Source organism: Manis javanica, chromosome 15 (assembly GCF_040802235.1).
Source record: "Manis javanica isolate MJ-LG chromosome 15, MJ_LKY, whole genome shotgun sequence".
Lineage (NCBI taxonomy): Eukaryota > Metazoa > Chordata > Mammalia > Pholidota > Manidae > Manis > Manis javanica.
In genome coordinates this window covers 34,145,741-34,250,909 of record NC_133170.1, presented here as the reverse complement: position 1 = coordinate 34,250,909, position 105,169 = coordinate 34,145,741, and the positions used below count along the sequence as shown (strand labels likewise).

At 39.8% G+C, this 105,169-nt stretch overlaps 1 protein-coding gene and 1 pseudogene across 5 annotated transcripts; one reads left to right on the top strand and one right to left on the bottom strand.

Moving 5' to 3' along the window:
• The first annotated feature begins 10,558 nt into the window (after window positions 1–10,558).
• Window positions 10,559–88,586, top strand: LOC118968997 (serine/threonine-protein kinase TAO1-like). Of its 5 annotated transcripts, none has more exons than XM_073222327.1 (5): window positions 10,559–10,712; window positions 83,450–83,634; window positions 86,952–86,986; window positions 87,579–87,640; window positions 88,028–88,586. In XM_073222327.1, the coding sequence occupies exons 1-5, from the start codon at window positions 10,659–10,661 to the stop codon at window positions 88,109–88,111; spliced, it is 420 nt and encodes a 139-aa protein (XP_073078428.1). In that variant the 5' UTR covers window positions 10,559–10,658; the 3' UTR covers window positions 88,112–88,586. The 5 variants fall into 5 exon arrangements, 4 of the variants coding, with proteins under 4 accessions (XP_073078428.1, XP_073078431.1, XP_036857702.2 ...); XM_073222328.1 differs by lacking the exon at window positions 10,559–10,712 and adding an exon at window positions 78,464–79,128; XM_073222330.1 differs by lacking the exon at window positions 87,579–87,640.
• A 12,007-nt stretch (window positions 88,587–100,593) lies between these two features.
• On the bottom strand, window positions 100,594–101,649 carry LOC140846381 (olfactory receptor 1D2-like; annotated as a pseudogene).
• Between the last annotated feature and the right edge of the window lie 3,520 nt (window positions 101,650–105,169).

Below are 105,169 nucleotides of genomic sequence, written 5' to 3'. Positions count from 1 at the left end.
CTAACCTTGCATTGGCAGATTCATGTGAGATTGCTGATGTCAATTCATTTTCAACATTCTTAAAAAATTGAAAACATGTATGATCAGACTCCAAGAGACTTCAGAGAGAAAAATATTTTTTTGCTTGAAATTAGTATACCTCACCTTACACTGGTGGGTCCATCAGAGATTTCTCATGTCAATTCATGTACAGTATTCCTCAAAAATTCAAAACACATATCATCAGACGCCAAGTGACTTCAGAGAGTTACACTTTTTTGCTTGAAATTAGTATACCTCTCCTTCCATTGGCAGCTCCACCCGAGATTATTTATCTGCAACATTCCTAAAAAGTTCAAATCATGTATAATCAGACTCCAAGTGACTTCAGGGAGGTATACTTTTTGCTTGAAATTAGTATAGCTAAACTTGCATTGGTGGATACATGTGAGATTACTGATGTCAATTCATTTGCAGCAATCATAAAAAATTGAAAACATGTATGATCAGTCTCCAAGAGACTTGAGAGAGTAAAATATTTTTTTGCTTGAAATTATTATATCTCACCTTGCACTGGTGGGTCCATCAGAGATCTCTCATGTCAATTCATCTGCAGTATAGCTAAAAAATTCTAAACACATATGGTCAGACTCCAAGTGACTACACAGATTTACACTTTTTGTTTGAATGCAGTATACCTCACCTTTCACTGGCCGCATCATCAGTAATTGCTGATGTCAACTTCATCTGCCGCATTCCTAAAAATGTCAAAACATCTATGATCAGCGTCCAAGTAACTTCAGAGAGTAACACATTTTTGCTTGAAACTCGTATGCCTCACTTTGCATTGGCCGCTCCATAAGGTATTACTCATGTCAATTCTTCTGCAGCATTCCTTAAAAATTCAAATCATGTATGATCAGACTGCACGTGAGTTCAGGGAGGTATACTTTTGGCTTGAAATTGGTATACATCACCTTGCATTGGCAGATTCATATGAGATTACTGAAGTCAATTCATTTGCAACACTCTTAAAAAATTTAAAACATGTATGATCAGACTCCAAGAGAATTCAGAGTATAACGCATTTTTTCTGGCCACACCCACAGCAACCGTGGAGCTCCATACTGGCCGGGCAAGAATTAGAAACTCTGCCTGCACACAGCTACCCAGCACAAGCCACTAGGATTCGCTGTTCTCCCCGGAGACAAAGGTCACAAACCAGCAAGAAGGTACTTTCTCTTAGGCAACACACTGCCAGTTCCCCTCAAATAGCTCTACCTCCATGAAAAGGCAGAAGAATTTGATACAGACTAAGATCACAGAGGCAAACTCTGAGAAGGAGATAGACCTCACCAATATCCCTGAAAAATAATTAAAAATAAAGCTCATAACCATGCTTATGGAGCTGCAGAGAAATATGCAAGAGCTAAGGGATGATGTCTGGAAGGAAATTACAGAAATGAAACAATCTCTGAAAGGATTTATAAGCAGAATTGATAATATGCAAGAGGTCATTGATGGAATAGAAACCAGAGAACAGAAATGCATAGAAGCTGATGCAGAGGGAGATAAAAGGATCTCCAGGAATGAAACAATATTAAGAGAACTGTGTGACCAATCCAAAAGGAACAATATCCACATTATATGGGTACCAGAAGTAGAAGAGAGATAAAAAGGGATAGAACATGTATTTGAAGGATTAATTGCTGAAAACTTCCCCAAACTGGGGAAGGAAATAATCGATCAGACCATGTAAATACACAGAACCCCCAGCAGAAGGGACCCAAGGAAGACAACACCAAGACACATAATAATTAAAATGACAAAGGTCAAGGACAAGGACAAAGTTTTAAAGGCAGCTACAGATAGAAAAGAAGGTCACCTACAAAGGAAAACCCATCAGGCTATCATCAGACTTCTCAACAGAAACATTACAGCCTGGAAGGGAATGGCATGATATATTAATTGCATTGAAACAGAAGTGCCTTGAACCAGGAATACTGTATCCACCACGATTATCATTTAAATATGAAGGACAGATTAAACAATTCCAAGACAAGCAAAAGTTGAGGGAATTTACCTCCCACAAACCACCTCTACAGGGTATTTTAGAGGGACTGCTCCAGATGGGAGCACTCCTAAGACTAAATAGATGTCACAAGAGAAAATAAAATCACAGCAAAGAAAGCAGATCAACTAAATACTAACTAAAGGCAAAAAATAAAATCAACTACCCACAAAAGCTGTTAAAGGAAACACAAAAGAGCACAGAATAAAACAACCAACATATAAAAAATGGAGGAGAAGGAATAAGAAGAGAGAAAAATAAATAATAACCAGACAGTGTTTAAAATAGCTCAATAAGCAAGTTAAGTTAGACAGTAAGATACTAAAGAAGATAACCTTGAACCTTTGGTAACTACGAATCTAAAGCCTGCAATGGCTATAAGTACATATCTTTCAATAATCACTCTAAATGTAAATGGACTGAATGCACCAATAAAAAGACACAGAGTAATAGAATGGATCAAAAAGCAAGACCCATCCCTATGCTGCTTACAAGACACTCACCTCAAACCCAAAGACATGTGCAGGTTAAAAACCAAGGGATGGAAAAAGATATTTCATGCCAACAAAAGCAGGTGTTGCAGTAGTATCAGACAAAATAGACTTCAAAAAAAGAAAGTAAAAAGATAAAGAAGGACATTACATAATGATAAAGGGCTCAGTCCAACAAGAGGATATGACCATTATAAATATCTATGCACCCAACACAGGTGCATCAACATATGTGAAACAAATACTAACAGAACTAAAGGAGGAAAGAGAACTCAATGCATTCATTTTAGGAGACTTCAACACGCCATTCACTCCAAGGGATAGATCTACCAGACAGAAAGTAAGTAAGGACACAGAGGCACTGAACAACACACTAGAACAGATGGACCTAATAGACATCTATAGACCTCTACATCCAAAAGCCACTATTTACAATAGCCAAGAAATGGAAGCAACCTAAGTGTCCATCAGTAGATGAATGGATAAAGAAGATGTGGTACATATACACAATGGAATATTATTCATCCATAAGAAGAAAACAAATCCTACCATTTGCAACAACATGGATGGAGCTAGAGGGTATAAATAAGCAGGCAGAGAAAGACAAACACCAAATTATTTTACTCATACGTCGAGTATAGGAACAAAGAAAGACTGAAGGAACAAAACAGCAGCAGAATCACAGAACCTAAGAATGATCTAACAGTTACCAAAGGAAAAAGAAACTGGGGAGAATGGGAGGGAAGGGAGGGATAAGGGTGAGGAAAAAGAAAGGGGGTATTACAATTAGCATGTATAATGTGTGTGGGGGGGCATGGGAAGAGCTGTGCAACACAGAGAAGACAAGTAGTGATTAAACAGCATATTACTACGCTGATGGACAGTGACTGTAGTGGGGTTTGTGAGGGGGACTTGGTGAAGGGGAGACCCTAGTAAACATAATGTTCTTCATGTACTTGTAGATTAATGACAACAAAATAAATAAATAAATAAATAAATTAAATAATAAACTTGTATGATCAGACTCCAAGTGACTTCAGAGAGTTACAATATTTTGCCTCAAATTAGTATACCTCACCTTGTGTTGGCAGCTCCATCAGAGATTACTGATGTCAGTTCATCTGCAGCACTCCTAAAAAACTGCAAACATGTATGATCAGTCTCGAAGTGACTTCAGAGAGTAACACATCACTTCATTGAAATTATTATAATCACCTTGCATTGGCGGCTCCATTAGAGATTAATATTGTCTATTCATCTCAACCATTCCTAAAAAATTCAAAGCATGTACGATCAGTCTCCATGTGACTTCTGACCGTTACACTTTTTTGTTTGCAATTAGCATACCTCACCTTGCATTGGCAGCTCCATCAGAGACTACTGATGTCAATTCATCTGCAGCATTCCTAAAAAATTCAAAACATGTATTATCAGACTTCATGTGACTTCAGAGAGTTATACTTTTTTGCTTCAAATTACTATATCTCCTATATCTCACCTTTCATTGGTGGCTCCATCAGATATTACTGATGTCAATACATCTGCAGCATTCCTAAAAACTTCAAAACACTTATGGTGAGACGTTAAGTAACTACAGAGAGTTACACTTTTTTTGCTTTAAATTAGTACACCTCACCTTGCATTGGCAGCTCCATGAGAGATTACTGATGTCAATTCAGCTGGAGCGTTCCTAAAAAATTCAACATGTGTATGATAAGATTCCACTTGACTTCAGGGAGGTATACTTTTTGCTTGAAATTAGTATACCTCACCTTGCATTGGTGGATTCATGCGAGATTACTGATGTCTTTTCATTTGCAACATTCCTAAAAAACTGAAACTTGTATGATCAGTCTCCAAGGGACCTAAGAGAGTAAAACATTTTTGCTTGAAATTAGTATACCTCACCTTGCACTGGCGGGTCCATCAGAGATTACTTATGTCAATTCATCTGCAATATTCCTAAAAATTCAAAACACATATGGTCAGACTCCAAGTTACTTCAGAGGGTTACAGTTTTTTGCTTGAGATTAGTATACCTCACGTTGCACTGGCGGCACCATCAGGACTGCTGATGTCAATTCATCTTCAGCGTTCCTAAGACATTCAAAAGATGTATTATCATACTCCAAGTGACTTCAGAGAGTTATACTTTTTTGTTGAAAATAGTATACCTCACCTTGAATTTGTGTACTCATGTGAGATTACTGATGTCAATTCATTTCCAACATTCCTTTAAAACTAAAAACATGTCTGATCAGTCTCCAAGTGACTTTAGAGAGTAAAACATTTTTGCTTTAAATTAGTACACCTCACCTTGCATTGGCGGGTCCATCAGCGATTGATGATGTCAATTCATCTGCAGCATTCCTAAAAAACTGAAAACGTATGATCAGTCTCAAAGTGACTTCAGGGAGTAACACATTATTTCATTGAAATTAGTATATGTCACCTTGCATTGGCGGCTCCATCCTATATTACTGACATCAATTCATCTGCAGCATTCCTGAAAAATTCAAAACACATATGACCAGTCTTCAAGTGACTTCATAGTTACAATTTTGTTTGAAATTAGTTACAAGTAGTCTGCAGTTTCAAACTGGTTGAACTCTAAAAAACAATCTATACATTATTTGGAATTTGTGAAGCAGTATTCCAGCTTCCCCTAAAAATCAGGCTTTATATAGTTGTAATGATGATCTTAGACCTGTCAAAAGAACTTAATGAAGCAAGAGAAGTACAATTCCTTATTCCTAAACCTCTTATGCACAACTGTATTGAGGCCAAGTTTAGTCCAAAATTCAACTTCTGTTTGTAGATACACATTCTTCCATCCTCTTCCAATTTCCTGATTTTCAAGTCCCTGCATCATATTCTTACTCTCCCTGTATCATGTATGTCTTTTCTGTTTCTTATTCAGGTTAGTGTAACTGCAGGCCTGAGATAGGGGCTCCTTCCAATATGAGGACACAGATACATTGGGGACACCAGCTTTAGGTGACAGCAGAATGTCAGAGGGCATGAGATAGAGCTGAGGTCCATGAGCTACTCTTTTCTGCTGAGAGCTCCACTGCTCCCAGCCCACCGCTGCCTTCTCCTGGCTCCAGATAGGATTCTCTCTTCTCCTGGCCCAATCTAGCAGAGTCTCATACACAGACATCATGAGAGTTTCCTAAGAGTTCTGGCTGGTAGTTACTAAAGGTTACAAACAGACAACGAGTAAGGTCTCCCTCTTATGAACTTTTCCTTTTTCTCCCTAGATCCCAAATGAAAGTTGCCTACAAAGCTTACACTTTCTTATAGTGACCTACTGCCAGCAATGCTCCCTCCCAATGCTTCCCATCAGATCAGGCAAGCCAACTCACCTCTTGTTCTCACTGTTGTCAGAGGACCTTAAAGGAGTGACCATAACTCTGCCAAGGAGTAATACACACAGAAAATAGAGTGAGACATCTGGGAAGACAATCAGATTCTTTCTTCTGGCAGGATTTCAGGACCTAAAAAATAAAATCATGAGGAAACATGACAGAAGCTAGACAGTATAGCATTCAGACCTCTGAGACAGCCTCCAGGCTGTGTATAAATCCCCTGGAAAGAGAAGGAAGGGAGGAGGCACAGAATTCACGATTAAACCTCATTTCTTCTTCCCCATTTTGTCAACCATTGGCATGCTCTGGGATAGATTTGGGAAACATGAAAGAGATCTAAGAATGTATCGACAGAAGATTGTGTGGATTCAGGTAATAGGTAATGAAGGGACACAGGAGAAAGGAAAGAAAATGCCAGCACAATGACTATTCCAATGTCAAGGGCTAGTCCTTGGTGACCACTTCCTAGAGAAGAAACAAGCAGATAGGTCAAGCTTGGCCTAAATGATGTTTAAGGATTTTTTCTAAACTGAAACCAGAGAATACGTTTGGAATAATTTCTTTTTCTCTGACTTCATTTCAAAAAAGATATCTGGTTATATTATCCAAAGTTAAGACATCCAACTTGCCACTACCACCACTGGCTTGGGTAATTTAATCTCACTGCAACTTAATTTACTCATCCATAAAATAAGACACATGCAAAAAGTATTTTCCATCCGTCAACTTCATGAAATCATGCTAAATACTCACTATTTTATAAATATTACTGGTTTTTAGGCAGCCTGCCCTCTTCACCTGAAGTTATGCCAAAAAACAATCAGTATGTGACAATGTATACTGATACATATTTTAAATTTCAAAACACTTGAAGATTCTTATCAAATACACTACCATAATTCCCTGGGAAATCTTGGGCTCCTATCCAAGATGACAAATAGTCTTGTTCCCAAAACTACAGAAGTCAAACCGAAGTATGAATTCCAAGTAGTAATGCCAACACAACCCTGGGAGACTACAGAGCAGGGTGAGCTATTCCTTAACTGGTGGACAGAAGGAGGAAAAAGGCTGCTGGGGGCAGTCCTGAGGGACTCAGTGGGAGGGAGAATTTTAAGTTCTGTTCTTGCCTTTCCTCTGAGTTGCTTGGAGACAATCACTGACTCCTCAGTAGGAACCAGTAACAATTACCCAGTGTAGTAAGGACAAAATCAGAGCAGCATTAGGTTGGCTGATGAAAACAGGACAAGGGCTGAAAAGCAAGCTTTGGGTGTTCACTCCTCTCCTCCTCATCTCCAAAGCCCCTAGGTGACAACCTCCTAAATGCTGGCTGTGCACAGTCTCTCACAGGCGACACACCCTGACCAGAGTTGTTGCTTGAGATTCTATCCCCAGGATCATTACCTTCCCTCATGTCAAATGTATCTGAGAAAGACATATCTCAGGTCCTTGCTTCCACTGAGGGTATCTATATAATACCTCCCCCAAGCCAGGACATTTTCAAAGTTAAAAGGATGTTCTATTAATAATTATGCTAAGACCACAGCCACAGGCTGAGGTTGTCATAAGCAAACCTCAAGTCCTTCCCTAATAAAAGTTACCAGAGGGCCAGTGACCACAGAACATGAGCCTACAGGTCAAAACAATCAGACACCTGGGGAGCACAACTGCTGAGAAGGAAATACAACAAACCGAACAACAGACCATCTGAGGCAAAACTACTGGAACCTACTAACCAAGATTTTAAATAAGTATGAGAAATACACTTTAAGTTATAAGAGACGATGTCAATAACATGAAATGAGAGTAGGAAATCATAAGAAAAATATCTAAGAGGAAATCTTAAGTATAAAAGTGTAGTTGAAATACTTAGTGGAATAATAGTAGTTTGGATCCATGTGAGAGCAAACTGGTTTAGAGTTGGAAGATGAGATCAAGAAACTCTGCAGAAAAGAAAAAAGAAGAAAAGGAAAGAAGAGAGAGAACATACAAAAGAAAAGCCAGTTGATATGGACAATAAAAACAGATCCGTAATATCTGGATTATAGTCATCTGAGAATAAACGGAAAAAGAAAATGTAGAAGTGGCACTATTTAAAAAATAATGACAAATTTTCCCAAAGTTAAAGAATATCACAGAAGTGATATTTCATCTAACAAATGTTTCAATGGTACTTACTAAGTGCCAGGCATTGTCCTGATGCTTCATGATATTACTTAAATTGATTCTCACTAAAATCCTTGAGTTAGTTACTATTACGCATTTTAACCTATTCACAGGCCTTGAAACATTCACATATTTCTAATATCAATCACACTGTTCTGTAAACCACTAATCTCACCAATCACTGTTTGTGATCTTCACTGCAGAAATGGACAATATTTCAGGTCGTTGCTCCGAGATGGGACAGCTGAAGCCCTTGTAGTAGCTGTCTCTGGGAAATGGCCCTACCCATGGGCAGTGCATCCCCCATCAGGGCAAACAGCTGCCCCTAGAGAAGAAGCTTCAAGTGGCCATCACTGGTACATGCACGTTATTACTGGCACACTGCTGAAGCTATTGTGTTTTTAAGGAAGTTGTAGGCTTACAACAAAGTCTTTAAACTGTGCCAAGTTTCATTTGCATATAGCTTATATTTATTATGAAAGAAGGCACCCATGTATTCCTCATTCTATTAACCAAGGCTGTGATTTATGCTTTAAATTCAGTAAATTTGAGTCTTATTACTTACATATTTCTTTTTGGACACATGAACCAGAGATATAAGGGTTCTTTTTTAATCTCTGCATAGTATTGTTTTGTGGCTCAATTTAATCTAGAATTAATCTAAGAAAAAGACAAGCACATATTATTTTATATTCAATGTTTTTAAAACATGTATGACATCCCCCAGTTAGAAAGAAAGTCACACATGGAACTTACTAGATATAGATCAGCATTCTAAACTCTGGAATCCACAAATACAAAATCTACAGTATTGTGGAATTTTATCAATCCTGTGAAACATACATTCTGTATTTGCCCTTAGTATTTTAGTTCAAGAAATAAGGGAAACATTTTTTGAATGTTCAGTAAAATTTAATGAAAACTTAAAATTTTAAATAAAACTTAATAAACTTTAAGTTTAGGTCAAGTATAGGACATTTTAAGAGATTGCTCACTTGCTACACAAAATGCAGACAGAATGAAAAAAAGCCCATTTCAAATCAATTTTATATCATCATAGTAATTTATGATATTTCCATCCTTCACAGAGAATATTTATATCACCCAAGAAAACGATGTCACTGGAGAATAAAAAGACTGTGTTGCCAAGCACATTGCCAAGTTAGCAAGTGTAACATGTCTACACTGAGGCAGCCAGGAACATGCCACAAGCCCCTATTTTAAGTAAGGAGAGAAAAACAAAAGTAAGAGAAAAATACTTGTGATGGAGGGCAGAGACAGGAGACAGGCATCATGAGTAATTTTCCAAACAAGCTGAGATATAAACAGTATAGTAAGAAAAGGAGAGATTCCATCTTAAGGCTAGATTCCATTTTAAGAGCCAGTAAGGAAGTAAGATCCCTAAAATTTTCTTTAGCAGACAATAACTCAGTCCGCCTTGGGGGCAAGGCAGATGGTCTTGACTGATATGTTCCCAGAGGGAAGTCACTATCCTGGGGAGGAACAGGACCAATAAACTTCTTGTGTTAAGTATATTCTTATTACTTTAAGAATTAGCTGGAGGACTGGTAACAGGAGGAGGCATAGTGTCTCTCACCTAAGCGTCTTGACACCACTTGACAACTACACCCCTGGCCCTTTGTCACATTCCTGAAAAATCCTTAAAAGCGGGAACCCCCAACCTTTCAGTGCCTCCTGAGGACATCCACACTTTTTCTCTCTTCAAGTGGGTGTTTAAATAAAGCTTTCTCACTGTTCAACTTAATTGTGTTTTGTCTCTCTGCGCTTTTACAGTGATAAGTGTCTTTGTTTCTTTTCTATTTCATTCTATTTCCAAGTCTCACCTCATCTCCACTTTATTTCTGGTAAGTAGGCAGAGGGGTGGGGGGCTGCTGAGAGCTCAGATTTGGGCCTGGGTGACCCTGATGGAACTGCAGCTGCAGGAGCCCCCTGAAAATCTCCCTTCTTTGGGATGTTTTAAGAATATAATCTCACTCCATCCTGGGCTCTGTGGCTCCCTGAATCCTGGGGTGGTGGGGGCTGGTGCCCATCCTGTGCAGATCTGGGCGGACAGGGGATGCCAGGTGACCCTGGCTTCAGGAGCTGGCCAGGGAGATGTCCCTACATGGAGAAATTCAGCAGGCTCCTACTCCCAACCCCCTGCACTGTCCTGCCCTCAGTTGCCGGCAAGGGCCCCGCCATTCTATCCCTCCTCTCTCCTCTGACTCTGATGAATTCCTTCCTCACCTGCGCTCTTCCGACATGCTGGAGAATTCTCTCTCATTCACGGTCAAGAACTCTCCCCAGTCCAGGTGGAAGTTTCACCTAGTGCACAGGGAGAGACCTCCCAGACACAGCTGCCCGGCAACACTTTTTTTCCAAAATAGACCAAAATGAATATAAATGTTCATTTTGAATTTTGGACTTGGGCACAGTCTTTACAAGTGAAGTCTTTACAAGTCTTTACAAGTGAAGTCTTTACAAGTCTTTACACGCTCAGTGGGAGTAGGAATTCAAGCTACCAGGCTCCTGCCTATTTTTGCTCCAGAGAGGGAGGCCCGAGAACCAGAACAGGCCAAGGAAGAGATGGATTTCTGGTGTCCCCTGAGCTCTGCACAGCCAGGATCCGCTCACCTGCAGGTAAGGCTTTATTTTCGCTTGGAAGGGGCTGGGGCAAAGGGATAGCTTGGCACAGAAGGATGTGGTAACTCAGACACTTTTTCTAAGTGAGAGTAAACCTGAGTAGGGATCCTGGTGGCAGTTTCTCTCCTGCTACCTTTCAGGATAACGTCTTTCCCTTTTTATTTTTAACCGTCCCCTCCCCATCCGGGCCCTAAACAACCATCAAGTCAAATCTAGGCCCAATTCCTGGGCAGCAACACTGTCGCTGCTATTTGGTCCTCCATCAGCCTAGTGCCCCTGACTCCAACCACCCAAGAGGGAGGGGATTCCGGGAGGTCCCCAGGAGGAGAAAGGCACTTAAAGAGTGCTCCTCACAGCTGAGCCTAAGGCAAACCTTTCTGTCTGTGGGCCCCAAAGAACCCCATCCTTCCTCTTCTCCCCACCCTTCCTCCTCTCCCTGCCCTCCAGCTGTCCCTCTAAACCTTATACTCTTCTCACTCTATGAGGATGAGGGCAACATTAGCAGGCATAGAGGGGATGGGACCCCCTTGTCCGCAGATACCTACCTCTAGGTCTTCACCTGATGCCCCTACTGAGTCAGTACTGGAGTAAGAACCCTGTGTCCATGGCAACCCCAAACAGTGGATTCCAGGTGGTCCTGAGATCATAGCAGAGTGGGGATACTGTTGGATTCCCCTGAGGAAGGCGCCACCCCAAATCACTCACCAAAGACGTTTCTTGATGCAACAAGCAAGAGGAATTTATTCAGAAGCCAACTAGCTGGGGTCCAAGTCAGCCCGCAGCGGGTCTCAACGAGGACCCCGAGCACACAAAGCCAGAAGGTTTTATAGCATTTTCAAAAGGGGTAAAATTTTCCATAATCACAATACAGGGTTTTTTTCTATAGGCTCATAAATCTTTTGCTGGCGCCACATCCTGGGGTCTGATTAGATGAGATCACCTTCGGAATGTCTAGGGTAGTTCTAGCAAAATAAGCTAGGCGTGTATGATTAACTGATTTACGGTTGGCTAACTAAAGGTCACTACAATTGACACAGGTTGAATAACTTGTTTTTCAAGATTCTAATGATTTTCCTTCTTCTGGGTTAGGGGGTGGTATTTAGGCCTTAAGATGGCTGTACTTATGCTAACTTTTGATTCTTCAGATCCTACAATACAATACACTTCTTCCAGATGGCAGACTTAAAATTAGACACTGTTCTCCTTAAGATGGGGGTGGGGGTGCCAAGATCAGAGATCCCAGGGTAATCTTAGAGCAGACTGTCCAGGCTGTTAGTTTTTCTCTGGTATCCAAAGGAGGGCATGCTTCTTAAATACTCTGGATCTGAAGGTTACATTGAAGTTTTGGTTTTCCCTGTAGGTTGGAGAGAATGCCCAGAGGGCTGAATGTTCTATGGCTAATAATAAATTTAACGGCCTTGCGTGTGCGCAGTAGTGGCCGCGGGCAGAAGCCCTCGGGCGGCGCCGAGGGAGGCTGGCGCCCACTCGCCTCTGGACGCGCGGGAGGCAGAAGTCAGCGCCCGCGGCGCGGCCTGTGCCGGCGGCCCCGGGACAGGCAGTGAGCCGCCGTCAGGCCGCTCTTCCAGGAGACGGAAGCGCCGCCGGGGGGCGCAGCCCGGCGCGGACGGGCGGGGACGGGGCGGTCCGGGGTGGGGACGGGAGAGGGGCGCGGGGTGTACGTCCCCGCGCAGCTGGTGGGACGCTCCCGGCTGGCGGCTTCGGGCCCCCTCGGTGAAGTGGGGGCCCCGGCGCACGAGGGCCCCGCGCGTGGACGGTGGGCGGTGCGTGCGGGACGCGGGCCTGAGCGGGGGGACGGACTTCTTGGCGCTGGAGCAGGTCACCAGCTGGGACCACGGGGTTATGGTGGTACGAGCACCGTCATGTGTGTGATTATATCAAATAAGGCCGAGCCGTGGCCCGGAGGGCGGGTCTGGAAGGGGCAGAGCTGGGCTTTGGCCGCGCGAGAACGGTGAGAAGGGCGCAGGGTGCAGGGGTTCGGGTTGTCCGTTTAGCGCTGAGCCTCAAAGTCCACCACAGGGGAGGACGTGAAGACGGGAGCTGCAGATGGTCCAGCAGTAGGTGGGAAGGCTGATGACCTGAAGATCCTGACAGGGTTGAAGAATTGGCGTGTTGGGGACACAGGCTTCAGGGACTCGAGGTTGAGGTCTAAGTGTAGGATGTCAGACTGTGACTTCAGTCTCTAGACCCTCCCAGAAGTCAAACTGAGGTCCCCAAGTGATTAGAAGCAGGTGCTCACACATCACATCATTGGCCTGAACTCCCTGGCACAACCCAAGGCCCGAGGTGTACACACACTCACCTGGCAGAATAGTCCAAGCGCTGAAAGGTGACCTCCCAGGAGACTGCTTTGCATGTACAAGATTTAAATAGCCTTCACCTGCTCAGTTAGCCCACTTCTACTCACATTTTGAGAGTTAGATTTAGAATCCTACTTTAAAATTTTATTCCCGAACCTATAAATATAAATCTAATTACTTTTTACCTTAAAAATATGATACCATATACAATATACACCTTGCTTTTTTCACTTAAACTTGTTTCATGTCTGTAAAAAAAATTTTTTTTCATTCTTTTTGATGGCTGAAATTTATTGACTAGTTTTCTGTTAATAGTTGTTTGGGGTCTCTTTTTCACTTTTTTGTTGTTATTTCAAAAAAGATTGAAATTTATAACTGTGTATGTATAATTTTCCTGATGTTCAAATATGCTTTTAAGATTTATCTATATAAGTAAAATTACTGGAGCAAATGGTATGTACATTTCTAATGCGAATAGATAGTGCCTGTCAACTACACTTTTCTGTAAGGTTTCACCAAGTTGTAGAGTTTCTTTCTAGCAATCTGAAGAGTGCCTGCTTCCCCATGCTCTTAACAACAGTGTATTTTTAAGACATTTTTATGTCTGTTGATACTATAGGAATAATATCTTTGTATCATTACTTTGATTTCACCCAGGGTGAGTAAAGTTGAGGATCTTTTTTCACTTGTTTGAGTTGCTTTTATTCCTTTGCAGTGAACTATTTGTATACATTTTTTGGTCTAGGTTTCTAGTGACTTATTGGTCTTTTTACTGATCAGAAGGAGCTCAAATTTAAAATTTGAGATCTAATTGATGTAGAACATTGCGTTAATTTTAGGTGTATACACATTTGATGTATGCATATATTGATTGCAAAATGATCACCACAATAAATTTAGTTAACATCCATCAACACAAATAGTTACAAACTTTTTCCTTGTGATGACAACTTTTAAGATCTACTCTCTCAGCAACATTCAAATGTACAATATTGTTAACTATAGTCACCATGCTGTAGATTACATCTTCTACTCACTCATCTTAAAAGTGGAAGTTTGTGCCTTATGAAAAATAAGTTTTATACTAGTGTGTGTGTGTGTGTGTGTGTGTGTACCAGCCATCTGTATGTATTATGCAATAGAAATATTTTCCCGTGATTTCTGTTATTTCTTTATTTATGTTGGCTCGTATCATATATTTTTTAAGTCCATATGGTTTAATTGACCGGTTTCTCCTTTTATGTTTCTTGGGATTATTTCTTATATTGTACTTAAAAAGACCTTTCTCCACTCTAAATTATGAAAAATATCCTCTCAGAGTTTCTTTTACTAGTTACCATTTTGTGTTAAAAATTTAAATCTTTTGACCTCGGAATTTTATCAGACACACAGAGAAGACATAATGCCCACTCTCCTTAAAGTTTTCCAAAAAATAGAAGAGGGAATACTCCCATTCTATGAAGTCAACATCACCCTAATACCAAAACCAGGCAAAGACCCCACGAAAAAAGAAAATTACAGACCAATATCCCTGATGAATGTAGATGCAAAAATGCTCAATTAATACCAAATTAAAAAGGATCATACACCACGACCAAGTAGGATTCATCCCAGGGATGCAAGGATGGTACAACATTCGAAAATCCATGAACATCACCCACCACATCAACAAAAAGAAAGACAAAAACCACATGATCATCTCCATAGATGCTGAAAAAGTATTTGACAAAATTCAACATCCATTCATGATAAAAACTCTCAGCAAAATGGGAATAGAGGGCAAGTACCTCAACATAATAAAGGCCATAAATGATAAACCCACAGCCAACGTCATACTGAACAATGAGAGGCTGAAAGCTTTTCCTCTGAGATCGGGAACAAGATAGGGATGCCCACTTTCCCTACTGTTATTCAACGTGTTACTGGAGGTCCTAGACACGGCAATCAGACAAAACAAAGAAATACAAGGAATCCAGATTCATAAAGAAGAAGTTAAACTGCCACTATTTGCAGATGACATGATATTGTACATAAAAACCCTAAAGACTTCACTCCAAAACTATTAGAACTGATATCAGAATACAGCAAAGTTGCAGGATATAAAATTAACACACAGAGATCTGTGGCTTTCCTATACACTAACAATGAACCAATAGAAAGGGAAATCAGGAAAACAACTCCATTCACAATTGCATCAAAAAGAATAAAATACCTAGGAATAAACCTAACCAAAGAAGTGAAAGACCTATACCCTGAAAACTACAAGTCACGCTTAAGAGAAATTAAAGGGGACACCAACAAATGGAAACTCATCCCATGCTCATGACTAGGAAGAATTAATATAGTCAAAATGGCCATCCTGCCCAAAGCAATATACAGATTTGATGCAATTCCTATCAAACAACCAGCAACATTCTTCAAAGAACTGGAACAAATAGTTCAAAAATTCATATGGAAACACCAAAGACCCCGAATAGCCAAAGCAATCCTGAGAAAGAAGAATAAAGTAAGGGGGATCTCACTCCCCAACTTCAAGCTCTACTTCAAAGCCATAGTAATCAAGACAATTTGGTACTGGCACAAGAACAGAGTCACAGACCAGTGGAACAGATTATAGACTCCAGACATTAACCCAAACATATATGGTTAATTAATATTTGATAAAGGAGCAATGGACATACAATGGGGAAATGAAAGTCTCTTCAACAAATGGTGCTGGCAAAACTGGACATCTACATGTAGGAAAATGAAACTGGACCATTGTCTAACCCCATACACAAAAGTAAATTCAAAATGGATCAAAGACCTGAATGTAAGTCATGAAACCATAAAACTCTTAGAGAAAAACATAGGCAAAAATCTCTTAGACATAAATATGAGTGCCCTCTTCTTGAACATATCTCCTGGGCAAGGAAAACAATAGCAAAAATGAAAAAGTGGGACTATATTAAGCTGAAAAGCTTCTATACAGCAAAAGACACCATCAAAAGAACAAAAAGTTACCCCACACTATAGGAGAATATATTTGTAAATGACAGATCTGATAAAGGCTTGACGTCAAAAATATTTAAAGAGCTCACCCACCTCAACAAGCAAAAAACAAATAATCCAATTAAAAAATGGGCAGAGGAACTGAACAGACAGTTCTCCAAAAAAGAAATATAGATGGCCAACAGGCACATGAAAAGATGTTCCAAATCACTAATTATCAGAGAAAAGCAAATTAAAACCACAATGAGATATCACCTCACACAAGTAAGGATCACCACCATTCAACAGACAAACAACAACAAATGTTGGTGAGGTTGAGGATAAAGGGGAACCCTCCTACACTGCTGGCGGGAATGTATATTAGTTCAACCATTGTGGAAAGCAGTATGGAGGTTCCTCAAAATGCTCAAAATAGACTTGCCATTTGACCCAGGAATTTCACTCCTAGGAATTTACCCTAAGAATTCAATACTCAAGTTAGAAAAAGGCAGATGCATCCTTATGTTTATTGTGGCACTATTTATAATAGCCAAGAATTAGTAGCAATCTAAGTGTGCATCAGTAGATGAATGGATAAAGAAGATGTGGTACATATACACAATGGAATATTATTCAGCCATAAGAAAAAAAAAATCCTACAACTTGCAACAACATGGATGGAGCTAGAGGGTATTATGCTCAGTGAAATAAGCCAAGCAGAGAAAGAGAAATACCAAATTACTTTGCTCATCTGTGGAGTATAAGAACAAAGGAAAAGTTGAAGGAACAAAACAGCAGCAGAATCACAGAATCCAAGAATGGATTAACAGGTACCAAAGGGAAAGGGACTGGGGAGGATGGGTGGGTAGGGAGGGATAATGGGGGGGAAGAAGAAAGGGGGTATTATATTAGCATGCATAATGGGGGGGTGGGAGAAAGGGGAGGGCTGTACAACACAGAGAAGATAAGTAGTGATTCTACAACATTTTGCTATGCTGATGGACAGTGACTGTAAAGGGGTTTGTTGGGGGGACCTGTTATAGGGGTGAGCCTAGTAAACATAATATTCTTCATGTAATTGTAGATTAATGATAACAAAAAAAAAGAAATAAAAGGGGGGGCTACTCCCTGGCAGGATTAAACTAAGTGCAAATCACTGACTAATGCATGCTTTAAATATCCTTAATTTTGATCATTTAAAGGGTGTCAGATGATCAGCTATGGAAGTACATTTTTCTGGTAATATTCCTTTCTCTTAAAAAAAAAGCAGTTCCTGTGTGGTGATCTCCAATAAGTTCTTCACAATGGTATAAAGGGCATATCAATGTGTGAGCAAAGGGTTTGTTTGTGTTTATACAGAGGATCAAAGCCTAATTTGGCTACCCAGAAAATGAATTAAGATAAGATATGAAGAAGAACTTCCAACATCAACATTCTCTGGAAGAGTCATTCCAGAAGATGAACATCAAAAAACTTCAACAAAGATCCTGGCACTGTTGCAGTTGTAGCTGCATTCATCCCACCGGTTCCTGGACTTGCCATTGGAATGAAGAAGGAGATATCTAAGCTGGCCTGTGCATACAGTAAAACAACAAATTTGACTGGATCTATACTGTCGGAACTCAACCAAGAATTAGGAGAAGTGCAAGTTGCAGTGCTCCAAAATCTTGCGACTATAGACTATCTACTTTTAAAAGAACATATGGGATGTGAACAGTTCCCAGGAATGTGTTGTTTTAATTTGTCTTATTTTTCTCAAACTATTCAAATTCAGTTAGACAATATCCATCATATCATTGATAAGTTTTCACAAATGCCTAGGGTACCTAACTGGTTTTCTTGGTTTCACTAGATATGGCTGGTAATTGTATGTCTGCTTTTGTTATGTAGCTGTATTCCTATTATGTTAATGTGTGCACGCAATTTAATTAGTAGTTTAAAACCTATACATGCTTATGTTACATTACAAGGAGATGTCAAAGAAATAATCAATCTTCCCATGTTTTCTTCTGCCTGCTACTCCTATAGCTTTTCTTCTTCCTTCCTAATTACAACCCTTAAGTAGAATTCGTGCCTCATATCGAATTTACCGAGTATCATAATTCCTCCAGGTGGTAAAGATACCTCAAGACAAATGCTGGGCATAGAAGCCACAGGGCATAAATCTGCAAAGAAGTAAAAAGCTAACCTTTTCAAACAATATTGCTTCTCTCTCACTTACCAACTTTACATTTCCCTGTATGGCCCCGGAAGATGACTGGTTAGCCAGAGATGGGTAAGATTCCTCAAGGGAGGAGCAACCTAAGACAGGCACAGTCACAGGGGGGCCATCAGGTGAGAAATTGGGGATCAACAGAGGTGAGGCTTAGGACCTCACCCCCCCTGTTTTGAGAGAAATCTGCATCCGTGAATGTTTTGTTGCCCTTGTCTAGCTTGGATTAATACTTAGTCTACAGGCACACATCTGATCATCTACATCTGCCCTCTTACAGCACTAAACTATGTTTTCTACCTTTATCTTGCATCTACTTACCACTTCAGCATTTTATTTTAAAAAAAAATAATAAGGGTGAAATGTGGGATTCACATATATATCAAGTATAAAAATCAAACAAATAATCATATTTGACCTGATTGTTTATAGTTCATGAGGCGTGATCAAAACCGAAAGTTTCTGTGATATGACTGCCCTTGCATTGTTCACCATGTAAGAACTTATTCACTATGTAAGAATTTGTTCACCGTGTAAGAACTTGTTTGTTATGCTTTAGAAGATTGGAGACTGTTGAGAATTAGGCTTGGGGTTGATTAATGACTGTGCATTGAGTCCCCTATACAGAATTTTATTGTTGTTAACAACCATCTGATCAATAAGTATGAGAGATGTCCTCTCAAAAATAAAAGATTTAAACCTTTGCTCATCTGGAATGTGTTCTGGTGTAAGATACAAAGTAGAGCTGAACTCATTTTTGTTCCAGTGGCTACCCAGTTATCCCAACACTGTCTATTAAATAATCCATATATTTTATATTAATTTGAAAAGCCACCTTGACATTGTGTAAACTGCTACATGTGTATTGGGGTCTATTTATAGACCTCCTTTCTGTTTCATTGGTCGGTCTATCTAATTTTGTGTCAGTACCACTTTTTTTTGGTCTGAGTGGGAAGATGAGAAAGGCTAGTGTTGTCTTCTGCAGGATTTAAATTTTGGTGGAGGTACAACATACAGAAAAGTGTACAAATCACAGGAATAAGGCTCAGTGAGAATTCGGGGTCAATTACAGTACAGTGTGTATTTAGTATGCATAACCAGTACTCAGATCAAGAAACCATTGTCCAGAAGCCCCTTCTCACCATTACACTCAACCAATATCTTGGCTTAACGCTGACCTCTAATAGCTTATTAGCTGTGCCAGTTTTAAAAATAGGATTTGAATATTCAGGGTCTATTCTCATGTTTGGCTCCTTTCACTCAACATTATGTGTGTAAGATTCAACTGTGTTGGTGCATATAGCTGTAGTTTGTTCAGTCTTTGCTGTATATTATATTGTATAAATATAGCACCTTTTATTCATTTTACTGTTAATGGATATTTGGGGATTTTCAATTCTTTGCTATTATGAATAGTGCTTATAGAACATTTTTTACATGTTATTTGGTGAACATATATTCACATTTCTGTTGGATATGTAACCAGGAATGTACTGGGTCTTAGGGGATGTGTATTCTCAGCCCATAGTAGCCAGATGGTTTTCCAAAGTGATTGTACCAGTGCCTGAGAGTTTCCATTGTTGCACATCTCTGCCAACATTTGGTATTTTTAGTAGAAACTATTGGTGCCCCACCCATTTCAGTGCACATCAGCATCTTAAACTGTTTCCCTGAGTTTTCCAGGCCACCAGAATCCCATAGGCCCCCCTCAAACTACGTGAGAAGGGTAGGGGACTAACAAGCCCTGAGCAGAGATCTCAACCAGTGACCAATGGGAGGCCAGCTTCCCTGATCTTTGGGCAGTTCAGCTCTGAAGCACATATTCTACCCTTGCTCCTGGAGTTCCCTGGAGGGCTTACGCTCCACCTGGCAGCAGTGACAACTTGCCTGATGACACACCCTATACCTGTCACCTTGCTTTGCCTTCCCTCTCTCACGTTTCCACTCGCCCTGTCTGGGTGGAGGTACAACATACAAATCCTCGCCTAGGGCCCACTTCTGGGGGAATTCAAATTAAGAATCTTTTTATTTTTTTCATTTTAGTGGCTGTGGTGGGTAGGGAGGTGTTAAAGGGAAAATATGTCTAAAAAGTCTCCTAAGGGGAGGAGATGATAATGAAAAAAGGTTGAGAAACACTGGTCTAGATCTATGCTCCAAATCCAATATATTGAGATAAGTTTCCAGTTTAATTTTTTTCTTTTGCATATGTTTTTCCAGTTTCAAGAGCACCATTTGTTGAAAACCTTTTTCACCATCAAATTGCCTTAGCAACGTTGTCCAAAACTAATCAATAACATAGATGTGGTCTCTTTCTGGACCCTATTCTGTTCCATTGGCTTCTTTGTCTATTTTGTTAGTACCACATTGTCCTGACTACACTAGCTCTATAGTATGTCTTAAATCAAGCTATATACTCTTCCAACCCTTTTCTTGCATTTTGAGATCATTTTCATTATTGGTGCTTTGCATTTCCATGCTAACTTAGGACCAGCTTGTTTTTTACAAATACCGCTGGAATTCTTATCAGTTTTCTGTTCAATCTGTATATCAATTTGGGGAGACCAGGAAACTTGGTCTTCCAATCCATCATGACATATGTAGATTTATGTAGATTTTTGTTTTTTATAAATAGGTTTATGTATTTGATGCTATTATAAATGATAATTTTTATTTCATTTCTCAGGTTTCTTGCTAGCATATAAAACTGCAATTGGTTTTCTTATGTAATTCAATTGGTCTAGTTGCAAATATTGGATTCATAACAATAATGTTGTTATTTATTTGTGTTATCTCTTAATATAAAACAAATCCAAAATACTGATGAATAGCAATATACACATTGGGTTGGTGCATTCATTCTTTTTTTTTTTTTTGCATTCATCCTTTAGATAAAATATTGTTGGGGTAACAACTACCAATTCATACTAAAGTGAGAGGCTAAAGAAAATATTACAGAATATTGTGTTCCGATAATATACAACAAGGATGATTTTAAGTTTACTAAATCCCCATATGAAAACATTGTGACTAATTTACCTCTTTTTATTCTACCAGACTTTCTCCAATCTCATACTCAATGTTATTTTATCAGCATAACATACCTTATTATATTTAGGCATATGTATACTGAACCATATTTTTAAGTTATATGTGTTAAAGTTTTTAAAAGTCATTAAATATTTTACTCGATAATTTAATAAATTTAAAATAATTAAATTTGCCCTTATGTAAAACCAGTATGTTGATCTCACTTAGGTAAGAGTGCAGAAGCAGAATATACATGGAGCTTACGTAGCTGTATTCCTTTTTAATGCATATCCTTATATACTGGTGCTTTGTTTCTGTAGTAGATAGTCTCAAAGGTAGGATTTCTGGATCAAAAAATATGTGCATCTAAGTTAGGAAGCATAACAATAAAATAAACATTCATGAACCCCTTAACTCAAGCAGAATGAAAATACTTCTGATCCTGTGGATGCTGCTGGAGGTTCCTCTCTGAGCCGCTCCCCTGGCCTCTCTGCAGTGGTGACCACTCATCTGAAGGCTGCTATGTTCATAACCCCTTGCTTTTCTTTATAGTCTAGACAGACGATAGATGATAGTAGGTAGGCAGATGCATACATACCTACATCAGGACTCAGGCCTGAACAGCATATTATTTTGTTACATTCATTTTTAAGCTTTATAAAAATGGCTATCATGATGAAATAGCATTTACCTTGAGGCATATTTTGATCACTAAAAAATATTAGTTAAATTGCTGCCATTGTTTGCATAGTTCACAAAAATATTATTCTGTAAAATACATGAATAACATTTTTTTGTTACTACATATCAGTGACTCTTCAACTTAAAAGTGGTGAAAGACAAACTGTAAATGCTTTTCACATCTATATCCACATTATTTTCTACTGGCATGACCCTGTCCAGATATTTAGAAATCAGTCATTTTGGCAAGAAAAGCATTGCTGAACTTTGTAAAGTACAAAATAGACACATGGGAGGTTTTTGAACCTGGAGAAAGCTAGTTTCCTATAAATTTTTCAATAGCTGTGTTTCTTATACAGATTTTTTTACTTAATTGCTGTAACACCAATTTGTTACACTAGATGGGAGGCACAGTAACTACTGTCCCGACCTGCAGGACTATCAACGGGGGTCGACGACCTGGAGGAGAAAATTGAAAAAAAAAAAGAATGGGGCAAGGGACACAAAGAACGACCAGCAAGACAGGGTGTCTGATCAAGCTGGCACAGTTTATTGTTTGCAGGCTCAATTTATACAGGTTAGCAAGTAAGGAGTGGGTCAGGAGATAATTGGACCTTAGGTGGCGCTGGCGGGGAGGTGTAGAGGGGTGATTGGGTCTTGGTTGGAGCCAGCGGGTACGGAGGACCCGCCATTTTGGGGGTGGGGCCCTTGGGAGGGAGGTTTTAAGGGAGGGGCATTCCCCTGGGGCAGAGGGTGTTTCTTGCTTAACAAAGTACAGAAAAGGCACATGCTGCGAGATAGCCTAACCACTAGCTCTAACTTAGAAATGCATATGTTGCTAGGTAACCTAACCACTAGCTCTAACCTAGGAGTTCACTAAATGCGCTTATTGGTAATAGAGGAAAACTTGTTTCTAACGCGTGGATGGGTTCATTGTTGCTGACTTTACAGGAAAGGTTTTCACTGAAAACGTTGCTGTTGTCTTAAGGCTTTTATGACCGAATCTGCCTAAAGGCCCACAGATTTGCTCCCAACAACTACAAATGCCTTCAAAAAGGAAAAATAACTTGGTATCTTGAGAACATAATTACTTGTAAAGGAGAAACTATTACTTGTAAGATGTCATCTTAAAGGATATGACCTTCCATATGATGAACTGTCTGCCCCAGGGAGAAACATCAGCCAGGGGTTGACACTGAGTAGTAACAGTTCATCAGTGAGCTGAAGGAGCTCCTTTGTTTGTTCACCCATGCAATGGATGAGGTCATCTTCTCGTCCACTGACCATGCATTCATCAAGCACCTACTGCACCAGGCGCTGGGGACCTTGACATAAGGAGGATGCAGTTGTAGTCCTTAAGAAGTTCTCAGCCTTGGCTGAGTAGGGGAGGTAAGTGTGTAAGCCATCAAGTAGAATATATTTGGGGGATCTATTGAAGGGGGTAACACTGGGTTCAGTGGTGACATCGAGAGAAATGGATGGCTCTTACTGAGTAGGAAGAGATGCCTGGGTGAGTTTTCAGGGATGAATAACTCAGAGACATCAAGGATGGGAAGACTAGAACAGTGGTCCAGACAAAATGCAGTGAAGGCCTGAATCAAGTGGGTACCTGTAGGGATAGAAAGGAAGAGATGAATGTACAAGATGTAGGGCGGCAGAATAGGTCGGGCTTAATAGCTAAATGATTGTGGGGATCAAGGGGAGGAAGAGATTTCCTAGATTGCTTAGGACGAGGACTGTGAAGGTCGGTATAAAAATTCAATGTGACTATGAGAAATAGAAAATAATTCTAATAAAGCACCTCTCCTTATATCTTAACTTGTAAACTGGTTCCCCACCCTTCCCCTCTTGAGATCTCACCCCATTCTCTGTGTACTCTGGCATGTGAACTTATTCCTCCTGCCAGATGAGTCTCAGATTTGTGCTGACATGTATTAAATTTCCTGTAAAAGTAAGAAACCAGTGTGTCATGGCTCTTGTTCTCTCCTTCCTCTTGTCCTCTTTCTCTCATGCACATGTGCACCACACACAGCGGCTCACATACAGGGACAGGAACATAGAAAAAGGTGCAGTGTCACTTGTAGAAACAAATAAAAAGATATGGAACAACTATTTGCACAGCAGAAAAAACAGTCTAACTCTCATAACAAACCCCAAGAAACCTCGATTATTAGGACAGGTGATAATTTAAGTGTTGTTGAATCCTGGAATAGAATATGGGCCTTACTTCAGATGTTTAAGTCATGATACATACTCATCTATTTGGAAAGTTAGCTAAGTTGTTTTATAACGTTATTTTTTTATGTAAAAGATTAGAAATCTAGAATTTTAAGGTTTGGGTCTTCAGTCTTCCTTTTAATCTCCACTTCAACCTCGGCTCTGTTCTGACGTAACGTCCATCTGTTGAATCTTACCCGTCTCTAACAGAGAGGATGATACATACCCAAGGATCATGCAAGATGCTGGGAGAAGCTAACCTGCCGTGGCCCCGCGAATGAGCCCAGACAGCTGCCAGAAGCAAGTTGAGAGGAAAGAGAAGCTAGAGTCACAGAGAGCAACTTCCTTCCAGAGTGGATCAAGTGCCAGGAAAAAACTTAAAAATTCTGACTTGCTTTAGAAATTTTTGCATTCTTTTGACTTGCATGGTGGTGAAGCAAAATGAATTTGATGTGTATATCGGAGTCCCATCTGGGCACTCTCCCAGCCTACCAATCCTATCCGCATCATGTCTGCCTGTATTGACACTTTTATCTACCCACAAAACCACTTCTAATCTCACCCTCCTGCCCCCTAATCTCGGTGGCACAAAAAGAGCAGACACAGCATAGGGGGTGAGCACAGGCAATGGGGATGATGCGGACGGACTCAACAAGTACAAATCCTACCTGCCTTTAGAGCATATTTCTGGGAAAATTTACAAAGGGCTCAAGACAAACTGTTTAAGAAGTACCATGAGCCGGTGGAAGGACTGTAAGAGGCTTATGTCAAAAGGTCTTGGGTCATAAGGTTCCTCAGAAAAGTGGTTGATTCTTGGGCTGGAGTAGGGGAAATCTAACTGAGCCTGGAAATCTTGTGCCAGAAAACAGGGAAGTACTCAAAACAACAACAGTCCCACAATGATAAGGCATGAGCCCCGCCTAAAGGGGTTCCCAGGAGCCACAGCTGGAACAATTAGAGCAAAAGATGAGTAACTATAATATTGGGTTATGATCCATTGAGTAAAATAAGTATCCGTGAGTCCATACACCCCAATATAAATACATTCCAAGTCACTACTGGTAAACATCACAATAATAATCCTGCAGGCAAGGGCCACTGGTAGGTACTAAGATCCAGCGTGAAATCCTGAGGAAAAACAGGATATCAGCATAGTCTCAATGTATCTCCTCCAAGATATTTACCAATTTCAAAGAAAAAAATAGTAAATTTACAACAGAAGTCTGACAGATACCATCTTTCCCAAGTGATCAAGGTTCACCTTGCCAGTAATAGGACATATGAACACCATGTACATCCCTGCATCCTGAGAGGATGCACAGAGAGGGACATGCACCTCGGGGGTATTCTTGCGAGAGTGCATAACCTCAACTATTGGTGGAAAAAAAACACACCTCAATTGAGGGACTTTCACAAAATACCTGATCATCATTCTTCAGAAGTGTCAAGGCCCTGAAAGTCAAATAGTGAGGCTCTCTCTCAGATCATAAGAAACTAAAGAGACATAATAACTAAATGCAACGTGAGATTCTGGACTCGATCCCAGAATGAGAGACAAAAGGACACTAGAGAAAAAACTGATGAAGTTCAAAAAAGGTCTATAGTTCAATTAGTAGTGTGGTAAAAATGATAATTTTCTGGTTTTGACAAACTGTGGTTGTATAATTGTTAACAGATGAAGCTGGATGAAGGATATACTTTAATTCTGTGTACTATTTTTAAAACTTTTTTATAAATCTAAAATTATTTAAAATTACAAGGTTTCTTTCTTAAGAGCTTGGTTCAAATCTTGGATCTAACATTTATTAATTCTGTCACCCTTCTGGGCCTCATTTTCCTTACTGAAGAGGAAATTTGGATGGTAAATACTAAGCCCACTGTAGAGAACAAGAGAGTTGTGTTCTTACCCACAGTATTTGCCTTCCTTCCCTTCTGCAGACCAAATGACCATGGATCAGCTGTTGTTGAGAGGGGGGTACATGAAGACTGTTTAAAAACAGTTGTGAAATGATAATTGCAGGTAATTGATCTCTACAGTTCAAGTTTCCAGTTTAAGGCAGATGATACAGGACTGGAGAATTCTTACCAGCTTGTTAGGGGTCAGAAGGTATTTTACTATTATGCCAAGAGGAAATTTACTTGCCCAAAAATATTGCTAAAGAAAGAATTTTAGTCTAGAAGAAAACAAAGTGTTAGTAACTAAAGACTATTGGAATTATGACAGATCATTTTGTTTCAAAATTTCCTTGAGATCATCATTGTCTTTTTAGAATTAGTAATACATCAGCCAAAAATGAAAGAATTGCTTGTTCTTGTAATGGATAAATATATCTTTGAAACTCTCCTCATCTCTAATCCTAGCATCTAGTGAGAATGTCCCAGGCATGCTTTGGCAGTTAAAAAACAAATCAGCTTGGCAGTGTCCATTTCCCTTGATAGCCTCCCACCCACCCACATATGCATTTTTCTCGACGACTACGGATGTTCCACACTCTCTCCTTCCAGCAGTTTCTGCCTCCCTGTTCTCATTCTCCTGAGATAACACTGCGTCTAATTCAACATGAATCTGAGTTCAAGGATACAATGCCTCAAACTAGGAGAGGTCCTCTTTTCATTATAGTTACAATGAGATTAATGGTATAATAAATGCTGCCATCCCAGCACAACTGAAAGGAGAGTAGTGAACTGCCAAGGCTGGTGAGGGAGTGTCAGCAAAGCCCCCGCAGACGCAGGGGGCACCACCACCGAGGACCATGCCGGACTGTGCATGACGTATGGCGCAGCCCAACTGTGACTCCAACCAACCACAGGGATGGTTATTTCCCTTGTACAAACTAATCCATCTAGGTCTCTGTGCAGATGGCCAAGGGTTCTGCTGTCCTTCCCCCTCTCCCGTCACTCTCCCCTGGAGTGAGGATGACTTCCCTCGCCCAGCGCACCGGCCTCTGGGGGCGTCTGTCCTCCATGCCCTGCTGCTTTTTCTTTCATGTAGTTCCACGTGGGCTTCTGCTCCCAAGGACATTTCTCAGTCCAAGATGACCTACCCATCACACCTGCATTCCTGACAGCAAGGAAGAAGGAAGGGTAAGATGTGGCAAAGGGAGCCTGCTGTTTCTTAAGGAAAGTTCCCAGAAACTCCCACACAGCACCTTCACTTACCTCCTACTGCCAGGGCCATAATCACGTGGCCACCTCTAGCTGTGTCTGTGTGGTGGTCAGCAGCCTGCAAAACCCAAGTGCTGTGAATGAAGTGGAGACACACAGGGGGAGCCCTCCTGGTCTCCACCATTCATGTGACTTCAGGGCTCCTGGGAAGTGTCTTTTGCCTTCCATTCCCTTTTTACATTCCTAGTCCACTTAGCTGAGGCCTAAAATTCTCAACAGCATGGAGACACCACAGAGACAAAGTGGACTTTCTTATGCTATGACCTTCTCCTGTAGGGTTCCTGATGCTAGTTATTTCCCTCTGGTAACCCCTCAGCCCAGCTGAGCTGCTAGCACAGTGATTCAGCTCCAAGATACTATTTCTTTCTCTGTCCATACTCATAGAGGGCAGTGGCTATTATAGCAGCTAGCACTTACTAAAGCTTGCTACATGCCAGCTCTTACTCTCAGTTATGTTGTTTTTTCTCTCATCCAGTCACCAGCAAAGCCTTGGAGATAAGTGCTCTTCAAAGACATGAGGACCTGAAGCCAGGATGTATTGTTCAGCCCCTGCCCTAACCATTATGCACACTGCCTCTCCTTTATCCTGTGGGATCTCCAGGTGGGCCAGACACGTGCCAATTCCTATGGAGGAGGCGCATTTCTCTGGGTTCTGGTTCTCAGAGTGTGTGTGTGTGTGTGAGGAGTGGTGGTGAGGTGGAAGGAGCTGAATTCCCAGATGGGTATCAGGCAGTTTAGTAAATTCCACAGAGATGACATGAGGTGCCCTTTGGCCACAGGTGTTCACAGGAGTAATGTTAAGGCACTGTAAAAGGCATTGTAAAATGAGCTAACTGCTGTTTACCAGCTGCCTCTGCACTCCTGCAGTGTGACTGGAGGCCTTCCCCAGTCTGCTTTCCAGTACAAATGAAGTCACTTTCCTGCAGGAGCTGTGTGTCAGTGGGACTCCTGCCTTTGAGGATCTTGTCTAGAATCCTCATTCCATGGCCTTGGGACCCAGGGTCCTTCCTGCCATGCCTTTTCTTAGCATTTGTTTCCTTAAGCATCTTTTTTGCTTCAGTGCCTAAAAAGGATCTTTTTTGCTTCAGTGCCTGGATGTTACTTTCTACACCACTGTTTTTCATCAAAGGTCCCTGTTACACATTCTGTTTGAGTTTAGTACCTGTGCCAATGAATAGAAGGATTCCTAAGTCGGTCCTACCTCAAGGAATGAGGCCTTCTCCTGGCCCCACTCTCCTTGCCTTTTTTCTCCTTCCTCTGGAGTGACTTCATTCCCTAACACATGATTCCTTGGCATTTTTGAATTCATAGCTAACCACTGACTGAAGCGTTTTCCTCACCCAGAACTGATTCCCCATGCTACCAGAGGCTCTGGAGATTTAGTTTCCTTCTCTTGTTACTTTTGGTTTTGGTGGCTAGACTAATGCAGCAGAAATCACTATCTTCATGTAGGAAAGCGATGGCATGATGATACTGAAAGGTGGTGACAAAAATCCTTGTTCCCTCATGTGGGCCTGGAAGGCAGGGTCTTGGCATCATGGTGAGTTCATTGTCCTAGAAGCAGTGGGCCTTGCTATCATCTTCAGATGTGGCAGTTGCTACCAATTTTGGAGATGGTTGCAATGAAAATGTGCACATGAATTTGGCCATTGGAGGCAGTATGATGCCTTTTGCTTTCCATATGGGGTCTCCCTCCATTCCTGAGCACATGGGGAGACTCACGCTGCCCTGAAAGTAGTTAGTAACTAGTACTACTGGGTAACTAGTACTGCCCAATGGGCTATGAGTGAAGAGACATGTCATTTTTGATCTGAGGCCATTGTTTTCCATGCTTTCTCTTCCCTGTGAGCATGCATAAGATATAATCTTCAGTTAGGCGATGGGCTCTGAGTAGAAACATCACTAGACAGGACAGCCCCAGCTATTTTGGCCTTTGTTACCATAGCATAGCATAATATGTCCCACAAATACAGATAATATGGAATTAATGTAAAATTTTCTTAGTTCTACCATTGAGATACTCCAGGATATCTAATAGATTCCAAAGGTTAGATGGTCAGGGGATGTTTTGGAATTAGAAAAAAGGAAGGATGTTCTGTATCCTTTACTTATTTCTTTTTTTTTTTAAGTGGCCATCATTTCAAAGAGATGAGGTGATAAGGTAAGGGGTACTGAATAGAAATACCAATAGACAGAATTGGAGAGCAGCATTTGGCAGGATGGTTCCTGAAACCTCTCAGGCCTCTGCTCACCTGATGGATACGCTGTTCTGGAACACTTCTGCCTGACATGGCTGTTCCTGCAGGTCAGTGAGGATGACAGCGCAGTGCTGAGTCCGTATGCCACCACTCCATCCTCCATAGCAGCTGTAGATCCAGGCTCAGCTTCCATTAGTAATCACCAAACATAGTAAGTAATACATATCACAGCAGACCGGAAAACCCCTAGAGAAAGCTCTATGTCCATTCTGTTCAAGTCTGAAATCTCTTCTGAATATTGGTAAAGTGGGTCTGCTGGTTAGAGATGTAGGAGAGGGGAAGGCAACCCCAGTGGTGATTAGGGTAGCAGGAAATTCACATTTCCTGCTCTTGGAAGCTGGAAAAGTGCCAAGTACAGTGCCTAATGCAGCACTAAATGAGTATTATTGATTAAATTGTGACTGCGAGTTAAGAATGAACATGCCAATTAGTAGAGATTGTTTAAAAACTCATTCTGGATAGGAAAGAAGTATGTGAATCCTGGTCATACTGTTTTCTCCAGCACAATCCGCCCACCAGTACAGAGAAGGGCAAGGTCTTGGGTGGCTCAGCCTGCACCCAGTGTGTGTGACTCCCCATGATGATCCAATCCTCTGTCCTGTATCTTCTGGTGCTATTCCTGTGGACAGGGACACTCCGCGCAGAACAGCAGCTGGCAGCATCTGCATTCCTTCCTTCCAATGATGCATCCAAACTGCTGGTGAAAGTGCACATGAGCCATCCTGCTCAGGTGTATTATCTGTGCTGCTTCTAGGAAACTCCTTTATGTAGAAGAAAACCCAAAACTAACACAGGGATTCAAAAAGATTTACTTTGTTACAAAGGAAGCCTAACTCCTGGACAAAGAGCCAGAGTCTCTGTGTAACTACATGCTTCCTTGCTCACCTGACTTTCAGAGTGAAAACCTTGGCAGGTGAAGTGGGCCCTCTTGAGTCTGACACCTCTGAGAGAGGGAAGGGTTTGCTTTGACTCCCTCAACAAGGAACTTCAGGCACTGTCCATGTGGTCAGTGACCCTGTCTCTGGCAGGTGGGTGCTTATGTGTTCTGGGACAACTGGACCAATTCTCCAGAAAGTGAAGCCTTTCTACACTTTCTTTCCAGGATGCTCTCCGGAAGATTCCCTGCAGCCTAACTCAGAATAGCAGCAGCCTGTGCACAAGCCCATTACCTTAGAGAATGTCCTTGTCCTTCCTTCACCTCCTAGGATGGCTCTCTGTGTCCTCCTACCCACTTTTCAAATGGTTGATTAGAAACTAAAGTTATTCTAGCATTGACTATGTGGTTTCAGAATTTCCACAGCTGGCTTTCCTCATGATGAATTTTGGGAAGAGTTTGGCTGCAAGGTATGTGAGGAGGTAGGGGCACTGGGAGGGGAGTCCCAAGGTGGTGTGGTCGGGGTGAGTCACTTCACCTCTGAAACCTGTTTTCATCGACTCTAGATAAGAGGTGGACAAATGCTTCCCTCTGATTTATCCATGTTTGGAAGGATCAAGATGTGCAAAGGCTTTTAAATATCTCAAAAAGTTAAGATGTTTTTAAACATGAAAGAAGCAATATACTATATATTTTTGCATTTTTTGTGGATTTGTATTTGACTGTATTTGACAGTGTATTTGACTGAGTGTAGTCTAAGGAAATTTGAGTAACTGAGTACATTGTTCAGTGGATCTGTCAGTAGTGCTTCTATGCTCCTTGGATGACATCTATATACTATATATGTTTCAATATTCAATATAATAATATTGAATATTGAAAAAAAAGCCCTGTTTGTATGTTGTCTCATAGATTCCACATGCCTTCTTTCACACTGTGTGGTTTAGTAGATGGTGCAGTGGAGGGCTTTATGCAAAGCCTGGTGAATAGTAAGTTATAAGAATGTAAGCTATGATGATAAAGACAGTGGTGGCTGTGATAGAATTTCTCTTTGGTCTTCCATGTACAGCTGACCCTTGAACAATGCAGGGTACTGGGGTGCTGACCCCTTGTGCAGGTCGGAAATCTGTGTATGACTTTTGAGTCCCCCAAAACTTAATTACATATATTGTATGATATATGTACTATATTCTGTATTTTTATAATAAAGTATGCTAGAGAAAAGCAAATGTTTCTTCAAATTGTTGCAACTCTCCCAAAGTTTTTCAGTACACTTTTTGAAGAAAGTCTGGGTATGAGTGGACCTGGGTAGTTCAAAGTCTTGTGGTTCAAGAGTCAATTCTGTACTTTGATTCTGAAGACCAACCATCATGACCAGGCTTGAGTCTATCTCAAAGCTACTGTAGGAGTGGTTTTCATTTTATAATCTCTAGAATATCTGAGAATGTGAGAATCACATGTTTGACCTGGTGTGATGTCAGCTGTGGTTTTAGGAAATCAGTTGATTGAGAAAATTTGTCAGTAGTTGAAATTACTCTCTTTAGAACATAATGAGGTCAATGATTGAGTTTGGCTGTTAGATGAAGGTAGAAAGATTTATGATTGATTTACTACATTGATGAGTCAATTAAAAAGTTGAACAAATTGAGTAGATGGCAGGGCCCAGTATCTTGGCAGTATATAGATGTTTTCATGAATTCATGTGTGTAATAGTTGTGTTTGTATACAAAAAGTAGATAGTCAAAAAAAAGCAGTTATTCATAGAACCTAAACTTCCTGAGTAATTTGTATTAAGTATTCAGAATATTAAATAAAAATTGAATGCTGAAAAGTCTGAATACAGAAATGACCATACATGGGTTTACAAATCTGTAAGTATGCACAGGATAGTCAGTGACTAATTTATTCATTTGATAAGGCCAAAGTAAACTTTGTAGGTTTGTCATCCAAGGAGCAATTGAATTCTTTGTCTCTGTGGCCACCGACTATATCCAAAGCCTGATATAGTATAACCATCTTGTACAAGTCATTTGCTGCCATTGGGCTGCAAGGAAGAACAGGAATTAGAGAGAGGTGGGTAGGTGTATCTCTATTGTCATTCCAGGTAAGGCAGCTCAATACAGCCCTTATGATATACATCAAGAACGCCACGATCCTGTTTGCAGGAAACATCTTCTCAGTTTTCCTCCCCTATGTCAGGCTGCCCCTGCTGAGGCTCTTAGTATATATAGTAGAAAAAAAGGGATTCTTCATGAAAGCTTATGGGCCACCACAGTTTTCTCACTAGATACCCCTGTCCTAGGACATCTCACCCATTCCTCTGGGATCTGTTTCATTTATTCTCCTTATCTGCACCCTCCAATGCATTCTCCTAAACTTCAGGTGCGTCTTCAGATTCCCTTATGTATTGACATTTCCATCTGAATGTCTCATGGCCCCTCAAAGTCAACGTCTGGGTTGGCCTTTCCACTTCATCTTCCCCTCTCTTTTCTAAGTCCATGCCCCTGCTGGTGCTTCCTTGCTCTGGCTGCCCAAGGTTCCCCTTCTCGCAGCTCCTCCCCGCAATCAGTCACCATCAGTCTCATTTCCCTCTGCCTTGGCATCATTTCATCTCAGGCCACCATCATCTCCCGCCTGGCCTTTCCTTCACATTCCCCGTGGTTCCTCCTGCCCATGCTTGTCCCTTGTGGCCTGTTTCTGGGTGTGTGACTGCATGATGCTCGCCTCATTCCATGACTGGGAGTTCCATGAGAGCATGGGCTGGGCCCCTGCTTATTTTCAGTGTCTGATTATCTAGCATTTAGTGGATATTAAGTTCATATTTGTTGAGTAAATAATTGAATCAGTCTGACTTCTTACTAAAGCCTAGTCATCCACCTCTTGGGTCTTGCTCTTCTCCACTCCGTTTGCCATCTTGCAGGGCAGAGTGAAATTTTAAAGCACACCTAAGCACGCCATGTCCCTACACACTGTTCTTTAATGAGGGATAAAGCCTGAACCTCTCCATACACCCTAGCTTTCGTGATTTGGTCCCCACCAATGTCTGCACTTTCATTTCTTTTATTTTTATTGCCTGCCTCCCTCCTGTCTCCCATCCCCATCTTCTCTCTACTCCTAAACCCTCCTGACCTTGCCAGTTCCTTCTTATCCTTCAGGTCTTAGATGTCACCTGTCAGGAATCATTTTGTGATAAGATGCTGTGTGACCCTGCATTGTGTCTCTACAATTTTAACATGGATTTGTTATTGTTATATGTACTCTTGAGGGTAGATTCTAGTGCCTGGGGAAAAAATAGGTGATCAACACATGCTACTAAGTGAATGATGGATGGATGCTCAGCTCCTAGCAACAGGATGCATGGTACCTCATGGACCAGGGCTCTATCTCAGTGTGATGGGGAGTTAGGACTAGCATAGACTTTATGGGCCCTGGAAAAGTCCCTGTCAATTTAACTGGATTCTCCTGATCCTGCAGGGACCCCAATTTTAATAATTAATAAGACAGAGGGTGAGAAGTGAGGGGACAGTGATTGTGCACCAGGAATCAGATGGAAGAGTGAGGGTGGAGACCATTTACATAACACACCACAACAGCACAGAGATGGCGATGAGAAACTGGCAGTGTCAGTGTTCCTCATAGTCTGAATGGTTTGTGATCTCGTTTTTTCCACAGTGGCAACAGTGCTGTGTGACAGGGCTCCCTAACTTTGTTCTATGGGGATGTGATTGCTACACCAAAATGGCAAAATTCCTTGTTACATTTGGGAATTTGGATCTTATTTCCAATTCTGACAAGTCACAGACTGCTTGTGGTCTCTGTTCCTTCTCTCTTTCTCACACAGCTTCATTAGAGTTGGGTTTTCATTGATAACTTACCTTTTCAGTATTCAGGTTAATATTTAGAGAAGCTCAAGCTTGGTTAATATTTTAAAATTTAAAGTAAGATCAGGCCAAACTCCTGTTTTCAACTTACTTGTAACTTTTAGAAAACTGGGCCACTCAACTGGAATTTTCATGCTTAGTCACAGCCCAAACTAAAGCAGTTTCAGGAAATCAACAGTGAACTCATTTCAGATACTTTGCAGTTAAGGTGAAGACGGATAGTATTTGTGATTTATGAGTAGCCCTTTAGTTTTTCTAGTTATTAGGGAATCAAAACACTTAAATCTAAATGACCAGAAATCTGTGGATGTAAAGTTCAGAAAATTTAAAAACAAAGACTTAAATAAAAGAAGAAAATATTGTTTCTACAATCTACCATTCTGTGATTGCTGAATAGATTTTAGTTAAGATTTCCTATATAATAAAGACCCATCTTTAATCCCTGTAAGGCTGCATCAGTGTTTAATAGTGCAGTTTGCCATGTCACTAATAAAAGTCAGTTGTCCAATTATGCTCACTTGTCCAATTATGCTCACTTCAGTTCACTTCAGCAGACATTTCTTCTTAAAATATGTATGTGTATTTGTTTTTCAAAATAAAAATTGTGTTTTTATAAAAGTTATATGCCATGATGATTTAATGTATACATACACATGGTGAAATCATTATTACAGTCAAGCTAATTAACCTATCACCTCCTTACATAGATATCATTTTGTGTTTGTGTGTGATGAGAGCACCTGGAATCTACTCTCTTACAAACTTCTAGTATTCAGTACAATACTATTAAATACAGTCATCATGCTGTACATTAGATCTCTAGACTTACCATCTTACATAACTGAAACTTTGTTCTCTGTGCTCCCCACCTCCCTGACCCTGGTGACTAATGCTCTACTTGCTGCTTCTTTGTATTTGACTTTTTTAGATTCCACATGCCAGTGAGATCATGCAGTTGGTTAATCACAACTTTATACATTCATCTGTTGATAGACACTTATGTTGCTTCCATGTCTTGGCTATTGTGAATAATGCCGCAGTGAGCAATTCCTCTTTGAGGTGCTGGTTTCATTGCCTTTGGATATATATCACTAAAGTGAAACTGCTAGATCTTACACAAGCTCTATTTTCAGTTTTTTGAGGAATCTCCGTACTGTTTTTCACAGTGGCTGCCCCAATTTACATTCCGACCAACATTGTACTAGGGCCGCCTTTTCTCCATTCCTTGCCAACACTTATCTTTTATTTTTTTGATAATAGCCACCCTAACAGGTATGAGGTGATATCTCACAGTGGTTTTGATTTAATTCAGCAAACATTTCTGGAGTTCCTACTGTCTGCTAGATACTGAGATAGTCACTCAGAGCTAAAACTTATCTTTGCTTTTGAGAAAGTCAGTCTCTTGTGTAAGAGACATGTGCCTTAGTTTCTACAGCTGCTGTAACAAACTACCACAAACTTAGTTTTTACTTAAACCAACACACATTTGTTACCTTGCAGTTCTGACAGTCAGATGTCTCAGTGGGTGGCATCAGGAGGGCCATGCTCATTCTGGAGGCCCTAGTGGAGACCTGATTCCTGCTTCCAGAGGCTTCCCATATTCCCTACTCAGGGTTGCATCACTCTGACCTGCTTCCTTTGTCTCATCTCCTCTTCAAACTCTGAGCCTCCTGCCTCCTCTTGTAAAGATCCTTATGATTATACTGGACCCACCTGGACGATCCAGAATATTCTTCTCATCCCCATTTCATCAACTTGGTCATAATAGCAATGTACCTTTTGTCATGTTCAAGGAACACATTCATAGGTTCCAAGGATTAAGATGTGGACCTCTTTGGGGCATTAGTCAGCCTATCACAGCATGTAGGCCACTGAACTATCATATGTTCATTTATATTAATATTTATTATGTTTTATTCCCCTTTGTTAACTGTGGTGGACAGTTATATAGTTCTATCAACCATGCCCAGACTACACAAACTAAATCACAATATAAGCATCTAAGACAGAGCTCAGCAAAGCATCACTATGGGGAAAACAGTGGAGGTAAAAGCTTTGGACTGCAGGTGATATTGAATCTTGGCCTTGAAATGCAGGTTCATATAGTGGAGTCCTGGCCATGCAAATTCACTGAGACACAAATGCATTTGCTATGTCTGGGGACAGTTAGTAGTTGGGCTCAGTGGAAATGAGTGTGTGTGTGTGTGTGTGTGTGTATATGGGCTGGGGGTCAGGACTGGGGGTCACGGATGACAAGGCCGCATATTGAGCAGGAAGAGGGCACCTGGGCTGGGCTCTCGGGGAAGACTCATTTTGTAAGGTGGCCAGAGAAAGTGGGGGAAGTGAAAGAGACCAAGAAAATAACGGGGTGGGGGGCAAGGGTAGGAGCTGAGCCTGGTCTCATGCACCCAAGGAAGATATTTGCTGCTGCATTTTCTCTTCTGCAATGGGAATAATGCTTTATTTTTTTCTCAAGAATTTCCCTCATAAAATAAGAGATTTTCAAAGGCAGAAAGCTCACTGATTCATTGATCAGAAAAGTTAGTTAAGACCCAACAATAACCATCTCAGGATCTGGTACTACCCACAAAGACCCACTTAACCCAAATATTTGCCCTACCTCTGCCAATGGTGCTTCCTCCCAGCTGCTTTGAGCTTTTAACCTGCTGACATAATTTTAATGGCTATATCACTGATAAAGATAAGGTGATAAAATATTAAAGATGATAGACATGGTTTCTCTGGAGTCAAAGAAAAGAGAAGCATTGAGGCAATTGTTTGGATGTTTTAAGCAACAGTCCTAATTGTCATTAATCACAGGAAGATTTTTAGAGGAGTGGAACACTTAGACTGGGATTTATTCAGAAAATTGATTCAGGACTTGAGAGTTTATGGTTAGGGTTTCCAGAAGGGAAGTCTACGTTTCTCCAAATTGTCCTGTCTTGTATGATTAACTAGTCATAGTGGTGAAAGGCAGGGATTTGAAAGTCAGCCTGCCTGTGTTCACAGCCCTGCTCAGCCCCACTCACCAGCTATGCGCCTTTGGTCAAATCTCTGGGCTGCTCTGAGCACAGTTCCTTCTTCTGCAGAGTGGGGCTGCAGACTGATGTGGCCTGGATGTTCTGAGTCCGAGTGTGAGCCCAGAGGTCTGTTTGAGTTGCTTATAAGAGAAAGGGATCCCAGATGGCAGGACAGGGACAGGAGGGCCAGTCCAAGGAAAGCTTGTGAGGACAGCCACTGCTGTGGGTGGCAGATGGCTCCAATGTTGGAGATTTGGTCTGTCTAGTGAAGACACCACATGTAGCATGGCAACTGTGACTGCTTAAGACTGCAGCAGTCCCCAGACACCTGTCCCGCCCATCTGGTTTTGCAGGGCCCGCACTGGTGATCTGCATGAGGATGTGATGGGAACCCCACTCTGTGCCCTTAATCATGGACAGCAGCATCGATTTCCACAGTCCCTCCTTGGAGGGAGTGTTGCTTCTGCTCCTAGTCTCGGGCGTGTGTGTGTGTGTGTGTGTGTGTGTGTGTTGCAGGTAGTTTCAGGGGCATGTACTTGCTCTTCCATCCTCATGGCCCTTGCTCCACAGTAAACCACCAAGGTCTGCAAGCTGTTCGGCTGATGTCCCAGAAGCCAGGGAGTAACAGCAGAAGGGCTGTTCTCCATTGTCCCGTGGGCTGGGCCAGCATCACGCCCTAGGTGACATCCTGCAGGTCTCCAGGAAGGGGCAGGTGTTCTCCTCCATGGATGAGGAGGGCATTGCTTCTGCCTGTGCAGAGGGTTCAAGGAAAGCTGTGACTCAAGATGCTCAGCTCAAGGCCAAAACCCACCTCCACCAGCCCCCACCTTGGATATGAGCCCTGTCCACCTGCCTCCTCTGCTTCCTGCAACCTTAATATGCCTGTGAGTGTGGCTCTCAGCACTCTGTGCCCCCTTTCTCCTGACCTGCTGCTTTTGAGCCTGACCTGAGGTGAAGACTGACTGATCTGAGCCTACTGTTTCCCATTTTTCTAAACTTCCTCATATTTATTTATTTTTAAATTAATAGACTTTGTGTTTTAGGGCAGTTTCAGGATTGCAGAGATGTTCCCATGTAGCCCCTCTGCCCACCCCAGCCCCCGACACAGTTTCCTGGGTCAAGTTAGTAAGACCCTGCATTATGTGATGCATTTGTTACTGTCAATGAGCCAGTGCTGACTGGCTCAATGTTGATATGCTCGGTGATACTGTAATGTTATCAATAGGTGCCCGTGATTTTCATCAACATTCACTCTCTGGGTTTTGACAGATGCATAATAACTTGCATTGTTTTCCTTCATCAAGATTTCCAAGGCAATGAGCAAAACTCCCTCCATAAGACTTACGGTGACCAGTACACTGTACCATTTCAGTGCCATGGCTGCTGCTAACCTATGCCTCTGCCTGTCCTTCATCCCAGTTCCAAGCAAGCATCCCAGGGATAGGGATCAGACCTTTCCCCTTACCCAGTGATGGCAGCCTTATGTTGCCTGATGGCTGGGGATCCGGGTCCAACATCTTATTCCAAGGTTCTGCTTTCTAGAGCTGCCTGTTTCCAAACACCTCAGGTTGGAGCCTGTGAAAGCAAAGGCCAGGGAGAAGGCTGATGTGTGAGTGGCTTATGGGAGCAGGAGGCAGAGCTGGGGAGCGAGCCTGAAAGTAGGGAAAGCCTGTATGTGGTCTTCCCAAGGAAGCCACAGTTTGTGGCTGTTCAGTCCCTGGACCTCCTCAGTCGTGTCTCCGAACTGCACACCTTGGATCCTGGAGTGGTCAGGACGCTTGCACGTCTCAGGTGCAACCTGGGAATGCCGAGCAGGTTCGCACACCCACCTGCTGCATCAGGAGCGTGGTGGGAGCGGTAGCTGCATAAGACTGTGCAATTCCTGACTCCAGCCATTCAAAGTCACTTATTTTAAAAGTCTGAATGTGGGGGAGGCCAGATTCAGACCGAGCCTGCCTCAAATTGACTGTCATCAGGAAACAATGCCTCTTGGGGGTATAAAACCCCTCTAAGTACCTGACAGCTTCCCAGGAGAGGGACATGCACGCTAAGTGTGTACATTGCTGCTTGGTTCCCTTTTCTCCTTGTGATAATGACATCGTCATCACAGCCAGCACTTCTTTAAGTTCACCATGCAGCAGCTTCGTTTGGACTGCACGCCAGCCTTGTGTGCACTGTTCCTGAAATCCTGCCCCGACCTGAGGACACCAGATCAAGCGTTCTGCTCAGACGCAATGTGATGGGGCTTTGCTTCACATCTGTTCCTCACACCACTCGGGTATTTGAAATACATGACTTTGACCGGCCTGGGTCCAGGAACGTGCTGCTCCACTCCACTGTCTGGCCCACCGCCACACCACCAGCTGGCCCTGGCAGGTCAGATAGCGGGTCGGTCCGATGTCTGGCATACCTGCAGTAGCTGCTGGTGGCAAGAAGAGTTCAAAGCTCCTTTCGTCCAGTGTTAGCACCATTGTATTATGAGTATGGCCAGGGTGAGGTGGCAATGGGCAAAACAACGCTTTTCTCTTGGCCTGGGTTTAGACGGAGGTCCTGTGGAAATGAATCCCAGGGGAGGGGAAAGTGGTAAGGGCCACGGATTGCCTTCAGAGGCACCAGGCCCCTGTATGAGAAGCTGTCCCTAAACTGTGCTCTAGGGGGCACCACGCATGTGGACTCCACTGGAGTGTGTCCCCAAGGTGTGCGGAGCTGCCCGGGGCTGTCGCCAGTGGCTCTGGCCTTTGGCCAGGTCCCGGGGTGGTTTGAGTTCCCCCAGGCACCTGCAGTCCATCTCAGCAGCTTGCCTCTGTTTTCATTCTTTCAAGCGCTTCACTTTGATGGTCCTCTGACACCCAGTGAGAGACAGTATTTTGTTCCTTCTGGGTGTATATACTGGGTATACACTCTGCCACAGCATACTTGATTCCACCATATATAAACCAAATTTGGAAAGCTACATTGTAACAAAGAAGGACCAAAATTTTCATTGAGTCTTTTTATCTTGCTTTAAAGACATCTAAAGGTAACTTGGTAGTGAAAGGAATATTTTAAAGGTCATTTCCAATATTTTGCAACATTCCTATTATTTATACTCAATGGCTACTATACTAATCAGTACCTTTTTTGTTAAGTTTACAGAGAAATAAAAACACATCATGCTTTACCATAAATAAATTATGAGTAGTTTGAATATGTTACGGGAGTTTAAAGATTAAATATACAAATTACAGCGATTTAAGATGTATGTGCTCACAATATGGCTTTTGCTTTGTTTGTTTTTTTATTTTGTTATTATTAATCTACAATTACATAAAGAACATTATGTTTACTAGGGTCCCCACTTCACCAAGTCCCCCCCACAAACCCCATTACAGTCACTGTCCATCAGCGTAGTAAGATGTTTTAGAATCACTACATGCCTTCTCTGTGTTGCACAGCCCTCCCCATGTAGCCCCCCACACATTATACATGCTATTTGTAATACCTCTTTCTTTTACCCCACCCTTATCCATCCCTTCCCTCCCATCCTCCCCAATCCCTTTCCCTTTGGTAACTGTTAGTCCATTCTTGGGTTCTGTGATTCTGCTGCTGTTTTGTTCCTTCAGTTTTTCTTTGTTCTTATACTCCACATATAACTGAACATAATACCCTCTAGCTCCATTCATGTTGTTGCATATAGCAGGATTTGTTTTCTTCTTATGGCTAAGTAACATTTCATTGTGTATATGTACCACATCTTCTTTATCCATTCATCTACTGATGGACACTTAGGTCGCTTCCATTTCTTGGCTATTGTAAATGGTGCTGTGATAAACATAGGAGTACATCTGTCTTTTTCAAACTGGGTTGCTGGATTCTTAGGGTAAATTCCTAAAAGTGGAATTCCTGGTTCAAATGGTATTTCTATTTTGAGTTTTTTGAGGAACCTCCATACTGCTTTCCATAGTGGTTGAACTTATTTACATTCCCAACAACAGTGTAGGAGGGTCCCCTTTTCTCCACAACCTTGCCAACATTTGTTTTTGTTTGTCTTTATGATGGTAGCCATCCTTACTGGTGTGAGATGATATCTCATTGTGGTTTTAATTTGCATTTCTATGATAACCAGCAATGTGGAGCATCTTTTCATGTGTCTGTTGGCTACCTGAATTTTGTCTTTGGAGAATTGTCTGTTCAGATCCTCTGCCCATTTTTTAATTGGATTATTTGCTTTTTGTTTGTTGAGGTGTGTGAGCTCTTTATATATTTTGGATGTCAATCCTTTATCGGATCTGTCATTTATGAATATATTCTCCCATACTGTAGGGTACCTTTTTCTTCTGTTGATGGTGTACTTTGCTGTACAGAAGGTTTTCAGCTTGATGTAGTCTCACTTATTCATTTTTGCTTTTGTTTCCCTTGCCCAGGGAGATATGTTCATGAAGAAGTCACTCATGTATATGTCTAAGAGATTTTTGCCTATGTTTTTTTCTAAGAGTTTTATGGTTTCATGACTTACATTCAGGTCTTTGATCCATTTTGAATTTACATTTGTGTATAGGGTTAGACAGTGATCCAGTTTCATTATCTTACATGTAGCTGTCCAGTTTTGCCAGCACGATCTGTTGAAGAGACTGTCATTTCCCCATTGTATGTCCATGGCTCCTTTACTATGTATTAGTTGACCATATATGTTTGGGTTAATGCCTGGGGTCTCTATTCTGTTCCACTGGTCTGTGGCTCTGTTCTTGTGCCAGTACCAAATTGTCTTGATCACTGTGGCTTTGTAGCAGAGCCTGAAGTTGGTGAGCAAGACCCCCTGCTTTATTCTTCCTTCTCAAGATTGCTTTGGCTATTTGGGGTCTTTGGTGTTTCCATATGAATTTTTGAACTATTTGTTCCAGTTTGTTGAAGAATGCTATTGGTAATTTGATAGGGATTGCATCAAATATGTATATTGCTTAAGACAAGATGGCCATTTTAACGATATTAATTCTTCCTAGCCGAGAGCATGGGATGACTTTCCATTTGTTAATGTCCTCTTTAATTTTCTCTTAAGAGTGTCTTATAGTTTTCAGGGTATAGGTCTTTCACTTCCTTGGTTAGGTTTATTTCTAGGTATTTTATTCTTATTGATGCAATTGTGAATGGAATTGTTTTCCTGATTTCTCTTTCTAGTAGCTCATTGTTAGTGTATATGAAAGCCACAGATTTCTGTGTGTTAATTTTGTATCCTGCAAATTTGCTGTATTCTAATATCAGCTCTAGTAGTTTTGGAGTAGAGTCTTTAGGGTTTTTTATGTACACTATCTGCAAATAGTGACAGGAATTCTTTACCAATCTGAATTCCTTCTTTTTCTTTGTTTTGTCTAATTGCCGTGGCTTGAACCTCCAGTACTATGTTGAATAACAGTGGGGAGAGTGTCTTATTCCCGATCTCAGAGGAAAAGCTTTCAGCTTCTCATTGTTCAGTATGATGTTGACTGTGGGTTTATCATATATGGCCTTTATTATGTTGAGGTACTTGCCCTCTATACACATTTTGTTGAGAGTTTTTATCATGAATGTATGTTGAATTTTGTCAAATGCTTTTTCAGCATCTATGGAGATGATCATGTGGTTTTGTCTTTCTTTTTGTTGATGTGGTGGATGATGTTGATGGATTTTCGAATGTTGTACCATCCTTGCATCCCTGGGATGAATCCCACTTGGTTATTGTATATGATCCTTTGGATATATTTTTGAATTCGGTTTGCTAATATTTTGTTGTGTATTTTTGCATCTATGTTCATCAGGGATATTGGTCTGTAATTTTCTTTTTTGGTGGGGTCTTTGCCTGGTTTTGGTATTAGGGTGATGTTGGCTTCACAGAATGAGTTTGGAAGTATTCCCTCCTCTTCTATTTTCTGGAAAACTTTAAGGAGAATGGGTATTATGTCTTCTCTGTATGTCTGATAAAATTCTGAGGTAAATCCACCTGGCCCAGAGGTTTTGTTCTTGGGTAGATTTTTGATTACTGCTTCAATTTCATTGCTCATAATTAGTTTGTTTAACTTTTGTGTTTCTTACTTAGCCAGTCTTGGAAGGTTGTACTTTTCTAGGAAGTCTTCCATTTCTTCTAGGTTTTCCAGCTTGTTAGCATATAGGTTTTCATAGTATTCTCTAACAATTCTTTGTATTTCTGTGGGGTGTGTCATGATTTTTCCTTTCTCGTTTCTGATTCTGTTGATGTGTGTTGATTCGCTTTTTCTCTTAATAAGTTTGGCTAGAGGCTTATCTATTTTGTTTATTTTCTCAAAGAACCAGCTCTTGGTTTCACTGATTTTTTTCTGTTGTTTTATTCTACTCAATTTTATTTATTTCTTCTCTGATCTTTATTATGTCCCTCCTTCTGCTGACTTTAGACCTCATTTTTCTTCTTTTTCCAATATTGATAATTGTGACATTAGACTATTCATTTGGGATTTTTCTTCCTTCTTTAAGTATGCCTGGATTGCTATATACTTTCCTCTTAAGACTGCTTTCGCTGTGTCCCACAGAAGTTGGGGCTTTGTGTTGTTGTTGTTATTTGTTTCCATATATTCCTTGATCTCTATTTTAATTTGGTCATTGATCCATTGATTATTTAGGAGCATGTTGTTAAGCCTCCATGTGTTTGTGGGCCTTTTTGCTTTGTTTGTACAATTTATTTCTAGTTTTATACCTTTTTGTCTGAAAAGCTGGTTGGTAGATTTTCTATCTTTTTGAATTTACTGAGGCTCTTTTTGTGGCCTAGTCTATTCTGGAGAATGTTTGGCTTCTTTACTATCTTACTGTCTAACTTAACTCACTTATTGAGCTATTATGAAGATTGTCTGGTGATTCTTTATTTCTTTCCCTTCTTATTCTTCCTCCTCCATTTTTTGTATGTTGGGTCTTTTATTCTGTGCTCTTTTGTGTTTCCTTTAACTGCTTTTATGGGTAGTTGGTTTTTTATTTTTTGCCTTTAGTTAGTATTTGGTTGGTCTGCTTTCTTTGCTGTGATTTTATTTTCTCTGGTGACATCTGTTTAGCCTTAGGAGTGCTCCCATCTAGAGCAGCCCCTCTAGAATACCCTGCAGAGGTGGTTTGTGGGGGGCAAATTCCCTCAAGTTTTGCTTTTCTGTGAATTGTTTAATCCATCCTTCATATTTAAATGATAATCGTGCTGGATACAGTATTCTTGGTTCAAGGTCCTTCTGTTTCACTGTATTAAATATATCATGCCATTCTCTTCTGGCCTGTAAGGTTTCTGTTGAGAAGTCTGATGATAGCCTGATGGGTTTTCCTTTGTAGGTGACTTTTACCCTCTCTCTAGCTGCCTTTAAAACTCTGTCCTTGTCCTTGATCTTTGCCATTTTAATTATTATGTGTCTTGGTGTTGTCCTCCTTGGGTTCCTTCTGCTGGGAGTTCTGTGTGCTTCCGTGGTCTGATCAATTATTTCCTCCCTTGGTTTGGGGAAGTTTTCAGCAATTATTTCTTCATATACACTTTCTATCCCTTTTTCTCTCTCTTCTTCTTCTGCCACCCCTCTAATGTGGATATTGTTCCTTTTGGATTGGTCACACAGTTCTCTTAATTTTGTTTCATTCCTGGAGATCCTTTTATCTCTCTCTGCATCAGTTTCTCTGTGTTCCTGTTCTCTGATATATATTTCATTAATGGCCTCTTGCACCTCATCCAGTCTGCTTGTGTGTCATTCCAGAGATTGTTTCATTTCTGTAATCTCCCTCTGAACATCATCCCTTAGCTCTTGTATATTTCTATGAATATCCATCAGCATAGTTATGACCTTTATTTTGAATTCTTTTTCAGGAAGATTAGTTAGGTCTATCTCCTCAAGAGTTGACTCTGTGATTTTGGTCTGGATCAAATTCTTCTACCTTTTTATGGCGATAGAGGTAGTTGTGGGGAGCTGGCGTGAGTGTCGGGTGGGAGAACACCCCTTCTTTCTAGTTTGTGGCCTTCCTCTCCTAGGAGAACAGCGACCTCTAGTGGCTTGTGCTGGGCAGCTGCATGCAGATGGGGTGTCTGATTCTTGCCCGGCTGCTGTGGAAGAAGTTCTGCCCGTTTGCTGTGGGTGTGGCTGCTGCCGCTATGGCAGAGTCGCTCCAAGGAGGGAATGGGCGGGAGGCTATTTATCACCATGAGGGGCCTCTGAGCTGTGCTGCCAACCAGGGGGTTGGGGCACCCAGAGTTCCCCAGGATTCCCAGTTACTGGGCTGTTTGTGCCAGGGCGCTTCCATCCAGCTGTGAGGCCCCTGTCCCTTTAAGACTCTGAAAGGGCACTTGCTTTTCTTTGTCCCAGGGGCACCGGCTGTGGGGACCTGCTCACAGGTCTTTCTGTCCTGTTTCCCTAGTATCCAGCACCCCATGCACCGTTTGTCTGTGCTCCCAGTGCGGATGGCTAGGGCTGGGTATTTAGAAGTCCTGGGCTCCCTCTCCTGCCCCGCTCTGACTCCTCTCCTCCTGCCCGGAGCTGGGGTGTGGGGTGCTCAGGTTCCACTGGGCTGAGGCTTGTATCTTACCCCCTTCACAAAGCATTGGGTTCTCGCAGGTGTGGATGTAGTCTGGCTGCTCTCCTGTGTCTTATGGTCTCTCTTTTAGGAATAGTTGTATTTGTTATATTTTCAAAAATATATATGGTTTTGGGAGGAGATTTCCGCTGCTCTACTCATGCCACCATCTTGGCTCCCTCCAATGGGAATCTGACAATATGTTTTTAAATATAAGATGATTTGATTCTAGATCATATTAAGCCTAGATCAGCTTGACAGAATTCTTCTTTGCAATAAGTGAGTGTTATAATCGTTCCCAGGATAATAGATATCTTCTTCCTATTTCACTAAAATATTGGGTTTTCAGTTGAAGAAAAGAAAAATACATTTGTCAGCCATAATGAGTTTAAAGAGGTTCTATAAATGCAGGTGTGCCTTGAATTAAGAAAGCCAGACATTTAAACAGTTGACCTTACAAAGCCCATAAATTAGAGAGTAATTACTTAAATGTTCTTCCATTTGTGAAAGGATTTACAACCGAGTTCCTCTAAATAGCTAACTCTCTACTGAATTTAAATTACTGATCTGTGTGTTTTAAAATTATTTTTTTTAAAGAAACACACCTATTGCATGAAACAAGGTGTGTCAGAATTCAGGAAAGTTAAAGGCTTTTCCCCTCTGGTGGGCACAGGTTTTCAGTCACAGTATAACTTGCAGACCCCACTGTGAAAGAGGGATCAGCAAGCAGCAAACTGTGAGGATGATGCTGAGCTCACCTTGGCTTTGGCTCCCAGGCTGGGTGCTGCAGGGCCTCCAGGTACATCCTGGTGGCAGAAGTGTCCCTGGAATTATGCTGGGGATTAGAACTAAGAGGAAGGTGAATCTTTTGTGGAGTCCAGGGTGCCCTGGCCTGAGTCTTTCTGTCTTGGGTAGGAGAGGAGGTGGGAGTCACCCCAGATGGTGAAGACCAGGAAAGAATGGGTGTTGGCAAAACCACTGACCTTCTCTGGAATCGGGCTCTGCGACCCTGAGTCAAGGTTTAAACCCCACCTAGCCTTCATTGCACCCATGTCAAAGGACATGGAATGTGCAAAGGACATGCACATCACCTCAAAGTCAGTGATGAGAAACTCTTCCCTTCAAGACTGCCAGTCTCAAAAGCTACACCCCTAGTAGTTCCTTTAAGGACCAAATCTCACCAACATTATCCCACAGTAGACTGGTCTTCTGAAATTGTAGACAAATTCCTGCCTCTTGATGTCTTGATGGCTTGTCGTTCTGTGTGTGCTGCAACTTGTCTCTACTGCAAGGCTCTGTGAGGTCACTGATTTGGCTCACAGTATGTGCGTCTGACTGGACCAGTTCTATATTTTTGGACAGAAAGAATGACTTCAGGACTGAGGCCCAACATCACTGTTCCTAAGCTTTGGTCTCCTGCTAGTTACCAGTCCAAGGTCCATCATTCACTTATCTGAGGAATGTTTCTATGTCTCCTACTTTGTGCTATTGACTGCTGTCACCTCTGGGTATATAGAAGTCAATGAGATGCAAAATACCTGTCCTAGTTGGGGGAGATAGGCAATGGTAAGTGCAACTAACAGATATAAAATTATCTTGGCAAAATTAGAAAAATGAAGAGAATATAGTATTTTTTTGCAATCATATGAAAAAATATTGCTTATGTAACAGTGATGTATTTCAGTATTTTAGAATTAAAATTTCATTTATATTTATGAAATAATTGTGATATCATTCTGTGATTTTTAAAAATTGGCAAAATAATAAGTTGGTGAGCTAGCCAGCTTCCAGGACTGTCCCTGGTGATGCCCGCCCTGTGGTATTCACTCGCTGGGGTAGACTGGTGTCAGGGTTGGTCTCTGTGAACAGTAGAGTACAGCAGAAGTGATGATAGTCAATTCTGAGATGGTTTCTAAAAGATATTGTGGCTTCCAGCATGGCCTCTGTGTCTTTCCTGCTTCATTGGATCTAGGAGGACTCAGCTGTCATGCTGTGAACAGTACAAGAGAGAAGGCCAGAGGTTGAAGGACTGAGGCCCTTGCAAATAGCCATGGAAGAAATAAGGCCTGCTGCCAATGGCCATGCAAGTGAGCATGGATGCAGATCCTTCAGCCCCAGTCAAACCTTCAGGTGATGGCAGCCCTACCTGGTGCAGCATTTACAGCCTCATGGGAGGTCCTGAGCCAGAACCACCAAACTGAGTCACTCCTGCGCTCTTCAAAACTGTGAGATAAATGTCTGTGTTCTAAACCACTAAGTTTTGGGGCAGTTTCTTATGTAAGAATAGCTGACTGATACAGTGGGACCCCTGCTGCTGAAATATTTTCTAATAATGAAAATGCAAATTTGTAGCAACTGCTATTCCACGTGAACACAGCTTCTCTTTGAAAAGGAGTATGGGCAAAATTATACTTTTTTGTATACTACTGATCATTATGTGTTTATAAGTGTCCCTAGCACTTGTTCAGGTTACTGCTATTTTAATTTATCACACATATTTATGTATTGATTATAACTTCATCATACTTGCATATCTTGGCTGGAATATCAACTTATTTCCCTTTCCTTTATCCAAATCCCACCTTCTTTTGGGACACAAATAATACATTTAATAGAAGTTACTAGATGGACATGTTTTATACTCCTGAAATCTAGTTTGCCCAGAGAATCTGAACAGTAGAAGGAAGATCATTTTACAACTACCGTTGCAATATATTTATTCATGACAACCCCTTTCACTCTTAGACATATCCAGGTTTGGATAAGTCATATGGTCACCCTAGCTAAAAGCAAAAAACTCACCAGCTTCTCTTTAAGTTTTCTCATTTTGCTGATTTTTGGAGTGGAGACTAGAGCTCACTTTCGAGGATGAATGATAGGCTGACTAAATGTACCAATATCTCCTCCCTGTGATACTGTTTCTCTCCTGATGACTATGTGGAGACAGACAAGTTTCCCTCAATTCATGGAGTTCCTAAGCAAAAGTTTACATTCATTTTCAAAGTGGCAGCCAAGTGCCTAGCACTGCCACAGTATTATTAGCCACAGTAATGATAATTAATAAATTATCAGAAGCCTGTTTAATAAATAAAACAGAAGCCTTTGCTTCTGTTAGTTCCCAGGGAGACGCAGTGAGAGTAATTCTTCACTTGAAGCATGGAGGGCTGAAAGGAGAAGTCCCTGAGGGCTGGCACAGGGTTACTACAGTGCCAGCTTCCCCAGCAAGCCTGAGGGGACAGGCCTAGAAACTAACCAGTCTCACTAGCAGGGGTGTTTCCTGCAAGGACAATGTGGGCAGTGAGCAGGGTCCCATCATGTGGGCAGATCTGGACCATTCTGGAAATTAGGGTGGATCTGATTTCAGCTATAACAGTCCAGAAGGATCCCTCTGCTCTTGAATTTTATGGCACAGGAAGTTAGGCTGCCACTGGAGAAGCAGTGAGGAGAGGGGGAAAGATCAGGGGATTTGGAGGCAGACTCATCTGGGATTTGCCTCTGACTTCAGCACTTACAGGTTATTGACCTTGTCCAGCCTTTTTAACATCTCTGAGCCTCAGTTTCTTCCTCTTGTATTAATGCCAACTTCCAGGTGTTGTGCTGAGCATACATTAATTAGGACAAGTGTAAAACACAGAGCACACTGTGCTGTATATAATTATAGCACGCTGGCTGCTTTTGTAATGAGCTTGAAAGATAAACATCTCAAAGAGCCTTTTTGTGATGTTGCCCATTGCCTGGGTGGCTCAGAGGTTACTGCCCTCTTCTACCTGGAGTATCCTTCATCTTCTCTCTGCCCATCTAATTCTCATCTATCCTTCAGGCCCCTTTCCCTCCAGTACCTATTGATTTCTCAATCTCTTTCCCCATCTCTGTCTTTGCACCTCATTTAGATTGGGCTCCTCTAGCCTAGAATTTAATAATTACATATAATGTTTGAATTCATGTCTTGCTCCTCTCCATGCTGCTAGAGTGACTTTGAGAATTGGGATCATCTCTGGATGCAGCAGGGCTCAGCTTGGGAAAAACAAATACCAATTGGCTGGCTTTTTAAAAAAATGGTGCTGTGAATGTAGAGGAAATACTTTAGTTTCCTGCAGCACCTCAGTTCATTTGGGGACTGTGTGGAGGGTTGCACCAAAAACTTCCATGATACACCAACAGTTAAGTGTTAAAGTTTAAAAACTCAAATACACAGCTGATGACATTGTTCTTTTCTTCATGTCATAAAAGTTTGGTTGTAAAGAATATAATTTGAATGAGGAAATCCGGCCCAAGATGTTTTTATGACTGAACCTGGTTATTGGGCAAAGAAAGACTTATTTATGAGGTTCTCAGCTCCATCAAATGCACAGGTAGATTTCAGTGTTTCTTGGCTCAGCTTTAGGCATGGCAGGAAATCAAGAATGCATGCCATGGAATATCACAGTGGAGATGCCAATCAGCTGAAACAAATTTGCTCTGGCCCCGGGCACAACAAATGGGGACATACTGCACATTGCACCAGCAATTTCTCTGTGCCAAGGAAGCCAACTTTTGAAGTTAGATAAGGTGGAGGTGGGGAAGGGGTAGAACCATGTTAATAAAACCCTGAGCTATAAAAAGAAGGAAGGAGCTATGAAAAGCCTGATGGGCTTTCCTTTTTTGGGGGTTGTTTTTTTTGAGGGGGGGTGGGATTTAGTAGGGGCAGGCAAAAAAAGAGTTGGGGGAAGGGAGTTCGGCATCATTGGAATTCTTTCTGAATAAATTAGTTTGGTTGAAGGCATGTGTGCCTTTGTACGCATGGTAGGATGATCAGGTGACCCAGGAGCCGCTAGGCCTTGTTTTTCTCGCTTCATTAATGCCATCTCTGAAGATGCAATGCAGATGTGTTAAGATAACTATTATTTTTTAATGAAAAATAAATCTTTTGAAAGGAAAAAGAAATCCCATGAACTTATTTCTCTCTCTGGTTGCTTTTAACAGTCTGTCCTTATCCTTGATCTTCCCCATTTTATTTACTAGTTGTCTTGGTGTTGTCTTCCTTGAGTCCCTTGTGTCGGGAGATCTGTGGATCTCCATAGCCTGAGAGACTATCTACTTCCCCAGATTGAGGAAGTTTTCAGCAACTACCTCCTCAAAGACACTTTCTATCCATTTCTCTCTCTCTGCTTCTTCTGATATGCCTATAATGCGAGTATTGTTCTCCTTGGATTGTTCACACAGTTCTCTCAATATTCTTTCATTCTTAGAGATCCTTTTTTCTCTCTGTGTCTCAGCTTCTTTGTATTCCTCTTCTCTAGTTTCTATTTCATTTATTGTCTCCTCCACCATATCAAACCTGCTTTTAATACCCTCCTTTGTGCTCTTCAATGATTGGACCTCTGACCTGAATTCATTCCTGAGTTCTTGGATGTCTTTCCGTACCTGCATTAGAATGTTGATTATTTTTATTTTGAACTCCCTTTCAGGAAGAGTCACGAGGTCCATATCATTTAAATCTTTCTCAGGAGTTGTATTAATAATTTTACTCTGGACAATGTTCCTTTGGCATTTCATGTTTGTATATGGTGCCCTCTAGTGTCTAGAAGCTGTAATCTCTAGAGCTGCTCAGCCCCTGAAGCAATGTCAGGGGTTGCAGGGGAGTGGTACTGGTGCCTGGGGGGAGGAAAGAGCTGTTCCCCACTTCCTGGCTGCTGTGCCCGTCTCCACTGCCTGAACCAGTGAGCGGAGCACACAGGTATAAATTTCTGTCCCAGAGCAGCCAGATATGGATCCCTGCTTTCCACAAGTGGCCGGAATCCCAGTCTCCCCAGGAACTCTGCCTGTATTAACTTTCCAGCCCGATATTCATGCGAGTCTCATGATAGCACCATGAATTGTAGGTTTGTGCTCCCAGAGCAGATCTTTGGAGCTAGGTATTCAGCAGTCTCAAGCCTTCCCCTGCCTCCCTGTTCTGTTTCTTTTCCTCCCGCCAGTGAACTGGGGTTGTGGAAGGGGTTGGGTCCCATGAAGTCACAGCTCTGGTACGTTACCCCGTTCGGTGAGGTCTGCTCTATTTTCCAGGTGTGTGCAGTCTGATGCCATCCTCTTTCCTGTTGCTCTCTCAGGATTAGTTGTGTCAACTATGTTTTCTAATTGTATCCAGTTTTAGGAGGAAGCCTCTGTCTCTCCTCTCACTCTGACATCTTTAAGCCCATTGTTATAGTAGCATTTTTATATCAGAATTGAAGAGTACTGTAATATACAGAGAATGTTAAATTAAGAGGGATTAAGAGGGTTTCAGATTCAGATTTACCCCATTCTTTACTACAAATATCATTCTACTGTATGATAAAGGTGCATTTTTAAGGAGTCTTATATGAAAACTTGTCTTCTAATTTCCTTGGTGTCCCATCTGTTTCTATTTGTTTTGATAATCACAGTTGTCAAGTAAAATGTAAACTTTTTAATTTACACTATATCTTCAAAGATGTCTGGCTAGTCTGCTCTGAAGCATTTATAGCTACCCTGTCCACCCTTCCCTGAAAAAAAAGAATAATCATTCTCTCACAATAATAGAGAATTTATTTTAGCAAAATAATTTCTGGTGTAAGTGAATATTTGATTTTGAAATAATTGGGTGAAAGAATGTAGAAATATTTAGAATCCTGTTTGGTGTTGTACTTTCTTGAATACTTTGTAAAGAGGTAGATACTAATATATTTAAGAAAGCAATTCATGAAACAGGATGTGCAATATGATTTTCTATTTGTTTTTTATATTTATATCTACATATGCCTAGAAAAATTCGGAAGTGTATGCACCAAAATGTTTATGTTGGTTATCTCTGGATGCTAAAATCACGTAAGATTTTTCTTCTTTGTGTTTTTCTGAATTTCCTAAATGTACTATAATGAATATATATAGTGCACCCTTGAAAACATAGGTTTGAACTGCACGGGCCCATTTATACACACTTTATTTTTGAATAAAGATATTGGAAAATGTTTTGGGAGACAGTTTAAAAATCATTTTCTGTTTTCTAGCTTTCTATATTGTAAGAATACAGTTTGTAATTTATACAACATACATAATATGTGTGAATATCAGTTCATGTTGTTAGTAAGGATTCCAGTCAGCAGCATGGTAATAGTAGTTAAGTTTCTGGGGAGTGAAAAGATATATGAGGGTTTTTTTTACTATGTTGGGAGTCAGTACCCCTAATCCCCATGTTGTTTAAGGGTCAACTATTGCATTTACCATCAGAAATAAAATAATATTATACAGGTATTTATTTAATATTGAACATTTTCATATTACTTAAAATACAAATTTAAAGTCAGGGTTTAATTTGAAGATGAATGCGTTACATTGTTTAATATACAAGTCAAGCTAGATAAAAGTTCATAGCTTAATTACATTTGTTTTGTTTTATTGGGTGGGTCACGCAGCATACTCCAGTTAAATGGGGGAAAAAGGTGAAAACACTGACCCTGTAAAGATCAGCATTTTAAAGATGAGTTCCATTTTATTGGTTCTCTGAAATTCAAATAATAAGGATGCTGAGTAATACTTGTTAATAATTTATTGGATATTCTTGTTTTGGTAATGATTATACTGCTTTTATAATTTTAGGTGGGGGGAATTATCCTTGCTAATGTGCATTGAACTGATGCTTTGAAGCTTATCTGCTTAGCTAATTTTATCCATTTAAAAATTTCCTATAGGCTAAAGTTATGTTCAATGAGGAGAAAAAGATTCGTAAATGTATTCAGGCCCAACAGAAGAAAGAACTGAATACCTTTTTGAAGTTTCAGAAGAGAGAATATAAACTTCGAAAGGAACAGCTTAAAGGGATACTCACTTTATAAATATTTTCAAGTCATGTACCTGCTTACCGGTTATATCCAGTATTGATCTACTCATAGAACCATTAGGATAAATTTTTCTTTTGTTTGTGGCCACTAACTATATATCAGTTTAAGTGAGGACATTGATTATAACCTATTACTTTTCAATGGCTGAGATTTTTGGTTGATCTAAAAAGAGTGATCTCTTGAAAATGTAAATTATTTTATAAAGCTATTGTTTATTATAGCTTTCCTAAGCACTTACTAAGTAACTGAGTCACTAGAAATAAAAATATTTTAGCTGTGAAAAAGAGCCATACATGTCTTCCTTTAAAAGTAAATCATACCTTCTCACTTTGGGCTCAGATTACAATAATTTATTCTTCTGATTTTTTAAAAATTTTATTTTGGTATCATTAATCTACAATTACATGAAGGACATTAGGTTTACTAGGCTCTCCCCTTCACCAAGTCACCCCACATAGCCGTTCACAGTCACTGTCCATCAACATAATAAGATGCTGTAAAATCACTACTTGTCTTCTTTGTGTTGCACAGCCCTCCCCGTGCCCCCCTCACACTATACATGCTAATCGTAATGTCCCTTTCTTTTTTTTCCCCACCATTATCCCTCCCTTCCCACCGGTCCTCCCCAGTCCCTTTCCCTTTGGTAACGATTAGTCCATTCTTGTGTTCTGTGCTTCTGCTACTGTTCTGTTCCTTCAGTTTTCTTTGGTTCTTATACTCCACATATGAGTGAAATAATTTGGTACTTGTCTTTCTCCACCTTGCTTATTTCACTGAGCATAATACCCTCTAGCTCTGTCCATGTTGTTGCGAATGGTAGGATTTGTTTTTTTCTTATGGCTGAGTAATATTCCATTGTGTATATGTACCGCATCTTCTTTATCCATTCATCTACTGATGGACAATTAGGTTGCTTCCATATCTTGGCTATTGTAAATAGTGCAGTGATAATCATAGGGGTGCATCTGTCTTTTTCAAACTGGAGTACTGCATTCTTGGGGTAAATTCCTAGAAGTGGAATTCCTGGGTCAAATGGTATTTCTATTGTGAGCATTTTGAGGAAACTTCATTTAGCTTTCCACAATGGTTGAACTAATTTGCATTCCCACCAGCAGTGTAGGAGGGTTCCCCTTTCTCCACAACCTCACCAACATTTGTTGTTGTCTGTCTTTTGGATAGTAGCCATCCTTACTGGTGTGAGATGATATCTCATTCTGGTTTTAATATGCATTTCTCTGATGACAAGCGATGTGGAGCATCTTTTCATGTGTCTATTGGCCATCTGAATTTCTTCTTTGGAGAACTGTCTATTCAGCTGCTCTGCCCACTTTTAATTGGATTATTTGCTTTTTGTTTGTTGAGGTATATGAGCTCTTTATATATTTTGAATATCAACCCTTTATCGGATCTGTCATTTACGAATATATTCTCCCATACTGTAGGATACCTTTTTGTTCTATTGATGGTGTCCTTTGCTGTACAGAAGCTTTTCAGCTTGATATAGTCCCATTTGTCCATTTTTGCGTTAGTTTCCCTTGCCTGGGGAGATATGTTCAAGAAGAGGTTACTCATGTTTATGTCTAAGAGACTTTTGCCTATGTTTTTTTTCTAAGAATTTTATGGTTTCATGACTTACATTCAAGTCTTTGATCCATTTCGAATTTACTTTTGTGTATGGGGTTAGACAGTGATCCAGTTTCATTCTCTTACATGTAGCTGTCCAGTTTTTCCAGCACCATCTGTTGAAGAGACTGTCATTTCCCCACTGTATGTCCATGGCCCCTTTATTGAATATTAGTTGACCATATATGTTTGGGTTAATGTTTGGAATCTCTATTCTGTTCCATTGGTCAGTGGCTCTGTTCTGTGCCAGTACCAAATTGTCTTGATTACTGTGGCTTTGTAGTAGAGCTTGATGTTGAGGAGTGAGATCCCCCCACTTTCTTCTTCCTTCTCGGGATTGCTTTAGCTATTTGGGGTCTTTGGTGTTTCCATATGAATTTTTGAACTATTTGTTCCAGTTTGTTAAAGAATGCTATTGGTAATTTGATAGGGATTGCATCAAATATGTATATTGCTTAAGACAAGATGGCCATTTTAACGATATTAATTCTTCCTAGCCGAGATCATGGGATGACTTTCCATTTGTTAGTGTCCTCTTTAATTTCTCTTAAGAGTGTCTTATAGTTTTCAGGGTACAGGTGTTTCACTTCCTTGGTTAGGTTTATTTCTAGGTATTTTATTCTTTTTGATGCAATTGTGAATGGAATTATCTTTCTGATTTCTCTTTCTAGTAGTTTATTGTTAATGTATAGGAAAGCCACAGATTTCTGTCTGTTAATTTTGTATCCTGCAATTTTGCTGAATTCCTGTATTAGCTCTAGTAGTTTCGGAGTGGAGTCTTTAGGGTTCTTTACGTACAATATCATGTCATCTGCAAATAGTGACAGTTTAACTTCTTCTGTACCAACCTGGATTCCTTGTATTTCCTTATTTTGTCTGATTGCTGTGGCTAGGACCTCCAGTACTATGTTGAATAACAGTGGGGAGAGTGGGCATCCCTGTCTTGTTCCCAATCTCAGAGGAAAAGCTTTCACCTTCTCGCTGTTCAGTATGATGTTGGCGTGAGTTTATCATATATGGCCTTTATTATGTTGAGGTACTTGCCTCTATACCCATTTTGTTGAGAGTTTTTACCATGAATGGATGTTGAATTTTATCGAATGCTTTTCCAGCATCTAAGGAGATGATCATGTGGTTTAGTCTTTCTTTTTGTTGATGTGGTGGATGATCTTGATGGATTTTCAAATGTTGCACCATCCTTGCATCCCTGGGATGAATCCCACTTGGGCATGGTGTATGATCATTTTAATGTATTTTTGGATTCGGTTTGCTAATATTTTTTGAGTATTTTTGCATCTATATTCATCAGGGTTATTGGTCTGTAATTTTCTTTTTTGTTGGGGTCTGCCTGGTTTTGGTATTAGGGTGATGTTGGCTTCATAGAATGAGTTTGGGAGTATTCCCTCTTCTTCTATTTTTTAGAAAACTTTAATGAGAATGGGTATTATGTCTTCTCTGTATGTGCGATAAAATTCTGAGGTAAATCCATCAGGCCCAGGTGTTTTGTTCTTTGGTAGTTTTTCGATTACCGCTTCAATTTCATTACTGGTAATTGGTCTGTTTAGATTTTCTGTTTCTTTCTGGGTCAGTCTTGGAAGGTTGTATTTTTCTAGGAAGTTGTCCATTTCTCCTAGGTTTCCCAGCTTGTTAGCATATAGGTTTTCATAGTACTCTCTAATAATTCTTTGTATTTCTGTGGGGTCTGTCGTGATTTTTCCTTTCTCATTTCTGATTCTGTTGATGTGTGTTGACTCTCTTTTCCTCTTAATAAGTCTGGCTAGAGGCTTATCTATTTTGTTTATTTTCTCGAAGAACCTGCTCTTGGTTTCATTGATTTTTGTTGTTGATTTATTCTTCTCAAATGTATTTATTTCTTCTCTGATCTTTATTATGTCCCTCCTTCTGCTGACCTTAGGCCTCATTTGTTCTTCTTTTTCCAATTTCGATAATTGTAACACTAGACCATTCATTTGAGATTGTTCTTCCTTCTTTAAATATGCCTGGATTGCTATATACTTTCCTCTTAAGACTGCTTTTGCTGTATCCCACAGTAGTTGGGACTTTGTGTTGTTGTTGTCATTTGTTTCCATATATTGCTGGATCTCCATTTTTATTTGGTCATTGATCCATTGTTTGTTTAGGAGCATGTTGTTAAGCCTCCATGTGTTTGTGAGCCTTTTTGCTTTGTTTGTACAATTTATTTCTAGTTTTATACCTTTGTGGTCTGAAAAGTTGGTTGGTAGGATTTCCATCTTTTGGAATTTACTGAGGCTCTTTTTGTGGCCTAGTATGTGGTCTATTCTGGAGAATGTTCCATGTGCACTTGAGAAGAATGTATATCCTGTTGCTTTTGGATGTAGAGTTCTGTAGATGTCTATTAGGTCCATCTGTTCTAGGGTGTTGTTCAGTACCTCTATGTCCTTACTTATTTTCTATCTGGTGGATCTGTCCTTTGGAGTGAGTGGTGTGTTGAAGTCTCCCCAACTGAATGCATTGAATTATATTTCCTCCTTTAATTATGTTAGTATTTGTTTCACATATGTTGGTGCTCCTGTATTGGGTGCATACATATTTATAATTTTTATATCCTCTTGCTGGATGTGCCCTTTATCGATATGTAATATCCTTCTTTATCTCTTTTGACTTTCTTTATTTTGAAGTCTATTTTGTCTAATACTAGTATTGCAACACCTACTTTTTTCTCTCTCTTGTTTGCATGAAATATCTTTTTCCATCCCTTGACTTTAAGTCTGTGCATGTCTTTCGGTTTGAGGTGAGTCTCTTGTAAGCAGCATATTGATGGGTCTTGCTTTTTTATCCATTCTAGTACTCTGTGTCTTTTGACTGGTGATTTCAGTCCATTTACATTTAGGGTGATTATTGAAAGTATGTACTTATTGCCATTGCAGGCTTTAAGTTTGTGGTTACCAAAGGTTGAAGGTTAGCTTCTTTACTGTCTTACTGTCTAACTTAACTCGCTTATTGAGCTATTATAAACACCGTCTGATGATTCATTATTTCTCACCCTTCTTATTCCTCCTCCTCCCTTCTTCATATGTTGGGTGTTTTGTTCTGTGCTCTTTTTGTGAGTGCTCCCATCTAGAGCAGTCCCTGTAAGATGCCCTGTAGAGGTGGTTTGTGGGAGGCAAATTCCCTCAACTTTTGCTTGTCTGGGAATTGTTTAATCCCTCCTTCATATTTAAATGATAATCGTGCTGGATACAGTAGTCTTGGTTCGAGGCCCTTCTGTTTCATTGCATTAAGTATATCATTCCATTCTCTTCTGGCCTGTAGGGTTTCTGTTGAGAAGTCTGATGATAGCCTGATGGGTTTTCCTTTGTAGGTAACCTTCTTTTTCTCTCTGGCTGCCTTTAATACTTTGTCCTTGTCTTTGATCTTTGCCATTTTAATTATTATGTGTCTTGGTGTTGCCCTCCTTGGATCCCTTGTCATGGGAGTTCTGTGTACCTCTGTGGTCTGAGAGGCCATTTCCTCCCATAGTTTGGGGAAGTTTTCAGCAATTATTTCTTCAAAGACACTTTCTATCCCTTTTTCTCTCTCTTCTTCTTCTGGTACCCCTATAATGCGAATATTGTTCTGTTTCGATTGGTCACACAGTTCTCTTAAAATTCTTTTATTCATGGAGATCCTTTTATCTCTCTCTGCATCAGCTTCTCTGCATTCCTGTTATCTGTTTTCTAGTCCATTAATTGTCTCTTGCATCTCATTCATTCTGTTTTGAAGTCCTTCCAGAGCTTGTTTTATTTCTGTATTCTCCCTCCTTAGTTCTTGTATATTTCTCTGCAAGTCCATCAGCATGGTTATGACTTTTGTTTTGAATCCTTTTTCAGGAAGACTGGTTAAATCTATCTCCCCATGTTCTTTCTCAGGGGAAGATGTAGAAGATGTCAAAGCTGTATGGATTATTCTTGTCTGGATCAAATTTTTCGTGTTGATAGGTGCAATGGTGTACTATTGACTCATCTGTCATCTGGGGGAGTGAAAACTTTCCACTTGTTCCTGACCTTTCTTTACTGGGACAACTGCGTCCCCTAGTGGCTTGTGTTGGGCAATTGCGTGTAGACTGGGTCTCTGTATCTTGCCTGGCCAGTATGGAGGAAGCTCCCTTTCTGTGAGCATGGCCTGCCTCAGGCTTCTGCTCTGCTATGGTGGGGCCCTGGAGGGGTAATGGACGGGGGACTGTTTGGCTGTTTACCTCCATGAGGGGTCTCAGAGCTGTTGCCCACGGGGTTAGTGCACCCAGATTTCCCTGGAATTTCCAGCCGCTGGACTGTGACCCGAGATGCTTCCATCCAGCTGTGAGGTCCCTGTCCCTTAAGATTTTCAAAAAGCACTCGCTTTTCTTTGTCACAGGGGCATCAGCTTAGGGACTTGCTCACCGGTCCTGCTGCCCTGTTTCCCTAGTATCCAGGACTTCACGCATGCACTGTGTCTGCGCTCTGGTGCGGATGGCTGGGGCTGGGTGTTTAGCAGTCCTGGGCTCCCTCTCCCTTCCCACTCTGGCTCCTCTCCTCCCGCCGGGAGCTGGGGGGAGGTGTGCTTGGGTCCCGCCAGGCTGGGGCTTGTATCTTACCCCTTTCACCAGGCACTGGGCTCTCACACATGTGGATGTAGTCTCGCTGTTGTCCTGTGTCTTCTGGTCTCTCTTTTAGGATTAGTTGTATTTGTTGTATTTTCAAAAATATATATGTTTTTGGGAGGAGATTCCCACTGCCCTACTCACACCGCCATCTTCTGCAGTTAACTCTTATTCTGATTTTAACAGAATAAGGATAAGAGGAATTTCTGCTCATCACATTTTCTTTAATAGGAAAGCATGCTAATTATGTCTTATGGCTACATGATTTCATGTGTGTTTGCCCTTTATGTGCTTCTTTCTTGAACTTCTTTTTTTTGCAGATCTAGTCTAACTGAGGAAAACCGTAGTTGTTCCAAGGTAATTCCTGAAAGGGGATTATTATTCAGGATAGTGGTCTGGACAGGGAACTGGTATGTGTCACCTACTGCATATTTATTATATTGCAGAGAATATAAATCAGCCATCTTTCATAGGTATAGCATGATTTTACAGAGACTGTTGACCTTACATTTCTTCACCTGTTATTCAAGAAAGAAACCAATTTTTTATTACTTTCATTGATAAGACACTCAAACACATAAATATAAAAATCACATAAACTTGTAGTTCTCAACTTAAGGATGTCAATGAGAAGACAGAGATAATACAGGCATATACACAAAGTGCATTTGGCTGTTTTTCAAAATATTGTGCCAAGTAAATTCCACACCCACCACTTCCCCAGTTTACACCTCCTCTTACAGACTGATGGACTGAAATTTTTAGTCCATGTAATTAATTATTAGCACACAGATAAATTAATCTTGGTAAGATAACCATAATCTCTTTGGTACAGTGTTTGTGTGTGTGTATTAATATGACTTATAATTATATATATGTCTTATTAAGGACATATTGGTGACACAAAGCCTTGCTATATATACGCTGCCGAGTGAAGTTCATTGATAAGATTTTTCCAAGTCTAAAGTGTATAACCTGCTATGCATTCCCATTACTGTAACCTAAATGCTAAACTCAATACTAGAACATGGGATTTGAAAAGATGGTAAATAGGGTTCCCAACTGTAAATAAATATCCAACAAGTAGTTCTGTAGTTGTTTCCTATTTAAAAGAGATTTTAGTTTTATAAATGGGTGTGTTGGTTTAGAAAATCCTTAAAGCATATAATTCATAGTCTAACTAATAAGCTTATTTTCTTTTAGAAAGTAATTTTGTGATTTTGTGTATGTGTTCATTTAGAATGATTATTATCAGTATAGATGAAGGGACATACTAGAGTCTTGGTGGGTGGAGAATTTCCTTGGCAAAATATTTTAAAAAATATAGCCCAGTGATTCTTTGTGTATATACCTGTATTATCCCTGTCTTCTCATTGACATCCTTAAGTTGAGAACTACAAGCTTATGTACTTCTTATGTTTATGTGTTTGGATATCTTTTCAATGAAATTAATGAATAATTGATTTCTTTCTTGAATAACAGATGAAGAACCATAAGGTTAATTAAAAAGGTCTCTGAAAAATCATCTTATACCTAGGAAAGATGGCTGATTTATATTCTCTTCAAGGTTGATGAATTTTAGGTTGGAATATACTAGTATTAATTAGCATCCTTGGGTTTGCATCATTGAATGTATTATTAATATTCTCATCTTGTCTAGGACAAATGAATTTTTTTACATAGTTTATAAGATGATATTTAAAATGCTGTAGAAAAACATTGGTCTTGCCTAGTTCAATGATTATAGTGCTGAATATTAAATCCATTCTAAAAGGTCTGTATTTTCCTATGGTTTTGTTGGTTTTCCATTTAATTTCCAAAGTCTTTTATACTAAACCCATCCTTAACTTTGCCAAAAACTTAATATTTCTATTGTTGAAAATCAAGAAGTGAGGCATAACTGTATTTTAACCTTAATATTTTAATTCGTGTCTGAGTTTTACTTGAAAGCACCACATTCTTCCTCTTTTGGGGAAGAATTGAAAGAAATATGTTTTACTTCATTCACCAATCATTGTGTGCTTTCAAATACAGCTGTGCAAAGCTGAAAAGTATGCATGGTTTGAGAGGTGAGGCAGAGAACTCCTCCCAAAACCACAAATAGTATGAAAATATAGTTAATACAAATAGCCCTAAAACAGCAACAGGAAGGAAGGCTGAACCAGACTGCATACAGACCTCATGAGCAGAGAAGACCTCACAGGGCAGGGTCATGTAGAAGAGGCTTGATCCAGTGAAACCCAATCCCTTCTCCCACTCCAGCTCACTGGCAGGAGGAAGAGAAATGGAGCAAGGAAAGGGTGGAAACCTGGGACTGCTGAACATCCAGCCCTGGAGGTCTGCTTTGCAAGCAGAAACCTGCATTGTCTAGTGCTCTGGAGGTTGGGGAGCTGGGACAGGTGGAGTGCTTGGGAGACTGAAATTCTGGCTATTTGTGGGGGACTGGATCCACATCCAGCCACTCTGTGACAGAGGAAAGGCAGGTGGTCTAAGAGGCTTATGAGAGGGCTGCTGAAGGGGTGGGGTTTGCATGGAGGTTGCTGCATGGCAGAAGGGAGAGCTGGACAAGGTTGTCGGGATGACCACTGCCCAGCAGGTTGGGAACTTTGAGGAGCTTCAGGTGCCCCAACCCCCTGGCTGGCTTCTCATCTCTGAGGCCCCCCACTGTGACATGGATCCTGCCAAGCTGCCCTCCTGGCCTGACAGCACCGGCTCACAAACTGGCAGTCACTGTGCTGGTGTTAGTCCAGCCAAAGGGATGCCCCACCTACAACAGCTACAGACACAAAGTACAGAGGCTTACACCTGTGCTCGGCCCACCATCTCTGATACTGGAGACAGGCAACACAGACAGGAATCAGGAAATAGATCTTTCCTCCCCCAGGCACCAACTCCACTCTCCTACAGCCCCCAACCTCAGTATAGGGGCTGAGCAGCTCCAGACACTGGAGCTTCTGGGCATTAGAGGGAACCACATAGAAATATGAAACATCAAAAGAACCTGGTTCAGACCAAAATCTCAACAAAGCCCAGAAAAAGGGCCAAATGAAAATAAACTCACTAATCTTCCTGAGAGTTCAAAATAAAAATCATAAACATCCCTACAGAAAAATAATCTAGAACTCAGGAATGAATTTAAGATGGAGATTCAATCATTAAGAAATTTCATATCTGAAATGAAACATACAATGGAGGGATTTAAAAGCAGATTAGATGTATAAGAGATGGTAAATGGAATAGAAATTAGAAAAGAGGAATACAAAGAAGCTGAGGCACAGAGAGAAAAAAAGAATCTCTCAGAATGAAAGAATATTGAGAGAACTGTGTGACCAATGCAAACAGAAGAATATTCATATTATAGGGGTACCAGAAGAAGAAGAGAGAGAAAAAAGCATAAAAAGTGTCATTGAGGAGGTAATTGCTGAAAACTTCCCAAATTTGGGGAAGGAGATTGTCTCTCAAGCCATGGAGGTGCACAGATCTCCCAACACAAGAGACCCAAGGAAGACAACATCAAGACATAATAATAAAAATGGCATAGACCAAGAATAAAGACAGACATTTAAAAGCACCTAGAGAGAGAAAAAACATCACATACAAAGGAAAACTCATCAGGCTATCATCATATTTCTCATAAGAAACATTCTGGCCAAAGGGTGTGGCATGATATGCTTAATGCAATGAAGCAGAAGGGCCTTGAAACAAGTATACTCTAACCGGTAAGGTTATCATTTAAATTTGAAGGAGTGATTACACAATTTTCAGATAAGTAAAAGCTGAGAGAATTTACCACCCACAAACCTACCTCTACAGTGAATTTTTGAGGGACTCCTAAAGATAGAAGTATTTCTAAGGAAAAATAGATGTCACCCAAAGGATAGACAAAGAGTACAGAATATGATTCATAACATACAAAGAATGGAAGAGCAAGAAAAAGGGGAAAAAATTAACCTTTAGATTGTGTTTGTAATAACATGCTAAGTGAGTTTAGTTAGACTCTTAGATAGTAAGGAAGTTACCCTTGAACCTTTTGTAACCATGAATCTAAAGCCTGTAATGGCAATAAGTACATACCTATTGACATATAAATGTAAATGGTCTGAATGCACCAATCAAAAGACACAGAGTCATTGAATGGATAAAAAAACAAGACCCATCTCTATGCTGCCGACAAGAGACTCACTTCAAACCCAAAGACATACACAGACTGAAAGTAAAGGGATGGAAAAAGATATTTCATGCAACTAATAGGGAGAAAAAAGCAGAAGTTGCAGTGCCTGTGTCAGACAAAATAGACTTCAAAACAAAGAAAGTCACAAGAGACAAAGAAGGACATTACATAATGATAAAGGGGTCAGTCCAACAAAAGGATATAACTATTATAAATATCTATGCCCCCCACAGAGGATCACCAAATATGTGAAACAAATACTAACAGGATTAAAAGGGGAAATATAATGCAATACATTCATCTTAGGAGACCTCAACACACCACTCACTCCAAAGGTTAGATCAATGAAACAAAATAAGTAAAGAGACAGAGGCACTGAAGAATGTATTAGAAGAGATGGCCCTAATGGACATCTGCAGAACACTCCATCCATAAGCAGCAGGATACACATTCTTCTCAAGTGCACATGGAACATTTTCAACTATAGATCATATACTCAGACACAAAATGAACCCTACTAAATTCAAAAAGATTGAAATTGTACCAACCACCTTCTCAGATCACAAAAGTATGAAACTAGATATAAATTACACAAAGAAAATGGAAAATCCCACAAACACATGGAGGCTTAATAACATGCTCCTAAATAATCAATGGATCAATGACCAAATAAAAACAGAGACCAAACAATATATGGAGACAAATTACAACAGTAATTCAACACAAAATCTGTGGGACACAGCGAAGGCCATGCTAAGAGGTAAGTATATTACAATACAGGCCTACCTCAGGAAAGAAGAAGAATGCCAAATGAACACTCTAAACTCACAATTAATGAAACTAGAAAAGGAAGAAGAAATGAGGCCCAAAGTCAGTAGAAGGGACATAATAAAGATTCAAGTAGAAATAAATAAAATTGAGAAGAATAAAACAATAGGAAGAATCAATGCAAGCAGGAGCTGGTTCTTCGAGAAAATAAATAAAATAGATAAACCCTTAAGCAGACTTATCAAGAAAAAGAGTCTACACACATAAACAGAATCAGAAATGAGAAAGGAAAAATCACTATGGACACCACAGAAATACAAAGATTTATGAGAGAATACTATAAAAAATTATATGCTAACAAACTGGAAAACCTAGAAGAAGTGAACAAATTTCTAGAAAAATAGAACCTTCCAAGGCTGTCCCAGGAAGAAACAGAAAATCTGAAAAGAACAAATACCAGCAAATAAATTGAATTGGTAATCGAAAATCTACCTAAGAACAAAATACCAGGACCAGATGGTTTTACTGCTGAATTTTATCGAACATTTAGTGAAGATCTAATACCCATCCTCCTTAAAGTTTTCCAAAAAGTAGACGAGGAGGGAATAATCCCAAAGTCATTCTATGAGGCCAACATCACTCTAATACCAAAACCAGGCAAAGACACCACAAAAAAAAGAAAATTACAGAACAATACCCCTGATGAACATAGATGCAAAAATACTCAACAAAATATTAGCAAACCAAATTCAAAAATACATCAAAAGGATCTATCATGATCAAGTGGGATTCATCCCAGGATGCAAGGATGGTACAACAGAAAACCATTATCATCATCACTACATCCACAAAAAGGACAAAACCCACATGATCATCTCTATAGATGCTGAAAAAGCATTCAATAAAATTCAACATTTGTTCATGCTTAAACCTCTGAACAAATGGGTGTAGAGGGCAAGTACCTCAACATAATAAAGGCCATGTATGACAAACCCACAGCCAACATTATACTTAACAGCAAGAAGCTGAAAGCTTTTCCTTTAAGATGGGGAAGAAGACAAGGATGCCCACTCTCCCCACTTTTATTCAACATAGTTCTGGATGTCCTAGCCATGACAATCAGACAACACAAAGAAAGAAAAGGCATCCAGATTGGTAAGGAAGAAGTCAAACTGTCAGTGTTTGCAGATGACATTATATTGTACATAAAAACCCCCAAAACTACTATATCTAATAACTGAATTCAGCAAAGTTGCAGGATAAAAAATTAATACACAGAAATCTGTTGCATTCCTATATACTAATGATGAATTAGCAGAAAGAGAAATCAGGAAAACAATTCCATTCACATTTGCTTCAAAAAAGAGTAAAATGCCTTGGAATCAATGTAACCATGGAAGTGAAAGACTTATACTCTGATAACTACAAGATACTCCTGAGAGAAATTAAAGAAGAAACCAATTAATGGAAACACATCCTGTGCTCATGGATAGGAAGAATTAATATTGTCAAAATGGCCATCCTGCCTAAAGCAATTTACAGATTTAATGCAATCTCTATCAAAATATCAACTGCACTCTTCAATGATCTCGAGCAAACAGTTCTAAAACTCATATGGAACCACAAAAGAGTGCAAATAAACAAAGCAATCATGAAAAGGAAGAATAATGCAGGGGGAATTACGCTCCCCAACTTCAAGCTCTACTACAAAGCCACAGTAATCAAGACAATTTGGTACTTTCACTAGAACAGACCCATAGACCAATGGAACATAATAGAGAGCCCAATATAAACCCAAGCACATATGGTTAATTAGTATATGGTAAAGGAGCCATGGATATACAATAGGGGAAATGACAACCTCTTCAACAGCTGGTGTTGGCAAAGCTGGACAGCTATGTATAAGAGAATGAAACTGGATTATTATTGTCTAACCCCATAGACTAAAGTAAACTCAAAATGCATCAACAACCTGAATGTAAGTCATAAAACCATAAAATTCTTAATAATAAAACATAGGCAAAAATCTCTTGGACATAAACATGAGCAACTTAACTTCTTCATGAACATACCTTCCCAGTTAAGGGAAACAAAAGCAAAAATGAACATGTGGGACTATATCAAGCTGAAAAGCTTCTTTACAGCAAAGGACACCATCAGTAGAACAAAAGGACATCTTACAGTATGGAAGAATATATTCATAAATGACATATCTGATAAGGGATTGACATCCAAATTATATAAAGAGCTCAGGCACCTCAACAAACAAAAGCAAATAAGCCAATTAAAAAATGGTCAGAGGATCTGAACAGACAGTTCTCCAAAGAAGAAATTCAGATGCCCAACAGACACATGAAAAGATGCTCCTCACTGCTAATCATCAGCAAAATGCAAATTAAAACCCCAATGAGATACCACCTCACACTAGTTAGGATGGCCACCATCCAAAAGGCAGACATCAAATGTTGGCAAGGATGTGGAGAAAGGGGAACCCTCCTACACTACTGGTGGGAATGTAATTCAACCATTGTGGAAACAATATGGAGGTTCCTCAAAAAACTCAAAGTAGAAATACCATTTGACCCAGGAATTCACTCCTAGGAATTTACCCTAAGAATGCAGCAGCCCAGTTTGAAAAAGACTTATAGACCCCTATGTTTATTGCAGCACTATTTACAATAGCCAAGAAATGGAAGCAACCTAAGTATCCATCAGTAGAAGAATGGATAAAGAAAATGTGGTACATATACATAATGTAATATTATTGAGCCATAAGAAGAAAACAAATCTTACCATTTGCAACAACATGGATGGAGCTAGAGGGTATTATGCTCAGTGAAATAGGCCAGGTTGAAAAAGACAAGTATCAGATGATTTCACTCATCTGTGGAGTATAAGAACAAGGAAAAAACTGAAGGAAGAAAACAGAAGCAGACTTATAGAACCTAAGAATGGACTAACAGTTACCAAAGGGTAAGGGACTAGGGAGGATGGGTGGGAAGAGAGGAATAAGGAATAAAAGAGGCATTATGATTAGCAGGTATAATGTAGTGGGGGTGGGGGAGACGGGAAAAGCAGTATAGCACAAAGAAGCAAGTAATGATTCTATAGCATCTTACTATGCTAATGGACAGTGATTGTAAAGGGATATGTGGTGGGGACATGATAATAGGGGGAGTCTAGTAACCTTAATGTTATAATGTTGTTCAAGTAATTGTATATTAAGGATACCAAAAAAGAAAAAGAATGTATGCATGTTTTCTAGAGTATGTTTTCTCTTTTCTTTTCTTACTTCATGGATAACTCAAGAAATGGAAAAATACAACCTACCTCCTTAAAGTCATCACCCTGCCTGCACGTAAGAGAGGGCACAAATTAAATACTTTTAGTGAAGACTACTGGCTACCAAATCGTATGTCCATTTAGTTAATTTTTTTTGTATTTTTAACTCAGTTGTTTTTTTATCGTGCCAGGACCTGAATGAAAACCAGAGCACTCCAAGTAAAGAGGCACAGGAATGGCTTTCAAAGCAGAAAGAGAATATACAGCATTTTCAAGCAGAGGAAAAGACTAATCTTCTTCAACATCAGAGACATTACCTAGAGCTGCAATGCCATCACTTCAAAAGAAGCATGTTAGTTCAGCGTCATGCCTTGGAGCAGGACCTTCTCAGGGAGTTATATTTGAATGGTGGAAATCAGAATCTTCCAGAAAATATGTCAGTCACATGCCACCATCAGGGCCTTAGAGCGCTTCTGCTTCCCTTTGCCTAAGTCCTTCTTCCCTGGAAACCCAACCCACACGGTTCACCTTCTCTCCCACTTCCTATCTCCTCTATTCTAATCATCAAACTATTCTCCCTTCTTTAAATATTCTTGCACTCCTCTCTCTGTGTCACACACACATACACGTGCATGCACACTCTTATGGGGATCTCTCTCTCCCCAACTAGAATGGAAATTATATGAAGTCCCAGGTTTTGTTCAGGGCTTTTATATCCAGTGGATGGATATATCCAGGCCTTACAGTTAGTGACTGGCCCATAACACGTGTTCAATAAATATATATTAAGTAAATGTTTCATAAATATTAAATCTATGAATGAAAGAAATATTAATTTTTAAGTATGAAAAAGTAAATTGGATAATTTATGCCTTTTCATGAAATTATTCACTGGGCATATGTAGAAACTCTTATGCCAGTGAAAACAATGGTTCTCATCAGGTATACCTATGAGCATAGATCAATTTATTTCCAAGAGTGGCTTAAAATAAGCTTCAAATATAACATAATTATTCAAATTCACTAATAATTAAAGAAATTCAAATTAGAACAATTGCAGCAATTAGATAAGATCAGTCTAAAAAATTGGTAAGCCCTAGTAGTGGCATGGGAACGTGGGCAATGTTAGTAAGAATATAAATTGATACTCCTATTTTGGAGCATATTTCAGCAGCTTTTATAATTTACTTTTCATGTATCTTCTACCCATTAAATCCACTTCTAGAAATCTATCCTAAAGAAATAATAACATAATTATATGGTGTATCATGTGTAGATATTTATTGAAAATTTGTCATAAAGCAAAAAATGGAAAAACTATGGCATCACAAAGTAGAAGCTTACTATAAAACTTTTAAAAAAAGATCTCTTGAAGAAATGGCATTCACGGCGGAGCCAGGATGGCGGCGTGAGTAGAGCAGTGGAAATCTCCTCCCAAAAACACATAGAGCTATGAAAATATAACAAAGAAAAATCTTCCTAAAATAGAGACCACAGGACACAGGACAACATCCAGACCACATCCACACCTGCAAGGAACCAGCGCCTTGCGAAGGGGGTAAGATACAAGCCCCGGCCCGGCGGGACCCGAGCGCCCCTCCCCCCGGCTCCCGGCGGGTGGAGAGAAACCGGAGCGGTTTTTTTTTTTTTTTCTTGGCGAGCGCTTTTTGGAAGCCTTAGAGGGACGGGCCCCCGTTGCTGGGGAGGCAGGGTGGCGGGACCGGTGAGCAGGTGCCTGGGAACGGCGCTGGAGGACAAAGAATATCCCGCGTTTCTCCCTGCGGAACCGGCGGGCGGGTGCCTGAGACCAGTGCCTGAGGACGGAGGAGGTCACGCGTTTTTCCTTTTTTTTTTTCTCTCTCTCTTTTTGGCGAGCGCTTTTTGGAAGCCTTGAAGGGACGGGGACCCCAGTGCTAGGGAGGCAGGGTGGCGGGACTGGTGAGTGGGTGCCTGGGACCGGCGCCTGAGGACAAAGAATATACCACGTTTTTCCCTGCGGGACCGGTGGGCGGGTGCCTGAGACTGGCACTTGAGGACAGAGGAAATCGCGCGTTTTTCCCCTTTTTTTTTTCCTTTTCTGCGAGTGCTTTTTGGAAGCCTAAAAGGGACAGGGACCCCGGTGCTAGGGAGGCAGGGCGGCGGGACTGGTGAGCGGGTGCCTGGGACCGGCACCTGAGGACAAAGAATATCCCGCGTTTTTCCCTGTGGGACCGGTGGGTGGGTGCCTGAGACCGGCACCTGAGGACGGAAGAAATCGCGTGTTTTTCCCCTTTTTTTCTCTCTTTTTGGCGAGTGCTTTTTGGAAGCCTTGAAGGGACAGGGACCCCGGTGCTAGGGAGGCAGGGCGGCGGGACTGGTGAGCGGGTGCCTGGGACCAGTGCCTGAGGACAAAGAATATCGAGCGTTGCTTCCCTGCGGGACCGGTGGGTGGGTGCTTTTTGGAAACCTTGAAAGGACAGGGACCCTGGTGCTAGGGAGACAGGGCAGCAGGACCAGTGAGCGGGTGCCTGGGACCGGCAACTGAGGAAAAAAAAAAATCGCTTGTTTTTTCCTTTTTTTTTTCTTTCTGTTCCCTCTCTCATTGTTGCTGTTGTTGTTTTGGTTTGGAGAGTGCTTTTTGGAAGTCTTAAAGGGGCAGGACAGGTCACTTAGACCAGAGGCAGGGAATCTGGGGATCTCTGGGCACTCTAACCCCCTGGGCAGCAGGGAGCACAGAGGCCCCTTAGGGAGATAAATAGCCTCCTGGCCACTCCCCATCCAACTGGGCTCCACCATTTTGGAGGAACAGCCCCAGCCAGGCCAAGCCCACAGCAACAGCGGAGATAAACCCCAAAGCAACTGGGCGGGAAGCAGAAGCCCTGTCTGCGCACAGCTGCCCAGCACAAGCAACTAGAGGTTGCTAGTCTCCCAGGAAAAGGCTACAAACCAACAAGAAGGGAAGCTCTTCCAGCAGTCACTTGTACCAGCTCTGCAAACTATCTCTATCACCATGAAAAGGCAAAACTACAGGCAGACAAAGATCACAGAGACAACACCTGAGAAGGAGACAGACCTAACTAGTCCTCCTGAAAAAGAATTCAAAATAAAAGTCATGAACATGCTGACAGAGATGCAGAGAAAAATGCAACAGCAATGGGATGAGATGCAGAGAAAAATGCAAGAGCAGTGGGATGAGATGCAGAGAAAAATGCAAGAGCAGTGGGATGAAGTCCGGAAGGAGATCACAGATGTCAGGAAAGAGATCACAGAAGTGAAACAATCCCTGGAAGGATTTATAAGCAGAATGGATAAGATGCAAGAGGCCATTGAAGGAATAGAAGCCAGAGAACAGGAACGTATAGAAGCTGACATAGAGAGAGATAAAAGGATCTCCAGGAATGAAACAACACTAAGAGAAATATGTGACCAATACAAAAGGAAAAACATTCGTATTATAGGGATACCAGAAGAGGAAGAAAGAGGAAAAGGGATAGGAAGTGTCTTTGAAGAAATAATTGCTGAAAACTTCCCCAAACTGGGGGAGGAAATAATCGAACAGACCATGGAATTACACAGAACTCCCAACAGAAAGGATCCAAGGAGGACAACACCAAGACACATAATAATTAAAATGGCAAGGATCAAGGACAAGGAAAGAGTTTTAAAGGCAGCTAGAGAGAAAAAGGTCACCTATAAAGGAAAACCAATCAGGCTAACATCAGACTTCTCAACAGAAACCCTACAGGCCAGAAGAGAATGGCATGATATACTTAATGCAATGAAACAGAAGGGCCTTGAACCAAGGATACTGTATCCAGCACGACTATCATTTAAATATGATGGTGGGATTAAACAATTCCCAGACAAGCAAAAGCTGAGGGAATTTGCTTCCCACAAACCACCTCTACAGGGCATCCTACAGGGACTGCTCTAGATGGGAGCACCCCTAAAAAGAGCACAGAACAAAACACACAACATATGAAGAATGGAGGAGGAGGAATAAGAAGGGAGAGAAGAAAAGAATCTCCAGACAGTGTATATAACAGCTCAATAAGCAAGCTAAATTAGGCAGTAAGATACTAAAGAAGCTAACCTTGAACCTTTGGTAACCACGAATCTAAAGCCTGAAATGGCAATAAGTACATATCTCTCACTAGTCACCCTAAATGTAAATGGACTTAATGCACCAATCAAAAGACATAGAGTAATAGAATGGATAAAAAAGCAAGACCCATCTATATGCTGCTTACAAGAAACTCACCTTAAACCCAAAGATAAGCATAGACTAAAAGTCAAGGGATGGAAAAACATATTTCAGGCAAACAACAGTGAGAAGAAAGCAGGGGTTGCAGTACTAATATCAGACAAAATAGACTTCAAAACAAAGAAAGTAACAAGAGATAAAGAAGGCCACTACATAATGATAAAGGGCTCAGTCCAACAAGAGGATATAACCATTCTAAATATATATGCACCCAATACAGAAGCACCAGCATATGTGAAGCAAATACTAACAGAACTAAAGAGGGAAATAGACTGCAATGCATTCATTGTAGGAGACTTCAACACACCACTCACCCCAAAGGATAGATCCAGAAAATAAGTAAAGACACACAGGCACTGAACAACACACTAGAACAGATGGACCTAATAGACATCTATAGAACTCTACATCCAAAAGCAACAGGATATACATTCTTCTCAAGTGCACATGGAACATTCTCCAGAATAGACCACATACTAGCTCACAAAAAGAGCCTCAGTAAATTCCAAAATATTGAAATTCTACCAACCAATTTTTCAGACCACAAGGGTATGAAAGTAGAAATAAATTCTACAAAGAAAACAAAAAGGCTCACAAACACATGGAGGCTTAACAACATGCTACTAAATAATCAATGGATCAATGAACAAATCAAAATAGAGATCAAGGAATATATAGAAACAAATGACAACAACAACACTAAGCCCCAACTTCTGTGGGATGCAGCGAAAGCAGTCTTAAGAGGAAAGTATATAGCAATCCAGGCACACTTGAAGAAGGAAGAACAATCCCAAATGAATAGTCTAACATCACAATTATTAAAACTGGAAAAAGAAGAACAAATGAGGCCTAAAGTCAGCAGAAGGAGGGACATAATAAAGATCAGAGAAGAAATAAACAAAATTGAGAAGAATAAAACAATAGCAAAAATCAACGAAACCAAGAGCTGGTTCTTTGAGAAAATAAACAAAATAGATAAGCCTCTAGCCCAACTTATTAAGAGAAAAAGAGAGTCAACACAAATCAACATAATCAGAAATGAGAATGGAAAAATCACGACAGACTCCACAGAAATACAAAGAATTATTAAAGACTACTATGAAAACCTATATGCCAACAAGCTGGAAAACCTAGAAGAAATGGACAACTTCCTAGAAAAATACAACCTCCCAAGACTGACCAAGGAAGAAACACAAAAGTTAAACAAACCAATTACAAGCAAAGAAATTGAAACAGTAATCAAAAAACTACCCAAGAACAAAACCCCGGGGCCGGACGGATTTACCTCGGAATTTTATCAGACACACAGAGAAGACATAATACCCATTCTCCTTAAAGTGTTCCACAAAATAGAAGAAGAGGGAATACTCCCAAACTCATTCTATGAAGCCAACATCACCCTAATACCAAAACCAGGAAAAGACCCCACCAAAAAAGAAAATTACAGACCAATATCCCTGATGAATGTAGATGCAAAAATACTCAATAAAATATTAGCAAACAGAATTCAACAGTATATCAAAAAGATCATACACCATGACCAAGTGGGGTTCATCCCAGGGATGCAAGGATGGTACAACATTCGAAAATCCATCAACATCATCCACCACATCAACAAAAAGAAAGACAAAAACCACATGATCATCTCCATAGATGCTGAAAAAGCATTTGACAAAATTCAACATCCATTCATGATAAAAACTCTCAGCAAAATGGGAATAGAGGGCAAGTACCTCAACATAATAAAGGCCATATATGATAAACCCACAGCCAGCATTATACTGAACAGCGAGAAGCTGAAAGCATTTCCACTGAGATCGGGAACCAGACAGGGATGCCCACTCTCCCCACTGTTATTTAACATAGTACTGGAGGTCCTAGCCACGGCAATCAGACAAAACAAAGAAATACAAGGAATTCAGATTGGTAAAGAAGAAGTTAAACTGTCACTATTTGCAGATGATATGATACTGTACATAAAAAACCCTAAAGACTCCACTCCAAAACTACTAGAACTGATATCGGAATACAGCAAAGTTGCAGGATACAAAATTAACACACAGAAATCTGTGGCTTTCCTATACACTAACAACGAATCAATAGAAAGAGAAATCAGGAAAACAATTCCATTCACCATTGCATCAAAAAGAATAAAATACCTAGGAATAAACCTAACCAAAGAAGTGAAAGACTTATACTCTGAAAACTACAAGTCACTCTTAAGAGAAATTAAAGGGGACACTAATAAATGGAAACTCATCCCATGCTCATGGCTAGGAAGAATTAATATCGTCAAAATGGCCATCCTGCCCAAAGCAATATACAGATTCGATGCAATCCCTCTCAAATTACCAGCAACATTCTTCAATGAATTGGAACAAATAATTCAAAAATTCATATGGAAACACCAAAGACCCCGAATAGCCAAAGCAATCCTGAAAAAGAAGAATAAAGTAGGGGGGATCTCACTCCCCAACTTCAAGCTCTACTACAAACCCATAGTAATCAAGACAATTTGGTACTGGCACAAGAACAGAGCCACAGACCAGTGGAACAGATTAGAGACCCCAGAAATTAACCCAAACATATATGGTCAATTAATATTTGATAAAGGAGCCATGGACATACAATGGCAAAATGACAGTCTCTTCAACAGATGGTGCTGGCAAAACTGGACAGCTACATGTAGGAGAATGAAACTGGACCATTGTCTAACCCCATATACAAAGGTAAACTCAAAATGGATCAAAGACCTGAATGTAAGTCATGAAACCATTAAACTCTTGGAAAAAAACATAGGCAAAAACCTCTTAGACATAAACATGAGTGATCTCTTCTTGAACATATCTCCCCGGGCAAGGAAAACAACAGCAAAAATGAGCAAGTGGGACTACATTAAGCTGAAAAGCTTCTGTACAGCGAAAGACACCATCAATAGAACAAAAAGGAACCCTACAGTATGGGAGAATATATTTGAAAATGACAGATCCGATAAAGGCTTGACATCCAGAATATGTAAAGAGCTCACACGCCTCAACAAACAAAAAACAAATAACCCAATTAAAAAATGGGCAGAGGAACTGAACAGACAGTTCTCCAAAAAAGAAATACAGATGGCCAAGAGACACATGAAAAGATGCTCCACATCGCTAATTATCAGAGAAATGCAAATTAAAACTACAATGAGGTATCACCTCACACCAGTAAGGATAGCTGCCATCCAAAAGACAAACAACAACAAATGTTGGCGAGGCTGTGGAGAAAGGGGAACCCTCCTACACTGCTGGTGGGAATGTAAATTAGTTCAACCATTGTGGAAAGCAGTATGGAGGTGCATCAAAATGCTCAAAACAGACCTACCATTTGACCCAGGAATTCCACTCCTAGGAATTTACCCTAAGAACGCAGCAATCAAGTTTGAGAAAGACAGATGCACTCCTATGTTTATCGCAGCACTATTTACAATAGCCAAGAATTGGAAGCAACCTAAATGTCCATCGGTAGATGAATGGATAAAGAAGATGTGGTACATATACACAATGGAATACTACTCAGCCATAAGAAGTGGAAAAATCCAACCATTTGCAGCAACATGGATGGAGCTGGAGAGTATTATGCTCAGTGAAATAAGCCAAGTGGAGAAAGAGAAATACCAAATGATGTCACTCATCTGAGGAGTATAGGAACAAAGGAAAAACTGAAGGAACAAAACAGCAGTGGAATTACAGAACCCAAAAATGGACTAACAGGAGATCAAGGCCTAGCTTGGATACCCAGAAAATGAACTAAGATACGATATGATCATCAAAAAGCCTCCACAGGGATCCGGACGATGCTGCGGTTGTGGCTGCATCCAGCCCACCATCTCCTGGACTTGCCATAAGAATGAGGAGGGAGATGTCTAGGCTGGCATGTGCATACAGTGAGACAACGAATTTGACCGGAACTGTACTGTTGGAACTCAACCAGGAGTTGGGAGGGGTGCAAGTTGTAGCACTCCAAAATCTCATGACTATAGACTATCTATGGTTAAAAGAACATATGGGATGTGAACAGATCCCAGAAATGGGCTGCTTTAATTTGTCTGATGGTTCAAGTACAGTTGGACAATATCCATCATATCATAGATAAATTTTCACAAATGCCTAGGGTGCCTAAATGGTTTTCTTGGCTTCACTGGAGATGGATGGTAATTATAGATTTGCTTTGTTTATGTCACCGTATTCCTATTATGTTGATATATGTGTGCAAATTAGTTAGTAGTTTAAAACCCATACATACTTAAGGTACTATACAAGAAGATATGTCAAAGAAATAATCAATCCTCCCAAGTTTCCTTTGTATGCTACATCTATAGCTTTTCTTCTTCCTTCCTAATTACAACCCTTAAATAGAATTCGTGCCTCATATCGAATTTACCGAGTATCATAATTCCTCCAGGTGGTAAAGATACCTCGAGACAAGTGCTGGGCATAGAAGCCACAGGGCATAAATCTGCAAAGAAGTAAAAAGCTAACCTTTGCAAACAATATGGCTTCTCTCTCACTTACCAACTTTACATTTCCCTGTATGGCCCCGGAAGATGACTGGTTAGCCAGAGACGGGTAAGATTCCTCAAGGGAGGAACAACCTAAGACAGGCACAGTCGCAGGGGGGCCATCAGGTGAGAATTTGGGGATCAACAGAGGTGAGGCTCAGAACCTCACCCCCCCTGCTTTGAGAGAAATCTTCTGCATCCTTGGATGTCTTGATGCCCTTGTCTAGCCTGGATTAATACTTAGTCCATAGGCACACACCTGATCATCTGATCATCTGCATTTGCCTTCTTACAGCACTAAACTATGTTTTCTACCTTTATCTTGCATCTACCTACCACTTCAGCATTTTATTAAAAATAAAAATAATAATAATAGTAGGAGAAATGTGGGATCAACATATAGATCAAGTACAAAAATCAAACGAATATTCATATTTGACCTGATTGTTTATAGGTCATATTGCATGATCAAAACCGAAAGTTTCTGTGATGACTGCCCTTGTACTGTTCACCATGTAAGAATTTATTCACTATGTAAGAATTCGTTCACCATGTAAGAACTTGTTCGTTATGCTTCAGAAGATTGGAGACTGACGAGAATTAGGCTTGAGATGGATTAATGATTGTACATTGAGCGTTGACCCCCCTATACTGAATTTTATTGTTGTTAACAACCATTTGATCAATAAATATGAGAGATGCCCTCTCAAAATAAATAAATAAATAAATAAATAAATAAATAAATAAATAAATAAATAAAAATAATAATAATAATAGGAGAAATGTGGGATCAACATATAAATCAAGTACAAAAATCAAACGAATAGTCATATTTGACCTGATTGTTTATAGGTCATATTGCATGATCAAAACCGAAAGTTTCTGTGATGACTGCCCTTGTACTGTTCACCATGTAAGAATTTATTCACTATGTAAGAATTCGTTCACCATGTAAGAACTTGTTCGTTATGCTTCAGAAGATTGGAGAGTGACGAGAATTAGGCTTGAGATGGATTAAGGATTGTACATTGAGCGTTGACCCCCCTATACTGAATTTTATTGTTGTTAACAACCATTTGATCAATAAATATGAGAGATGCCCTCTCAAAAAAAAAAAAAAAAAAAAAAAAAGATCTCTATGTCCTGATCTGATCTCGATATTTTTAGGTAAAGAAAGTATATTATATGTCTATAATATATATTGTTATTCAATTTTAAAACTATGTTTTTGTGTAATAGTTGTTGCACAGTAAGCATGGGGAAGGTTGGGAAACATATGCACCAAATGCTGGCCTCTGGAGAAGGGCCAGCAGGGGCAAAGGGGGCAAGTCTGACCTCCTTCTACATAGAAAGAGAGAACATGTAAGTGTTTGTGTGTGTGTCATACATTTGATCTTTTTAAACTGAAAAAAAATTGTAACATTTATTGATAATGAGGTAGGTATTCTGAGAGCTTTCTGCTTAGGAATTCATTTCACCCTCACATTAATTTTATGAAACATCTATGTTATGGTCTCCATTTGAGAAGTAATGAAATTGAGGCACAGAGAATTTATGTAATTAACCCAAGGACACACTGCTCATCGGTAGCAGAGCCAGGATTTAGAAAGCAGGCAGTCTAGCCCTAGAGTCTTGTGTTCTTAACCATTACACTATACTGGGTATACTGCATGTAACAGAATTGAATGTGTACTCTGAAAAAATTCAAAGGATGACTTCAAATACAAAATTAGGAAACATAAGTGAAGGAAAGAGAGTAGAAAGGACATTAAATCTCTTGGGACAGATTTGATATGTCTTCAGCTTATTGCTAAAAATAGTATAAATAGTAAATGAACAGATAAGGAAATTATGCTTCTAATTGCTATTTTCTACAGTTAAAGTAATAAAACTCTAATATTTACTGTGCAGCCATTATTAAATCATGCGATTATATCTATATCCTGGTTATTCTGTTTCTTAGGATTTTTTCTCTCCTGGCATTGTACATCAGTAAATTATGCCTTTGTCCTTTGTTATGAATTAGGAGTTAAATAAGAGGCAGACTCAATAGGACTTAGAGCATGCAATGCTACTGCGACAGCACGAATCCATGCAAGAACTGGAGTTCCACCACCTCTACACAATTCAGAAAATGCGCTGTGAGTTGATGAGACTGCAGCATCAAACCGAGCTCACTAACCAGCTGGAGCATAATAAATGGAGAGAGCAAGAACTAAGGTGAAAGCATGTCATGGAGGTTCGACAGCAGCCTAAGAGTCTGAAGGCACATTTAGCCTAAGCTTCTTGACAAACGGAACAGATAAAAGGCATCATGTAAACAGTAAAAGTCTGAGCCAGATGTCTGTCATAAAGAAACTGAAAAAGCTTTTTTTCTTTTCATTTTAAGCATGTTTGGTTGGTTTTGATGTAGAGGGTCTGTAGCTACAGACTTCTGCTTGTGTATTTCTCAGCAGAGTTCCAAAAAATGGCCAGAACTTTTTAACTGTGGAAAGTGCCATAAATAAGATTCAAAATTCTTATTTTAAGTGTACCCAAATGTCCAGTATTGATACTACAATCTATATATCAATGCACTAACCTGTTGGCTTCTCTCTGTTGTTCCAAGTTTCATAGTTTTGGAATCTTATTTCCTCTGAATGTGATTTGTATCCAAAAGAGGCAGTAAGTTCTTAATTAGTACAGAAAGAAGTGAATGAAAAATCCCTTTCTACCCCCTCTCCCTTCACTGTCAATACTCACCCTAAGAGGAATAGTGGAATTATCACTTTGTTACTCCCATTCTTTCTGTGCTTGGTAACATAAGAGCAGGGCATGTGCAGTTGGAGTGTATGTTTTTAATTAGTACATTAGAGTGAAGCAAATTATTATATGTCCTCTTGTAGATAAATAAGGAAAGACAAGTGGTGATATATAATATCAAAGGACTTTAAACTTTCTATTTGCTTTGCAAAGAGAAATTTATTCATGATACAAAATTCAAAAGATGCCAAAGTGTAATTATCATGAAGTTAAAGGTTTTCCTCTCCTTGTCCTTTAAGCCACCTGGTCCAGCCCCCTCTACCAAAATCAACCAGAGTTAACAATTCCAAGGAATTTTCAAATTTTATAACTTGTAAAAAATATGTGAAGTATAAACACATGAATCTTAATAAACAAAAAACCAAAATGACCCACTATATATGTTGTCATCCATAGTAGTACCTCAATTAATCTGTACATGTCTGCACATTTTAAACTTTTATTTACATGCAAAAAGGCCCAGGTCCCATAGTATCTTCTTTACCCCCTTTTTCAAACTCTTTGACAATTTAACTATAACGCTAACAGATAACAACACTTACCTGAATAACTCTTCTGAAGTGGAGTGAAATTCACTCACAGAAGTAATCTGTGTCCAAACCAGAGCTAAACCACACCTCGTGGTTTCTCTGATTCCTATTCAACTCTATTCATACAAGTTGTCCTGAACAAAATACAGAAGCAAAGCTAAGATTCACCCTTTCCTTGTGAATCCAAGTAAAATTTTACTTTGCTATGTCTTCAAAACAGCTAATGAACATCATTTACAGAGTGGCTCATAAGTTGACTACCCACATAACTGTCATTAGTTCTGTCTATTAAAATCAGAATTCATTATGAATTTCCAGATTTATTTTTTCTTTGTAGTGGCTACACAGTAGTTTCCCACCAAAAGATATTTAAAGCATGTCTATAAAATTAACTAAAGTTTTAAAGTAAGCAGCACGCAGAACTAAACCAAACTGAAAGCTTGTTCATTTTCTTAGGTCAGACCATAAAGTTAATACAACTCATTTCTCTGGGGCTTGAAATAGGTTAGTTGTTTGCTGTTTAAACCTTCCTTTTTCCCCCTGTTGTTGCAGCCTTCTCCATTTGAAGCTTGTAGACACTAGTCTGACTTTCACAGATACTATTAAAAAATCAAGGGGAAAAATAATGTTTCACAATCATAGTCAGACTTCAGATATAAAGCTTCCTTCTCATGATACATAAGCTCAAGATTTTCTGTAAAAGAAATTGTTCTGTTACTTTAGTGGGAGAGAAAATCACCATGTTCCTCTTAGTTGTATGTATCTATCTACTTGCACAATTTGAAAACAGACTTTTTAAAATTAAGGTATTGATAAACAATCTTATGAAGGTTTCACATGAGCAACATTGTGGTTTCAACATTCACTCATACTATCAAGTCCTCCCCACCCCATTACACTCACTCTCCATCAGCGTAGTAAGACACTATAGAGTCATTACTTGTCTTCTCCGTGCTGTACTGCCTTCCCCGTGACCCACCTATATTGTTAGTGATAATTATAGTACCTCTTAATCCCCTTCTCCCTCCCTCTCTACCCACGCTCCCCAACCCCTTCCCTCTGGTAACCCTAGTCTCTTCTTGGAAAAAACAGACTCTCTTTTAACACCAGGTCATTTCATTTACTTAAGTAACAGTTGCAACTTTTTAAGGTAAATTTTTATTTACTAAGTAATAGTTTAACTTCAATAGTTGCATCTATTCCAACTTTCTCCAAGACTTTAAGGGGGATAGGAGGACTTCAGTTTGCACACTTAGATAAGCTGACTGTATTTGTAGACACTGGGGCACCATTTCTGTGGAATGACTTGGGTAAACACCTATTGTCTGTCTGCCATTTCTTCATCTGCCATCAGGTGATGTTATGTCAGTATTAAGTGATTAAGAAACAACTGGAACATGTTTATCCTGCTTTCACTTGAGCCAAACATTGAGGGATATAGTTTATTCTTGGTATAAGTATTAATCCTGTTGAAAAAAATCTTCAGGGCATTCCTTTTTGTCATTAGCTAGTGATATGAAGTGACTATAGTTTTCTTGGCAAAATATTTGAATATTTAAAAGTGTCTTAAAGAATGGAGGCTGTTACACAAAGTCAGAAGAGAATTCTAAATTTCATTGTTCCATTCCTGGCTAACGTGGAGGAATTTTATTAACCAAGGGCAGTATTTAAGAACAGTGCTAAGCGTAACTAAACCAAGAGTTTGTATTTCTAGCTAGACATTTCTTGATCCTTTACAGAATAAAGGTACATGACTATGACTTAGCCTCAATTGGTGTAAAATGCAGAAAAGGATATATTTTTTATTTTGTTGCATTGGAGCAAAGAGTGTGAACTAGTTCCTTGACAAGCATGTTTCATCATACATGCATTTGCACACCCAGTCAACCATTCAATATCTGGCAGTATATATACTAAGGTAAATAATTTCAACTACAGGTTCTGCCTTTGTGTAGCCAATGAGTGTTGTTACTTGTAGGCTTGATGGGTATATCTTATAAAATATATCTCATCTTACTAAGTTTTGTTAAAACTTGAGTTCATAGAATAATTAACCTGTGATTTAAAGCCAGAGTTAATCTGTTTCTGAACTCAAATTACTTTATCTCAAAAATGTTTATGTAGTTCATGTCTGTTATCATTACCTCAAGAAAGGTTGTCCCTTCCATCATAACTTTTCTTTGACCTTTGAAAGATTAGTTAACTGACTTTCAGGTTTTTGCTCGTGGTGCTAAATAGTAAACCCTAAGGAGGAGCAGACGCAGAACTTAGCCGTCTTAACTGAGCAGTATGACCACAACATTAATGAAATGCTCCCCACTCAAGCTGTAAGTTTATTTTACTTAGGCAAAACAAATTTAGTGCCCCTTTCCTTCCACCACCTGAATAAATCCCAACAATTAAAATATTAAGTTGGAAATGGAAACTCTCCTGTACCTTGGGAAATAGTGATGGTGGTTCATATTCTTCTTGTTCTCAGCATTGCTTGGAAATATGCATGATGTATGCATAGTTCTCTTTGTTACATTTGGAAATGAGGTTCTACATAGGCTCTCTGCTGGTGCCTTGCAGGGGTTTAGTACATATACCAACAGCTTATGAAGATTGGAGAAGAAGCTTTGTTAAGCAGTGTTCAAAAGTAGTACTTTATTGGGAATCCAGATGGTCACATTTGAGTGCATGTACAAAATATTTGCTATTTAAGTTTCCAGGCTTTTTCTTAATAGGCCAGATAGTATTTTAGGCTTTGTGGGCCAGGAGGAAAAACTGACGTTATGATGTGGGTATACATAGCCATTTAAAATGTGACCATTTCAGAATGTAGAAACCATTCCTAATTAGTGGAGTATTGAAAGACAAAAACAAAAAATCAGGTAGCTGTTCAGATTTGGCCCATAGCGGTAGCATGCTTGTCCCTGTTCTGTAGTTATTTTCATTGGACAGAAGAGATTCAGAGTCATATCAATCAGATTCTATATTTTTCTTTAAAAAAATAACAATTATTTAGGCATCATCCAAATAGCTTATGATAGCTTCATTTTTATAATGCCTTCATTGGTTGCTATGCTTTCCTTTTTACTCCAAGTTGTAAGAGAGAACAGTTGTGCCCTATAGAAGAGTAGTCTGTCTTAACTTACACATCCTCCTTTCCATACATCATGAAAAGATAGCTCACAGCAGGATATATCTGTTTTCTTTCTCTCTTTCAGCCGCATTTGGATGAAGCACAGGAGGCAGAGTGCCAAGCTTTGAAAATGCAGCTGCAGCAGGAAGTGGAGCTGTTGAATGCATGTCAGAGGAAATTCAAGATGCAGGCTGAGGTGCAACATGATCTAGAGCTTCGGGAGCTTGAACAGAGGGTCTCCCTCTGCAAGGCACTCTTAGAACAAAAGGTGTAAGTAATAGAAAAAAGTAATTGTGCTAGTATTTGCTTTCATCAAAATCATTTCATAAATATATTTTCATGATGACAGAGGTGGCATTAGATTGTCTTCACAATACCATTTTGCTTAATTCTAGTTTTGGTAGTATTTTCTTTTTCTTCAAAATTACTGATTCAGTAATGAACCTTAAAATTAATCAGCTTTATGTGAACACAGTTGAATTGTAAAAGGATAGCTCTGGCTCTGTCTTCCTCTCTGCTTTTGTATACCTAAAAAAATTGGAGAAAAAGTTGAATAGTGAAGGAAAAACTTTAGTAATTGTTTGGTGTTAGGCTGGAGGGAGGAAAAACAAGGACATGCAAACAGAACAGAGAGATGCCATAGGGGGAGGACAGACCAGACCCCAAGGTCCATGCCTTATATGAAAGGAGACAGCTCTTCCTGAATTCCATCTTTCTGATGTGCCAACTAAGACCCGGATGTCAGCTTCCTCCCTCTTGGAAGGAAAAAAAGTTTCTAGTTGTCTATTATGTCACCTTTAGCCAATCATACCTCTCCACACACCCTAGGATAGCTTGCCCACTCCTTCCCCTTCTAATCCCTTATAAGCCCCCACCTCCCTGACCGGGTGTGACTTCCCTGGTCTGTAGTACCCAGACCACAGAACATCACCCAGGAGTGGCATTCAAATAAACTACCTGGTCTTTGTTGCCTCTCTTTGCCTGCTTATTTCAGTTAAAATTTATCTTACATTTGGTGCCAAAATCCTGGGAAGGAGCATGAGTGCGGGGCCCCGACTGGCCACCGGTGGCCCCACCCCCTCCTTCCCCAACTCAGGACCTCAGCCTGCTCTGGACTGTTTTCCGGTGAGTCCCTCAGTGACCCCTAGTCTGTTTCCCTTCGTAACTCCATTTCATCTGGTACATTAGAAATCATGCGTACATTCAGGTGGGGCATCTGGCCCCTGGGCATTTGGCCCACCCTCTGCAGGCATCCAGCCTGCTCCTGACCCTACAGTAAGGGAGACGTCCCTACCCCAGGCCTCAGGACTTCTGTTGGCATCTGGAGATGTCCCTCACCCAGGCTCCCAGGATGTCTCCCCTGACTTGGCATGCTTGGGACGCTGGGCGCTCCTCTCAGAGGGATTAGTTGGGAAGTGGCACAGACATGGGGAATCAGCCCTCAAAAGCAGAGGCTCAGACCCCACTGTGGTGTCTCATTTCTAATTTGGCTACTCTATATTTGTCCCAGGAAGTACGCAAATAGAAGCTAGTCTTTCTTTGCTCTGAGGCTGGGCCTCAGTATCTCTTGGACAATCAATCTCACTGGCCCCCTGAGGGAACTTTCAATTTTAGCCTCCTCACCACCTTGATTAATTATTGCCACTGGAGCACATAGTAGAGTGAAATCCCATATGTGCAGTCTTTTTGGACTTTGCACTCCCGTCCAGACCTTTATGTTGTGTTCATTTTTATAATGCCTTCATTGGTTGCTATGCTTTCCTTTTTCAGAGATGTTTACTCCAACATGTAAGAGAGAACAGTTGGTTCTCCTAGCCCCATCTCCAGTCCATCTGTCAGCCTCTTACTCTACCCAGTCCTTCTTCCTTTTTAGATCCACCAGAAAACCTCAGTCACCCGCCTCCCTCAGCTTGTGATCCACTCACCCTCTCTCCACCACCATCTTTAAGTCCTTTTTCCTCCCCCATGTCATAACCATCTTAAAGTCCTACATTCTCAACCATGCCATTGTCCTGCTCTCCTCTTTCAGTGGCTGCACAACCCCCTCCCCCTCTCTTTCAGCCTTCACAGCCCTCTTCCCCCACTGGAACACACTCTTCCCACTCTCTGGTTCCAGAAGCCACGGACAGGAAGCTGAAGAGAGGGAAGGCAATTGGATATCAGTGACTCAAGTCTTTTTATTGGTTTGTCTGTCTGTGTATATGTTTTTGTGTGGGGAGTGTTGCTGACTGTAGTCATTGTATCTCAGTTTGTACGTTTGTGTGTCTAGGTGTATAGATGAAAAATATTTTATTTAAAAATAAGCATTTGTGAAAGTTGGGCATTCTAAAACTTCCAGAAAATCTGATAAAAATGTTAAGCATTTATGCTAATTTGGGTTTGGCTGAGGCGGGCATGTCCTTGTTTTTATCAGCTGCCTAGGTTTACCTAAGGTCATTTAAGTCAATGTTATCCACTAAATCTTTTATGAATGAAATGCTTAAATGCTTGGCTTTGTCTAATCTTCAGAAAAGGTTTTGTAAGTAATCTAGCATAGTTGCTAATAATAAGTAAACAAGCCTAGCAAATAAATATCTTAATAACAATACTGTATTAATGTATAACAGTGTATATGTATGCAAACAGCCTGAGAATTTTTGTAGTAAACGAAATTCTTAAAGTTTGCTAAGTTATATAGACATATTTTGTGCCTGATAAAAAATTGTGCCATAAAGCACATTTCCAAAAATGATAATATATGTTCATAGATGTATCAATCTGAATAATGCTAGTGTAACAGTTTACAATAGCCTGCTTCTCAGAGTTCACTAAAAATTAAGGTACCTAATGGTCTTAAGTTCTAAACAAAACTACTTAAAGTAATAAGGAAAACATTTCTTCATACTAAAGAATGTGTCTTTTGATAAAAAAATAACTTTGTTCTAAAGTACAACTGTTTATTTAGAGGGAGAAATCTAAACGTAAAAAGGTTGTAGAAAGTTTGTGGAAGAATTTAATATGGTCATGCTATATAAAATTAAAGCAAATGAGTCTCGGTATCAAGTACACAGCAAAATTAGAATTTTGTTTTCAGTTAAAAAGACAAAGTTTTCTTAACTGTTAGTCTGCTCATAATGAAAATTGCAAAAAGTTCTCTAATTGTTTTATCAAAGCAGTTTATCATGCTTAAAGTCTCAATGAGTTGTCAGAGTATTTAAGAAAATGAGATCTTAATATTAAAAGGACTAAAAGCTAAAGTTTGCTAACAACTGTGTAACCTTCTTTGTTTGCCTTTGAAGTATTTTGTTGTCATTCTGGTTAAATAGATAAGTATTGCTTCATAGCAACCTATAATCCTATTTAAGCAAGTGCCTTAAAACTTTTAGCAGCTTCCCAAAATCAAACTCAAAAAGGTGCTTTTTCCTCTAGTTAACTCTGATATTTTCCAGAAGGCCCCTGGAACATGTCAGAAGAACTTTTTCTCATTGGAGAAAGTATTTGGCTAATTTAGCTTATTTTTCTGATATATAATTACCTGCTTAATTACCTAGAAAGCACTGTCAAAAAGAATAATGTTAAACTTTGTTACTAAATGTTTTCTGTTACAGAAATATCAAAATTTCCTTATGTCAACTGTCTTACAGTAAGTTCTCATCAAATCTTTAACCATTGTCATTTGTAAGTCTTTTATTATTTATAGCCACTCTTTTATTACTCTTAAGCTAGTAAACAACTAGATTTCAGCAGAACAGGTATTAGTTACATAAGATTAAGTAAACCAAGGAAGATGATTTTATGGCTTTTTGTTTCAAATGTTGTTGATAAAGTGTTTTAAGCTTTTTCTATTAAGCTGACAACAGTTTAGTAAATGATTGTCTTTATAAGCAGAATTGAGGCTTTATCTTTCTCTCTACCTGATCCCTCCAGAATTAAAAAAAAACTCTCAGTGACTATTTTTATATTTCATGGCAGTATGTTTATTTGCACAAGTTCAATAAGAATCTGCTTTCCTTGTAAGAGGACCAATTAAAAACGCTAGTTATATTACCAAGGCTTTGACTGGAATGTCATACCTGAGAGACACGTGTGTAAACTCAGATGCGAACAGACAGCTTTAAGGAACTAAGATTGACTTTATAAAGCCAACAAAGCCCCTTGGAGGAACTAGCCTGATACTTGCTTACATGGTTCCCAGCAGCCTTATCAGGTGAGTAAGGAAGGTCATTTCCTGGCAGGTGCAGGAACCTTAGAATGTCTTGGGGTCCTCGAGAAGAGAGGAATTCACCCAAATCTACAGGTACTGCAGGCACAACCTGATAGCAAGTCTAGCTTGGCTTTCTGGCCTCAAGAAACCTTTAAAAGTCCAATCTGAAATTCCTTATAAAAAGTTCCAGCAAAGCATATTTAAAAGAGCCAATTGCTCTTCTTGCTGCACTTATGCAAATAATCAAGCCAACTGTTAATTATTTTCTTAATCTGGCTACTTCTAATAAAAATAAGGGTGATTTTAGAGAAAAGTATTGTTTCAATAATGCAGTCTTATCTATACTAAATCCTCATACCAGTCATTGAGATGTAAACTTGATCCAGAATTCCAGTTCCCCATAATGGCCTGGCTAATGCCCCTACTGGGCCCCTTAATAACAATTTGTGGTTTACTCTTTGTTGCCCCTTGTGTCCTCAGGTTCCTCCAACAGCAGCTAACCCAGATGACCCAGGTCGCCACCAACCAGATGTTACTTCACCGTTATGCACCCCTTCCCACTAAACCCCTTCCTTTGGCCTCAACTCCCACAATGCCCTTTGTTAGCCAGCTGTAGCCAGATCGAATCATTGCCCATTATGACCAAAAGGCTGGAATGTTAGTCTGGAGGAAGGAAAAACAAGGACATGCAAACAGAACAGAGAGATGCCATAGGGGGAGAACATGCCAGACCCCAAGATCTGTGCCTTATATGGGAAGGAGACAGCTCTTCCTGAATTCCATCCTTCTGATGTGCCAACAAAGACCCGGATGTCAGCTTCCTCCCTCTTGGAAGGAAAAAAAGTTTCTAGTTGTCTATTATGTCACCTTTAGCCAATCATACCTCTCCACACCCTGTAGGATAGCTTGCCCGCTCGTCCCCCTCCTAATCCCTTATAAGCCCCCACCTCCCTGACCAGGTGTGACTTCCCTGGCCTGTAGTACCCAGAATGTGGAACATCACCTGGGAGTGGCATTCAAATAAACTACCTGGCCCTTTGTTGCCTCTCTTCGCCTGCTTATTTTGGCTAAAATTTATCTTACACTTGGGAGGGACAAGGGAAAAGGATCAGGAATATACTTTATCCATTCATCCTTGGTCTGGAACTGTACAGATTGGTAGATTACTGGAAAAGAGAAGGTAAAACCAGTTTTACACACATGAAGATTTTGGCTGAAAATATTATTTCTAGATGTATCTTTATTTTACTTATTCTTGGTCACATATGTTAGAACTAGAATCCCTAAATTCACTTGTATCCTTTAAGGTACTGAGACTGTATGTGTGTGTGTTGGAGAAAGAACAATGGGTAGAAGATTTGGAGAAAGAAAGAGAGGAAAGGCATTTGTTCTGAGTAGCAGTAGAATGTAAGTTGTATCCAGGATTGAATGCTATGTTCCAGAATTCCCGAGCCATAAGTTCCCAGCAGCTGGTAAGTTGGTCCATTGTAAGTTAACACGTGCCTAATGGTTTTGTCTATTAAAAATTTTCATTGCTTCTGGACCATTAATTGGCCCATAGACTTTCCTCTCTCTTCTACAGTTCTTGTGATAAAAATAGAATACCTCATTTATATTAAAAAATATGTTCTTAAAAACTCCACCTAAATAGAGTGTTGCTACTTCTCTGGCACAGCTGACTTTATTACTGGCTCCTTTGTGAGTTACTTGCCTCTAAAAATTATCTCAATTATGTTTCTCATTCAAGATGGAAAGATAGAAATATATAAATTGTTAGAAAGATGTAGTTGTGCCATGTACAGTATTCATAAATCTGCCTGATTTCAACTTGCATATTTAAAATTTAATCTAAAGTTCCATCTCTTATGCTTCAAAATTATCACTGAAAGATAAGCCTATATAGTATTTCAGTAACAGTGTTATGAGAGAAATACTGGAACTGTTTTATTTGTATTTTTAGCTCCACCTAGTGGCTCAGAGTTAAAGAGTGCTAATTAGTATCTTAGGTGTAGTCTTACTTCAATATATGAACTAAGGCCTTTCTGTTCTACAAAACCAGGTAAAATGTTGGCATAGGGCTGATACCATTGCCAGAAGTGCAGTCGCAGTCTCATATATTGTTAATGCATTTTGGAAAGCAATTTGAAAGTATATATTGATCTTTGAAAATGTTAAGCAAAGAATTTAGAGAATTTAGAGAAAAGAAATGCTGAATACAGGAAAAGCAATATGCATAAATATGTTAATTATGGCATAGTTTATAATGGTTTAAAACAACCATCTAAAATAATTAAATGCTTATGACCAAGGCACTTAATAAAATCTTGTTCAACCATTTAAATGGTGGCTTTATAGATAGTATTAATGCAGAAAAATGCTTATGAGGTGTTGAATAAAATAAAGACAAATCACACTTAAAGTGAGTTGAACTAATACTTATAATGGTTGTATTAATATGGTAGATTGGTTGTGGTGGTTTATATTATTTTGATAATAGACATGCACAAGATAAAATTAATAAAAGAAACAGTGAAATAAATCTACAGTGCTTTGAGTTGCTACTTGATTTTTAGGGCTCATGTTTACATTTCAAGTGAAGTGCATGACTATAAAGCAGTTTGGGGTCAGTCAGTTGGCAACTACCAAGGCCTTGATAAACCCATGGTATGAGTTGAAAACATCATAACACCTATATTTTCTGTACTTTTTGCTTATTGGTTGTACAGATAAGAACCAGTCATCTGAAAATAGAGGTGAAACCAGAGAGAATGTTAGTTATTTCTAGATGAATAATAATTCTGTTTGAAGATTGCTTTCAGCCTCCAAATGAACCAAGATTTGCCCTCCACATTGAGACACCAACAGAGGACGCCTCAGTTGAGGCTCACATGAGGTCTTACTGCAACTTTCCTTGTGCTTCATTTACATTAAAATTTCAGCAAAATGACAACATAACTATAAATGTTAAATTCTATGTGAATTTCATACATGCATAAACAGTGGCAGTATTTCCAAAGCATAAGTGAGCTTTTCTTTTATCATTTCCTTTAATTTTTCCTGAATATTTCACTTAGTATCAACAACATGGTTGGTAGTTTTTAAAGAAGAATTGACAATTGGAATATCTTATAGGACCTTTCGAACTGAAAATATTCATACAAAAATATCACATTTGATTTCAGAGAAGATAGGTTAGGAGAGAAGTCTCAGAAGTCATACCCAGTGAAACCACCTTTCTTATTTACAGTAATAAATAAGATATTTTCAAAAAAATGGGGGTTAATATAACCCATCATGAATCTTAGTTTTAATTTTTATTGAAAAGTTTTCTGAGTTTCTTAAATAACAAAACTAATTCAACAAACAAAATTGAAGCTGTGCTTACTGGATAAAAGTGGATAAGCATTAATGTGTTTAATATTTTTATCATGAGTTAGTTTCCTTCAAATAACATATAAGGCATTGAAATTAGTTAAATCCTCAGTACAAGCCTATCATTTATTAGGTCCTTTGAATTAAATGTTCTTGATAAATGGATTTTTGAAATTTTAAAGTAGAAATGATTTAAAAGAAAAATTTGAAGTGATTTGAATCCTTACAGATATATAAATTTAATTCTATATGAATTGGGTATTTTATATGTAGACATATATGGAAAAGTTATTTTACAAATACATATTTTTTTAAACTTGGCAATTACAGAGAAACAAATAGAAATTAAAAAGTCTTTAATGCCACCACTCAGAAATCATGACAGTTATCAATTTGATATCTTTCCTTTAGAAGAAGTATTGTGTCTAATCTAAGTTCTCTTTCAACCTTCATTAAGAAGTGCCCTCTAAACTTTAGTAACACTTTAGTACTCAGAGGTTAATAATTTTCAAACTCACCTTACCAAAGCCCCTTCTGGCCTGTTTGTAATTCCCCACACACATTTTATCATTTTGTGTGCCTTTGCCCAGGTTCCCTCTGCTGAAAATATCTTTCCCTTCCCCTGTCTTCTGGTAAATTTGTGCTTTTCCTTCAGAGTCCAGTCTGTCACCTTCTCTGAGATTTCTTTGCCCTACTCCTCCTTTCCTATGGAATGAATTACTCCATCCCTTTGTATTGCTGCTTTACCTTATAAATCTGTTTTTACATCTTATCATATTATGTGGCAGTTTTTTATTTGCCTGTGTTTCCGTGCTAAACTGTGTTTTTTTGAAAAGGCACTTTAAAAATGATACATGAGGGGACTTGATAATATGGGTGAATGTTGTAACCACAATGTTGCTCATGTGAAACCTTCATAAGACTGTATATCAATGTTAACAGTAAAAAAAAAGGTACATAAAAACTAAACATATTTGTTGAGCTAGATTTCTGTAGAGAGCAATGACTATTGGCTTAAGTCCTCAAATATCTTGAAACCTAATTCAATACTTCTTTACAAATACTCTTTTTTCCTATTTTTTATAAACTTTGTATCATAGAAATTTTCAAACATACACAAAAAGTATTAGTGAAATTATTAAGAATTGGTACAATGAAGTCCCCAAATACACATTACCCAACTTCAACAGTTATCAGTATCTTGCTAATATTTCATCTATTTCCCAACTCCACATGCAGCCATTTAAGGGAGCAGAATATGGGGCACAGTATCTGGAATATTTTAAAGTGAATCCCAGCATAGAATCATTTCACTCCAAACATAGATAAGGAAATAAGGACTCTTTTACTTCAACACAGTCATAATTCCATTTTGTTAACTAAAAAAATTATAATAAATGTTTAAGATTACCTAATACTCAGTCCATACTTAAATTTCCCTTTGTATCTAAAAATTGTCTTCCTGGCTTATTTAGATTGGGGCCCAAACATGGTGTACACATTGCATTTGATTGTCTTTTAAGCCTTTTAATCTCCCCTGCCCTTTTTCTCATTTTGGACTGGGTCATTTGCTTTGTAGGAATTCTCGCATTTGGATTTGGCTGATTCCATCCTCATGGGACCTTATATTTCCTGTAAACTGGTAATTAGAGCTAGGCATGGTTTTATTTACTTTAATTTTTTTTCCTTTAAAAATTTTTTGGGTGGAATTTTCATAAGGGTTACTGTGTGACACTTCCTTTTGGATCACATCAAAAGATACATGTCTAGTTGTCCCACTTTGAAGTGATATTTGATGAGGGGATTCAGGTATTCTCATTCATTAACAACTTCTCCATCAACTTCTTCCCATTGTCATTGACTTTATTATGTATTTTTTCACATTAAAAGAAATTTGTGGTCAGCTGTATTTATTTGTAAACCCTTGAGTTGTGCAGAACTGATTATGATGGCTACCCAACTACTAATTTCTAAGTACATAGAGTCTCTAACTTTCTAATGGAAACTACAGTTTTTGTTTGTTTTTCACTTAATGCTCTGATCTGTCTGGAATATGGTTTCTTCCAGATGGTTGGCCACTTGTGCCTGTGTTGTTTTTCCCATTAAATTAATTAGTGCTTTTATCCTGAATTAAAAACAAACTTCATTCTGTTTCTGTTTTACTAATTGCTGGTTCCTACACCAAGACCATATTTATTATATTAGAGTGACATTATGGTTTGTCTAATAAGGCTCAATTCTCCTTACACATTTTCTTTTTCATTCTTTTTATCTAATGGATTTAGTAGCCATTGATGATAATTGCCTTCATTTATTATTTTAATAGAGGTTATTACCTTTGCTTTTAAGAACTTGATTTTACACATTTTAGCAACATAAGTTATATATGACTCCTACAGTACATCTCTTTGATTTTTAAATGTACACCCTTTAAAATAGCCAGAGTGGACATTTTTATGATTCACTTTAAACAAAAATAATTATTGCTTCTGTAGTGCATAGATTTTTTTAAAATAAATGAGCTTTCTTTTTGCATCCCCTCAACCCACAACAGATTAAAGAAGAGGTATTGACATTGCAGAATGAATGCACTGAACAAATACGAAGCCTGCTGGAGCATCAAGTAAGAGAAATGGAAGCGTTCAACTCTGAAAGCCTGAGACTAGGTTCTAGTAATGTGCTCCTTTCTAACCTTGCCCCTGAGGCATTCAGCCACAGCTCCCCTGGAGCTTGTGGTTGGCCTCACCATCCTACTGGGGGTCCAGGACCTCACCGGGGGCATCCCATAGGTGGTCCACCACAAGCCTGGGGCCATCCAATGCAAGGTGGGTCCCCAGCCATGGGGGTCACCCTTCTGGACCAATGCATGGGGTAGCCCGCGGTAGCAGTATGGGAGTTTGCAATAGCCCTTGGGTTCTGAGGCAGACAGCTGCCGGGGACAGACCAAACAGCATGAATAGAAGCACGAGTGTCACTTGACAAATATCCAGTGGGTGACACATGTCTTACACGTAACTTAATAACTGAGAATGGCAATTCCGCTGGAGCTGTCCGCCACAAGAAACTGCCTACAGACATCCCAGTAGCCTTCTCACTTGGGTACTACCATGTGGAAGCTGAGTGCATATGGTATATTTTATTCATCTTTGTAAAGCATTTGGTTTCATGTTTACTAATTGAGATGTCATAGTATTTAGCTGTAGGGTTTTGTGTTTTGTTTTTAACTTCTGAGAAAATTTTATGAAAAGGGGAATTGGTGTGTATGTTTATCAAATACGCACACACACATAATCCATGTGGTAAAAGGAAACTGGCTACATAGGGGGTATTTTCTGAAAACTGCAAAAACAGAATTCAGCAAAGTGGCTTGAGTCATCACTTTTGGGCAACTCTATCCTAAGAAATTTGTGAAAAGATCTAAAGCCTTTTTCTGTATACCCCAGTTCTTATGAGCCACTTACAGGAGGCAGCATATGCTAAAGCAAATTATTATGGAAATACAGCTGTATCCCCTCACCACTGTATTTTGTTTATTAAATAAATGTATTTTGTCTGACTATTAAATTAGCCTCATTTGGACTAGGAAAAAAAGTGGAAATCCATGAACAATAAAGGGTTGCATTGACTTTTTCAGAGAGTGGAAGACAATCTAATTCTTTTCTGAATGCTGCAAGTTTGTTAGTGAATTTTATTTTATTTTATTTTATTTTTTTGGGGTCCATTCAATTGTGCCTTCTTCTGTGGCATGGTGAGATGGAGGTGCTTCAGGAGATCACAAATTTTATGGGAATTGCATCACCAAACCTGTGAGCCTCCAAAGGGGAGGACAAAAAGGGTGAGGGAGCCCCTGAAAGCTCATCTGATGGGTATGTTCAACAGCAGAGTGAAGAGATGAAGCCTATGTATATCCTGACATTTTGTTGCTTATACTGTGATATCTTATCCTAGCTGAGCTAAGCTCTGTTAACTTCCAAGACCCTGAACAGTACCTTTACTTTGTTTATACAAAAACAAAGACAAATAGCCAATACAAATCAAATGCCAGAGGTATTTGAATGATGCCGTATTTATAGACCGCCACCTATTGGAATTCTCATCACACTACTTAGACATAATTCGATTACCTCCTTTTGGTTTATGGGATTTCTGTCTACAAGTAGAAAAGCCAATTATTTAAGTGCTTAGTTACCATAGTGAACCAGGAGTCACTGAGCCAGTGACTTTACCAGCTGCTGACTGTATCCCCTCACCACTGTATTTTGTTTATTAAATAAATGTATTTTGTCTGACTATTAAATTAGCCTCATTTGGACTAGGAAAAAAAGTGGAAATCCATGAACAATAAAGGGTTGCATTGACTTTTTCAGAGAGTGGAAGACAATCTAATTCTTTTCTGAATGCTGCAATGAACCACTGTAGGTTTTGCTGCATGTGCAGGGCCTCTTCTTTTTTTTAATTGCTGTTTTCGTTGCTGCAACACTACAAATTTCTAGTTCCTTGAGACTTAGTGACTGCTTGGCATCATGTTAACATCACATGACAGAAAACATCACTTCTGGAAGTCTGAAGCTTCAGTGCTAAAGTACTAGTGAAAAGGAACTTGCAAGTTTGGCCAATTAAAAACAAAAACAAAAAAACTAAAGTGAGTTATGGTGTCTGGAAATCTCTTGACTAAAGCTAACTTTTTTTTTTCCAGAGAGGGGTGTGTTTTCTTTTACTTTTTGTTTTGCAATGAAGGACCAACCCAATACTGACAGACAGGTGTGACTTGGGGTCCCACAGCCAGTGTGGAGGCTGAGCTGCAGGCAGGGGGGGAGCCATGAATATGACTTGAAGGAAAAAAATGTCCTTTCCAGTGAGCACTCAAAGTTTCTTAAGTTACTGCCCTGCCCTCTTCCCAGCTATCTTGAAGGACCAGAGGCCCTGCTGCTGACTGATCCCTGCTGTTCACAGAGGGCTCCGAGGTAGAATTCTCCAGGTCCCTCTCAGTGATGCTCTCCACCTGCGCCAGACTAATCACCATTGAAATCTTGATTTTCTCAACCAATTTAAGTCTTCTCCAGATATGTCAGTCCAGTCTGCCTGAATCCATCCCTTTAGGAGTATGTCCTTTAAAGGTAACTGGAAGGAAAATTAATATTTTCATGTAAATATATTTAAAACCAAGATCCCAGTAGAATTCATACACAATTATAGCAGTGTTCATGTAACACTGTGGTCCACCGTCCTCTTGGCCATGGTTGATATCACCAGTTCTTAGGTGAACATAACATATATTTGTATCTATTGAAAGGGACTTGTAATTTTTTCATTATCTCTTCTGCATTCAAATATAGTACAGTATGTCAGACAAACTGAGATATCTACATGTTTAGAGGAAAATGATAGGACCAAGCTTTAGAATTAATAAAATGTCCAAAAATATAATGGAATTTGATAGCTTTTAAAAAATTATTTCTAGATCTGGCTCCTTTACACTAACTTGCGTCTAAAACTCTTTAAAGTCAAAAAAGCTACCAGTGATACATATTAAACTCCATTTATGGACTTAAATTAGTCAGATTAAGTTACTGAGTTCATGAAGAGTATATGTACTTGTAAAATCGTGATTGAATACTGACTCCAAATGTCTGTCCAGTAGGGCTTTGTATCAGATTGAATTGTGTGACAACAAGTTTTACATCACTATACCTGTATCAGTCCATTGTTAATTTAAATTAAAGTATATATAGTTTGCAAAAAGATTCAAATTAATTCAGATTGATCATTCAGATTGGTCTGTGTGTTTGTAAGACTAATTTCTAAGGAATCTCAATTGTGGTGGGAATCGCCAAAGAGCAAAAGGAAAATTTGAAGGATTTTGAAAGATCCTAAAGAAAGAAGTGGGCACTTTCTCAATCCGTGTACAAATGTCAACCTTTGATTAAATTAATACTACCTCCTCCCTAGTGTTGGTGTTCACTTAATATATATGTGTTTAAGAAAATAAAAAATATGAGAAATTTATCCAGCATATCAAGTATTTGTAAATGCTCTATCTGGTATCCAGAATTTGGTAGTAAAAGTTTCCTGTGTTTACTATCTCTCCCTTTTTTTAAGTTAGCATTTTGAAAATGTAAAACCTCATACCTTGAGATATCAATTGGATTCGCTTCCTTTCATACATTTTTTTCTCCCTTTATTAAAATCAACAGTATCCCCAAGTTACAGTATCTACAGGTATTTTCACTGTTACATGTTAGCTGGAAAATGTATTTATATTATTTTTATTCAGAGCTGGCTTTCTTTTTAGTAATTTCTATACCTAGAGATGAATAGCCCTGCATTTGAAGCTACACCCACATGTATAATATGCTGGGTCCTCTAGTTCAAGGATTTATCGGTAAATTGAACTTTTTAGCATAATCACCATGATGTTCAGCTGCCTGGACATCAGGCAAACACCACTCAGGACACTAAGGAACCATCCTTGACACTCCTTCCCACTCCCGCCTTTCTCCTCACCCCCTTTTCAAAAATCAAAAAGTCTATTATGAGTGTCTTTTTCAGAACATAAGGCAGACTTTAGTAACTTTCTGCTTTAAGTACTAAACGTCTAGCATTTTCAACTTTCATAGAGTACATTGTGTTGGACACTGAAATAATACTCTTTATTTTCACCTGTGAAAAATGACTCTATTGTACTTGAAACAACTCTTGCATTTCTCCATTTGTGCCATTCACTAGTGGAAGTAAATTGTACATAATCTACTGGCTTTTTAAAAAACTGTTAAATATGCACATTTTTGGTATAGCTATTATACTTTGTATGTATATGTTGTATGTACATATGAGGGCCTATATGTGTGTATAGATAGATCCTCACATGCAAGGAAACTCAGCCTTGACTCAGCTCCATCCTGACTGAATGAAGGTGATCTGCTCCCATCCTCACTGCCTCTTGCTTACAGAAGCAGAAATAAATCATTTTTGCAGGACAAAACTATCATGCAGAGCAATGCCATCCAATAGAAATTTAATCTGAGCCACTTAGGAAATTTAAATTTTTCTAGTAGCCCTATTTTTAAAGATAAAAATAAAAAATGAAACTAGTTTTGATAATATATTTTATTTTATTCAACTTGCCTAAGATATCATTTCAACATGTAATCAATAGTAGGAAATTGTAAATGAGATCTTTTACAATCTTGTTTCTCATACTGTCTTCAAAATTCTGTGTGCATATTAAATTTACAGTACCTATCAATAAGGATGCTAAATTTTCATCAAAAATACTTGATCTGGGTCCTCTCACGAGTCTGTAAGCCAGTGGTATAGCCATGTCAAGGCTTGGCTGGGGACGGGTAGGCTTCCACAAACATTCACGGGGTCACTGGTAGGATTCAATTCCCTGACAGTTATGGGACCGAGGGCCTCTCAAAACACAGCAGCTTCTTTTCTTAGAGCAAGGAAGGAACCAGAGAGAAAGATAGAGAAATATGGCAAAATAGAGAAAGGTCCCCACTTGCATTTCCCCTTAGCGACACTAATTTGGCAGCCATACACAGATTAAAGGGACTGTGGGGCTTTGGGGTTCAGATAGGAAGCCTGGGGGAGCCCAAGACCAAGGAGGGCTGCACTCAGGTGGCAACATGGGTCACGGTCCCAGCTACAGACCCAGAAACAAGTTCCCCGTGGACCTGGCTACAGACCTGTTTGGTGTGGGTTCTGCTGCCGGCACTGTCCACCAGGGACCAAGCAGAAGTGGCACTCATCTGTCCCCTGGGTGACAGACCCACTAACTTCAGTCCTTGCTATGACCCTAAAGCCATCCACAGGCAGGCTCCTGCCCCTTTTTGTCACCAGTCCTGTCCACCCAGAGACAGAGCACATCTGTCTGAACCCCAACTATGACCCTAAAGCCATCCACAGGCAGGCTCCTGCCCTTTTTTGTCACCAGTCCTGTCTACCCAGAGACAGAGCACATCTGTCTGAACCCCAAGGCAAGCCCTCTGACCTCAGTCTGACTGCAGATCCAGAAACTTAGCTCTGCACATGCTCAGATGCAGGCTGCGGATTTATTTGCATTATATGTGTGTGTGTGTGTGTGTGTGTGTGTATATATATATATATGTATATGCACAATTATATATACACACACACATATATGAGAAATATGGCAAAATAGAGAAAGGTCCCCACTTGCATTTCCCCTTAGCGACACTAATTTGGCAGCCATACACAGATTAAAGGGACTGTGGGGCTTTGGGGTTCAGATAGGAAGCCTGGGGGAGCCCAAGACCAAGGAGGGCTGCACTCAGGTGGCAACATGGGTCACGGTCCCAGCTACAGACCCAGAAACAAGTTCCCCATGGACCTGGCTACAGGTCCAAATGTGGACCTGAGTCAGTGCAGTCTCACTTTTATGGGGAATCTAAAAACATAGAACTCAGAACCAGAGAGGAAAGAGGTGGTTGCCAGGGACTGGAAAGGGGGATACTGATCAAAGGGTACAAACTATCAGCTATAAGAATAAGTTCTGGATATCTAATTAAAGCGTGGTGACTATAGTTAATAATATATTGTATACTTGCAAGAAAGCTCTGGAGACAAAAATAATAGCAATAGAGAGAGAGACAGAGAGGAAGAAAAGAGGGATCAGTATTTGGTACCTCATTTCAGGAGTGATGTCCCATTGCTTGTATTATATTCTCTTTTTTTAATTGGGGTGTAATTGACATGTAACAGTATTAACTTCAGGTGTATAACATAATGAGTTAGTATTTGTATATGAAATGATCACCACAGTCTATTGAAAGTTTGTACCATACAGTCACAGATTTTTTCTTATGATAAGAACTTTTAAAATTTACTCTTACAAACTTTCAAATATGCAAAACAGTATAATTAACTACAGTCACTGTACTGCACATTACATCCTCATGATCAATATGATGTAAAAATGAAATCTTTATGGTCCCCCATGGTGATCCCACAAACTGCAGAGGCTCTGAGTCAGCCAGGACACTCACTCTGTGCTGTGCAGATGCCCTGCCCATTCTCCTGTGTCAGCAAGATTCCCGCAGCCCCTCTCCCACGGACAAGAAATGAAGTCTCCAGTGATCAAAGAAAACAAAGCCAAACAGGAGTCAGGTTCTCATGCCCTTGATAGAATTCTTATGGAAAATAATTATCAGTCCTAATCTGGCCTCCTCTCACACCCAGGTAGCAGCAGGAGGCACATGGGCTGTACTTTGAAGACATGACCCGAATGTATCATTGAAACACCGCTTTGATGTGTTAAGGTAACTTCTTCCCTGCCTCTAACCCCTGCGGCAAAGGGCATATAAACCTCCAAACAAAGAGCTGCCGAGAAGTTTGATCAGATCTCTCTCTCATTGACTGTCATCCCAGGCAATGGACCTCAGACTCTGAATAAACTCTTAATATAGCCTCTGGGTGGATTTCAATCCACAAGACTGTGAGTGGATGTGTGTCACAGAATCCCCCCACCCAGGCCATAACTGGGTATATCTCGAAGGGCTGGGATGGGAGCACTATGATTCTGTGGTCAGGTGGCTGAAGGATTTGATCATGCAAAATTCTAGTATAAGTGTTAGCATGCCAAATGTGATGAGGTATGGGAGAATGTGGTTACACATTCATGCCTTTTCTTCATCACAGATATGTGACCATCACAGACATACTCTGAGCCGGAACTCTGTCCCCATCACCCCTGTGTCCCCCACAGGATAATGCCTTGCACATAGTGCAGGAAATTCACAGTCTCCACTTAAATGTCCTTTCCAAAATTTCCCTAATGTCAACCTCTGGAAGCCTTTCCTGAGGAGGAGCCTTCCCAGAGGCCCTTGCATGTCCATGTTCCTCAGGCTGTAGATGAAGGGGTTCATCATGGGGGTCACCACAGCATACATCATGGTGGCTACTGAGTCCTTCATGGAGTAGGTGTGGAGGGGCTACAGATAAACCATGCCAAGTAGAAGAAGGAGACCACAGCCAAATGGGAGGCACAGGTGGAGAAGGCTTTGTACTTCCCTGTAGCTGAGGGTATCCAGCATCTGCTCTGACAATGCAGATGTAGGATATGATTGTGATCCCTAAGGGGGTGAGGAAGGCGAAGCAGCCCATGGCGATGAGCACTGTGTGATGGATCCGGGTGCTGGAACATGCAATCCTCAGCAGCACATACATCTAGCAGAAGATGGATCTTCCGGGACCCACAGAAGGTCACCCTGGTCGTGAGGAGGGTGTGGATGAGGCCTTAGAGGACAGACAGCATGCAACACAAGGCAAGGAGCAAAACACAGAGCCCAGGCCTCATGGCTGTGGTGCAGTGGAGGGGGTGACAGATTGCCACATAGTGGTCATATGCCATCGTGGCCCCAATGAGGTTGTCTAGGGCCACCAAGGAGACCAGGAAGTAGAGCTGTGTCAGACACCCCGCATAGGAGATGGCTTTGTTCTGGGACCAAAGGTTCGCCAGCATCTTGGAGGTTGTGTTAGTGACAAAAAATAGGTCGGTGAGGGAGAGATTGGCCAGGAAGAAGTGCATGGGTGTGTGCAGGTGGGAGTCAGAGCTGATGGCCAGGATGATGAGCACATGTCACACCACCATGTGTGACCAGGTACATGGACAGGAACATCCAGAACAGGACCCCCTGCTCCTCAGGATTCTCCGAGAGCCCCAGGAGCAGGAATTCAAAGACCCCACTCTGGTTGACTCCATCCATTTCCCCAACCTCTGCAACATCAGCACCAAGAAATACATGTTCACTAAGTGTCCTCAGTGGAACAAGGACATTCAGATAAGCAAAATAAATGACTTTTTTAGCATGAGAATATCTTAAGATAAATTTTGGAATATTTTTAGATGATCAACAAAATAGTAACAGGCCCAAACACATAACATGGAAAATATACAAGTCATTCCAACAACTTCTAGTCTGGTATATTCAGTATTACAGGAATAATGTCTGTGTCTTATTTAAAAATCCTACTATCTTACAATACTCTTCAAGTGCTTAAAGATTAATTACTATGAATATGATATTCAATATTATGATATTGAATATATCTTTAAATGACATTTAAAACAGGTGTGAACCAATATTGTATAACAACTACATGTTCAAAAATTTTTGAATTTCATATTAAAAAACAGGTGTATGCATTATAAGAAATAGGCATTGCACAGTTGGACAAGGGATGGGGAGTAAATGTAGTTGAAGGGAGAAGGAAAACATCATTACTTGCTGATAGGATGATATATCTGGGAAACCTAAGACAATCAACTGAAATTCCATTAGAAAGACAAAGTAACTCCAGTAAAGGGACCAATCACACAATGAATAGGCCCAAAACTAACAGTGCTTCTGGTAACCCAGACTGTGCAGGGATTAGGCTCTGCTGTCAGACACTGGAATTCCTGTCCAAGCTCTGCCACTTGCTATGAAACCTCAGGCAAGTTGCTTGAACTCTTTCAGACTCACTTTCTCCATGTGAACAATGAGTTATAATAAAGTGCTTAACACAGAGAGTTAGCATGTCATGGGCACTAAGTAAATATTGCCTACTACTGAGGTTGGAATTGCATGAGTGTTTACAGTAAAAGCAATCATGAAAATGAATCTTTTCTAGGAAAATATCTAAAAATGGGTGATTTCTGAAGCCCATGGTTGTGGCTCTGAGTGGCATGCATGCAGTTTCAAAATATCTCTTCACTTATATTTCTTACAACCATCAATGCAATACTCCTTTTATTTTGATAAGAGCTATAGATATTGTTTCATTTCTTTATGGTTTCCCAAGCATTTTGAAATCCTGTCACACAGGGCAATATGAATTGGATGTATGAGATTTATCTAAAATCCAATTGTGTTTAGCAATAATACTGTTTATAGAAATCCCCTTGTAAAGGTGAAGGTACACTATGAAGCAATCCCATTCACATTATCAAAAAAACAATCTGGGCATAAAATGTTAACAAGAATTGGGTGAGACCCTCCAATTCTCCATCTAATAATAAGTGGATATAAACTTACCAATTTCAAAATAGAAAGAGGAAATATTGCAAACATGCATATTCTACTGAATTAACCTAAAATGTATTTAATCTATTTTGAAGTAGAAGTCATAACAGGATTTTTGTGAAACAAGAAGTATTTTAAATTCTACCTAAAAATAAATATGTTGAAAAAGAGTAAGAAGTGGACACTCACTCTGCCAAATAAAAAGGATCTAAAACAGCATAGTGTTCATGCTGGAGTGAGCAGATCAATAGAACTGGGTAGAATTTCAGAACCAGAGCTAAATACGCCTGGGACTGAGCAGACTATTATGATAGTACTTTAAATTGGTAGGTAAGGATGACATTATTTGATAAATGGCACTGGAACAGCTGTCTAATTATTTAGGGGAAAACATTAGATAAATATTTTGTATTTTTCCCAAAACATTTAAAATATTAGATTAAAATAGAATATAAATACATGTGATATATGAGGTCATGCAGGCATCAGGGTCTGGAGCATGCAGAGTTTTATTGAGGTTTTAAAATTGTTTTCTAAATGCAATAAGGGGCTTAAAAGATTTTTAAAATTAAGGTATCACTGATATATAATCTTTTGAAGGTTTCACATGAGCAACATTACGGTTTCAACACTCACCCATATTATCATCTCCCACAAGCCCACTGCAGTCACTGTCCATGAGCGTAGTAAGATGCTATGTAGTCATTACTTGTCTTCTTCATGCTATGCTGCCTTCTTCGTGATCCACCTGTAGTATGTGTGCTAATTATAATGGGAGCTTAAAGGATTTGAAGCAAAAGAAGGTGTATATTTTAGCGACTATCTTTCTATTTATATTTTACAATACTATCTCAATAATCATAGATGGCTGTGGCATTTTTGATCAGACGCTTTTCCAGAGCTTATCATTGGCAATAGATTTCTTAATATAGCCATTTAATAATGGACATATTAGATGTTTATCAGAGCCTTGTTCTGGCATAAAGTAATGAAATAGGATTTGCTAATGTTTTATTTAGGCTTTTGTAATTATATTTATAAATAAGATTGGTCCACAGCTTTCTGTTTGTATGTGCCAATCTTATTTACTTTTTATTATGGCATCTGTGTTAACTTAAATTTATATTATTCATTCATTCATTTCTACTATTTGGCATTTGTTGAAATTTCTTCAGTATCCTTAAATACAACTATTTAAAGATATTCTTCCAAAGATATTTTTCCAAATAAAAATCGCTTTTTACTATATTGCAATCTATTGGTTACAAACAAAAGGTTTCATTATGAAAAATTCAAGCAACACATAAAAATGTGAAGAAAGACAGAAGAGATTCAAGAGGGTGGCATGTGAGGTGAGACAGAGAATTCCTCCCAAATCCACAAATAGTGTAAAAACACAATTAATACAACCAGCCCTAAAACAGCAAAAGGAAAAAAGGCTGCACCAGACTGCATACAGACCTCATGAAGAGCAGACCTCACGAAACAGGGTAATGTATGAAAGCCTTGATCTGGCAGGATCCCCCACCCACCTCACCAGTGGGAGGAAGAAAAAGGAGTAGGAAGGGGGTGGAAGCCTAGAACTGCTGAACACCCAGCCCTGGAGGTCTGCTTTGGACCACAGACCTACATTGTGTGGTGCTCAGGGAATCTGGGACAGGTAGAGTGCTTGAAAGACTGAGATTCCAGTCATTTGTGGAGGATGGGGATCCACATCCAGCCACTCTGGAACAAAGAAAAGGCAGGCAGTCTGACAGGCTTCCTACCAGCTGAAGGGGTGGGGTTTGCACAGAGCTTGCTACACAGGAGAAGAGATAGGTGGATGAGGTTATCTGAGTGCATGCTGCCCAGTGGGTTGGGAACTTTGAGGAGCTTCAGGAGCCCCACCCCCTGGCTGCCTACTCAGCTCTGAGGCCCCCCATTTTGACACACAGCCTGCTGCAACTTCCTCCTGGCCTACAGGCATTGGCTTAAAAACTGGCAGTCACTGCACTGGCATTAGGTCAGCTGGAAAGAGGCCCTGCCTACAACTAGAGATGCTAAGCACAGAGGCTTAGACCTGTGTGCTCAGCACACTGGCTCTGAAACTGGTGACAGGCAATGCAGATGGAAATCAGGAAACAGATCTTTACTCCCCCCAGGCACCATCACCACTCCCCTATGACCCCCAATCTCACTCTAGAGGATGAGCAGCTCCAGAGACTGGAGCTTCTTGGCACTA

Coding starts and splice junctions, on each gene's coding strand:
- LOC118968997 (XM_073222327.1), top strand. CDS start 10,659: ATGGATTTCTGGTGTCCCCTGAGCTCTGCACAGCCAGGATCCGCTCAC. Junction 10,713..83,449: donor CAGGATCCGCTCACCTGCAG/GTAAGGCTTTAT, acceptor TCTCTCTTTCAG/CCGCATTTGGATGAAGCACA. Junction 86,987..87,578: donor CTTATGTCAACTGTCTTACA/GTAAGTTCTCAT, acceptor ATTTCCTGGCAG/GTGCAGGAACCTTAGAATGT.